The sequence below is a fragment of the Schistocerca serialis genome, chromosome 10 (assembly GCF_023864345.2).
Source record: "Schistocerca serialis cubense isolate TAMUIC-IGC-003099 chromosome 10, iqSchSeri2.2, whole genome shotgun sequence".
NCBI classification, from domain to species: Eukaryota; Metazoa; Arthropoda; class Insecta; order Orthoptera; family Acrididae; genus Schistocerca; species Schistocerca serialis.
The window spans coordinates 188,325,354-188,469,532 of NC_064647.1; the positions used below are offsets into that span (position 1 = coordinate 188,325,354).

At 45.5% G+C, this 144,179-nt stretch overlaps 1 non-coding gene across 1 annotated transcript; it reads right to left on the bottom strand.

Moving 5' to 3' along the window:
* Positions 1–44,649: 44,649 nt before the first annotated feature.
* Trnaa-cgc (transfer RNA alanine (anticodon CGC)) lies at positions 44,650–44,722 on the bottom strand. The gene has a single exon. It is a non-coding gene; the product is annotated as a tRNA-Ala (tRNA).
* Positions 44,723–144,179: the final 99,457 nt, after the last annotated feature.

Below are 144,179 nucleotides of genomic sequence, written 5' to 3' on the forward strand. Positions count from 1 at the left end.
ATTAAACAGTCCCCAACAACACCGACCCAGACATTAACGAAGAACCGCACTTTATGAGCGCTAGTAACTGTGGCATGTGGGTTATCCTTACTCCAAACATGCGAATTGTGCATGTTGAAGACTCCATCACGCCCGAACGTTGCTTCATCGGTAAACAACACAGAGGATGGAAATGTAGGATGCATTTCACACCCTTCCAGGTACCACTGCGAAAACCGTGCTCTGGGTGGATAATCAACTGGTTCCAGGTTGTGGACACGCTGTAAGGGAAATGGACGTAACAATTGCTCTCGAAGGACTGTTCTTACATTCGTCTGATTCGTCCCCATGTTACGTGCAATTTCACAAGTGCTGATTGAAGGATCCCTCTCCACATGCTGCAAGACAGCTTCCTCAAACTGCAGCGTTCTTACCGTGCGACGGCGTCCCTGTCCAGGTAATCTGCTAAATGACCCGGTCTCACGCAGACGTTGGTACACTGCAGCAAAGGTCGTATGATGTGGGATACGGCGATTAGGATATTGTTGTTGATAAACCCGCTGTGCAGCTCGTCCGTTGTGGTGCGCTACGTAGTACGCACCAACCATATCAGTGTACTCACTCCAGGTGTATCGATCCATTAGTAAACAGAGACAATGCACTACTACACTGGTGGACAGCAGTTGCCTACAGCTGAAGAGCATAATACGCCCTCTAACAACTGAAGAGCGTAGTATGGCCTCCAATGGTTTGAATAATCCTCATAGGAAAAAATGACATTGCGTAAAATATTTGTTTTGATGTCCCCTACAACCTCCCAGAGTTTGTCGGTTTAAATACTTTTCACCCTGTATAGTTATCTTTATGTATCTTCTGGTGCTTTTTTTTCCCTCATGTGTCTTCTGACTGGTTTGATGTGGCACACCAAGAATTCTTTAGCTGTGCCAACTTTTCATCTCACAATAGCACTTGCAACCTACGTCCTCAATTATTTGCTGCATACATTCCAACATCTGCCTTTCTCTACAGTTCGTGCCCTCCACTGCTCCTGCCATAGAAGTTATTCCCTGATGTCTTAACAGGTGTCCTATCATCCTGTCCCTTCTCCTTGTACTTTCCTCATTCTATAGCGAAGCTCCTCATTCCTTATCAGTCCCCCTAATTTTCTTCTCTAGCACCACATGTAAAATGCTTCGATTCTCATCTTCTCCGGTCTTCCCATTGTCCATGGTTCACTACTGCTCCCAGTGTACATTGTCTGAAGTTTTTCCTAAAGTAAGGCCAATGTTTGACACTAGTAGACTTATCTTGGCCACGGATACCCTTTTTGCCGGTGGTGGTCTGCCTTTTACATCCTCCTTGCTACGTCCATAACGGTTTATTTTGATTCCAAGGCAGCTCAGAAATGGTTCAAATGGCTCTAAGCACTATGGGACTCAGCATCTGAGGTCATCAGTCCCTAGACTTAGAACAACTTAAACCTAACAACATCACACACATACATGCCTGAGGCAGGATACGAACCTGCTACTGTAGCGCGGTTCCGGACTGAAGCGCCTAGAACCGCTCGGCCACAGCGGCCGGCTCCAAGGCAGCAGAATTCTTTATATTCATCAACTTCGTGATCCCCAAACCTGATGCTAAGTTTGACGCTGTTTTCACTTTACTTCTCATTGCTTTCGTCTTTATGCGATTTACTCTCAATCCATATTGTGTAATCATTAGACCGTTTCATTCAGCAGATGATGTAATTCTCCTTCGCTATCACCAATGATAGAATGTCATCAGCGAATCTTATTATTGATATCCCCTCTCTTTGAAATTTAATCCAACTCTTGAATCTTTCTTTTATTTACAGACGACACTGCTCCTGCGATCTACAGACTGAACAGTAGGTGTGAAAGACTACATCTTTGTCTTACACCCTTTTTAATTCGAGCACTTCGCTCCTCGTCTTCCCTCTTCGCTCTTGTACATATTTATACACACATCTAAAAAAGTTTTGCATCACCTCCGTTCCAAGAGCTCCGGAACCTGTAAAGAAAACTGAAATAGAGGTCAACATAAACATCATTTCCGCCCGTTTTATTGCCCATGAAAACCACACATTGCAAGTTGTACCACCATGCAACTAGACCTTCAGAGGTGGTGGTCCACATTGCTGTACACGCCGGTACCTCTAATACCCAGTAGCACGTTCTCTTGCACTGATGCATGCCTGTATTCGTCGTGGCATACTATCCACAAGTTCAATAAAGCATTGTTGGTCCAGATTGTACCACCCCTCAACGGCGATTCGGCGAAGATCCCTCAGAGTGGTTGGTAGGTCACGTCGTCCATAAACAGTCCTTTTCAATGTAACGCAGCCATGTTCGATAGGGTCCATGTCTGGAGAACATGACGGCCATTCTAGTCGAGCGATGTCGTTATCGTGAAGGAAGTCAGTTAGAAGATGTGCACGATGGGGGCTCGAATTGTCATCCATGAAGACGAATGCCTCGGCAATAAGCTGCCGATATAGTTGCACTATCTGTCGGAGGATAGCATTCACGTATGGTACAGCCGTTAAAACGCCTTCCATGACCACCAGCGGCGGTGAAATATACACCCAAGTAGGAGGAAAAGTTTAAGGATAATGCTATCTGAGTTGAATAGTGATACGGAGATCACACTTACGCAAAAGTGCAACATGGGAAAAAAAATCACTTAGTAGTAGCGCCTTTGTAAATATTAAACGGGAATTTTTATCTGCGAGCTCCTAGTGTCACTGTTTCAACGCGTAGCGTTTAACAGGTAAATGGAGTCTTAAATCTCTGAAATCGTACCACGATATCAGTTGCTGATTATTGTTTGGTAACAAGAAAATTTTCGCTATTTGACCAATATTGATGAATGCAAGTAGCCCGTTTGCGAGGCTTGGCGATCTCGGAGAAAATAGCATCAGCTTCTGACTTAATTTATGATCTGAAAACCGAGTATGAAAGGTAGGTTGAGAGCGAACTCGCTATTGCGGGGGCGGGCAATTGTTTTGGCTCGGGGCCACATTGTGGAACCGGAGGTTAGTGGAGGGCCTCACTTTTTAAAATGATTGCATTCGTTAATTAACGTTGCATTTTTAAAAAGATGTACATTGCACCACAAAAATGGTTCAAATGGCTCTGAGCACTATGGGACTTAACTTCTGAGGTCATCAGTCCCCTAGAACTTAGAACTACTTAAACCTAACTAAACTAAGGACATCACACACATCCATGCCCGAGGCAGGATTCGAACCTGCGACCGTAGCGGTCGCACGGTTCCAGACTGTAGCGCCTAGAACCGCTCGGCCACCCCGGCCGGCTGCACCACAAAAAACAATCATATAAAGAAAATACAATAGTGGCAGTTTTAATCAGTTTATTTATTGTGATAAATTCAAATCATCTATGGTTGCGAGGACATGTACTCTTAGAACCTGTTTAATGAGACAAAAGCATCCTACCATCCTTTTCTACAATTGTTTTGAAATCAACCGTGGGATTTGCTTGTTGAGATTCTCATCACGGCCTCCAGGTTAATGTCTGTCGAAAAGTATGCTGGGGCCTAAGTTTACTCTCGTTATTCTTCAAGCAAGTAAAAGTTTACTCACAAATACTCGTAGACCAAGATATGCAGCACATTTTCTCAGCATATTGGTTCACACGTGGAAATTTTGCTGCAGGCAAAGATTTGTAAAAGCCCACTAATGTCACAGCAAAAATTCACAGTGTGATGTGACTGCATGTCGATAAGTAACTGGAGAACGCCTGTATGTTCGCACCCATTAGCCACAGTGCAGAGTGTCAGATTTGTCTGTGCTGTTATTATCTACATTGCGCAATGCGCATGTGTATTGACGTAGCCATCTTAGTGAAAACCCTTGTTCGCGCACGGGAATGAAATCTCGGTCCAGGGCGGATTTTTCTGACTCTCTTGGCATACAACGACCGCAGCTCGTGGACTAACGGCTAGCGTTGCTTCCTGTGGATCACAGGGTCCGGGTTCGATTCCCAGCCGAGTTGGGGATTTTCTCTGCGTGGCGGCTGGGTGTTTCTGTTGTCCTCATCATTTCATCACCATCATCATCATTCGTAACAGTGGCTAATTGGACTGTGTAAAAATGGGACTGTGCCAAAATTGGGATTTTGAATGGGCGCTGGTGACGGCGCAGTTGAGCGCTCCACAAACCAAACATCATCACCGTCATCATTCGCATACCACTCAAGAACCCTTAGCGGGCCACATGTGGCCAGCAAGGTGATTTCCCCACCCATGTGCTAGTGCGTTTCCCTTATATACGAGATACTGTAAATTATACGAAGTAATTTTACAAAATGTCTGCAGGCACATTAAATTGACTGGCTCTGTAATTTAGTATGGAATCGACTACACAGTTCAGTTCTGGTGACTATACTCACACATTAAAAAAGATCAGCTTTAAATACTAAAAACACATTATAAAAACAATACATTACACTGAATAAACATCTCATGTACGGTGGCGTAAGCTGCGTGTAAGTCAACTGGAGGTTTAAGATGCCTTTCATTAGGCCCACAGAGTAAATCTCTGTGCCGGACCGAGACTCGAACTCAGGACCTTTGCCTTTTCCGGGCGAGTGGACTTCTTCACCTTCCCCCCCCCCCCTCCCCCCCCACCCCAACAAACAAAGATCAGTCAAGAAAAAAGAATGCATTGTGCACTACAATCTGTGTGCCCGGAACAACTGGAGCTACTGCCTAGCATCCCCATTGCCTGAGTCTGTTGTGTACGACTCTGTGCACTACAGTAAGGAGAGTTGAGGCACAGAATCATAAGATAGCTGGATAGGGGCAGAAATGATTAGCGAACAAGTAACACAGCAAACAGAAGACGTGTTTCTTCAGAGGAACAGATATTCAATACAGATACTGCAGCCAAAAACACAGTCCAGCTGTCGCAACGTCTACGAGGCAAAGTCTCCCTGTACTAAAGCACACATAATGAAGACAGACCCATGACCAGCTGGCGTTTGCATAGCATCATTTGTTGTGAAGTGACTCGGAGCACAAATGGTCTATGTCGCGGAGGCAGAGCCACTGCAGATGTGCCTGAATGGTGTGCTCCATTGGGTCTGCTGAATCTCACATGACTGCAATTGGCATTGGACAGAAAACTGCAGTTCCACTGACAACATTGATATAACAGTAGGGGTGCTATGGATACCTGATACCGCAGACTCTGGTCAAATACGTGGCGTCGGAACAGAAATCACTACCAGAGATAATTGCTTTCATGTTTTGCAGTCGACACAGCGATCGATAGCCTGACCAAACAGGTGACAAACACTGTGCGTTTTGCTGATTTGGGAGGAGTGAAAGGTGTTCGTTATTCAGCCGCCACCTTTTGATGTCAGTGCCTCCTGGTATCACAGTTGTTCACCCAAATATCCCTCCAGCTCATCTCCAGTAGCCCTATTCTATATCGTCCATGCCATTGGGTTCCATTAGTTAGCCTCAGTAGTGACATCATTTTCGGTTCGGTAGCTGACGTTGCTACTGTGTCTGCTGCTGAGGCCTGTTAAAGGTTGGTCCACCAGCTGATCGTTCGTCTACTGTACCGAGAGGTGGTAAGCTGTTGGTAACGCCATATGTTCGGTTCGTTGTGCTTTGATTGCGGATATAGAAATCTTAGGTGATTTTTAGAACTGAATGTAGTGATTAGGTTGTATTGAAGAATCACTGGGATGCATCTGAAGTTGGAGATGAGTTCATAAATTTTATTATGCGTGCATGGAGGTCAGGAAACTGTAACCGTTTTTATGCATTTCAGCCAACTCATGGACGTGGGCATGGTGTGCATAGTAATGTTGAGTAGGAAAAAGCGACAAAGGTGGTTCAGAAGAGGCTAATCTCTTTGAAATGTTCAAGAGCAAATCATAACAACTTGTCCCGTATAATTTGTAATATGTTATGCATTCCATCGTAAAATTAACAAAAAATGGTTCAAATGGCTCTAAGCACTATGGGGCTTAACATCTGAGGTCATCAGTCCCCTAGACTTAGAACTACTTAAACCTAACACATCCATGCCCGAGGCAGGATTCGAACCTGCGACCGTAGCAGCAGCGCGGTTCCGGACTGAGGGGCCAAGAACCGCTCGGCCACAGCGGCTGGTCATTAATAAATAACTGGTTGCTATACAACTTGTTATGGAATACTAAAGTGTATTGGCTTAGTACCAGTAATAACATTTTGTACCTTAGGCGTTTACGAAATTTTACGTAATTTTACGTAATGTATCTGATACAATTCTACACAAATCTTATTAACTTACAAAATCATGTGCATGTGTGGCACAAAAAGTTAAAACACTGCTCTAATTGTCTAAAAATCTTTAAAGTAGAAGATAACGGGTTTAGGATGGTCTGCTCAGCTTCTAGCTGCTTGCGCCAACATCTAGTACATTTTGGAAGCAAGTGAGCGAAAGCGCTAGGCGTCACATACTGTTTGCGAAGTAAAGGCTACAATTTTAAACGCCGCTTGTTGTTCTGAGGAAGGCCAAATACACTTGCCGAAGCTGGTCAATAATAAGGCGTCATACTGCAATCTGGATGCTGGTTTTGCTTCATATATAGCACTCGTAACAACTGACACACAATGGCAATACGCAAAGTCATTTCAGTATCACTGTGATGTCAAAGTACTAACCTTCTCATTTCCTCCCACAATTTCCACTGATATGTTATACGACCAGCAGTATTCACTGTAAATACACTCCTGGAAATGGAAAAAAGAACACATTGACACCGGTGTGTCAGACCCACCATACTTGCTCCGGACACTGCGAGAGGGCTGTACAAGCAATGATCACACGCACGGCACAGCGGACACACCAGGAATCGCGGTGTTGGCCGTCGAATGGCGCTAGCTGCGCAGCATTTGTGCACCGCCGCCGTCAGTGTCAGCCAGTTTGCCGTGGCATACGGAGCTCCATCGCAGTCTTTAACACTGGTAGCATGCCGCGACAGCGTGGACGTGAACTGTATGTGCAGTTGACGGACTTTGAGCGAAGGCGTATAGTGGGCAAGCGGGAGGCCGGGTGGACGTACCGCCGAATTGCTCAACACGTGGGGCGTGAGATCTCCACAGTACATCGATGTTGTCGCCAGTGGTCGGCGGAAGGTGCACGTGCCCGTCGACCTGGGACCGGACCGCAGCGACGCACGGATGCACGCCAAGACCGTAGGATCCTACGCAGTGCCGTAGGGGACCGCACCGCCACTTCCCAGCAAATTAGGGACACTGTTGCTCCTGGGGTATCGGCGACGACCATTCGCAACCGTCTCCATGAAGCTGGGCTACGGTCCCGCACACCGTTAGGCCGTCTTCCGCTCACGCCCCAACATCGTGCAGCCCGCCTCCAGTGGTGTCGCGACAGGCGTGAATGGAGGGACGAATGGAGACGTGTCGTCTTCAGCGATGAGAGTCGCTTCTGCCTTGGTGCCAATGATGGTCGTATGCGTGTTTGGCGCCGTGCAGGTGAGCGCCACAATCAGGACTGCATACGACCGAGGCACACAGGGCCAACACCCGGCATCATGGTGTGGGGAGCGATCTCCTACACTGGCCGTACACCACTGGTGATCGTCGAGGGGACACTGAATAGTGCGCGGTACATCCAAACCATCATCGAACCCATCGTTCTACCATGCCTAGACCGGCAAGGGAACTTGCTGTTCCAACAGGACAATGCACGTCCGCATGTATCCTGTGCCACCCAACGTGCTCTAGAAAGTGTAAGTGAACTACCCTGGCCAGCAAGATCTCCGGATCTGTCCCCCATTAAGCATGTTTGGGACTGGATGAAGCGTCGTCTCACTCGGTCTGCACGTCAAGCACGAACGCTGGTCCAACTGAGGCGCCAGGTGGAAATGGCATGGCAAGCCGTTCCACAGGACTACATCCAGCATCTCTACGATCGTCTCCATGGGAGAATAGCAGCCTGCATTGCTGCAAAAGGTGGATATATACTGTACTAGTGCCGACATTGTGCATGCTCTGTTGCCTGTGTCTATGTGCCTGTGGTTCTGTCAGTGTGATCATGTGATGTATCTGACCCCAGGAATGTGTCAATAAAGTTTCCCCTTCCTGGGACAATGAATTCACGGTGTTCTTATTTCAAATTCCAGGAGTGTATACATTTCGGGAACAGCATGTGTGATAGTTGTGTAGGCTGACGGCTTCGGATGTGGGGCAGTGTGCTAGCCACAGTGCGCTGTTACAGGCGTGCAGTCGTCGGGTGACCACGCCCACAGCTGCGGTCACTTGTCTCTGATTGGCTGCAGTGAGGAGAGACGGCAACATGGCCTCAGGTCCTCGGGAGCCATACCGATTCGCTACCAAGTGGCTTACGGAATTCCACAGAGACTTTGTCGCCGTAACCCTACCGCTAAATGCGCTCACTACGCCAACCGATAGGCAGATAATGGCTCTGAGTACTATGGGACTTAACATCTATGGTCATCAGTCCCCTAGACTTAGAACTACTTAAACCTAACTAACCTAAGGACAGCACACAACACTCAGTCATCGATAGGCAGATAATCAAAGTGATTCAGAATAAGGGTGCAGACCACGCCCCACCCCACCCTGCCACAGCAGTCAGACGCTGTAGCTTCCGCAATTGGCCATCACAATTGTTCACTTCCGTACAGCAAACCCTTGGAAAGCATGCCTCCGGCGTTTAGATCTCAGAGGCTGTACAGAAAGTCCAGCGAGCTAACTTCTCCTCCCAGCCCTGGCTGCACGGCCAGAGCATGCTCCGTCTGCTAGAGAGGGTTCGTTAGCGAACTAAGGGTCCAAAGGAACGGTTCAGCAACGGAACGAGCGAGGAACGAATTCTAAGGAACGGTCTTTCATAGTTCACTTGGTCGCGGCTTTCTACTTACAGCTCCAGGGAACGGGAAACGGTCGGTCTCGTTCCCACAACGGCACGTCGGCCAGTCTCGTTCCAGCCTCGGTCCCGTTCCCCTCTGTCTCGGTCTCGTTCCCGCAACGGCACGTCGGCCAGTCTCGTTCCAGCCTCGGTCCCGTTCCCCTCTGTCTCGGTCTCGTTCCCACAACGGCACGTCGGCCAGTCTCGTTCCAGCCTCGGTCCCGTTCCCCTCTGTCTCGGTCTCGTTCCCGCAACGGCACGTCGGCCAGTCTCGTTCCAGCCTCGGTCCCGTTCCTCTCTGTCTCGGTCTCGTTCCCGCAACGGCACGGCGGCCAGTCTCGTTCCAGCCTCGGTCCCGTTCCCTTCTCTGTCTCGGTCTCGTTCCCTTCTCTGTCTCGGTCTCGGTCTCGCTCGGCCGACTGCTCCTAGTTACTTCAATATCGAGTTGTTCTTCGTTTCGTTCGCTGCGCACGCCCACTCTACATGTGTATCAACCTATTTTGAATTCTTCTGGAATGACATTTTCACTCTGCAGCAGAGTGTACGCTGATATGAAACTTCCTGGCAGATTAAAATTGCGTGTCGGACCGAGACTCGAACACGGGACCTTTGCCTTTCACGGGCAAGTGCTCTACCAACTGAGCTACCCAACCACGACTCACGACCCGTTCTCACAGCTTCAATTCTGCCAGTACCTCGTCTCTGGACTTCTGGTTCTTTTCGTATTATACACTGCCGGCCATTAAAATTGATAAAAAATGGCTCTGAGCACTATGGGACTTAACGTCTATGGTCATCAGTCCCCTAGAACTTAGAACTACTTAAACCTAACTAACCTAAGGACAGCACACAACACCCAGCCATCACGAGGCAGAGAAAATCCCTGACCCCGCCGGGAATCGAACCCGGGCGTGGGAAGCGAGAACGCTACCGCACGACCACGAGATGCGGGCTAAAATTGATACACCAAGAACAAATTCAGATGATAAAAGTGTATTCATTGGACAAATATATTATACTAGAAGCTACATGTGATTTAAAAAAATGGTTCAAATGGCTCTCAGCACTAGGGGACTTAACTGCTGAGCTCATCAATCTCGTAGAACTTAGAACTACTTAAACCTAACTAACCTAAGGACATCACACACATCGATGCCGGAGCCAGGATTCGAACCTGCGACCGTATACATGTGATTACATTTTCACGCAATTTTGAGTGCATAGATCCTGAGAAAACAGTACCCAGAACAACCACCTCTGGCCGTAATAACGGCCTCGATACAAATGGGCATTGAGTCACACAGAGCTTGGATGGCGTGTACAGGTACAGCTGCCCATGCAGCTTCAACACGATACCACAGTTCGTCAAGAGTGGTGACTGGCGTATTGTGACGAGCCAGTTGCTCGGCCACCATTGACCAGACGTTTTCAATTGGTGAGAGATCTGGAGAATGTGCTGGCCACGCCAGCAGTCCAACATTTTCTGTGTCCAGAAAGGCCCGTACAGGACCTGCAACATGCGGTCGTGCATTATCCTGCTGAAATGTAGGGTTTCGCAGGAATCGAATCAAGGGTAGAGCCACGGGTCGTAACACATCTGAAATATAACGTCCACTGTTCAAAGTGCCGTCAATGCGAACAAGACGTGACCGAGACGTGTAACCGATGGCACCCCATACCATCACGCCAGGTGATACGTCAGTATGGCGATGACAAATACACGCTTACAATGTGCGTTCACCGCGATGTCGCCAAACACGGATGCGACCATCATGATGCCGTAAACAGAAACTGGATTCATCCGAAAAAAATGACGTTTTGCCATTCGTGGATTCAGGTTCGTCGGCGAGTACATCATCGCAGACTCCCCTGTCTGTGATGCAGCGTCAAGGGTAACCGCAGCCATGGTCTCCGAGCTGATAGTCCATGCTGCTGCAAACGTCGTCGAACTGTTCGTGGAGATGATTGTTGTCTTGCAAACGTCCCCATCTGTTGACTCATGGATCGAGACGTGGCTGCACGATCCGTTACAGCCATGAGGATAAGATGCCTGTCATCTCGACTGCTAGTGATACGAGGCCGTTGGGATCCAGCATGGCGTTCCGTATTACCCTCATGAACCCACCGACTCCATATTCTGCTAACAGTCATTGGATCTCGACCATCGAGAGCAGCAATGTCGCGATACGATAAACCGCAATCGCGATAGGCTACAATCCGACCTTTATCAAATTCGGAAACGTGATAGTACGTATTTCTCCTCCTTACACGAGGCATCACAACAACGTTTCACCAGGTAACGCCGGTCAACTGCTGTTTGCGTCTGTGAAATTGGTTGGAAACTTTCCTCATGTCAGCACGTTGTATGTGTCTCACCCGGCGCGAACCTTGTGTGAATGCTCTGAAAAGGTAATCATTTGCATATCACAGCATCTTCTTCCTGTCGGTTAAATTTAGCGTCTGTAGCACGTCATCTTCGTTGTGTAGCAATTTTAATAGCCAGTTGTGTATTCAGCGTCCACGACAAGTAATTAAAATGTGTTTTATAATTACGTAAATTACATAAAAATTATGTGGTATGTAATACACGCATCTTTTCAGGTAACAAAAGGGCATATCAGCTTGCTTCACTATTTCCATAAACAGCAGAAGACGTATAAAAAGGCAAGTTTTTTTGTTATTAGAAGTGCAAGGGAAGTCAGCACGGCACACACGAGTGGCCATTTTCCGTCTATTTTTTTTTATCCAAGGTAAAACAGCATGTTCACTGTTATGGAAGGCAGACCTGCTTACAACCGAATGAAGCCCTCGCTCAGTAATCGAGTGTCAGAGTCAAATGGTTCAAATGGCTCTGAGCACTATAGGACTTAACATCTGAGGTCATCAGTCCCATAGAACTTAGAACTACTTAAACCTAACTAACCTATGGACATCCCACACATCCATGCCCGAGGCAGGATTCGAACATGCGACCGTAGCGGTCGCGCGGTTCCAGACTGAGTGTCAGAGTCACCATTTTGAAAAGAGAATATGACAACTCCTAAAATATTATTTCAGTGGTACAGGGTGGCGCACGAAAAATCGTCCCAGAGTGCTCATTGTCGCCCACCAATCGTCATCTATTGTTTCGAACTTGTTGTCTGCATTAGCTCACTTGTTATTTCTTTACTGGCTAATTATTACATGTTTATGTATTCTGCTTGTAGCGGTCAACAAATCGTGCGTAACTGGCGAGCAGTCTGTAGTCGGGGCCGGTTTCTCGTGCGCCACCTTATATTATTTCCATGCAATCAGCCACATAACGTTACTGTTGGCTAAACGAGAGGTTTTGCAAGTCTTCTACAAGTGTGAGAGAATTCTGTAATGAACAAAAACGCTGTACTCTAGAGGGGAGCTAAGTACCCCCCTTGGTGCCTCCCATCTTCAGTCACCCTTGCTACTAATTTTCAGTTTTCCATAAGAACCATATACTATGCACATATAAACGGTTAACGAGTAAAAATAAACGGTTAACAAAAAAGAGCGATGACCAGTGAAGTAGTTACCAAGGATGAAGGAGTTTGCCCACCTCTACCAACTACACCTCCACTCCATGGCTTGTGCACTAGACTGCCACCCCCACTGCATGGCTTGTGCAGTAGACTGCCACCCCCACTGCATGGTTTCTGCAGTAGACTGCCGCCCCCACTGCATGGCTTGTGCAATAGACTGCCGCCCCCGCTGACAGCCGCCTGCCCACAGAGCGCTGCGCCGCCCCCCATGCTGGCGGTGGAGGAGCCGCAGTCGCCCCCGCCCATGGCGCCACCCGCCCCCGCCCCCACGCCCGCCCCCGCCTCCGGAAGCAGCCACGCGCCACCTACCTGCGACATGGACTCACTCGACGACCTCCTGCACAAGGTGAGATCTCCTACCTCTATGTCTGTTTCTCTCTCGCTGCCTCTTTCTAGCGTCAGCTTGTCCAACAAGCCTTCTTTCAAAATTGTGGAGTATTTACTTCCATGTCTGCATGAATGATGATTGACAGCCATCCCCAATATACTCGCTGAATGCGAATATATTGGCATCAGCAGTATTAGGTATAGATATACTTGCTACGTATTAGTGACATACAAAAATTTGACCTGCCAGGGTAGCCGAGAGCACTAATGCGCTGCTTCCTGGACTCGGGTAGGCGCGCCGGCCCCAGATCGAGTCCGCCTGGCGGATTAACGACGAGGGCCGGTGTGCCGCCCAGCCTGGATGTGGTTTTTAGGCGGTTTTCCACATCCCGCAAGGTGAATACCGGGCTGGTCCCCAAGTTCCGCCTCAGTTACACGACTCACAGACATTAGTAAAACGTTTGCACTATTTCATGACTTAAAATAGATGCAGACAGCTGGGGTACACTGATTCCGTCCCAGGGGGTTCGGGGTGGCGGCAGGAAGGGCATCCGGCCACCCTCTGCAATTAACACTGCCAAATTCGTCATAATAGAGCCGACCCCACGTTGGAGTGGGACAAAGGCCGGAGAAAGAAAGAAAGAAAGTGACATTCGTAAAATTTCTGCCAGACACAGACTCGAACCCAGATTTCCCGCTTTTGCGAATGGTCGTCATAACCGCTTCGGCTATCTGTGCACGCCTCCTGGAGCAGTCCAAACTTCCATGTCGCACACTGTCTACCTAATGCAGTTGATACCAAGGTATTAGCATTCGGCGCATTTACTTCAAATTAATTGTGCATGATATTAAGTACTTGCCAAAATCTGAAGTTCAAATACACTTCTATCGCAATTTTTGTAATGGAGACGAGTTTAAGCTTTAACTATAAGCAACCCACTAGCCCTTTGGCAAAATTAGTTTTCTTGTTTTATCCTGCATTAGGCTATTTGGAGCAATTTGGCTTTAAACTTCGATACATATTTTTTATTTCAGATTATATGAACAATTGTCTGGCTGCCTTCGCTACGAACTACTCATTTCAAACTACTGAAATGTATTAATCCGATGTTAATGAAACTTAAGTTGTGCCGCGTCTGTAGTTTCCTGCGAGTGGATCAGGATGGGAGCTAGACGCTAATTGAAGTAATGAGGTGCCTCGTTTAACTCGAAGTCCTGGTGCTGGAAAACAAGCTGGAAATTCTTTGAAGATAAGGAAACTCGGTGGGATAGAGGGCGTATACTTCTGGTGAAATAACTGAGACGAAACACGAGGTAGGATAAGACCACTGTCGAACCCCAAGAGGCACCAACACATCGAGTGTTAGTTGGGCAATCCTGCATGTACCCTGTGCAGCTAAGTGCCACGAGAAACTAAGTCCCGTCCCGAGAGCAGAGTACCTCAGGTCCAGCGTCTGAGGCAACTGTCGAAGGAATCCCTCTCTAGCAGCACCAGCGGCCCTGCTTATATAGGCTCGTCTGATGCAATTCGCCTCGACCACGAGCGTCTTCCGTGTCCTGTCGTACTTCCAGAACATTCTGTCGTAGCTGGTCATGTAGCCCCAGCGTCCGTTGCCACAAAAACACAACCTCTCCTGCTTCCCAGCGCCCTGGCTGACGCTAGGGTGCTTTCCTACACGTTCATCTTATGCAATCTTATGCATTTCTACTCACATCCGCGACCCATTCACGACAGTTGGTTACAGGCAAATATAGTGCTATTAGCAGTCTCAAGTTACAGAATTTTTTAGTCACCAACAAAAAAGGATTTATGATTTTTCTTCTTCTTCTCAGCCCAGGATAAACACATAATGGAAAGTGTGGGTTAGTTTTGAAGGTCTCTTTTTTCTTGTGGTTGTAAGAAGCTACAACAACTGTTGACCGTACAGTGTGATAGGAATTTTATAAAGAGTGATATTTAAGAGCAGTTTTGTGTGTGCTGGACCTTCTGATTAACAGTCTGCACTGATGTGAAAATGAACGCGGCGTTGCCGCGAAGCCCCGGGCTGCTGGAAAACAGTTTGCCGGCTGCCATTGGCAACGCAGCACCTGACTCCGCCAATGCAGCCACTGTCGTTCCCACGGTGTTGGGGGCCACGCAACATTGCGCACAAAGCACATCCTATATCTCCGTCTACGTTTCCACGTGAAAAGTAGAAGAAGATTCAGGAATTGCTGCTCCACTGACAAATCGGCTAACTGACCTTCCTCATAAGAGTATGGAAGGCTGTGTCTCTAATGAACTGATCGTTGACAAAACGTTAAACCCCAAACTGCTTCCAGCTTTATCTACAAGCAGTCTCTGGGTAAAACTTCTGCTCTGTTCAGGTTCTTCAAAATAGTAATTCAATCTCTGAACAAAGAAGGAATACAGTGTGGTATTATTTACACTATCCCATGGCATATCAAGATTGGTAATGGAATGGCAAGTATTCTTCAGACACTGACAGCAGTTGCAAGGATCTAGCAGACCCAATGGTGTGTGTCCGCTGAGCCACGCCTCCATCAGCTCCATACCATGAGCGCCCTCTGCCAGACTCCTGTCCCCAAAGATAACATCACATGGGGACACAGAACAACAGGGCTGACAAAGCATGAACACCCTTTCCTGCTTCAGATCACATTCAGAGTTCGTCAAATAGTTCTGAAATGTCTCTAGTGGTTCCACCCTGTGCAGCAGAGCTAAAACTATGGTCCCATCCCATCCAAAGTGCTCAGTTCACGTTCAGTGCAGTTGCAGCCCTATCATGTCCTTAGGGGACTGAGTCGTCCGGGGTTATAAACAGTGCCAAAGGTTGTCAAGATTGTCGTCCTGATCCTCGTCGCACTGAAAACTGTCGTTTTCGACCACGAAGTACTTAGCAACGCTCCTATGGAAGGGTTGGTTTCAGTGACGTGCTTTATGACACCACTACCCTCAATACGTTTTTGTGCGGATTCTGAGCGGCGATACATCTGAAACGTTTTCTTCAGCCACCCGTAAGAAACCACTACCCCCAATACCTTCTTGTGTGGATTCTGAGCGGCGGCACATCTGAAATGTTTTCCTCAGCCAGCCGTAAGAAAACAGGGGGATTTCAGTACTGAACGTCGCTTCTTACATCCCTTGCAGAGGTGTTAAAAGAATGGGTAAGAGAGGTAGTGGGGTGTCACTACCTTCCGATCGTGTGACACGACCACGGAGGTGCTGGGCAGAACTGTGGTAAAATTTCGTGCAACGTGACACCATTAACTGGTCTTACACCTCATATGAGCTTCTGAGTTCTGGACTTTTTCCGTATGTGTTGACACCATTTGCAGGATCGCCGAGCCCGAGGATGACTTTTGCACCATTATAGACGATAGCTGTAAGTATCTTGTACCTTGTACATCACAATGAGAGACAATTACAATTTCGGTGAAAGTAATCCTTTAATTGTGTGACGCAGTGTATTATTGGGGGGGGGGGGGCGGAAGGTCGCAATTTTGGAAGCTTTGAAAGGGGCGCAGTATATCCATGATAATGTTCTGCTGCCAGGAAAGACACCCTTCTTCTTCTTCTTCTTCTTCTTCTTCACTTGATGTATTAGGCAAACCGCATGTTATGGTATCCATCCTTTGCATGGTCTTTCTACGTTTCTTCTTCCAGTGCATTCTTAATATAGAATCTTTACCGAGAACCTGGAGAGCTGCATCAAACCAGTCTCAGGACTGAAGACCACAACAACCGAGAACCTTTCTCGACCCACTGAGAAGCTTTCTCGACCCATATGGTCTAAGTGTTCGTTCCATTTTCCCCTACTTTCCTTTATTTTCTCTTTTAGGTTATACATTCCTAAGACATTCTTTATATCTTCATTTGTTTATCGATCCTCCCTTGTACACCCTGTATTCAGAGTTATTGCTATCCTGTTGCTGCCCATGTTTCTCTTCCATTGTTTTACACTGAAGAGCCAAAGAAACTGGTACAACTGCCTCATATTCTGTAGAGCCCCCGCTAGGATGCAGAATTGAAGCAGCAAGACGTGGCAAGGACTCGATTAATGCCTGAAGCATTGCTGGAGGGAACTGACACCATTATCCTGCACGGCTGTCCATAAATCGGTAAGAGTGCGAGGTGGTGGAGATCTCTTCTGAACATCATGTTGCAAGGTATCCCAGATATGCTCCATAATGTTCGTCTCTGCGGAGTTTGCTGGCCAGTGGAACTGTTTAAACTCAGAGGAGTGTTCCTGGAGCAACTCTGTAGCAATTGTGGATGTGTTGTTCTGCTGCAGTTGCCCTATTCCGTCGGAATTCACAATGGACATGAGTGGAAGCAAATGATCAGACACGATACTTATGTCCGTCTCACCAGGCAAAATCGTATCTAGACGTATGAGGCGTCCCATATCACTCCATCTGCACACGCTGCACACCATTATAAAGCCTCCACCAACTTGAACAGTCCTCTGCTGATAGGCAAGGTCCATGGATTCATGAGATTGTCTCCATACCCCTACACGTCAATCCGCTCGATACAATTTGAACCAGACCCGTCCGAGCAGGCAACATGTTCCCAGTCATCAATAGTCCAATGTCGGTGTTGACGGGCCCAAGCAAGACGTAAAGCCTTGTGTCGTGCAGTCATCAAGGGTACACGGGAGAGCCTTCGGCTCCGAAATCACACATCGATGATGATTCGTTGAACGGTCCGCACGCTGATCGCCCCGCGTTGAAATCTGCGACTATTTGCGGAAGGGTTGCACTTCTGTCATGTTAAACGATTCTCTTCAGTCGTCGTTGGTACCGTTCTTGCAGGATGTTTTTCCGGCCGCACGGATGTCGGAGATCTGATGTTTTACCGCGTTTCTGATATTCACGGTACACTCTTGAAATGGTAATACAGGAAATTCCCCATTTCATCGCTACCTCGGAGATGCTGTGTCCCATCGCTCGTGCGCCGTCTATAACACCACGTTCAATCTCACTAAAATATTGATAACCTGCAGCTGTGACAGCAGTAACCGATCTAACAACTGCGCCAGACACTTCTTGTCATGTATGGGCGTTGCCGACCGCAGCGCCTTATTCTGCCTGTTTACATACCTCTGTTTTTTAATACGAATGCTTATACCAATTTCTTCGGCGCTTCAGTGTATAAAACATCAGCTGGATTTCTTTCCTGGTTTTACCCTGCAAAGTTTTTACGATAGTTCCACAAATGGAAGTAAATTTATTTAATTTGTGGTCTAAGTCATTGTTATATCCGTAAGCGATATCGCATCCTAGATATTCAAAATTCCTTAGTTGCTCCAAGATTTTAGTATCAATATTATTTTAGATCTTACTGGCAGCATGCTCTGAAATACCATTACTTTCCTTTTATCTACCGACAACGTTAGGCTGTAAGCAACTTACAGACGTCCCTCTTAAGTCCATCTGCATTCTCTATAGTCATAGTTAGGTCATCTTCATATAAAATTAAATTTAGTCTAGTGTCACGATCTAAAAAAACTCCATTTACTTTCAATATTTTCCATTTGAAGCTAACATCTGTAGACAAGGTGAACATTAATAAAACCGACAAATTGCAGGGACTGATACCTAACATGAATTGGAAGATAAAAGGTGTTGTGAACACATGTCTGGAAATGGATCGTCCCAAACACAGTACAGAGCTGCATTGCATCCACGTCACAACAGATGTGCAAAGTGGTCTCCATGGGCTGCAATGAACGTGCTTACATTTCATCGCGGACTGCTGCACTTTGGTTTACACAGTATTGGCGGGCCACTTACCTGGAGGTTGTACCAGAGTTCGTCTCAATTTCCTCTAGAACCCAGTCCTGGAACTCTGGTGTACTCACAGTCCGCCGCGTCCCTACATGTTCGCCTATCTGAAAGGAACCATGCTCACACAGACGCCCAAAAAGGGCTTCAAATGTTGAGTGATGTGGTTGGTGTCTGTCAGGGTACTTGTTTTGATATAGCCGGCTTGTTCCCCACATGAGTACTGGACCATTCTGCTGCTTACAGTTCGCTGCGTCAATGACACAGCCCGCAACACACAAGGAAGACACGACAGGTGGTCAGAGGAACTTCCGTTCGTCAGCGCCATCTACCGTGGCAATGATACAATTCCAGACACATGTTCATAGGACCTTTTTTCCCAATTTCCACCGAACAAGGTGACCCGGTGATTAGCACATTGGGCTCGCATTCGGGAAGACGACGGACGGTTCGAACAATCGTCCGGACATCCTGATTTAGGTTCTTCATGATTTCCCTAAATCGCTTCAGGCAAATTCCTTGATGGTTCCTTTGAAAATGCATGACCGACTTCTTTTCCCATCCTTCCCTAATCCAATGCTTACGATGTCCTCGCAATATGGCGTCCTCCCCCCAAATCAAGCAACCAACCAACCTCCATTTCCTCTCAGCAGTCGACCCCTGCAGTTTGTCGGTTTTATCAGTATTCACCCTGTATATATTGAAGAATGTAGGAGAAATACAGCAGCGTTGTCGTTCTTCTTTGCTTGTGTTCAAATGGTTCAAATAGCTCTGAGCACTATGGGACTTAATATCTAAGGTCATCAGTCCCCTAGAACTTAGAACTACCTAAACCTAACTAATCTAAGGACATCACACACGTCCACATACGAGGCAGGATTCGAACCGGCGACTGTAGCGCTCGCGCGGTTCCTGACTGAAGCTTGTGTTCCTTAGCTTTGTGTTACACTACTGGCCATTAAAATTGCTACACACAGAAGAAATGCAGATGATAAACGGTTATTCATTGGACAAATACATTATACTAGAACTGATATGTCATTACATTTTCATGCAATTTGGGTGCATAGATACTGAGAAATCTGTACCCAGAACAACCACCTCTGGCCGTAATAACGTCCTTTATACGCCTGGGCATTGAGTCAAACAGAGCTTGGATGGCGTGTACAGGTACAGCTGCCCATGCAGCTTCAACACGATACCACAGTTCATCAAGAGTAGTGACTGGCGCATTGTGACGAGCCAGTTGCTCGGCCACCATTGACCAGACGTTTTCAATTAGTGAGAGATCTGGAGAATGTGCTGGCCAGGCCAGCAGTCGAACATTTTCTGTATCCAGAAAGGCCCGTACAGAACCTGCAACATGCGGTCGTGCATTATCCTGCTGAAATGTAGGGTTTCGCAGGGATCGCATGAAGGGTAGAGCCACGGGTCGTAACACGTATGAAATGTAGCGTCCACTGTTTAAAGTGCCGTCAATGCGAACAAGAGGTGACCGAGACGTGTAACCAATGGTACCCCATACCATCACACCGGGTGATACGCAAGTATGGCGATGACGAATACACGCTTCCAATGTGCGTTCACCACGATGTCACCAAACACGGATGCGACCATCATGATGCTGTAAACAGAACCTGGATTCATCCGAAAAAATAACTTTTTGCCATTTGGGCACCCAGGTTCGTCGTTGAGTACACCATCGCAGGCGCTCCTGTCTGTGATGCAGCGTCAAGGGTAACCGCAGCCATGGTCTCCGAGCTGATAGTCCATGCTGCTGCAAACGTCGTCGAACTGTTCGTGCAGATTGTTGTTGTCTTGCAAACGTCCCCGTCTGTTGGCTGAGGGATCGAGACGTGGATGCACGATCCGTTACAGCCATGCGGATAAGATGCCTGTCGTCTCGACTGTTAGTGATACAAGGCCATTGGGATCCAGCACGGCGTTCTGTATTACCCTTCTGAACCCACCGATTCCATATTCTGCTAACAGTCATTGGATTTCGATCAACGCGAGCAGCAATGTCGCGATACGATAAACTGCAATCGCGATAGGCTACAATCCGACCTTTATGAAAGTCGGAAACGTGATGGTACGCATATCTCCTCCTTACACGAGGCATCACAACAACGTTTCACCAGGCAACGCCGGTCAACTGCTGTTTGTGTATGAGAAATAGGTTGGAAACTTTACTCATGTCAGCACGTTGTAGGTGTCGCCACCGGCGCGAACTTTGTGTGAATGCTCTGAAAAGCTAATCATTTGCATATCACAGCATCTTCTTCCTGTCGGTTAAATTTCGCGTCTGTAGCACTTCATCTTCGTGGTGTAGCATTTTTAGTGGCCAGTAGTGTATTTGTATTTGTATTTAGAAAGTCACCCTTCGCTTCAGAGTTACAGAGTTAGCGTTTCTTTGAAATCGCCAACACGATTCAACAGTCGGAGAGGAAGCCAGCGTCGGAATCAGTCTGGCTGGGATACGAAACGTCGCGACGTCCGAAACAAAGAGAGAGCCGCGAATCACGTCGCGTTATTCCATTAGGACGCTCGCCTATTATTCCGCATCTTCCCCTCGCGCCGCGCCGGATCTTTATTTGGTCTGGCGGGGTGGCAGTATTACTGCTACCGGTTCCGGATTTTAGGGGGAGGAGTGTGGCGGCCGTGCGCTGAGCTGCGACTGCCTGCGAGCGGGGAAGGCCGAGGGGTGAGCGTGGTCAGTGTCGCCAACTGCGCCGGCCGTAAAACTCTCGGCGGTACGAGCGGCAGCAGTGGTGGCAGTAGTGGGGCTGAGACGGTTTTACGAGCGCCCCGGCCGGTGTTATTATTGCCGGCGCTCGCCGACCGCCAATCCGCGCCGACCGCGCCCCGGCCCGGCACCGTTTCCAGTCGCCGCAGACACCGGTCTCCCGTGGTCCTATTCTGTACCGCACATGCCACTCGGTTCCGTCGGTTATCCTCGGTAGTGACGTCATTTTCGGTTCGTTAGCCGAAGGTGCTATTGTGTATGTTACTGAGGCCTGGTAAGGATCGGTCCTCCTGCCTATTATTCATCTACTGTACCGAGATGTCAATTATCTTACCAGTTCGTTCAGTTCGGTAGCTTTGACTACAGAGACAATTTCTTATTTTAGAAATATTGTGTGGTTTTTAGTTTTGGACAGAGTGATTAAGTTTTCCACAACCTCAACTGAGGATGACACGGCGGCCAGATAGTCCCGATGGGCCACTTGGGGCCTGAAGATGGAGTTTTCTGAAGTATTACCAGGACACATCCCACTGGAAACTGAGTTCATAGATGTCGTGCATACATTTCAGCTGAGAATCGTGGAAGTGGTCATGGTGCACATGGTACAGTTAAGGAGAAGGCAAGAGAAAATAATATGTGCAGGGCGCCTTGAAGAAATATGACGCCATGCCATCTGTCAACATAATCTGAACGATGAGACGAAACCTTCCAAAATGCCTAAGAGCATCTTTGTGGCACAATGCAGATTGAACATGGCCCATAATTTGGTTGAGGAACTGCAGCCTTACATGAGACCCCATTAGAGAGCTACATCCATCCCTTTGCATGTGAAGGTATATTTGTTTAGCAAGTCCTGAAATGACTAAAACAGTTGAACAGTCCTTATCATTCATCAAGTTTTTAACACAGGGCCAGACGTGCTGGTTGGAACCAGTCAGCAATAAAGTGTCTTACTGCATGATTTATTTTGTTTCAGATGTAGCACACATGAACAACAGACACACAAGGGCAGTATGTGAAGCCATTTCAGCGTCATTGGGATGTGAATATACCAACCTACCCATTTTCTTGTGTCAGATGGCCACATCAAATGTGGAGAACTCTGCATGCAGTGGTGTGCTGTGCTGGTGTGCAGTTGTCAGGTGAGCATGCTCGCAGGTGTGGTCACTTGTCTTTGATTGGATGGCGCGAGGAAATATGACAACAAGGCTCGGGTCCATCTTAGTTAATTGGAGGCCATGTCATCTTGGTACTGAACAGTTTATAAAATTGCACAGAGGCTCAGTTGCAATAACTCTACCACTCGGTGCACTCAGCTACCACACCAATCTCTAGAGTGACCGAACGAAACAGCTTGTTGTCCCCACACTCAGCTACTACTACCATTCGGTGGCTCTGAGGCTGGTCCACACCATTATCCCCATCATATGTAGATCTCCCCCGTTTCTGTTGCATTTCTGGTCATTAAAAGATCAGGAAGCAAAGGAAAGGATGTAAATGCCATGTGACTAGGTCCTCCCATCAGGTAGACCATTCGCCAGGTGCAAGTCTTTCGATTTGACGCCACTTCGGCGACTTGCGCGTCGATGGGGATGAAATGATGATGATTAGGACAACACAACACCCTGTCTCTGAGTGGAGAATATCTCTGACCTAGCCAGGAATCGAACCCAGGCCCTTAGGATTGACATTCTGTCGTGCTGACCACTCAGCTACCGGGGGCGGACAGAGGAAGCAATTTTTGCTAATTATGCCTGTAGAATACAGGGCGAATCTCCTAACACTTGCACCACAAATATTGCGGAAATGGAAAGTGCTATTGATGTGCCATTTTCACAGAGTGGATTGGCTCGTGTTGTTAGCCAAGCAACAGATTATAATAACATTTAGAGAGTTTTTTAAATGGAGCAATGTCTATTGACATTAACAGACGAAAAATAGGGTATATTAGAATGACAGTGGTGTTTGTTGCAGGATTCTAGTGAGAGTCGTTTATGAGATATATTTTGGAAAGTTCCCACACCGAGACTTGTACCGTACCTGTGGTAGGACACACTAAAGAAAACCACAAGCGCATACATTAGTTATGTGGATTCTGACGAATAATGAGACAACTAACGACTGCAGGCTGTGTTCTAAATGACCACCAACGGTGGCAATACACTCTTTCAGTCTGGTCTGGAGCAAATGCTGCATGCTTGCTAGCATTTAAGCGCAGATGTCGTTGCGTATGATCAAGTGTAGTTGATATGATCTTGTAGATAGCATCTTTCAACTTTCCCCACAGGATAAAGTCTATAGGCGCCAAATCTGTGGAAAGGGCCAGCAAGTAAAGGTCCTCCACGTTCATTCCAACGATTTTAAAAGAACTCATGCATTATACCCCTATGGGCTGGACTCCCATCATAATGGTATCACATGTTCCTCCTAGTCTGTAGAGGAACATGTTCTAGCATCCATGGAAGATGGTCTGTTAGGAATCTGCAACACTTGTGTGCATTCAGTATTCTGTCTTTGATACACAGGCGTATGAGCTGCTGGTTTACTTTCCCACACCGCATGTTTACACTCCATGGAAGGTATATTCCACATAACGATGCCGATGGGGATTGGCAACAGACCAATAGTGCATGTTTGGCAGTTTACCTGGCCATGATAGGTAAATGTGGCTTCATCACTAATCAAGGTATGTGATGCTTCTGGAGTATCCTGTCTTAATGCCCAAGTGCAGAAAACATGATTCTCATAATAGTTTCCACGCAGCTCTTGATGGTGAGAGATGTGGTAGGGATGGGACCTACACTCCTGGAAATTGAAATAAGAACACCGTGAATTCATTGTCCCAGGAAGGGGAAACTTTATTGACACATTCCTGGGGTCAGATACATCACATGATCACACTGACAGAACCACAGGCACATAGACACAGGCAACAGAGCATGCACAATGTCGGCACTAGTACAGTGTATATCCACCTTTCGCAGCAATGCAGGCTGCTATTCTCCCATGGAGACGATCGTAGAGATGCTGGATGTAGTCTTGTGGAACGGCTTGCCATGCCATTTCCACCTGGTGCCTCAGTTGGACCAGCGTTCGTGCTGGACGTGCAGACCGCGTGAGACGACGCTTCATCCAGTCCCAAACATGCTCAATGGGGGACAGATCCGGAGATCTTGCTGGCCAGGGTAGTTGACTTACACCTTCTAGAGCACGTTGGGTGGCACGGGCCACATGCGGACGTGCATTGTCCTGTTGTAACAGCAAGTTCCCTTGCCGGTCTAGGCATGGTAGAACGATGGGTTTGATGACGGTTTGGATGTACCGTGCACTATTCAGTGTCCCCTCGACGATCACCAGTGGTGTACGGCCAGTGTAGGAGATCGCTCCTCACACCATGATGCCGGGTGTTGGCCCTGTGTGCTTCGGTCGTATGCAGTCCTGATTGTGGCGCTCACCTGCACGGCACCAAACACGCATACGACCATCATTGGCACCAAGGCAGAAGCGACTCTCATCGCTGAAGACGACACGTCTCCATTCGTCCCTCCATTCACGCCTGTCGCGACACCACTGGAGGCGGGCTGCACGATGTTGGGGCGTGAGCGGAAGACGGCCTAACGGTGTGCGGGACCGTAGCCCAGCTTCATGGAGACGGTTGCGAATGGTCCTCGCCGATACCCCAGGAGCAACAGTGTCCTTGATTTGCTGAGAAGTGGCGGTGCGGTACCCTACGGCACTGCGTAGGATCCTACGGTCTTGGCGTGCATCCGTGCGTCGCTGCGGTCCGGTCCCAGGTCGACGGGCACGTGCACCTTCCGCCGACCACTGGCGACAACATCGATGTACTGTGGAGACCTCACGCCCCACGTGCTGAGCAATTCGGCGGTACGTCCACCCGGCCTCCCGCATGCCCACTATACACCCTCGCTCAAAGTCCGTCAACTGCACATACGGTTCACGTCCACGCTGTCGCGGCATGCTACCAGTGTTAAAGACTGCAATGGAGCTCCGTATGCCACGGCAAACTGGCTGACACTGACGGCGGCGGTGCTCAAATGCTGTGCAGCTAGCGCCATTCGACGGCCAACACCGCGGTTCCTGGTGTGTCCGCTGTGCCGTGCGTGTGTTCATTGCTTGTACAGCCCTCTCGCAATGTCCGGAGCAAGTATGGTGGGTCTGACAAACCGGTGTCAATGTGTTCTTTTTTCCATTTCCAGGAGTGTATATCGATGGAGAATGCACTTACATCACTCATGCCACTTCCTCGGGCAGGCGATTACGCGGGAACTAACATGCTGATCAGCTGCAACAGCAGCAAGAACATTAACTTCCCCCTCTTCTATCTTCTGCTACGTTGTCTAGGTGATACAATACCACTTTCACGTAACTGGTTGAAAAGGTTGATAAATAATTGCCGAGATGATTGACATCTATTAGCATATCTTGCTGCCTACGTCATACGAGAACAAACTGCATTGTTTCTACACTCTCCGTACACCATGAGCATGGCGGCTTTTTCTGCGTTCCTAAATCCTATGGTCTACTCACGACCCTTTGCTTGGACTCTCACACAATAACTTACTATGACATAGTAAGCGCTCAGCACTTACTATGTACCTACATGATGAGTTTCACGTTGATACCACATCAGAATATTTTATGATCTGAAGACGGCAGTAGCCGAAACCGGTCATAGTGAAATGTAAAAAAAATGAAGTACTTGATATCTGACACTTGACACGTTGGAGCTGGTTTCCTCCAATCAGAGCACTCAACATCACTGCTGAACCGTTTGGCATTGCCAAACTGCATCAACAGTTATGTCAGTTCACTTCCAATTGCTTGTCCAGCACTCTTTCTTGATGTGTTTGGATCCCAAAAGATAGGTCTGGCAATTTTATTCGGTTTCTCATCACACGTGATAAGCACACCAAAAACAAAACACACACACACACACATACAAAACGATGCTAATGAAATACATGGCTGTCATACACAGCACCAAGCAAACACTGCTGGATCCTTCTGCACAAGAGGTGATTCAGCATCACATTTACAGTTATCTTACACACGGAGTTCGGCTTCACACAATATTGCATAAAGCCGCATTATTGGAGGCTGCAACTGCTGGAACGCCACAATCATAAATATAGCTGGTTAACCCTATATTGTGGTGTAGAACAACGGTTAATGAATGAACTTGATGTGCTTAAATCGTGGGTTTGAATCACGTCAAACATAACAGTTTTTTTTTTCTTTCTAAATCTAATCAAAAGAGTTCGATTATTATTTCTATCCAATTAATTGGTTTAAATGTAATTTTTTTAATTGTAATTCTTTGTTGGGTCGCTTTCGTCATCATATTGACTTTTTTTATTCGCTCTTATTTTTCTTCCTATCGGTCCTTATTCGTTTGGAATCTGCCTGTGTCACCTCTAATCTACAGTTAAGTGCCGACGAGGTTCAAAATGGTTCAAATGGCTCTGAGCACTATGCGACTTAACTTCTGAGGTCATCAGTCGCCTAGAACTTAGAACTAATTAAACCTAACTAACCTAAGGACATCACACACAACCATGCCCGAGGCAGGATTCGAACCTGCGACCGTATCGGTCGCTCGGTTCCAGACTGTAGCGCCTAGAAGCGCACGGCCACTCCAGCCAGCCGCCAACGAGGACTGCTCATCGGTTGGAAACGTGGCAGCTCGTGTAGGCAGTGTAAGGATAGTTCCAGGTAACCTGTGAAAGCGAGAAATTACAATCGTTCTTAGCACTGGAACTGATAACTGATTTTTTTTTTCCCTTGAGTATGCTCATAGAGGTTAGCTGTAATCACCATGACTAAAGCAGTCATGCTTTTAGTTCCGCCCCAGACTGTTGAGGGCTGTTTTCTCGCATACATCACATATCACTTGGCTGTGGTTAGGTTGAGACGTGAGTTTAAATCCAGCGCTACAAAACGCGTCCAGCCATTGGCCACTTAAAATCAGCTGTCGGCATCTCCCATTTCCGTCATACCTCGCGGCGGCCACTTCTAACATTCCACCGCACTACACACTAACAGCATTTGTAAAGTTACCCGCCGTGTTTGGTGTGTCGCCCATAACAGAGCGTCAGCCGGGAGCAGACATTGGCAACACTGTAGCGGCAAGTGGCAGACGTCAACTATCAAGTAATTTTAATCAGACAACGCTCACCTGAGTTTGAGGTTAGGCGTGTCGATAAATTGTAAACAAATTGAAATATGAAGTGGGAAACTTTCGCTTTTTGGGTGTCTATACCATGCATAGACGTTTGTGGGATTTCAGTGAGATTGATTACAAAACAAGCAGCAACATGTTGCTGCTCTTGAGACCGTCATGCGCCTTCTGAACACGGATGAGCTGATAATATCTGAGCTGCAGGACAAAACTGGTTTAATTAGACTACATATGCAAACAAATTAAGAAAAATGCAGGCAAGCAAGGCATCTGTCTGTGGAACATTTGACACTGACAGACTAAAATCTCGTGGTTCCAGTTGACCGATTACATTTTAAGGAAAACTGTTGGCAGTAGGAAAGGCTACACAGCATCTGGAAAGCTGAATTCTCTTTTCAGTATTGAATTACTTGAAACGTTGCAGCAGTTCTTCTCATTCAAGAGTTGTAGTACATATATTTATATTTTGAAATGTTCGCACAGTACGGATTTTTTTAAATGTTAACAGTACAAAAACGATCAGACTAAAATTACTAACAGTGTATTAAAGTAGTCTACTTTGAATGCTAAGCAAACATTGGAAATTGAAAAAAAATACTTCTCTAACTATACTTCAATTTTAATAAATATCATTCACATATCAGACTAAAAATTAAACCAAATCCTGTTACACATATAACACTTAAGTAAATTTGAATTTCAGTAATAGGCTCTTCATTGTCATACCACAAATAATATTTCTGCATTACTTAAAAGCTATGCAAAGTGAACGTTATTCTCGCATAAAATAAAGAAACAAACACGCAGCATAATGGAGAATCTGATTTCCAATCACCCTGCATCTCTTTCATCTGCGTATGTCTTCTCTCGTATGTATATAATATTCAGTGATTCTTGTCTTCCGTTCATTCTTTCACCACACTGATAATTTAACTTCCCATACCCTGGACATTCTAGCTATGTGGGGAGGGGGCAGGGGGCCTTGAAACTCACTCCAAGGAAGCTTGAGAAATACTGTCGGTATATCTTGTAAAAAGGTCCAAAGCTCTATAACATTCATTAGGCCAACTCTGAGCAAATAGACCAGTGTTTGGCCTCGAAGCCCCGTTCCTGCATCCGTTGAAGTACGTGGATAGTACGTCCATTCTAGGAAGAATACAATCCCCGGTCATCCCATTACGCTACGCTGAACTTGTGTGACGTTAGTCTCTTCTACTGGGTAACGTAGTGTCCCTTGGCGGTTTATATCGTTCATGCGTCATTAACTGACGTTTATACATATAATAAAATTGCAACTCGATGATGTCAGTACATAGAAGATACTTTAGGAAATTTAATATGAGAGGTCTTTATAGCAAAAATAGAAGCCAAAACAATTATTTTTAGAATTTTTGTTTGTTTGTCTGTCTGTCTGTCCGTACTTTCGCACGCCCATCTCGCAAGAACTACTGCGTGAAAGTGGATGCGGTTTTCACAGTTGTGTTGTTGGAGGTCTAACTGAAAATGCAGTGCTTGTTTCATTAATACGCCTCCTAGATCCGAGTTATCCATACTTATACAGGGTGTTACAAAAAGGTACTGCCAAACTTTCAGGAAACATTCCTCACACACAAATAAAGAAAAGATGATATGTGGACATGTGTGCGGAAACGCTTAATTTCCATGTTAGAGCTCATTTTAGTTTCGTCAGTATGTACTGTACTTCCTCGATTCACCGCCATGATTTGATACGGGATACTCTACCTGTGCTGCTAGAACATGTGCCTTTACAAGTACGACACAACATGTGGTTCATGTACGATGGAGCTCCTGCACATTTCAGTCGAAGTGTTCGTACGCTTCTCAACAACAGATTCGGTGACCGATGGATTGGTAGAGGCGGACCAATTCCATGACCTCCACGCTCTCCTGACCTCAACCCTCTTGACTTTCATTTATGGGGGCATTTGAAAGCTCTTGCCTACGCAACCCCGGTACCAAATGTAGAGACTCTTCGTGCTCGTATTGTGGATGGCTGTGATGCAATACGCCATTCTCCAGGGCTGCATCAGCGCATCAGCGATTCCATGCGACAAAGGGTGGATGCATGTATCCTCGCTAACGGAGGATATTTTGAACATTTCCTGTAACAAAGTGTTTGAAGTCGCGCTGGTACGTTCTATTGCTGTGTGTTTCCATTCCATGATTAATATGATTTGAAGAGAAGTAATAAAATGAGCTCTAACATGGAAAGTAAGCGTTTCCGGACACATGTCCACATAACATATTTTCTTTCTTTGTGTGTGAGGAATGTCTCCTGAAAGTTTGGCCGTACCTTTTTGTAACACCCTGTATAGAGCGTTTTCTTTAACTGGATCTGCAACGGGAAAATGAAATCCGTAGAAGATGCAGAGAAACTGTCTTAGGAATCTTCAGGTAGTTTTTTGTGAAAACAGCTTTGCCATAGTGGAATTTTTGGTCAAGTGTGAGTTGTCCATGAAAATTGGTAAAATTGGCAATATTGCTTTTTTATGTGGATCGATGCAGTATTGTGTAAGGATCATTTCGTTATACTGGAAGACAAAAAATCGGAACAGCAGAAGTTTTACAAAACTAATCTGAACAAACCAAGATAGAAATGATAGAATCTGTAAAAAGTAGTATTTTGGAACGTTTCATCATCATCATCATAATGTTAACACTTTAATCCCGTTATCCATAGACATTCTTGAATTCATTCTTGAATCGGTGTAGCTATTATCTTTGAAAAGTTTGTCTACTTCATGCTAAAAATCACTTTCTTACATTTCTGCATAGGTTTCCATCATATCTTAACGATATAAGTGACGTGGTTCTATTGTTGTGATTTCGTATTAGTGTCTTCGTTCGTTTAACTTCTTTCGTTCTTGAATTCATTGTTACGAAGCTACAAGACTTCAAGGCGAGTTCCATTCAACAGCTTCGGAGGGGTTAAGTTCCGAAGTAGCATAATCGGAACACCCACTTCCAGAGCGATGTTATGCGCAGGGAGTCCGGATGCAGAAGCATCGGTCCAGTCCAGAACTGTACTTAGGGACCGATATACCATCTCGTTCCAATTAATTTTTTTCCACAACGATCAGAAGACAATCGAATCTCACGTTCTTTCTGAGGAAAAAAAAAACACAGAGGATAATCGAATCTCACGTTCTTCCTGGTTTCCGCAGCTTGCTATTGGCATCGAGTAGTATAATGCCTTCCTGCAAACGGTCTAAACTTTTTCGTCTGCTTCGATCATTATCGTAGGTCTAAGCTTTGTTTTGCTCCCGCTCAAGCCAAAGGAACGCGACTGAGAGGATTAACACAAAGAGAACTGGAGCATGAAGAGTGTTTAGCATCGCAGCGTTCAAGAATTGCATTGTCGCGATCTCAAAATAGACGCCGTAACGCTGCGTCGCGATCTGTAGACAGTGCCGCAGAACGTGAACGTCGCTTGAGCGGAGTCCGATCTCGCCACACTGTAGCCCGAAGTGTGGAAACTCAGGAAGAACGTGAGATTCGATTGTCTTCCGATCATTTTGGAAAAAAAATTATGGGAACGATTTTTTATATCGGTCCCTAAGTGCAATTCTGAGTCGGACCGATGCTTCTACTTTCTGCATCCGGACTCCCGGTGCATTTCACTATTTTCGAAGTGGGTGTTCCGATTATGCTGCTTCGGAACTTTACCCCTGCCAAGCTGTGTAATGGGACTCGCCTTAAGGTGTTGTCGCTTTGTAATAATACACTCCTGGAAATGGAAAAAAGAACACATTGACACCGGTGTGTCAGACCCACCATACTTGCTCCGGACACTGCGAGAGGGCTGTACAAGCAATGATCACACGCACGGCACAGCGGACACACGAGGAACCGCGGTGTTGGCCGTCGAATGACGCTAGCTGCGCGGCATTTGTGCACCGCCGCCGTCAGTGTCAGCCAGTTTGCCGTGGCATACGGAGCTCCATCGCAGTCTTTAACACTGGTAGCATGCCGCGACAGCGTGGACGTGAACCGTATGTGCAGTTGACGGACTTTGAGCGAGGGCGTATAGTGGGCATGCGGGAGGCCGGGTGGACGTACCGCCGAATTGCTCAACACGTGGGGCGTGAGGTCTCCACAGTACATCGATGTTGTCGCCAGTGGTCGGCGGAAGGTGCACGTGCCCGTCGACCTGGGACCGGACCGCAGCGACGCACGGATGCACGCCAAGACCGTAGGATCCTACGCAGTGCCGTAGGGGACCGCACTGCCACTTCCCAGCAAATTAGGGACACTGTTGCTCCTGGGGTATCGGCGAGGACCATTCGCAACCGTCTCCATGAAGCTGGGCTACGGTCCCGCACACCGTTAGGCCGTCTTCCGCTCACGCCCCAACATCGTGCAGCCCGCCTCCAGTGGTGTCGCGACAGGCGTGAATGGAGGGACGAATGGAGACGTGTCGTCTTCAGCGATGAGAGTCGCTTCTGCCTTGGTGCCAATGATGGTCGTATGCGTGTTTGGCGCCGTGCAGGTGAGCGCCACAATCAGGACTGCATACGACCGAGGCACACAGGGCCAACACCCGGCATCATGGTGTGGGGAGCGATCTCCTACACTGGCCGTACACCACTGGTGATCGTCGAGGGGACACTGAATAGTGCACGGTACATCCAAACCGTCATCGAACCCATCGTTCTACCATTCCTAGACCGGCAAGGAAACTTGCTGTTCCAACAGGACAATGCACGTCCGCATGTATTCCATGCCACCCAACGTGCTCTAGAAGGTGTAAGTCAACTACCCTGGCCAGCAAGATCTCCGGATCTGTCCCCCATTGAGCATGTTTGGGACTAAATGAAGCGTCGTCTCACGCGGTCTGCACGTCCAGCACGAACGCTGGTCCAACTGAGGCGCCAGGTGGAAATGGCATGGCAAGCCGTTCCACAGGACTACATCCAGCATCTCTACGATCGTCTCCATGGGAGAATAGCAGCCTGCATTGCTGCGAAAGGTGGATATACACTGTACTAGTGCCGACATTGTGCATGCTCTGTTGCCTGTGTCTATGTGCCTGTGGTTCTGTCAGTGTGATCATGTGATGTATCTGACCCCAGGAATGTGTCAATAAAGTTTCCCCTTCCTGGGACAATGAATTCACGGTCTTCTTATTTCAATTTCCAGGAGTGTATTTTACTAGATCTGTTCAAAACATTCCGGAACGTTCGTAATTTCGCACTCCTGCACGCACCTGTGTTTAACGCGTAAGTTCCGGAAGTTTCACTGTTGTGTGTTTATTAATTATCGTTTATCGTTGTATTCAGTAGAACGTCGTGTCGCACTGTTTTCAAGTTTCCACGTGGCAGAGTTAGAGGGGCAACGCGTCTGCATTACATTTTGCGTGTAAGTCAAGGATACCTCTATAGAGACAGACCAAATGATGCAGGAGGCCTACGGTGATGAATGCTTAAGCCGTACTTGGTGTTATGAATGGTTCACACGCTTTAACATGGCCGGACGGATGTTAAAAATGACTCTTATTCAGGATTCCTCTCGACGTGTACGGACGACGGTCATGACAGAAACGTCAACGAAACTGACGTACCAATGGAATATTGACTAATCGAAAGATTGCAGAAGAATGTAACATTTCCGTTGTATCATGTCATGAAATTCAGTCACAGCATCTTGGAATACATCGTGCTGCCGCCAAATTGATCCCACGGCTTACGAGGCAATCTGAGACGAGCCGTTGGATCGCGCAAATGCGAACGAGGTGCTCCTTACGAGGATCATAATTGGTGATTGAGACGTCCGTCTACGGTTATGATGTTGAGACCAAGGTTCAATCTTCACAATGGGTCAGGAAAGGTTCTCCAATAAAAATAAATAGATAAAGCTCTTCAGGTCAGGTCGAATGGCAAAGCCATGCTGATAGTTTTCTTTGACTTTTAACCATTAGTTCATCATGAATTCGTGCCATAGGGACAAATTGTTGATCGATGGTGCTATAGGGAAGTGTTGTGACGCCTGCGAGAAGATATGAGAAGGGAACGGCCTGAAGTGTGGCGAGACAATACATAGCTCTTGCATCACGATATAACACACACCCGCACATCCATCTCTGTTGGTGCGTGACTATTGTACAACAAACGAAATCACTGTGCTGCCTCATCCTCCGTACTCTCTAAATCTGGACCCTGCAGGCTTCTTTTTATTTCCAAAGTTCAAAACCCCGTTGAACGGACGAAGATTTGCAACAATAGAGGAGATGAAAGAAAATTCGCAGACGGCGCTTCACGCGATCCAGCAAGAGCCGTACCAAGACTGGGGGCAGTGTATCAGTTGTGGAGGAGAGTATTTCGAAGACCATTCACAGTAAGTAAAAGGTAAGCGTAAAAAAATTTTTTTTGGACAAAGTTCCGGAATTTTTTGAACAGACCTCGTGGAAGCAGAAATTTTCACGAGCTGTGGAACTGGTGAAATAGTTATCATACCACGCAAACCCCTCATTCCCAACAATGTCCCATTCCAATTCAAAAGCGTGCAGCTTCCCGTGACCATAATTATGCTTCGCCTTGACCATCAACAAGTAACAAGCACAGAAGCTTGGAGGCAGCGGCGTCAACCTCAGGACATCTCTACGTAGCTTGCTCGTGGCTCTACAGCTCAGACAATTTGTTTTTAATGGCTCCTATGCGCAAAACGTCTAATTTTGTGTACAAAGAAATTGTTTAATTTCAGTAATTTCTTTAAATACAAGACTAGGCTGTTCGCCTGCCCAGGTCTATTGCTATTTCGTACTTGAAATCTCTGTATCTGTGCAACAAATGAAGACAGAATTGTGGATACTGAATCCTTAGCTAATGATTCTGTTAGAAATATAGTTAGCTGAAACAGGTATTGCCGGTCGTCGAAGCATGCTGGAACGAAGTCAACTGGCATTATTTTTCCGCTTGTGAGACGTTGAAACGTCCCCTTGGAAAAATTATGAATGACTGTGCTGGTAAAACTCTTACATTGATACAGAAACAACTGAGTAAAACTTAACGTACTCAGACAGTTTTCTCTTTACTTATTCTGATCATCGTTGAACTGACACACAATATTTTTAGCGCAACGCAATCTGACTTTCAATAACCTCCACGGAAGAATGACCCCGACTAACAAAAACCTATACTTTACATGAATCACTTACCTCACAAAAAGCTTCGTTATTCGAACTACTACAATACTGCGAGCTCCAATACTATCAGATAAAAAAAAGATTCTAACTACTGAAGGCACTAATTACTGATAGGCATACTTAGCAAATTAAAGATTTTGACAGAGAACAAACAATGTATTTACCTCAACAGTGTTCAATCCTCAATTCATGACATCCTTCTTTACAAATTTCCTTTTTCTGGCGGACACACATCCAGATCGTACGCTTGTAGTAACCTCTCAAATCTCTGGCATCTCTCTCTCCACATCCAACTGCCCAGCGCTACGCGCTGTTCACATCCAACTGCCCAACACTACACAAGCGAATATTCCAACAATGAGTCCAACCAGACACAGACTACACACAGCACAGTCAGCGATTTTCATACAGAGAGCGCAGTGGCGTTACCAACATAAAAACCTAAACAGCCTACTTACATAGAACATAAAAACCGAAACAACCCACTTACAACGTTAAGTGGGTGAATGCGTTCGTCCTTCACCATTCCTACAAAATAGGTACTCAAGTGAGTCACTTTCATTTTTTGAAGAATCTTGCAAACTCGTTGGTGACTCCACAGGTAAAAAGCGAGTCAACAACTATCACATAGCCCGTGAACTTCGTGCATCCATTCACGGTATTTTGGGTGTAACAGAACCGAGAGTTGTTACCCGAAGCTGGAAAAAACACAAAACGTGCTCCACCTGTAACCAAAAAAGAAGAGAAAGACGTCTTATTTTTCTCATTGTTCCAAGTAGCCAGTATAGTTCTCTACAGAAATTTCCACTGAGTCCAAAGATAACCTCTTAGAAGAAAACTAAAAACCTGAAAGTTACTAGTGTAATTTTCATTTTTAATGTTTTGTGGGAGTTTTTTATGTTTTTATTATTACATATATAATAAACGATAAAAATATAACAAAATTAAAATTTAGAGTGCAGGGTATTTGAGTTTCATAACATTATCATTATCATGTAGTAGTATGTTCATTTTGTGCAGTTGCAGTTTTTTCATTAAATGCGTGTTTTTCGTAAAAATAAAGTATAAAATTTATTTGAATATAATTTTGAGTGGCATTAATGTAACTTTTTACATAAAAGACTGAACTGTTTCACTGAAACTGCTGAATACAATTTTATGGTATGTATTTGTTTATAAATAACTTTCAACTACCAGTCATGAATTTCTTTTATTTATATTTTTCACGACACGTTTCGGGAAATGACTCCCATTTTCAAGCGTTTTTCTCTTTGTACTATGCCGTTTTCTTCGTAATGCTTTCGATGTGTGAGGTTCTGCTTTGTTTTGCTGACTTTATTGCAATATATAAAATAACGCGCAGTTTTTAATTAGTGTCGATTTTTATATGTAGTTAGAGGCGAAACTTGCAAGAACTTGTACTTACACATTTCTTATGGTTCATTTGTGCTGAGTCTCAACACTCACAACTTTCAGACCACAGCAGATATCGAGAATAACTTACATAAACAAACAGTTCAAAAATGTTTTCAGATGTAGTTGACAGTGCATCTGAAGATGCTTCGACAGTATGTATAAATAAAAGTAGTAACACAGAAATAAACACAATTGTAAAATAGACCTAAGCAAATCCATATTGTTAAGATAAAAACCTTATGTATAAAAGCAAATCTGTGGAGGACCTGTAACCTTATCTCTGTCAACTACAAGTAAAAACATCTTTAACTGTTTCTTTACGAGTATGTAAGTCAACTACACCTAAAAACATCTTATCTGTTTGCTTATGTAAGTTGTTCTGAATAGCTACTGCGTAGTGAAACTTGTGAGTGATGAGGCCCTGCACAGATAGACCATAATAAAACTGTAAGCACAAGTTCTTCCAAATTTCGCCACTAATTACATACAAAAATCTATAACTAACTTAAAATTGCGCGTTCTTTTCTATATCGCAGTAAAATCAACAAAACAAAGCAGAACCTCACACACCAAAAACATTTCGTAAAAATGGCATAATACAAAGAAATACAAACTTGAAAATGAGAGTCATTTCTCGAAAAGCGTCGTGTAAAACATAAACAAAAGAAATTCGTGACTGGTAGGGTAAAGTTATTTACAAGCGAACCCATTGTTTCCACACCACCAAGCTTTCAAGAAAACGATTTATCATGGACAAAATCAGATTCTTTGGCTGTAGAATGAGGGAAGATTGTATATGTGGGAGAGACCTGCAGCGATTTCGGACCAGATTTTAAATTGCAAGACATTTCGTGGGGCAGGTATGGATTCTGACTACTACACTCCTGGAAATTGAAATAAGAACACCGTGAATTCATTGTCCCAGGAAGGGGAAACTTTATTGACACATTCCTGGGGTCAGATACATCACATGATCACACTGACAGAACCACAGGCACATAGACACAGGCAACAGAGCATGCACAATGTCGGCACTAGTACAGTGTATATCCACCTTTCGCAGCAATGCAGGCTGCTATTCTCCCATGGAGACGATCGTAGAGATGCTGGATGTAGTCCTGTGGAACGGCTTGCCATGCCATTTCCACCTGGCGCCTCAGTTGGACCAGCGTTCGTGCTGGACGTGCAGACCGCGTGAGACGACGCTTCATCCAGTCCCAAACATGCTCAATGGGGGACAGATCCGGAGATCTTGCTGGCCAGGGTAGTTGACTTACACCTTCTAGAGCACGTTGGGTGGCACGGGATACATGCGGACGTGCATTGTCCTGTTGTAACAGCAAGTTCCCTTGCCGGTCTAGGAATGGTAGAACGATGGGTTCGATGACGGTTTGGATGTACCGTGCACTATTCAGTGTCCCCTCGACGATCACCAGTGGTGTATGGCCAGTGTAGGAGATCGCTCCCCACACCATGATGCCGGGTGTTGGCCCTGTGTGCCTCGGTCGTATGCAGTCCTGATTGTGGCGCTCACCTGCACAGCGCCAAACACGCATACGACCATCATTGGCACCAAGGCAGAAGCGACTCTCATCGCTGAAGACGACACGTCTCCATTCGTCCCTCCATTCACGCCTGTCGCGACACCACTGGAGGCGGGCTGCACGATGTTGGGGCGTGAGCGGAAGACGGCCTAACGGTGTGCGGGACCGTAGCCCAGCTTCATGGAGACGGTTGCGAATGGTCCTCGCCGATACCCCAGGAGCAACAGTGTCCCTAATTTGCTGGGAAGTGGCGGTGCGGTCCCCTACGGCACTGCGTAGGATCCTACGGTCTTGGCGTGCATCCGTGCGTCGCTGCGGTCCGGTCCCAGGTCGACGGGGACGTGCACCTTCCGCCGACCACTGGCGACAACATCGATGTACTGTGGAGACCTCACGCCCCACGTGTTGAGCAATTCGGCGGTACGTAGACCCGGCCTCCCGCATGCCCACTATATGCCCTTGCTCAAAGTCCGTCAACTGCACATACGGTTCACGTCCACGCTGTCGCGGCATGCTACCAGTGTTAAAGACTGCGATGGAGCTCCGTATGCCACGGCAAACTGGCTGACACTGACGGCGGCGGTGCACAAATGCTGCGCAGCTAGCGCCATTCGACGGCCAACACCGCGGTTCCTGGTGTGTCCGCTGTGCCGTGCGTGTGATCATTGCTTGTACAGCCCTCTCGCAGTGTCCGGAGCAAGTATGGTGGGTCTGACACACCGGTGTCAATGTGTTCTTTTTTCCATTTCCAGGAGTGTATTTATTGGCTATGAACTGCAGATTAAAACCGAAGAAACTCCAAAATATACAGGAATTTAGAGAGATGCGACAGGGATAAACTGAAAGTACCAAGGGTTTCCGAGGGAGCATTAGGGAACGGCTGACAAAACCTGAGGAAAGGAATACAGTGTTGCAGGTTTCACCATTAACGTCCGAAGTGCCGTAGAAGAAGAATGAATAGCTTTGAGAGATGAAATAGTGAAGGCAGCAAAGGAACAAGTAGTTAAAAAAAACGAGGGATCGTAGAAATCCTCGGGTAACACAAGAGATACTGAATTTAATGGGTGAAAGAAGAAAATATAAAAATGCAATAAATGAAGCAGGTAAAAATGAATACAAACGTCTAAAAAATGAAGTCGACAGGAAGTGCAAAATGGCTAAACAGGAATGGCTAGAGGATAAATTCAAGGATGAAGAACCATACATCACAGGAAAATGAAAGAGACCTTTGGTGAAAAGAGAACCACCTGTATTAATATCAAGAGCTCAGATGGAAACCCAGTCCTAAGCAAAGAAGGGAATGCAGAAACGTGTAAGGATTATATAGAGAGTCTATACAAGGGAAAAGTACCTGAGGGCAATGTTATGGAAATGGAAGTGGACGTAGATCAAGGAGAGAAGGGAGATATAATACTGCGTGAAGAATTTGACAAAGCACTCAAAGATTTAAGTGAAAACAAGGCCCCGGGAGCAGACAACAGAACTACTAATAGCCTTGGGAGAGCCAGCCATGACAAAATCCTTCCATCTAGTGAGCAAGTTGTATGAGACAGGCGAAATACCCTCAGACTTCAAGAAGAATATAATAATTCCAATTCCAAAGCAACCAGATCCTTACAGATGTGAATATTACCAAATTATCAGTCTAATAAGTCACGGGTGGAAGATACTAACACGAATCCTTTATAGAAGAATGAAAAATCTGGTAGAAGCCGACCTCAGGGAAGATCAGTCTGGATTCCGGACAAATGTAGGAACATGCGAGGCAATACCGACGCTATAGCTTCTGATAGAAGAGAGTTTAAGTAAACGCAAACCTACGTTTATAGCCTTTTATAGACTTAGACGAAGCTTTTGACAGTGGTGACTGGAATATTCTCTTTCAAGTTCTGAAGATGGCAGGATAAAATACAGGGAGTGAAACGTTATTAACAACTTGTACAGAAACCAGATGGCAGTTATAAGAGTTGAGGGGCACGAAAGGGAAGCAGTGGTTGAGAAGGAAATGAGACAGTGTTGTAGCCTATCCCCGACAGTACTCAGTCTGTATGTTTATCAAGCAATAAAGACACAAAGATTCGGAGTAGGAATTAAAATCCAGGGAGAAGAAATAAAAACATTGAGGTATGCCGATGACATTGTAATTCTGTCAGAGACAGCAAAGGACTCGGAAGAGCAGTTGTACGGAATGGACAGTGTCTTGAAAAGAGGATATAAGATGAACATCAACAAAAGCAAAACAAGGATAATGGAATGTAGTCGAATTAAGTCGGGTGATGTTGAGGAAATGAGATTAGGAAATGAGACACTTAAAGTAGTAGGTGAGTTTTGCTATTTGGGGAGCAAAATAACAGATGATGATCGAAGTAGAGAGGATATAAAATGTAGACTGGCTATGGAAAGGAAAGCGTTTCTGAAGAAGAGAAGTTTATTAACATCGAGTGTTGTTTGAAGTGTCAGGTAGTCCTTTCTGAAAGTATTTATATGGAGTTTAGCCGTGTATGCAAATGAAAAATGGACGATAAACGGTTCAGACAAAAAGAGAATAGAAGCTTTTGAAATGTGATACTACACAAGAGTACTGAAGATTACATGGGTAGATCACGAAACTAATGAGGAAGTACTGAGTTGAATTGGGGAGAAGAGAAATTTGTGATACAAGCTGTCTAGAAGAACTTCTCATGGTTGGGATTCACAGTCATATAATATTTCCTAAAAGACATCATAGTCGCCGTTGACTGTATAAAATATTTATTGTTACTATTGCAATTTCGGCGTTATGGCCATTTTCAAGTAACACTGCAAACTTATCTAAACACAAAAATGCAAAAGTGAAGCTCAGGGCGTACATACATAAGTAACAAATTTTATCAGTAATCTGGTGTATTTTTCTGTAAAGAAAAGATTATGGACTATAACGAGGGAAGAAAAGCATACTCCAATGTATTTTATTTTTGTATGTTTTATAAATGAAATGTAGCCTCGACATTTCATTGTATCCGAAGCTTGTGATTTATTGTATCAATCTACTTCAACAGTAATTCACAGCATTGTACAGTTATTTTAGACACTTACCGAAAACATTTTAAACAATTTCGATGAAATAGTATACATATTTACTTAGCCCTGTTTGCTATAATAGAGCCTGGTTGAAAGATGCATCAAGTATTTGTGCGGAGGCATTGTGATGTTTTGTCAGAATTTGTGGTGCTGCACAGTGAATTGTATTGCTGGCGAGCGTTTTACTCCATTTATATTCGTAAAAGTTATTCGCATACAAAGTATTATATATCAGAGCTCTGTCTTCATCTCATTTACGAGTACTTAAGTCAATGTGACTGTTTATTAACAGATAACACATGTATTATCCCCTATTACGTTATACATAAATATTCCCATCCTATCCTACTGTCCATTACAATCATAGCACTATTTAGTAAGCTGTATGATGTCGACAGATGATAAGACTTTACGATATAAAGCTTATAAGTTGTATCCTTGGTGTGCACTATCTTTGCCACGTGCACAGGCAGTATCTTTAGTAACTGTATTTTCGCGCCAACTGACTTAGCTCCACATGTCGTCAGCGCACCTGAACTTGTATGTGTGTGAGATTATTAGAACGATGGTAACATCGACAGTTCAGTATATATTTAACAACATATTACGATGTAATAAGTGTTGTACTCATCGGATCTTGTGGGACTCTCACAGTCAGAAGGCTGCATTTTGACGACGGCATGTATTCATGTCAGGTAGTTTTATATCCCGACAGAATGTAAGTAAAGTATATTTATCTCCAATTTTTATAATTGAGCTGCTTTCTTAATGAAATGTTTGCTTACGTATGTATATACGCCCTGTGCTTCACTTCTGTATTTTTGTGTTTAGGTAACTTTGCAGTGTTAGTTGAAAATGGCCATAAGGCCGAAAATGCAATAGTAACAATAAATATTTTATACAGTCAACGGCGAGTATGATGTCTTTTAAGAAATGTCTAGAAGAAGGTTGGTAGGACACATTCTGAGGCATCAAGGGACCACCGATTTACTATTGGAGGGAAGCGTGGGGGGGGGGGGGGGTGAAAATCTTAAAAGGAGACCAAGGGAAGAATACAGTGAGCAGATTCAGAAGGATGTAGGCTGCAGTTCGTACTGGAGCTTGCACAGGATGGAGTAGCATGGAGAGCTGAATCAAACCAGTCTTTGGACTGAAGACCACAACAACAACACGGCTATTTAAACATAGCTGGCTGTCTGAGTGCGATGAAAAAAATGACCTGGGAAGCTGAGGGTTCAGCGCGAGGGGACACGCGGGGTTCGTCGACTCGCTCGTCACTCTCCCCCGCGTCCAACTCGCTGGTCCTACACGAACACTTGCCGACCTCGCAGCCGGCGAACGCGAATTCCTGCGCCCTTTTAAAAATTTCTCCAGCGGAGCGCAGTCGTACGGAACGGCGTTTATTCTGTAAAGTGAGAGACGCGAAAGAGATCACAGCAGGCGGAAAAAGCCGGAGCAGCGGCAGACTGAGCACAGTGGGGCGAAACGCGGAAAACCGAAAGCCGGGCGGGTCTCGGGAAGCGCAGCCCGTGTGCGGCCAGTCGCCAGTCGTAATTGGCGCCAGCCCGTTTTCACAGGCGTCCGCTTCCTTTGTTTTTTCGGCTCTTTTGTCAGCGTCCTCGGCAAGGCAAGCAGCGGCGCTGTGACCGAACGCGGCGGAAGTCGCGTATCGGAAAGCCATCCAAAAATTACAAGCTTCTGCCACTCCCTCAATGGTCACGCCTTTCATCGCCGCGGCGACTTTTGTGCTCGACGAAACAGGCGGGCGGAATGTCAAATATAATCACTGCGGCAAAAAAAAGAGAAAGAGCATTGGGCAGCCTGTGAGAACGGGGGACTTGGCAGTCGGCTACCCTGAGCCACTACTGCTTGCACAAAGCGCCTCTGGACGACTGTTTCTGCTCATTCCAGTGCCGGCAGTTACGAATTTGTGGAACCTCCAGTTGCTGGCACTGTAACGTTTGAGTTTCAGGGGAAATCTACCGTCCCCACGCTCTGATACACCGCCAGGTTCTGCATACACATCTACTAGACTTATATCTACATCTTCTAGCATGGCGTTTCAAAAATAGGGATGGCGGTTATTATATAGGTTTATTTCAACGCCACGTTAACCGGACACAGCTCAAAATAACGGGTTTGTGAAATAACCAGTTTTCGTTCTTTTTTTATTCTTGTTATACTGAAGCCGGCCGCGGTGGCCGAGCGGTTCTAGGCGCTTCAGTTTGGAACCGCGCGACCGCTGTGGTCGCAGGTTCGAACCCTGTCTCTGGCAGAGATGTGTGTGATGTCCTTACGTTAGTTAGGTTTAAGTAGTTCTAAGTCTAGGGGGACTGGTGACCTCAGATGTTAAGTCCCATAGTGCTCAGAGCCATTTGTTAAACTGAAGAGTAGGTCCCCACGACGACGCAGAAGTGCCGCAGCACGACGTGGCATGGACTCCTGTCTGAAGTAGCGCTGGACGGAATTGACACCATGGATCCTGCAGGGCTGACCATAAATCTGAGTACGAGAGAGTGGAGATCTCTTCTGAACAGCACGTTGCAAAGCATTCCGGATGTGCTCAAAAATGTTCATGTATGGGGACTATGGTGGCAAGCGGAAGTATTTAAACTCAGAAAGGGGTTCCTGGAGCCACTATATAGCAATTCTGGACGTTGGGATGTCACATTGCCCTGGTGGAATTGCCCAAGTCCGTCGGAACGCACAGTGGACATGAATGGATGCAGATAATCAGACAGGATGCTTATGGACGTATGGCCTAGCAAAGTAGTATCTAGACGTATCAGGGGTACCATATCACTCCCCTCACTCCAAGTGCGCACGCCTCACACCATTACAGAGCCTCCACAAGCTTGAATAGTCTCCTGCTGACATGCAGGGCCCATGGATTCATGAGGTTGTCTCCATACCCGTATACGTTCAGTCGCTATGTACAATTTGAAACGAGACTCGTCCGACCAGGCAACATGTTTCCACTCACCAACAGTCCAATGTCGGTGTTGACGGGCCCAGGCGAGGCGAAAAGCTTTGTGTCGTGCAGTCATCAAGGGTACACGAATGGGCCTTGGCTCCGAAAGCCCATATTGATGATGTTTCGTTCAATGGTTCGCATGTTGACGCTTGTTGGTGGCCCAGCATTCAAATGTGGAGCAATTTGCCGGAGGATTGCATTTGTGTCACGTTGAAAGATTCTCTTCAGTCGCCGTTGGTCCCAATCTTGCAGGATCTTTTTCCGGCCGCAGCGATGTCTTAGATTTGATGTTTTACGGGATTCCAGATATTCACGGTACACTACTGCAATGGTCGTACGGGAAAATCTTCACTTCACCGTTACCTCAGAGGTGCTGTATCCCATCGCTGGTGCGCCGACTGAAATACCTCTCTCAAACTGTCTTAAATCTTAATGACCTGGCATTGTAGCAGCAGTAACCGATCTAACAACTGCTCCATACACATGTCTTATATAAACGTAGCCGATCGCAGCGCCGTATTCTGCCTGCTTACAATCTCTGTATTTGAATACGCATGCCTATACCAGTTTCTTTGGCGCTTCAATGTATTTAATAAACGTAGAAACCGAAAACAGATTGAAAAATTTAGACTCTCTCTAATTCAATATAGGTCCGCAGCTCGTGGTCTCTGTATCACGGGGTCCCGGGTTCATTCCCGGCCGCGTTGGGGATTTTCTCAGCCCAGGGTCGGGTTTTTGTGTTGTCCTCATCATTTCATCATCATCCTCATCATTCGTGACAGTGTGGTGGTGGTGGTGGTTGGTGGTGGTTAGTGTTTAACGTCCCGTCGACAACGAGGTCATTAGAGACGGAGCGCAAGCTCGGGTTAGGGAAGGATTGGGAAGGAAATCGGCCGTGCCCTTTCAAAGGAACCATCCCGGCATTTGCCTGAAACGATTTAGGGAAATCACGGAAAACCTAAATCAGGATGGCCGGAGACGGGATTGAACCGTCGTCCTCCCGAATGCGAGTCCAGTGTGCTAACCACTGCACCACCTCGCTCGGTGTGACAGTGTCTAATTGGACTGTGTAAAAATTGGACTGTGCCAAAATTGGGACTTTGGAAGGCAGCTGATGACTGCGCTATTGAGCGCCCCACAAACCAAACATCACCATAACTTTCAATATACACGGACTCAAAATGTTTAACTAAATAGAGATATTTCTTTTGAAAGCCAGCCGGAACATGTATCGGATGTTGACCAGTAGCAAGTCTGTCCAGAGCCGTTTGCGCTGATATGTCAAAATTATTTCGTCATTGACTGCGAAACTAAGACGTGCTGGTCCCTTCCCCAGCTGTGACTCTGTGCGTGCCCATGTTTGACAACATTCGGCAAGCAGCTGTGGCCGCCAAGCCTCTGAGGAGGTACGCTGCTTCGAAAGTCACGACATTCTCTCCTTTGTTTCACTACTGAAGCTCTTCGTGCGTTTTGCAACTAAGGCGCTTCATTTAGACGAACCATATACACGAAATCTGTACAGTGCGATCACTTTGCGTGTAATTTTGACTGTTTTTTCTTCTTCCGGCATTGTGAGATACAGAAAAATAGCGGCCGTAGCTCCGTAACTATTGGTTGGTGCGTGAAATGCAGCAAAAGTTTTGAGTATTATCTTCACTTCATTTGACTTACACATGTACTCGTAAAAATTACCCTGTGTAACAGGCATTCAGTTTTGCCTTACCCTAACTGTCTGTTGCTCCTCTTCTCGCGCATAATTGATTTCTTGCCTCCAGTTCTGCTGCTACCATGACCGTGACAACGTCGCACTTCTTGTGCTGAAACTTGTTGTATGACCGTGCTGGTTCTGGAGGTACAGCCAACAAGAAGCAGTTGGTAGAAGTTTAGTTGGATCTTTATATATAAGGACTCATCATTGGCCATCCCAGACCACTACGCTTAGAAAGTTGCAGTTTGTAGATGGTGTTGATCTGATAATGTAGACGTCGTTTAAGAAGCGATTTTTCGAAATTCCACATCTAAATGGGGTGAAATAGGGCATGAAACGCTTTTTGAAAATATATCACTATTAAGGCAATTTTTAAACTACACCTACGAAAACTGGTATTTGGTTTGTGGATCAGAAATACGTATTTCTGAATTTTTGGAAGTTTAACCCTTACAGCACCTAAATATTGGGTGAATTTTTTTAAATAAATCGTTATGAAAGAAATTCTGAAGTATTTTTAAAGCTACTTTTACTAAAACTGCCATTTGACTTTTCTGTTAGAACTAAAACACTACGTGCTTCGCCGGCCGGTGTGGCCGTGCGGTTAAAGGCGCTTCAGTCTGGAACTGCGTGACCGCTACGGTCGCAGGTTCGAATCCTGCCTCGGGCATGGATGTGTGTGATGTCCTTAGGTTAGTTAGGTTTAATTAGTTCTAAGTTCTAGGCGACTGATGACCTCAGAAGTTAAGTCGCATAGTGCTCAGAGCCATTTGAGCCACTACGTGCTTCACTGCTTGTGGAAATTCAACCCTTCAGGGGGTGAAACAAGGAATCAAAAATTTCAAGAAAATATGTCATTACGGTAAGAAAAATTTTAATGATTAATGTACGAAAATTAATGTTTGACTTCTCTGTTGGATTTAAAGAAATATGTGTTAGAGCATGAAAATTCGTACGGAAATATCAACACAATATACTGATTAACAGAAACCTCACACCCCAGGTACCAGAACTGATTTTTGGTCAGAAGTACATTCAGAAAGCCCGCCCGGTTGGACGTGCGGTCTAACGCACGGCTTTCCGGGCGGGAAGGAGCGCCTGGTCCCCGGCACGAATCCGCCCGGTGGACTTGTGTCGAGGTCCGGTGAGCCGGCCAGTCTGTGGATGGTTTTTAGGCGGTTTTCCATCTGCCTCGGCGAACGCGGGCTGGTTCCCGTTATTCCGCCTCAGTTACACTGCGCAAACACTTTCTCCACGTACGCGTACACCATAATTACTCTACCACGCAAACATAGGGGTTACTCTTGTTTGGTGTGAGACGTTCCCTGGGGTGTCCACCGGGGGCTGAACCGCACAATAACCTTGGGTTCGGTGTGGGCGGCGGAGTGCCCGAGCGGTTCTAGGCGCTACAGTCTGGAACCGCGTGACGGCTATGGTCGCAAGTTCGAATCCTGCCTCGGACATGGATGTGTGTGATGTCCTTAGGTTAGTTAGGTTTAAGTAGTTCTAAGTTCAAGGGGACTGATGACCTCAGAAGTTAAGTCCCATAGTACTCAGAACCATTTGAACCATTTTGAATCCAATATATTGATATTTAAATAATATCATTATCTGCTCTCGATGTATCGAAAAAACTTTCGATATACTGGAAAAAGCACCGACGTTCCTGCGAATAAAAATATCGGCTGCATATTGTAAATATGCTGCCAGTTTTAGAGCTATATACTTAAGTAATGATTTGTTATTCTTTACATCACCAAACTAGTAGCAGCCTGCCTGCCCCCCTTCCACCAAGAATTGAAAAGAAAACAGTGCACGGTCACGCTTGGCGATAACCACTTTGCTAACAATGGTAACTGCATGTAAGAGGCACAATAAAAGGTGCCTGATGGGTCCGTCGTTCGGTTTCGTGACGTATCGCATTTGTCTGCAACACTTCAATTCGATTTCGCGGGTTTTTTTTTCATTTCTTCCAGCCACCTAGCAGCTGTAATGTCAAAGTTACGTGGTGAAAGTAATTTGTTGCATTTTCTGTTGGTAGGTCCGAGCGCCAACTACGTCAGCATTTCCCCTCACACGCCTCCACCCACCACGAAGACCTATCCTATCATTTAGATTTTTGTTCCTCATTTTCAGCAGCTGTTTTTGAATATGCCTATGTGTTATTTAACAGAACTGGTGTACTATTTCTTCACATTGGAAGTCTTGTTATTCCACTCACAACGTCCCCCTTGCCGTCCCCGCCCGAATGCAATCGGACTACTTTTTTTGCGCCACATATACTTGCTTCACACAATAAAAGAGAGACATTCGACGTGATGAAAGCTAAAAAACACTAAGTCACCTTCGCACAGTAAAAGTGAAATCATGCTCTAGCACAGCTTCAAAAGAAAATATTTAAAAAAAACTGTAAAAAATATAAGATAAAATAAAAATGTCGGCACTCATTATTGCGATTTTGGTATCGATATATCGTGGGAGAAATATCACCGATACGTATCGAAAATTATGTGGAATAATTTGTATTCTTGCAGTCACTTTTAACTCATATTTTATTAGCACAATGCATTTCGGCAGCATGCTGCCATCATCAGGTGCATTATACAGTTACATACAACGGCTGATAGGTTATGTACATTAACTGTGTGTTCCAGTGGGGTTAAGAATCAGAAAAATAAACGTGCGTGGAAGGATAAATCTGTTACAGTGTGTACATTATATGAATAGCATGGTTAGGTAGTATATTAATACGTTTATTTACATTTCTGTTGGCGATTTCATTTTCTGCCACACAGAGCTCAGTAACATGCACATCACAACTTAGCATTTTCACAAACATATGTTAGTATTGTACCCGTGGTCTAGGGGTAGCGTCTTTGATTCATAATCAAAACCCCTTTGGTCCCGGGTTCGATCCCCGCCAGTGCCTAAATTTTGATAAATAATCAGCATTGGCGGCCGAAGACATCCGGCGTAAGAAGTCAGCCTCATTCTGCTAACGGCCTTGTCAAAGAGGGCGGAGGAGCAGATAGAGGTTCAGGGCACGCTCTTGTCCTAGGGGTGGGAAATTGCCCCTAAAGGCGGAAGAATCAGCAATGATCAACGACATGAGGATGCAGAAGGCAATGGAAACCACTGCATTAAAGACACGTAACGTGTATCCACAGGACATGTGGCCTGTAATTGAAGAAGTGTCATGATGATCTCTCCATTGGCAAAAGATTCCGGAATAGTCCCCCATTCGGATCTCCGGGACTGCCAAGGGGGAGGTTACCATGAGAAAAAGATTGAATAATCATCGAAAGGATAACGTTCTACGAGTCGGGGCGTGGAATGTCAGAAGCTTGAACGTGGTAGGGAAACTAGAAAATCTGAAAACGGAAATGCAAAGGCTCAATCTAGATATAGTGAAGTGGAAGGAAGACAAGGATTTCTGGTCAGATGAGTATCGGGTAATATCAACAGCAGCAGAAAATGGTATAACAGGTGTAGGATTCGTTATGAATAGGAAGGTAGGGCAGAGGGTGTGTTACTGTGAACAGTTCAGTGACCGGGTTGTTCTAATCGGAATCGACAGCAGACCAACACCGACAACGATAATTCAGGTATATTTGCCGACGTCGCCAGCTGAAGATGAACAGATAGAGAAAGTGTATGAGGGTATTGAAAGGGTAATGCAGTATGTAAAGGGGGACGAAAATCTAATAGTCATGTGCGACTGGAATGCAGTTGTAGGGGAAGGAGTAGAAGAAAAGGTTACAGCAGAATATGGGCTTGGGACAAGGAATGAAAGAGGAGAAAGACTAATTGAGTTCTGTAACAAGTTTCAGCTAGTAACAGCGAATACCCTGTTCAAGAATCACAAGAGGAGGAGGTATACTTGGAATAGGCCGGGAGATACGGGAAGATTTCAATTAGATTACATCATGGTCAGACAGAGATTCCGAAATCAGATACTGGATTGTAAGGCGTACCCAGGAGCAGATATAGACTCAGATCACAATATAGTAGTGATGAAGAGTAGGCTGAAGTTCAAGACATTAGTCAGGAAGAATCAATACGCAAAGAAGTGGGATACGGAAGTACTAAGGAATGACGAGATACGTTTGAAGTTCTCTAACGCTATAGATACAGCAATAAGGAATAGCGCAGTAGGCAGTACAGTCGAAGAGAAATGGATATCTCTAAAAAGGGCCATCACAGAAGTTGGGAAAGAAAACATAGGTACAAAGAAGGTAGCTGCGAAGAAACCATGGGTAACAGAAGAAATACTTCAGTTGATTGATGAAAGGAGGAAGTACAAACATGTTCCGGGAAAACCAGGAATACAGAAATACAGGTCGCTGAGGAATAGGAAGTGCAGGGAAGCTAAGACGAAATGGCTGCAGGAAAAATGTGAAGACATCGAAAAAGATATGATTGTCGGAAGGACAGACTCAGCATACAGGAAAGTCAAAGCAACCTTTGGTGACATTAAAAGCAACGGTGGTAACATTAAGATTGCCACGGGAATTCCACTGATAAATGCAGAGGAGACAGCAGATAGGTGGAAAGAATACATTGAAAGCCTCTATGAGGGTGAAGATTTGTCTGATGTGATAGAAGAAGAAACAGGAGTCGATTTAGAAGAGATAGGGGATCTAGTATTAGAATCGGAATTTAAAAGAGCTTTGGAGGACTTACGGTCAAATAACGCGGAAGGGATGGATAACATTCCATCAGAATTTCTAAAATCATTGGGGGAAGTGGCAACAAAACGACTATTCACGTTGGTGTGTAGAATATATGGCAACATACCATCTGACTTTCGGAAAAGCATCATCCACACAATTCCGAAGACGGCAAGAGCTGACAAGTGCGAGAATTATCGCACAATCAGCTTAACAGCTCATGCATCGAAGCTGCTTACAAGAATAATATACAGAAGAATGGAAAAGAAAATTGAGAATGCGCTAGGTGACGATCAGTTTGGCTTTAGGAAAAGTAAAGGGACGAGAGAGGCAATTCTGACGTTACGGCTAATAATGGAAGCAAGGCTAAAGAAAAATCAAGACACTTTCATAGGATTTGTCGACCTGGAAAAAGCGTTCGACAATATAAAATGGTGCAAGTTGTTCGAGATTCTGATGACATTGCTATCCTGAGTGAAAGTGAAGAAGAACTAAATCATCTGCTGAACGGAATGAACAGTCTAATGAGTACACAGTATGGTTTGAGAGTAAATCGGAGAAAGACGAAGGTAATGAGAAGTAGTAGAAATGAGAACAGCGAGAAACTTAACATCAGGATTGATGGTCACGAAGTCAATGAAGTTAAGGAAACTTGCTACCTAGGCAGTAAAATAACCAATGACGGACGGAGCAAGGAGGACATCAAAAGCAGACTCGCTATGCCAAAAAAGGCATTTCTGGCCAAGAGAAGTCTACTAATATAAATTACCAGTCTCAATTTGAGGAAGAAATTTCTGAGGATGTACGTCTGGAGTACAGCATTGTATGGTAGAGAAACATGGACTGTGGGAAAACCGGAACAGAAGAGAATCGAAGCATTTGAGATGTGGTGCTATAGCCGAATGTTGAAAATTAGGTGGACTGATAAGGTAAGGAATGAGGAGGTTCTACGCAGAATCGGAGAGGAAAGGAATATGTGAAAAAAACACTGATAAGGAGAAGGGACAGGATGATAGGACATCTGCTAAGACATGAAGGAATGACTTCCATGGTACTAGAGGGAGCTGTAGAGGGCAAAAACTGTAGAGGAAGACAGAGATTGGAATACGTCAAGCAAATAATTGAGGACGTAGGTTGCAAGTGCTACTCTGAGATGAAGAGGTTAGCACAGGAAAGGAATTCGTGGCGGGCCGCATCAAACCAGTCAGTAGACTGATGACAAAAAAAAAAGTTTACATCTTTCCAAAGAGTGTTAAAATCTAAGAAAAACTACTTACAATTTAAAAGACTGTTAACATCTCTCCAGAGAGTTGTAAAACCTAAGCTAAACTACTTACAATTTGAAATTTCAAACACAGTGATATATACCTGTAATGAAAATGAGGACTTTTATCTAGATACAGCACACACTAAGACACAATATATACACACAGACGGATATACACTCAAAATGAGGCATCTAAAAAACAGTATGTAATACTTGCAGATTCCTCTAATGGGCCAAACGAGGAGAAACATCAAATGGTTCAAATGGCTCTGAGCACTATGGGACTTAACATCTGAGGTCATCAGTCCCCTAGAACTTAGAACCTAGCTAACCTAAGGACACTACACACATCCATGCCCGAGGCAGGATTCGAACCTGCGACTGTAGCGGTCACGAGGTTTCTGACTGAAGCGCCTAGAACCGCTCGGGCACACCGGAGAGACTTCCAAACAAGATGTAATGAACACGTAAATGCTTGCCACAAAACAATTACGATAGATCAGCATTAGCCATCCACATAAAAGACACAGGCCACCGATTCCATGATACTGCGAATGATCTTCATATATTACATAAAAAGAATAAGGGACTCCAAATGGACTTATATGAAGAACTGGAAATCTTCATTCATGGCACACCACATGGAGATGTATTATTAAATGATAAGCTTGAAAGTAAACAACTTCTTCAAAAACTTCTCCAACATTAAATATTTATTTCATTGACAGAATAGTTTTCATTAAGTATCCATGTAACATTCTCCATATTGCCAATACATCTAGATAAAAATGCTCATCTTCACTACAGGTATACATCACTGTGTTTGCAATTGTAAGTAGTTTATCTTAGATTTTATAACTCACTCGAAAGATGTTGACAGTCCTTGAAATTATAAGTAGTTTATCTTAGATTTTAAAACTCTCTCGAAAGATGTTGGCTACGGTCGCAGGTTCGGATCCTGCATCGGGCATGGATGTTTGTGATGTCCTTAGGTTAGTTAGGTTTAACTAGTTCTAAGTTCTAGGGGACTAATGACCTCAGAAGTTGAGTCCCATAGTGCTCAGAGCCATTTTTGAAAGATGTTGACAGTCCTTGAAATTATAAGTAGTTTATCTTAGATTTTAAAACTCTTAAGACGAAAACAGATGTTTCTCAAAATGCCAAGTTGTGATTTATATGTTACTGAGCTCTGTGTGCCAGAAAATGAAATCACCAACGGAAATGTAAATAAACGTATTAATATACTACCGAACCATGCTATTCATATAATGTACACACTGTAACAGATTTATCCTTCCACGCACGTTCATTTTTTAATTCTGAAGCCACTGGAACACACAGTTAATGTACATAACCTATCAGCTGTTGTATAAGTAACTGTATAATGCACCTGATGTTGGCAGCATGCTGCCAAAATGCATTGTGCTAATAAAATATAAAAAGTATCCACATAGTCTTATAATACAGCCGCAGACCTCAAACAACATCCATGTAACATGGATAAATTTAAATTTAAATATCGAAAATTGATGCAGAAATATCGATATTTTATCAGCGGTCCTAGTTGTGACATCCAAGATAAAACGGGAGTAATTAAAGGAAACGTGAACTACCAGGTCATGACGAGGTAGGTTGCGAGCGACAGGTTTGTGTGCCGCACACACCTAGGTCCTGCCGACACATCCGCCAGTGGTGAGACAGAGCGGGCTGCACTCAGCGTGGAGCGGCCAGCCGCGTAGCGCCACAGCACAGCAACTACAGTGGTCGGCGTTCAGCGTCAGTATTGAAAACAACACGCCAGCCAGCCAGCACGGAGTCCTACACCTTCTACCCCTCCGCCGGTGTGCCCCAAGGTTCCGTCCTCTCCCCTCTTCTATACCTTCGGTATCGGCGGACATGCCGCCGCCTTCACTCCCCGTCCACCTTCTCCAATATGCCGATGACACTGCCTTCCGTGCCCTCGCCCCCACCCCGCAACGATCCCAACGCCTTCTCCAATCCGATCTTGACCAGTTCACCGCTTGGTGTAACCAGTGGTTGTTCAGGGTCAATCCTTCCAAAACCCAGGCGATCATTGTAGGCAAAACCACCCCTTCCTTCCATCACCATTTATGGCCGTCCTATCGCCCTCACCCCCACCCTTAAGTACCTTGGCGTCACGCTTGACCGTCTCCTCTCATGGAGCCCCCCATCTCTGGACTATCCAAGCCAAGGCACGCTCCCGTCTTCATCTCCTCGAGCTCCTTTCTGGTCGCACATCCTCCACCATCCACCACGCCACTAAATCCCTTATCCGCCCTATCCTCTGCTACGCTCATCCCGCGTGGATCTCCGCCCCTACTACCTTTTACAAATCCTTTCAAATCCTAGAACGCCATGCACTCCACCTCGCCTATTGCATCTGTCTCCTCTCCCCCATGTCGATCCTATATGACCTTATTTCGTTCCCGCATCTCCTCCTTTTCCTCGAATGGATATGGATCATCTACACTTCCCACAAACTTGATCCCCCTCACCTGCTTGTCTCTCCCTTCCTCTCCCACCACCGTCCACTGCCGTGCCTGCATTCCCACATCCCACCTGCTCTCCATTCTCCATACCCATGCCCAAGGTGGCTTCCACCAACTCCTCCTCCCTGGTGATGCCCTCATCCCCTCCATCTATCCCTCCTACGAACTTAGATCCTCCTCTACCGCCCCCGTGTTTTTTCCCGAGGGCACCCTCCCTCCCTCCTCCCCCCCCCCCCCCCGGGCATCCCCTACCACTCCCTACCTTCTGTCCTCCCCCTCCCATCTCCCCTGCCACTGGCATCTACACCCTCCCCTCTCCCTCCTGCCCCACCTTTTCCGCCTTTTGGCAGGTCCCCGGACTCGTACACGTATAGTGAACTTTCGCGCGCCGGAGATCATCGCCTTGTGTTTGTGTGTGCCGTCGTGTTCCAGTGTTTCATCGTTTGTGCTCCAACGTTCGCGTGTGTCATCTGTCATCTCTGTGCGTGTCCACGTTTCTGAACATTTTTATTTCGCACTCTGCGCCCGTGAACGGCTCCGTGTGATTTAATTTTGTATGTCTCCGTTTGTATATCCACCACGTCTGTTCTGCGATTGTCTTCTTTTGTATCATTAGTTTTATCTGTGGCCGAAGAGCGGCGTAGTATGCCGATGCTGGCCTACCTGTATCAGGTGTGGAAATGACAATAAAGAAAAAAAAACCAGCCAGTAGCGGCACTCTCTCGACATTCAGCCGCGTCGCAGAGGGCGGACGCCGAACGCAGATCTCGCGACGGCGCTGTTCCGCCGCTTTGATGTGACGCCGCCACTCGACGCCTGACAAATAATTAATTAGACCGCCTGCCCTGCTGTTTCGCCCCACTCCAGACTGCACCACAGAGACGCACACGTCTCTGAGGCCGTGTCGCAAAGAGCCAGCCAGCCGCGGCACAAAAGATGTAACCTCCACACAGCACTTGTTTCTGTACGTACTCCAACTTTACCTCCCACTCTATAAATGTATATGTATTACCAAAGCTATGTATCCACAAACTGGTATCCAATTTAAACTCGTTTGCTAACCTAATCTGAACTTAATTGTAACTGGTCTGAATACAGTAAGTCTTTATACTCTCACGCTCATAAATTAAGGATAATGCTGATACATGGTGAAACAACGCTCTGGTGGGCGGTTTGCGGGTTTAAATCACCTCGGGGTATGACAATGCGGTGCATTTGACCTGCGGTGGCGCTGGCAGCAGTCCACATACGCAGAGGTGTGTTGGTGCATGTCAGAGTACGGTGCAGCGAATAAGTGTGCAGACGTTTTCAGACGTGCTAATGGTGACTGTGTGCTGAAAATGGCTCAAAGAACACATATTGATGACGTTATGAGGGGTAGAATACTAGGGCGACTGGAGGCTGGTCAAACACAGCAGGTCGTAGCACGGGCCCTCCGTGTGCCATAAAGTGTGATCTCAAGATTATGGCAACGATTCCAGCAGACAGGAAACATGTCCAGGCGCTACAGTACGGGACGTCCACAGTGTACAACACCACAAGAAGACCGATATCTCACCATCAGTGCCCGCAGACGGCCACGGAGTGCTGCAGGTAGCCTTGCTCGGCACGTTAGCGCAGCCACTGGAACAGTTGCCTCCAGACACACAGTCTACAGACGACTGAACAGACATGGTTTATTCGCCTGGAGACCTGCAAGGTGCATTCCACTGATCCCTGGTCACAGGAGAGCCCGTAAAGCCTGGTGTCAAGAACACAGTACATTGTCATTGGAACAGTGGTCCCAGGTTATGTTCGCAGACGAGTCCAGGTATAGTCTGAACAGTGATTTTCGCCATGTTTTCATCTGGTGTGAACCAGGAACCAGATACCAACCCCTTAATGTCCTTGAATGGGACCTGTATGGAGGTCGTGGTTTGATGGTGTGGGATGGGATTATGATTGGTGCACGTACACCCCTGCATGTCTTTTACAGAGGAACTGTAACAGGTCAGGTGTATCGGAACGTTATTTTGCACCAGTATGTCCGCTCTGCTCGACCACCTGATCCAAAGTATGCCAACCCGTTGTGCGGCCTGTATACCTGTGCTTGATGATCATATCCCATGTTGATGTCGGGGTACATGCGCAGGAAACAGTGGCTTTTCTAGCACATATGTTTCGGGACGGTTTTCTCAACTTATCACCAATACCGTGGACTTGCAGATCTGTGTTGTGTGTGTTCCCTGTGTGCCTATGCTGTCAGCGCCAGTTTTGCGTAGTGCCACGTTGTGTGGCATCACATTCTGCAATTATCCTTCATTTATGGCCATGAGTGTAGAATGATGTGTGTACTCAAAAAGACAGAGTAAAGCTTCGCGTGATCTTCAAACATAACATGGGTCTGAACAATACTATGCTTAACAAAGTGAACAATGATTTTAAAAGGGTTCAATGTTAACAGAGAATTTCTGTAAAAACCAAACAGCTTACTCAGTTAATATGCTAATGTATGACTCAGGAAAGTGGAGTGGTCTTTCTCTCATCTCTGAACAAGTGGACGAAGTAACTAGTTTCCAATAATCATTTCTACAAATTAGGTGCGTGGTGCTGCAGACTTACCTCAGACTTCCTCTCTTCAAAAAACACTAACATTGTGCAAAATTTATATTCTCTTTGCTTTCCAGTATATACATCTTATTGATTCTTGTTGTCCTTTGCAATCTATCTTTCTTCATCTAACAGATATAATCACAACTCAACACAGCACTACAGAACACGCTCATCCCCTACCATACTTTAACTAAGAATGTATGGCTGCGCAGAGGGAAAGGCAGTGCTATGACAAGACCAGAGATTGTTTAGCAGTAACATAACATGTTCTCTCTTTGACGTGCACATTGATGACATACAAAGATAAAAAATGACACGACCAACTTACTGAGATTACGGAGCTGGTAGCGTTCCCCAGGCAGCGGCTCTACTGTACACTACAGATGGGAGAAATGGACCGGTTAAGACTGATACCGGTATTTTGGTTCTAAAAGAACGGTACTTTTCGGTATTTCTGTTATCTCCGTTATAGCAGGTGTTTCTTTAATTTTTACTAACCCCCGACATCAAAAACATAAAAACGAAATATCAGTGAGCCATAGCAGCAATACCAAAAAATTTCGTTGTTCCATAAACCCTTTTCCGACAAGCAGTAGTTTTTACTTGTAAAATTTACGTTGATTTGAAATATTGCGTTATTGTAGAAAATGGGACAAGTGATCAGAGCTGTTTTAATAACAATGCCGACAGAAACCAGCAACAAAACATGGCATAACATCTCGTACAGCACTGCTGAGACGGTAATGTATCTGTTACCACGTGGCGTGGCCTGCTAGGTGGTACGCGTTACACGCAGCGTGCAACACTTGCCCCATATGCTCTACATGCTGGTTTCTCCTTGTCGACGCCGGACATCAGTTGTACTGCAGAATTGCATCATCCCTAGTCTGGACGTATTTTACGAGGTGCAGTACCAATGGAGAACAATGGTTCACTTGCTTTTAAAGATTAATTATATATATATATATATATATATATATATATATATATATATATATATATATATTGGCCGTCGAATGGCGCTAGCTGCGCAGCATTTGTGCACCGCCGCCGTCAGTGTCAGCCAGTTTGCCGTGGCATACGGAGCTCCATCGCAGTCTTTAACACTGGTAGCATGCCGCGACAGCGTGGACGTGAACCGTATGTGCAATTGACGGACTTTGAGCGAGGGCGTATAGTGGGCATGCGGGAGGCCGGGTGGACGTATCGCCGAATTGCTCAACACGTGGGGCGTGAGGTCTCCACAGTACATCGATGTTGTCGCCAGTGGTCGGCGGAAGGTGCACGTGCCCGTCGACCTGGGACCGGACCGCAGCGACGCACGGATGCACGCCAAGACCGTAGGATCCTACGCAGTGCCGTAGGGGACCGCACCGCCACTTCCCAGCAAATTAGGGACACTGTTGCTCCTGGGGTATCGGCGAGGACCATTCGCAACCGTCTCCATGAAGCTGGGCTACGGTCCCGCACACCGTTAGGCCGTCTTCCGCTCACGCCCCAACATCGTGCAGCCCGCCTCCAGTGGTGTCGCGACAGGCGTGAGTGGAGGGACGAATGGAGACGTGTCGTCTTCAGCGATGAGAGTCGCTTCTGCCTTGGTGCCAATGATGGTCGTATGCGTGTTTGGCGCCGTGCAGGTGAGCGCCACAATCAGGACTGCATACGACCGAGGCACACAGGGCCAACACCCGGCATCATGGTGTGGGGAGCGATCTCCTACACTGGCCGTACACCACTGGTGATCGTCGAGGGGACACTGAATAGTGCACGGTACATCCAAACCGTCATCGAACCCATCGTTCTACCATTCCTAGACCGGCAAGGGAACTTGCTGTTCCAACAGGACAATGCACGTCCGCATGTATCCCGTGCCACCCAACGTGCTCTAGAAGGTGTACGTCAACTACCCTGGCCAGCAAGATCTCCGGATCTGTCCCCCATTGAGCATGTTTGGGACTGGATGAAGCGTTGTCTCACGCGGTCTGCACGTCCAGCACGAACGCTGGTCCAACTGAGGCGCCAGGTGGAAATGGCATGGCAAGCCGTTCCACAGGACTACATCCAGCATCTCTACGATCGTCTCCATGGGAGAATAGCAGCCTGCATTGCTGCGAAAGGTGGATATACACTGTACTAGTGCCGACATTGTGCATGCTCTGTTGCCTGTGTCTATGTGCCTGTGGTTCTGTCAGTGTGATCATGTGATGTATCTGACCCCAGGAATGTGTCAATAAAGTTTCCCCATCCTGGGACAATGAATTCACGGTGTTCTTATTTCAATTTCCAGGAGTATATATATATATATATATATATATATATATATATATATATATATATATATATATATATATATATATAACGAGGAAACTTAAAACTTAACAGTTCATTCACACTTTACAGTAAAAATACAAATCAGCCGATCTGCTTCCTGTATCTACACATGCCTCTATCTCATTTCGGCCCTTGAAAACAGACAAAATAATGCGAAAAATATAGTTATTGGACGTCATTTTTCATTGTTTAGCACTGACTATTCGTAATGCCTAAATAGTGGTTTGATCGCTGATTTCAGTTTTAAAAGAAATTGAATCACTAAGAGAATACTGGTGAGTTTTTTGTAGTAGTCAACCACTTACCAGTTTTCGTGAAAATCAGCGTTCGGTTGACATACTAGGTCTTTTTTGTTTCACTATTTAATTTAATATTTTGATTCTATGTATCTTGACACTGAAGGGCCAAAATTTCTACGTTTATTACAAGAAATGACAGAAATAAAAAGACCGAAAATCTATTCTTTCAGAAACCGGTTATTCTGAGTCGTTTGAGCACTCCGCTTAAACTGACGCTGAAAAAAAGCGATACAACAGAAAACTTGTTGTTTCAAGGGTAACCGCCATCCCCAGTAGCCGCACGCGCTGCCGGCGTTCACTCAATGCTCAAAACTTGCAGCTCTCAGACTTACACCGGGGCGAACCGCTCTCGCGTTTGAGTCCAACGCAACCGTTATACGTGGCCCACATAATGAAAGAGCATCTTACAAGTCCAGACAATTAAATACAGATCGCATATTCTAACAGCTGATGAAATTACAAATCGAATGACAGCAATCACAGGGTTCATAACATGTACAAATGTACAAAATTGATATCCAAATCTCTCACAATAAATCAATTATGGACAAAGCTCTGAAACTACCAATGTGTATCGAAGCGTCTTACTATAAGATGAAAATGGTTCAAATGGCTCTAAGCACTATGGGACTTAACATCTGAGGTCATCAGTCCCATAGACTTAGAACTACTTAAACCTAACGAACCTAAGGACATCACACACATCCATGCCCGAGGCAGGATTCTAACCTGCTGCCATAGCAGCCACGTGGTCCTGGACTGAAGCGCCTAGAACCGTTCGACCACAGCGGCCGGTGGGACTATAAGGCAATGATGTCAGAACAATTACGTCATTGCCATAAATCACGTGTATTAAAAATGCCAGTATGACACTTAGGAAAAGACGTTTCCGTTTACATTTTGTTCGTGGCGCAACGTGCAGAACACAGTGTAGTGCTAAAAAGAAGTCCACGCAACCGACAGAAAGACGTACAAAATACACTCCTGGAAATGGAAAAAAGAACACATTGACACCGGTGTGTCAGACCCACCATACTTGCTCCGGACACTGCGAGAGGGCTGTACAAGCAATGATCACACGCACGGCACAGCGGACACACCAGGAACCGCGGTGTTGGCCGTCGAATGGCGCTAGCTGCGCAGTATTTGTGCACCGCCGCCGTCAGTGTCAGCCAGTTTGCGGTGGCATACGGAGCTCCATCGCAGTCTTTAACACTGGTAGCATGCCGCGACAGCGTGGACGTGAACCGTATGTGCAGTTGACGGACTTTGAGCGAGGGCGTATAGTGGGCATGCGGGAGGCCGGGTGGACGTACCGCCGAATTGCTCAACACGTGGGGCGTGAGGTCTCCACAGTACATCGATGTTGTCGCCAGTGGTCGGCGGAAGGTGCACGTGCCCGTCGACCTGGGACCGGACCGCAGCGACGCACGGATGCACGCCAAGACCGTAGGATCCTACGCAGTGCCGTAGGGGACCGCACCGCCACTTCCCAGCAAATTAGGGACACTGTTGCTCCTGGGGTATCGGCGAGGACCATTCGCAACCGTCTCCATGAAGCTGGGCTACGGTCCCGCACACCGTTAGGCCGTCTTCCGCTCACGCCCCAACATCGTGCAGCCCGCCTCCAGTGGTGTCGCGACAGGCGTGAATGGAGGGACGAATGGAGACGTGTCGTCTTCAGCGATGAGAGTCGCTTCTGCCTTGGTGCCAATGATGGTCGTATGCGCGTTTGACGCCGTGCAGGTGAGCGCCACAATCAGGACTGCATACGACCGAGGCACACAGGGCCAACACCCGGCATCATGGTGTGGGGAGCGATCTCCTACACTGGCCGTACACCACTGGTGATCGTCGAGGGGACACTGAATAGTGCACGGTACATCCAAACCGTCATCGAACCCATCGTTCTACCATTCCTAGAGCGGCAAGGGAACTTGCTGTTCCAACAGGACAATGCACGTCCGCATGTATCCCGTGCCACCCAACGTGCTCTAGAAGGTGTAAGTCAACTACCCTGGCCAGCAAGATCTCCGGATCTGTCCCCCATTGAACATGTTTGGGACTGGATGAAGCGTCGTCTCACGCGGTCTGCACGTCCAGCACGAACGCTGGTCCAACTGAGGCGCCAGGTGGAAATGGCATGGCAAGCCGTTCCACAGGACTCCATCCAGCATCTCTACGATCGTCTCCATGGGAGAATAGCAGCCTGCATTGCTGCGAAAGGTGGATATACACTGTACTAGTGCCGACATTGTGCATGCACTGTTGCCTGTGTCTATGTGCCTGTGGTTCTGTCAGTGTGATCATGTGATGTATCTGACCCCAGGAATGTGTCAATAAAGTTTCCCCTTCCTGGGACAATGAATTCACGGTGTTCTTATTTCAATTTCCAGGAGTGTATTTGATCAGGCAAACATCCGCAAATGAGGTACATATTTATAGAATAAAAATTTTCTTAATTTATTCCACAACCGGTTTCGAACTTTACAGCTTCACCTTCTAGTGCTACCAAATAATGCTTCCGTGTCGCGCTGCCCAGACGGGCTATGTGGTTGCTGGGCTATGTGGTCCCACACACCCATGCGTTTGTTTGACGTGCGTGCTTGCTTATTTTACTACGTTATTGTGCTTAGAGATCCGGGCTTTGCTGATCACCATTCTCCAACGCTACTGAGGGCATCACGGCTACGGTGGCGAACGTCGCTTTCTGTTTAGGGAATTAAAGTTCCTCGGAAAATTTCAAAGTCGATTTTCTCGAGAATTTTTAAGAGTTGCATCGACCTGAGTTCTGCACTTCACATACCATAAATATAAAAAAATTGCAAAAATCCCACTGCCGGGTGGTCTCCTCATAAGACCGAAACATCACTATCACACGTTACTGCCCTGCTTTTAAACATTGATGTGTTTGTTATAGCATTCATGAATACGTGTTGGCGCTACGGACGGAAATCGAAATACGTCAATGGATGTATAAATTTTTATTGAAAAATGTCGAGAGAAACTGTAATACAGTTTAATACTGTAGGGATAATTTATGTAAGCGCATTCTCGTATATATGTCAGGCAGTTGCTAGATTAATTTATATATGACAGTCTGAATAATTTCCTCTCGGTTATGGAGATATCCAAACTACGGCGCTTATTTTAAAGCAGTCACAATGCGAAACTGTCGGACTAGTACCTCTCATGTGCAGAACATTTTAGTTTCCCTCACGGTGATCGAAGATTACGTACAGTGTGTTTCACAATTCATGTTACACATTCCAAAAGTTTGTGTTGTGCGCCCTAAAACACTAATCATCATCATCCAAAAGTTTGTAGAGGGTATAAAACCCCCTGCTTCCCGGGATTTTCGAAATTACAAGTTAACAATGACCGTAAATAATGAATTTTGACCCGTGTCGGGATAAGGCATCCGAACCCGAAGTAAATAATGATTATTCCGCGGGAAACAGGAGACGTTCTAAATTGATCGTTATTGAATGAGTAATTTCATTCAATAACGATCGGTAAATGAAATAATGGAAATAATTTGGAAATAAATTTTGCCAGTGGAAATTTTGCCGAAAGAAATGAATAAGTTGTAAAAGCAATTAAAAAATCGGTTGCCAGCTCAACTGATGAGTGACAGTACTATTAAGTACGTGAATAATTGTGTCAAAAATAAAGTTTACCTGGTTGTAGCGCAGCAGGTGGAACGGGAACTTTTACGTAAGTGCTGTGTCAGGCTCAGTAGTCATATAAAACAATGTCATAACAATCTAACTACACTTATTTTGTTCATAATTTGTCAGCTAAGTGCAATGCTGACAACACAGGTAATTATCTATCGAGATTTTGAATAATGGACTGTCATTCTGTCTTTAAAATTACGTACTTTGTAGAGTTTAATCTGCTGATAATGAAATATATTGGCAATAATTGATTAACTATGTTTTGAATGATAATAATTCATTAATTGGACGATTGTCAGGTGGCATAAGCTTTATGGTTTCATGAAATATCCTTGAACTAACTTCAGCTGAATATGCATTGAAATAAATCTTAATAATCAAATTTATTACTTCAGTCTATTATTTAGTAGCTGCGATTGGCGTAAGCTTATTAAGTGCAACAATTAACTACGATAACCAATCGTTCAAAACAGTCTGAAATTTACTCTTCACCGTCTATGCAAATAATTTGATAATTAACATATTTTCTCTTGATAATGGCGTGACACACTCGGTTCAATAAGGTAAGGATCGGAAGGAACCTACTTGGTGTTACTGTCGGGGGTGGAATGTAACTGCAACACTTCGATTATAAAGTGCTTGTCATTAATTGTTCAACTTCAGAGAAAAGCACAGTCACTGGCAAGCCTTCTACAATTGTATCCTACGAAAATTACGTAGATCTTACTTCCCTCGTTGTCGGTGGATCGACGGAAGTCCACGGCAGCGACACAATGTGGCAGCGGGCGTTTACTGTTGCGACTTGGGCCCACAGTGCCTCGTTTCTTCAGCACTATGTCGATTAATCCATAATAACTTGCCCGGCCATGCTTCCAGATATGCCGACCATTACTTTCCCGTCGTACTTAGATCCACACACTAGCCGTTAGATGTAACACAGCTAGGAATAGCAGCACTCGACTGTACGTCTTACTCCGAGCACAGCGTCACTGCTACTACTGCCCGCTGGCGCGCTCCCGCGCCCAGCGGACGACAAAACAATCTCTCTGACTTCAACGTTAACTAAATATGCCCTGACTTGCCAGTGTTAAATATTACATAATTTAATTTACAATACATATTTACACTAGACAATACATCGTATACAAACAGTTTCATGTGTTAAGCAACCCAAAGGGACTTAGGGGACTTAGTAGATCAAGTTTTACATAGGATTCCTGTGCGGAAACTTCACCCAATGACGTAACAGAACGTCAAAGTTATAAGCGCCGTCGGCTGAAAATGTACAGGGTGAGTCATAAATGAGGAAAAATATGTCTTGCAAATTGTCACACACTGAGCTACAAACAAATTCGTTTTCTGCATGTTCCTATGTCAATAAATGACAATGCAATTGAATGGTAAAAATCTGGAAATATGAAGTGGACTTTTGGGTGTTACTGTGCGCCGACATTGGCCAAGGGGACAGATCGGCAACAGTGCACAACAGGCGAGTGTTGCAGGTAGTCTAGCCGCTCACGAGAAGGCGAAGCATGCGGCGTCAAGCAACGGTCTGCGTGACACTGCGAGTAATGACGACAGCGCCCACACATATCTCGTACCGGTGACCCTGGCCGGTATTATGTATCGTGGCTAGTTGGCATAGGGAATGGAACGTGAGGAGGGGCTGTACTACTGTACATCCATGTTTTATAATTTGGTTTTTGTGTCCCAGACCTAGATTTAAGAAACGAGTACATAGACGGAGAATACAAAATACAACTACAAATGTATGTGGCAGTTAATACAAACGAATAAAATACAGCTGTACAAATCGAAACTAACATAGAAACACAAGACCAGAAGCTACAGTGGCGGTTTACAAGTACTGTTCGAAATGACAGCCACGATGTGCGTGGCAAAGTTGAACTCTTCGCAGAAAGGATTGCTGAACACGATCCAACATGTTTGTGTCTCTATGCGTAATATCACAGGCATGTTGTATTCTGCGTTGAAGGGTGTTGACATCAACAACCTCTCCTTCATGAATCACAAATTTCAGATGGCCCCACAAAAAGAAAAGTGGATTCAGGTCTGGCGATCTTGCTGGCCACGCTACAGGGCGTCCACGACCGATCCATTTCGAAGGGAAGGCATTGTCCAGGGGGCGTCGCACAGTGCCGCTGAAGTGAGCGGGGGCACCATCATGCATGTACCACAGGTTCATACGAGAGGCCAAACTAACGTCTTCCAACAATTCCGGTAATGTAGCAACCAGGAAACGTGATTAACCGCTCTCCTGTAAGCCTTTGTGGTAGCACATGTGGCCTTATGAGGTGGTGATCAAAAATATCGCACCAGATATTGACACCGCATCGTTGTTGGTACCCTCGTATCACTATGCTGGGTGGTTTACTTCCGCCCACTCTTGCCACTTATGCGAATTCACTATACCCTCCTTCGCGAAATAGGCTTCGACGGTGAACACTATTGTTCGTGAAACATGCTAGTCGTGGGTCTGGCGCCGTAGGATAAAGTTGCAGAAGTCCAGCCTCCTCTGGTAGTCTTCCGGCAATATTCCTGTACCTTCTGCATGCGAAAGGGATGGTAATAGTTTCTATGGAGTACTCGCATAACAGTAGATTGTGACATTCCGACCGCAGTGGCGACAGACCTGGTGCTTATTGTTCGGTCATCCGCACTGCACGTCGACGGTCGGCCACGACCACTAAATCCTAGAGGTGCTACACATGCACCATACTCCCTCGAGCGCCTGTCCACAGATGAAAACGTTTTTGCGGATGGAAGGCGCCAGCTGGGAAACCTCTCGTGATACAGTTGCCATGCAACGTGAGCTCTTCCATCTGCAAGCCCGTAAGTGAGGTGGATGTCGGAGTATTCCTCGTTTGTGAAACTTGCCACGGTACCGTAGTAACACTGCGACGCGGCCGTTAGCAGCTGTCGACACGGCGGGCATCGGGCAGAGTGAGCAGCGCGGGGGTGTTGTATACACGTCATGGACGCCGCGGTTCTACTTCCGCCGTTGACCACCCTTTCCGCTTACAGGACACACATTCCCTAACACGGGACTGTACATTCCGTTACCGTCGGCAACGTGTGATTCACAAGTTCTGATACAATTTCACATACATTACGACGGGATTTGTTCTTTCTCGTATCTTTCAAACGCTGGCACATACACATCAGCTCATTGGTGTGTCATGTGTTGTATCTATGGATGAATGACATGTCGCGATCGTGAGGCTCGTCAGGTTCTCGTTCAATGTTTAACAGGTGTTTTTGTTTCACGTACACAGTACACTGATGAGAACGAAATTATCAACGGTGCGACACGTGTTACGCAAAGCAGCATGCGGCCCTCGACATATTTTTCCTCATTTATGACTCACGCTGTATGTATATACAGGGTGATTCCGTGATGATGTTACACATTTTCTAGGATGAGGGAGAAGGATAAACGTATCAATTTAAGGTAAGGAGTCCTGTACCAGAAACAAACGAGTCGAAAGCTACGAGAGAAAACAGTTTTGATACCTCTGACAGAGGAATACATGTGTCTATACCGTTGTTGCTAAGATTGGAGGGTAGGCAACCTTCAGAAATGGTAGTATGGACGAAAACAAGGAAAGAATATCCAGTGAACATGGGGTCTGAGATACATATCTGAGGGGCTATGAGCACTTTTTCATCTTCGCCACTGTGAAACACATCCCTAGGTATGCATTTTAGAGCTCATGTTTACTGGATATTTTATCATGTTTTGGTCCATACTACCACCTCTGAAAGTTGCCTACTCTGCAGTCTTTGCAACAACAGTACCAGTCGTGATGACTGGGTGTTGTGTGATGTCCTTAGGTTAGTTAGGTTTAAGTAGTTGTAAGTTCTAGGGGACTGATGGCCATAGATGTTAAGTTCCATAGTGCTCAGAGCCATTTGAACAGTACCAGAACATGTGTACCACTGTCGGCCGCGGTGGTCTCGCGGTTCTAGGCGCTTCAGTCCGGAGCCGCGCAACTGCTACGGTCGCAGGTTCGAATCCTGCCTCGCGCATGGATGTGTGTGATGTCCTTAGGTTAGTTAGGTTTAAGTAGTTCTAAGTTCTAGGGGACTGATGATCTCAGATGTTAAGTCCCATAGTGCTCAGAGCCATTTGAACCATTTGTGTACCACTGTCGACTCGTTCGTTTCCGGTACAGCAACCTTCACCTCAAATTGATGCATTTATCCTTCTCCATCATCTTTGAAAGTTTGTAGCATCACCACAGAATCACCCTGTATTAACAAACATCTACAGGCGCAGGCGTCTATAACTTTGACTCTCTGTATCGTCGCTGGATGACGTTTTCGGACATTGTATATTACGTAAAAGTTGATGAACTATGTACAACTTCTACAAGTGTGTAACATGAATTGTGAAACACCGTGAATACGGTATCGGAAAGTAAAAATGGATCAATTTTGCTCCTAAAAATATTACAAAGTGTCATAAATAATTAATTTACGGCGTGTCGTAGCTCAGAATTCTATGTTTTTATTTTGAGATGCTAGGAAGCCGTTTCACATCACAGCGGAATTTATTAATACAGTTAAACGCAGTACAAAAACCGAATAACACATGAAACTGTCCACCCCTCTTTTCCTATGACAAACTTTGAACTGAAGCACTTTATCTCTTTAGAGATTTAAGCTCAGTTCATTGATATTGAATGCATGCTCATATGATGCCTATGAATCACGAGTACAAAAACCACGACATGTACTGCCAGAAACAAAAGACGTCGTCGATTTTGATCCGATGGTGCTTCATGCCACCAGGAGGACAGTAGATCTACTGACAATGGTTTCAACGTCATCCGCCGCAGACAGCATAGTGGCATAGATAGCAGAGCGGCTTCTGTGTCTACGCTTTCATAGGGAATCCTGACAGCCAGGAGGTTCAGTGTGGTGCAAACGTGTGAAGCAAGGAGTCAACCATGCCACAGAGACGCGAGTCTGAAAAGGTCAAATTGTGACCTTCCGAGTGGCGGGACGGTCCTTTGGGAAAATTCCAAGTTGGACACGCTGCCCAGTTGTGAAATGCTGCTTCTATCGGTGGTCACGTGAAATTCTCACATCCGTAGACAAGGTTCTGGGCGTCCACACAGTACAGACACCCCCAAGGATCGTTCTATTGCAAGGGCAGCAGTAGCGGATCCTACAGCTACCACACCACAGGTAAGTAGGCTTCTGGGTCCAGACTTGTCAACTCGAACTGTTGTGAACTGATTACTAGCAGTGGGACTACGGGTACGCACGCCTCTAGCCCACCTTCCATTTGCGCAACAGCATCGTCGTGCATGGCTCTATTGGTGGCGCCAGAGGATCACTTGGAAGATAGAACGGCACGCCGTGGCCTTCGGCGACAAAATCAAGTTCCGCCTGCAAGCAAGTGATGGTCGTTTTGCGTACAATGTAACCTGGTGGCTGCTGCGTAGTAGAATGCATTCGTCCAAGACACACTGGCGCCATCCCAGGCCATATGGTCTGGTGAGTTACAACTCTCGTTCACCTTTGGTGATTCTGGAGAGGACGCTAACCAGCGCTCCATACCTGTAGAATGTTGTCAGACCGTTCTTTTGATCTATTTGAGTCGTGCACGGCTCGTGTTCAGGCCATTTATTGTTTGTCATCTTCTATTACAGTACTGCCGGCTCGTTTTCTTATTATTTTTACTGGCGCCACTAACTTCCTGCCTTACTTGCTGTGGGCGGCATCACCAGCACGTATCAATAAGTGCACTGTCGTACCATCTCTGGAGCGACCAATAGTATTTCTGGGTCGTCGAGTTTCTGGTGTTTGGTTCGAGTTGGACCAGCAGCGCAGTCGGGACCCAGCAGCAGTGCAGTTGCGTACGGAGCCCGAGTGAGGTCTGCACGGCCAGTATCAGTGGGGACGACCGTTGGTTGGTCGTTCGGTCAGTCGTCTCATCGACAACGTGTATTTGGGTCAGTTCCTACCTCTGCATGGTTGGGTCTGAGCCAGTGTCTCTGGGACGTCGTCCGTTCGAAGGAAGTCAGTGAGTTGGAGACGAACCAGTGCACCAGCAGGCAGTCGCGGCGGAGCAGCAGTCGCGAACGGAGCAGCGGTCCAGTCGGTCGGTTGGCGTGGAGTAGCAAGCAAGCCCCCATCGCCCAGAGTCGGGCTGGAGCCGCTGGCGTCATGCACACGCGGTTGGAGTGTGAGGTGCTGCTTCTGAGTGCTACGAAGTTCGTCGCCCACCGATCTTGGACGCGAAAGTTGAGTTCTCGCTTAACTTACTACCGCGCCTCGACTGTTTACATCTCTTCGTTTGATTCAGTGTGTCGATGTATTAAAACCTTGTGGTCGTTTTTCTGGTTGCGCCGAGAGGAACTGATTTGGTTGACTGGTCGATCGGCTGTCTGTTGGTTGGGTTGCCTTCTGATTAAGAGATTGTTGGTCACCCTGCCTGTCTTGCCTAAACGGGCGTTAGTGTTACAATTTCATGCCGACCCTTGGAACTTCTGAGTGCCGTTCCACATCTGTTACATAGTAACTTCCCTGTTTGAGTTTTAGTTATTTGGTTGATGTGGGGCCTTCAGCCGAGTTTTACATATCCTGAACTAATGTTTTTGTCTTGCCCTTAAGGCATGAGATTGTTCTTATAGCAGCCTTAAGCTGAATTTTATATCTAATCTTTTAAGGCCTTAAGCCGTTAAATTATTGTGTTGATGTGTGGACTTCAGCCGAGTTTTAATATCTCTTAAATTAATGTTCTTCTCTTCCCCTTAAGGCATATGGTTGTGATGTTTTGGTATGGGGCCTTCAGCCGAATTTGTTTCAATTGTTTTAAGATTAGGCCTTGTGCCATCCGAAACACTTCTTATTGTTTAATATGCGGCCTCCAGCCGAGTTCCATTAAAGTTAAAGTGCTAAGCCCTTCAGCCTGCTTACATTTAAGATTTAGAAAATATTTTGGGTGACACCTCGAGAAGAACCTTCTGCGTCAATCCTTACTCAGGCCTTACGTCTTGGATTTTGTGTGTGGTCTTCAGCCGATCTAAAGTTAATAAAAGGAGATCCATTACAACTTTGAGTGTTTTGTATTCTTGTGTAATATTGTGTGTGGACAAATAAAGTTTGTATATTGAGTGCAACTGACAGTAACCTTTTTTGGTCCCTTTCCACAACTCAACTCACTCTGGCCTGCTACTGCAGGCGTTTCAGTATTATTCCAACAGTATAATGCTCGCCACACACTGCCCCTGAAAAATAACTCCGTTCAAGACGCGCAGCAACTTCCCTGGCCAACATGTTCTTTAGACTTGTCTCCAATCGAGCATGTAAGGAATATGATGGAATGGACTCGTCAGCCAACAAGTCTTACAGAAGTAAGTGAACAGGTCAAGCAGGCACGGCTAACACATACCAAGAGAGTATTCACCATCTGGACTATCGACTAGATGCTAGAGTCAGCACCTGCATTGCCGCCTGTGGAGGCCAACCACGTACTAATGTGGATGTTTTAACGTGGATCGATACCTGTTATCTCAAAACCGCTTGTTCTACACTACTGGCCATTAAAATTGCTACACCAAGAAGAAATGCAGATGATAAATGAGTATTCACTGGACAAATATATTATACTAGAACTGACATGTGATTACATTTTCAAGCAATTTGGGTGCATAGCTTCTTAGAAATCTACCCAGAACAACCACCTCTGGCCGTAATAACAGCCTTGATACGCCTGGGCATTGAGTCAAACACAGCTTGGATGGCGTGTACAGGTACAGCTGCCCATGTAGCTTCAACACGATACCACAGTTCATCAAGAGTAGTGACTGGCGTATTGTGACGAGCCAGTTGCTCGGCCACCATGCACCAGGCGTTTTCAGTTGGTGAGAGATCTGGAGAACGTGCTGGCCAGGGCAGGAGTCGACCATTTTCTGTATCCAGAAAGGCCCGTACAGGACCTGCAACATGCGGTCGTGCATTATCGTGCTGAAATGTAGGGTTTCGAAGGGATCGAATGAAGGGTACAGCCACGGGTCGTAACACATCTGAAATGTAACGTCCACTGTTGAAATTGCCGTCAATGCGAACAGGAGGTGACCGACATGTGTAACCAATGGCACCCCATACCATCACACTGGGTGATACGCCAGTATGGCGATGACGAATACACGCTTCCAATGTGCGTTCACCGCGATGTCCCCAAACGCGGATGCGACCATGATGATGCTGTAAACAGAACCTTGATTCATCCGAAAAAATGACGTTTTGCCATTCGTGTACCCAGGTTCGTCGTTGAGTACCCTATCACAGGCGCTTCTGTGTGTGATGCAGCATCAAGGGTAACCACAGCCACGGTCTCCGAGCTGCAAACGTCGTCGAACTGTTCGTGCAGATTGTTGTTGTCTTGCAAACGTTCCCATCTGTTGACTCAGGGATCGAGACGTGGCTGCGCGATCCGTTACAGCCATGCGGATAACACGCCTGTCATCTCGACTGCTAGCGATACGAGGCCATTGGAATCCAGCGCGGCGTTCCGTATTACCCTCCTGAACCCACCGATTGCATATTCTGCTATCAGTCATTGGACCTCCACTAACGCGAGCAGCAATGTCGCGATACGATAAACCGCAATCGCGATAGGTTACAATACGACCTTTATCAACGTCGGAAACGTGATGGTACGCATTTCTCCTCCTTATACGAGGCATCCCCACAACGTTTCACCAGGCAACGCCGGTCAACTGCTGTTTGTGTATGAGAAATCGGTTGGAAACTTTCTTCGTGTCTGCACGTTGTGGGTATCGCCACCGGCACCAACCTTGTGTGAATGCTCTGTAAAGCTAATCATTTGCATATCACAGCATCTTCTTCCTGTCGGTTAAATTTCGCGTCTGTAGCACGTCATCATCATGGTGTAGCAATTTTAATGGCCAGTAGTGTATTTATCTGTTATTGTAATCATTTGATGTAGTGCATATGCGGTGTTGCAACAATAAAACGTCAGTGAATTGGAAACTTCTGAAAGGATGTACTATTTTCTTTTTATTTGGCAGTGTATTTGGACGAGATACCCGCCTGTACTGGTGATGTGACATACACAACCTTTCCGACAAACCTTATGCCGTACATTGGCGCCAGAGATCCTGGCCGTTAACTCCGCCCACACTCTCACCCCCAACCCCTCCCCACACGACACGTGCCATGTTACGTAAGCTGCCTGCGCGCTCGGCGCGCCGCGACTGTTTTCATTACCGGAAGAACGGCTTTCCGGCACAGAATTCCTCTGTCTCTCACCGGCCTGACCCTTTTTTTCGGATTCGTGCGCCTATTTAAGTGCGCGTTTTCCGCTCCCTGCGCAGCAGCTGACGCGACAGTCGTGGAGATTAAAAACAATTTTCCGGCCGCGTGGCGCCGCCCTCGGCGTGGCGGGCGAGCGACCGTCTGCTGTCACCGTCCCGGCAGTGCTGCCAACTGCCCCTCGACGCGAGCGCGCTTCCGCGCCGCTACTCTCGCGTTCCCGCCCGCGCCATCACGTTCCGCGACAGCAGGTAGGAGTTTTGCGACATAAACGAAAGTTGGTAGGTGCGTCTCTGTCATACAAATTTCGCACCAGTTGGGTAAGGATAGTAGTGCCACTATCAGGAAGCAAATCAGGTTTGCTTCAAATACACGTTGTAACGGTCGTGAGCCTTAATTACCTTTCACTTTGGACTTCGTAAACTGATGTTATAGTTCAATTCTTTTATACTGGCGGCTCGCGCATGCCCGCCCAGACGCGGGAGATTGTTGCGTTGCCAGTTGCACGCGCCAAGAGAAGAAGCGCCATAGTATAGTATAGTTCGCAAGCTTACGTTTGGGGGAGGGCGGGGGGGGGGGGGCGCAGTTTATGAAGTAAAGCCACCACAGCCGCATTAACCCTTTCGCTGCTTCAGAGACGTGCTCCACGCATTCCGCGCTGTGCGCGATTTTGTCATCACTGCACTGCTCGCCTGTGTAGACACATGATGCTCCGACTTATTTGACACACTTATCATTCGATTTCACAAAAACTATTTGGCCCAAAAATTTGATTTTTACACATATTCTTGACTGATACCTTCCCCCCATGAATGACTTAATTTTGTTTCAATGTTCAACGCAGTTATTGTGCAGCATTAAATGTAGTAAACCATTGCACGAAATTTTGAAGAGTTTGCAGAGGTAAAAGTCCACAGAGTATACTTTCCGTATGGTCGATTTTAGTTGCCACTAGAAATTTCAAAACATTACCTTCAAACGAATAAAATTCATGAAGTAAGACACTCCGATATTGATTTTAAATAAAGAAAATATTAAGCACGGAACAAGATTTGAACCCAGAGCCTTTTGCATAGCAGCGAAACACCTTACCCATTACGCTAACGCAGCTTGTCGTTTACTAGAATTCCTGGAGTACTTTAAAGAATCACGCTAAATACCGACAAACACTGTTGGTATGACTACGAATTACTCACGTTTCGTCGAAGTACAATAGGAAATAAACAATTACTGCTGTTATTTATTGCAAAAAAGTGGTTAGTGAGAATGAATTTCCTTGCTATCGCCTGAATTAGGAGGGTTATTGCTTGTTTGGTTTAATTAATTAATAGAATATCAAGCAGTTGGTATAAAGAATGCTTTTTCCAAACTTTCTTTTATAGAAAGTCTGCTATCAAGACATTGCTTTTGTTCAATTACTTTATTTATGACTGAACGTTTCTAAAACTGGAGACACTCATCCGTGATCTGCACTGCAGTCGAGCTTTGGCAACGTCGTTCTCTGTTCATTGGCTGACTATGTTTTGTGACGTCAGATGTGCAGAACGAACCTAAACTCGGCCGCCGTCGTAAATGACGCGCACTCTAGTCAATAATGCCTTGAAGGCGACAAAGACGCCGTTATCGACACCTCATTGATTTTGAAGGACGTTTGCTGATAAGGCTGCTAGAAACTGGATGTTGCTTATGCGATCCAGCCGAAAGACTTGGGAGGAATTTGCACACTGTGCGTGAGTCGCGGCAGCGGTGGACACGAGAATGCGCGGTTGCAAGAAGACCGGGTTCCGGACAGCCACGTGGCACTGCCGAGAGGGAAGAGACCATCGTGTTCGACGTCTGGCTCTGGTGCATCGTACTGCATCTGCAACAGCAACTTGAGCAGCAGTTGGTACTACAGTGACACAACGAACTAGTGCAAACCGGTTACATCAAGGTTAGTCTTGCTTGAAGTTATTATTATTATTTAAATCTCTTTCGCACCAGTAATGTTGTCCCACCAAACTGATCTCTTCGTCCACTGCTCGTAAATATCTGGCAATGACAAAGACACATAAAGTCTTGAGAAAAGTCGAGACAGACGGAATAAGTGAGACAAGTGTAAGGAGAGAGAGAGTCAGACCTATTGCGCCATGTCGAGGAGTGGGGTTTGCACCGTTACGGATCTAGAAGCTGTTTCTGCTCTCTGTACTGTGTGATGCGTTGGTGCGAACACCCTGAGAGGCCCTGTGGGTGTTAGCCGTAGGGCTACTGCCAGCAGCAGCGTGGTTGGGAGACGTAAGAGGTACAAGGCGAGGCGTCTGTCGGCCTGCAGAACGTCTCCCCTAGCTTCTCCGTGGCCTCCTTTGAACGTTGCTCCCGCGTCAGACACCCGAGCAGCGCGCACTCCACTGCAAAGGCGAAGAGACTGCAGTAGCTGGGTGAGGGGCGCGGGGAGTGGGACAGAGGGAGGGGTGTAATTATGGTGGGGGGAGGCGTCAGCAGACTGGGGGAGGGGCAAGCAGGCACTCAGTGAGAGATGGGGTGCGGCCGCGCGGACTCCTCAGCCACACCGACCCTCCCAGCTTACACCATACGTCACACAGAGCGTCCAGTGACGTCTTTGTTCTGCAACCAACGTCTGCATCAGCTGACTCCTGCCGCGTCCATTCCGAGACGTCTTCTGCAAGACTGTTTCACTTATCTTTTCTCAACTGTACTACACTGCTGGCCACCTCAAAATGCAACATCCAAAAAGAAACACCGAAATCTGGTGAAATTTGCAGCATGTGTTTGCGACAGCGAGAGATGCAGATGTTTAGCATTTCAGCGCAGGCGCGGTCGCCAATAGCGCCACTTGCAAGCGCTAGATGGTACAGCGAGAACAGACGGCCATGTGGACGAAGTGGAACTGGTCTTTTGTGCGGCTGTTTTGCGTAAGTAACTTCAGTAAGACTCCTAGAAGATAGCTAGCGTCTTTCGTGCACGTTTCAGAGTTCGACCGAGGGAGAATAGTTGGCTATAGACATTGTTCATTATTGGATTGATTTGGGGGAGGAGTCCAAACAGCGAGGTCACCGGTCTCATTGAATTAGGGAAGGATGGAGAAGTCGGCCGTGCCCTGTCAAAGGAACCATCCCGGAATTTGCCCGCAGCAATTTAGGGAAATAGCGGAAAACCTAAATCAGGACGCGGGATTGTGCGTTATCCGGCAGAGAAATTGGTGATCGTGTCGAATGGAAACGATCAACTGTGATGCGAATCTTTAATCGTTGGACGCAGGAGGGAACGATGGACTGAGGGGGCCAACTGCACCCACGTCGCACCACTACACAGGCGTACTGTGTACATGGCAGTGGCGGATCACTTTGCCACATCACGCGCCATATCGCAACACAATCAGTCTGTTGAGCAACAAGAAGTGTCCACAGACACCATTTGACGTTGTCTGCAGCAGAGCGGACTATCTCCAAGGCGTAAATTGTTGCGTTTACCATTGACTCATCACGTTCACACCAACCGTGGATGAGGATACGGACGACCGAATGGGAAGATATTGTTTTTACTGACGAATCCCAATTCTGCCTGCACCACCACGATGGTCGGATTAGATTATGGAGACACCGAGGTGAGATACCATAGAAATGTTGTGTTATGATTCACTGTACTGTTCCTGCACCCTAAATTATCATTTGGGGTGGTCATATTGGATTCCACTCACACATACCCCCTAGTACACGTTTCTGGCATCATAACCAGCCTTCGTTACATCTCTGAAGTGCTAGATCCTGTTGTCCTCCCACATCTCTGGAGCTTGACACAGCCACATTGCAACAGAATAATACGCAACCACACGTGGTACACAATCTTCGAGACTTCTTCGTCACCCATTGGATTGCATTGCTGTCCTGGCGTTCTTGTTTCCCTCACCTCTCACCTATCGAATATGTCTGGTCGATGATTATAGAATGACTGGCCCAGAATATACCACCAGCTGCTATGTCAGTCTCTCTGGTAAATGGAAAAGAGCATATGGCGTCAGTGGCAGGGAGTTCCCAGCCAGGAAGTTCGGCTGCCAACTGCAGGTCTTATTAAGTGCGACGCTACAATGGGGGACTTGCGCGTCGACAATGGGGATGAAATGATGATGAGGACAGCAAAACGCTAGTCCCTGCGGGCAGAAAATCTCCCATCCCAGTCGGGAATCAAACCCGGGCCCCCGTGCGTGGCAATCCAATGCACTGACTGTTCAGCTATTGGGGCGGACTTCAACTCTGGTCCTTCTTGCTGTTGCATTTTGGATGACTGGCAGTGTTCGTTGAGTTAATTTATTGTAAAAGAGAAATCTTCTGCAGCCTTCCATTGCACCAAGAGATATGTGAAAGGAAGTAAGCCACTGCGTAACAAGAAAGATCGAACTGTCCAGAAGAGTAGGAGGAAACGAAACGAGACTTCAGGGGTCGAGAGGGTCTGTCATGTTATTTCAGTGGCCACAAAATCGAGTCCAATTTATAACGACTTCGTCAGTACGAGCTCTCTTATCACTTTGACGTTGCAACTACTCTGATCTGGATTCATACATTCAGTCATTTGGGATAGGTATTACAAAGCCGTTGTATCCTCATCTGACACAAACTGGCCCACAGCTGTTGTAACCGGTCCTTGACATCCTTGGTACTTCTGGCACTGTGGAAGAGTTGATGTCCAAACTGGTCCCACCCAAGTTCTGTTGGGAACAGATCTAGGGATCTTACTGGCTGTGGGAGTACATCACAACATAGGACATTCATAGAGATATGAGCCATTTGTGGACGAGCGTTGTCCTGTTGAAAAATGTGCAATAATACCGTCACACGAGAGAAGCACATGAGGACAGGATACATGTGACACACCATTGTGCTGTCTGAGTTCCAACAGTCACTACGAGCTGTGATCTGAAGTCATATCCACTTCATCCTGTCCACTGTGTCACTAGCCATCTTTTTTCAGCACACCCCTCCCATCTCAGGTCAACAGTGCACATTCTTATGTGTAACCCCTGCAAGGCATACCGATACTACTGGCACAACACTCCACCACCACCACCCTCTCTCTTTGTCCATCCCCTCCTCATCCCTCTCTCTCTGTCCATCATTACATTCCCCCATCCTTGTCCTCCTCCCCACTGTCACACTATCCGTCACCCCCTCTTTTCCTCTCTCTGGTCTGGTGTTCCCATTCACATGCGCTGTCCCTGCTTTTGATTGGTTGGTAGTTACGTAATGCGCCACACGTGGAGTTCGCGTCTGTGCTGGTTGCGCCATCACTCCAGCCGTAGCGTAAATGTTGTGACGAATATCTATGGCTCTTCTCCACATCGAGAGCTCGCTTCCATGCATTGCTAAGGTTATATACGCCATCAGTATCAGATTCTGTAATTGAAAAGGTCTTCGCAATGTTCACGCTTTGGCTGCAGCGGTGGCGCAACCAGCGCAGATGTTGACACCATCTGCCATGGCGTTACGTAATTATCGACCTGTCAGAAGCCGTTTGCCAGCTATGTAATGCCATGACAGCAGCAGTTTTGACAATCAGTTGCTCCTGACGAATACGATGGTGGTAACAGTTTTTTTTTTTTACTTTATTGTTATTTTGACACCTGAACAATCAGGTAGGCTGGCAGCAGCACAATACGCCGCTCTTCAGCCGAAGAGAGTACAAGGAGATAAACAGAGAAGAGACATCATGTAGAAAAACGACGGGAAAAATCAGGAGACACATGAACATAAAAACACAAGAAGCCGTTCACACTCGATGACAATCCACACGACGAACGGTTGACACGATGCACAAACACTGAAGAAGACGACGGCACTGGTGAACGATGGAGTGTGACGGTGAAACACTGAACACTAAACATGACAGCACACACGATACACTGACGGCGGTGATCTCCGGCGCGCGAATGTCCACTGAGCGTGTGCGAGTCCGGGGACCTGCCAATAGAGGAGGAGGAGGAGGAAGGGGAGTGGGAGAGCGAGATGGGAGAGCAGAGATGCCACGGGCAGGGGAAAAAGGGGGGAGGGAGGAAGGGGGAAAGGAAGCCCGGGGGAAGAGGGGTGGAGGGAGGGGACAGGGGAAAAGGGAAGAGAAGGGAAGGGAAGAGAAGGGAGGGAGGGCGCCGAAAGGAAAGGACACCGGGAGAGGGGGGCGGGGCAGGGTCAAAGTTGATAGGAGGTGGTAATAGTGGACAGCTTGAGGTTTTACCCTGAAATGAGGCGGCAAGAAGTCCGAGAGTATTTTATACAACAGTGCTGTCGCGTAAACTTCGTTCTCAACACGAAATACACTACTGGCCATTGAAATTGCTACACCACGAAGATGACGTCCTACAGGCGTGGAAATTTAACCGACAGGAAGAAGATGCTGATATGCAAATGGTTAGCTTTTCAGTCCATTCACACAAGGTTGGCGCCGGTGGCAACACCTACAACGTGCTTACATGGGGAAAGTTTCCGACCGATTTCTCATACACAAAAGGCAGTTCACCGGCGTTGCCTGGTGAAACGTTGTTGTGATGCCTCTTGTAAGGAGGAGAAATGCTTGCCATCACGTTTCCGACTTTCATAAAATTCGGATTGTAGCCTATCGCGATTGCGGTTTATCGTATCGCGACATTGCTGCTCGCGTTGGTCGAGATCCAATGACTGTTAGCAGAATATGGAATCGGTGTGTTCAGGAGGGTAATACGGAACGCCGTGCTGGATCCCAACGGCCTCGTATCACTAGCAGTCGAGCCGGCCGGGGTGGCCGTGCGGTTCTAGGCGCTTCAGTCTGGAACCCCGTGACCGCTATGGTCGCAGGTTCGAATCCTGCCTCGGGCATGGATGTATGTGATGTCCTTAGGTTAGTTAGGTTTAATTAGTTCTAAGTTCTAGGCGACTGATGACCTCAGAAATTAAGTCGCATAGTGCTCAGAGCCAATTGAACCATCACTAGCAGTCGACATGACAGGCATCTTATCCGCATGGCTGTAACGGATTGTGCAGCCACGTCTCGATCCCTGAGTCAACAGATGTGGACGTTTGCAAGACAACAACCATCTGCACGAACAGTTTGACGACGTCTGCAGCAGCATGGACTATCAACTCGGAGACCATGGCTGCGGTTACCCTTGACGCTGCATCACACACAGGAGCGCCTGCGATGGTGTACTCAACGAACCTGGGTGCACGAATGGCAAAACGTCATTGTTTCGGGTGAATCCAGGTTTTGTTTACAGCATCATGATGGTCGCATCCGTGTTGATCAGTGGTGGCCGAGCAACTGACTGTACCTGTACACGCCATCCAAGCTCTGACTCAATGCCCAGGCGTATCAAGGCCGTTATTACGACCAGAGGTGGTTGTTCTGGGTACTGATTTCTCAGGATCAATGCACCCAACGTGAAAACGTAATCAGATGTCAGTTCTACTATAATATATTTGTCCAATGAATACCCGTTTATCATCTGCATTTGTTCTTGGTGTAGCAAATTTAGTGCTCAGTAGTGTATGTTCGCAAAATCACCTCTGAGTGGCTAACGATTAACCAGAAAAACTAGCCAGTGTGGCTTTTGATTCCGTGATGGCCCATGGGCCACATGGGGATACAGGCTATGAGTCAACTGTAACGGAACGTATAGAATGCCTGCTGTGGGGGAGGGGGAGGGAAGGAGTTGAGGGGGGGGGGAGGGAAAGGGGGTGCAAGGTCGGCGTGTTGAGCACCAAATCAGGGCTGCCTGATCAGAGCGGTGGGGGCGCATGTGGGCGAGCGTATGTGTAATCGATGAGCGACCGCAGCGCCCTCCGCCCCCGGCGGCCACGCTGGTAATTAACGTGCCAGCTGCTGTCGCCGCCGCACGTGTGCGACACGTGCAGCGATTAGCGGTCGCGCCTCATCCACTTAGTGCTTACCCAGTTCTGGTTATGTCGTGAGACACGTGCGCGTTATTGTGAGTTCTATCGTATGAACATGAAAGGAAAGCAGTAATTGACAAGGAAGAGACACGGGGTTGTAGACTATACTCGATATTATTAAACATGTATAATGCGCAAGCAGTAAAGGAAAACAAAGAAAAATTTGGAGAAGGAATTGAAGTTCAGAGAGAAGAAATAAAAACTTTGAGGACACGTTAAATGATTTTTTATACCAGGACGCTGCTATTATTTGAAGCTCTATTGAAGAGTTCTTCATTTACGCGATATTCTTATTTGGGCTGCATTGCCATTTTCAAGCGATCTGCAATTATGTATCGCTATGACACTGAAAAGCCAATGAAACTGGTACACCTACCTAACGTGGAGGGCCTCCGCGAGCACACAGAAGTCCCGAAACCGACGTGGCACGGACTCGACTAATGTCTGAAGCATGCTGGAGGAGATTGACGCCATTAATCATGTAGGGCTGTCCATAAATCGTAAGAGTACGTGGCGGTGGAGATCTCGTCTGAACAGCATGTTGCAAGCCATTCAAGACATGCTCAATACTAAGATTTTCACTCTGCAGCGGAGTGTGCGCTGATATGAAACTTCCTGGCAGATTAAAACTGTGTGCCGGACCGAGACTCGAACTCGGGACCTTTGCCTTTCGTGGGCAAGTGCTCTACCAACTGAGCTACCCAAGCAAGACTCACGCGCCGTCCTCACAGCTTTACTTCTGCCAGTACCTCGCCTCCTACCTTCCAAACTTAACAGAAGCCCTCCTGCGAACCTGCAGAACTAGCGCTCCTGAAAGAAAGGATACTGTGGAGACATGGCTTAGCCACAGCCTGGGGGATGTTTCCAGAATGAGATTTTCACTCTGCAGCGGAGTGTGCGCTGATATGAAACTTCCTGGCAGATTAAAGCTGTGTGCCGGACCGAGCTGTGAGGACGGGGCGCGATTCGTGCTTGGGTAGCTCAGTTGGTAGAGCACTTGCCCGCGAAAGGCAAAGGTACCGAGTTCGAGTCTCGGTCTGGCACACAGTTTTAATCTGCCAGGAAGTTTCATGCTCAATAATGTTCATGTCTGGAGAGTTTGGTGGCCAGAGTAATTGTTTAAGCCCAGAAGAGTGTTCCTGGAGCCACACTGTAGTAATTAGGGACGTAGGGGATGTCGCATTGTCCTGCTAGAATTGCCCAAGTCCTTCGGAATGCACAACGGACCTCAATGGATGCAGGTCATCACAGAGGATGCTTACGTACGTGTCGCCTGTGAGAGTCGTATCTAGACGTATCACAGGTTCCGTGTCACTCCAACTGCACACGGCCCACACCATTTCAGATCCTCCACCAGCTTTTAACACTCCCCTGCTGTCATGCACGGTCCATGGATACAAGAGGTTTTCTCCATACACGTACATCCGCTCGATACAATTTCAAACGAGACTCGTCCGACGAGGCAACACGTTTCCAGTCATCAGCAGTCAAATGTCGGTGTTGACGGGCCCAGGTGAGGCGTAAAGCTTTGTGTCGTGCAGTCATCAGCGGTACACGAGCGGTCCTTCGGCTCTCAGACCCCGTATCGATGATGTTTCGTTGATTGGTTTGCATGGTGACACTTGTTGATGACGCAGCACTGAAATCTGCAGCAATTTGCGGAAGGGTTGCACATACACTCCTGGAAATTGAAATAAGAACACCGTGAATTCATTGTCCCAGGAAGGGGAAACTTTATTGACACATTCCTGGGGTCAGATACATCACATGATCACACTGACAGAACCACAGGCACATAGACACAGGCAAAAGAGCATGCACAATGTCGGCACTAGTACAGTGTATATCCACCTTTCGCAGCAATGCAGGCTGCTATTCTCCCATGGAGACGATCGTAGAGATGCTGGATGTAGTCCTGTGGAACGGCTTGCCATGCCATTTCCATCTGGTGCCTCAGTTGGACCAGCGTTCATGCTGGACGTGCAGACCGCGTGAGACGACGCTTCATCCAGTCCCAAACATGCTCAATGGGGGACAGATCCGGAGATCTTGCTGGCCAGGGTAGTTGACGTACACCTTCTAGAGCACGTTGGGTGGCACGGGATACATGCGGACGTGCATTGTCCTGTTGGAACAGCAAGTTCCCTTGCCGGTCTAGGAATGGTAGAACGATGGGTTCGATGACGGTTTGGATGTACCGTGCACTATTCAGTGTCCCCTCGACGATCACCAGTGGTGTACGGCCAGTGTAGGAGATCGCTCCCCACACCATGATGCCGGGTGTTGGCCCTGTGTGCCTCGGTCGTATGCAGTCCTGATTGTGGCGCTCACCTGCACGGCGCCAAACACGCACACGACCATCATTGGCACGTCTCCATTCGTCCCTCCATTCACGCCTGTCGCGACACCACTGGAGGCGGACTGCACGATGTTGCGGCGTGAGCGGAAGACGGCCTAACGGTGTGCGGGACCGTAGCCCAGCTGCATGGAGACGGTTGCGAATGGTCCTCGCCGATACCCCAGGAGCAACAGTGTCCCTAATTTGCTGGGAAGTGGCGGTGCGGTCCCCTACGGCACTGCGTAGGATCCTACGGTCTTGGCGTGCATCCGTGCGTCGCTGCGGTCCGGTCCCAGGTCGACGGGCACGTGCACCTCCCGCCGACCACTGGCGACAACATCGATGTACTGTGGAGACCTCACGCCCCACGTGTTGAGCAATTCGGCGGTACGTCCACCCGGCCTCCCGCATGCCCACTATACGCCCTCGCTCAAAGTCCGTCAACTGCACATACGGTTCACGTCCACGCTGTCGCGGCATGCTACCAGTGTTAAAGACTGCGATGGAGCTCCGTATGCCACGGCAAACTGGCTGACACTGACGGCGGCGGTGCACAAATGCTGCGCAGCTAGCGCCATTCGACGGCCAACACCGCGGTTCCTGGTGCGTCCGCTGTGCCGTGCGTGTGATCATTGCTTGTACAGCCCTCTCGCAGTGTCCGGAGCAAGTATGGTGGGTCTGACACACCGGTGTCAATGTGTTCTTTTTTCCATTTCCAGAAGTGTACGTTACGTTGAACGATTCTCTTCAGTCGTCATTGGTCCAGTTCTTGCAGTATCCTTTTCCGGCCGCAGCGAAGTCGAAGACATGATGTTTTACCGGTTTCCTTATATTCACGGTGCACCCGTGAAATGGTCGTACGGAAAAATCCCCACTTCATGGCTACCTCGGAAATACTGTGTCCCACCGTTCCTGCGCCGATTATAACACCAAGTTGAAACTCACTTAAATCTTGATAACCTGGCATTGTAGCAGCAGTAACCGGTCTAACAAATGTGCAAGACACTTGTCTCATATAGGCGTTGCCAACCACAGCGCTATATTCTGCGTGTTTACGTATCTCTGTATTTGAATACGCATGACTATACCAGTTTCTTCGGCGCTTCAGTGCAGTATGTACAGTTCTTCGGCTATGAGTTTCATTGATTTGTAACAGTGTGTCGAGTACTTCCTTCCATACGTCATCGCTGACGTTGTAGCCGACAAATATTTCTGCGTACTGCATTTGTCGTGCAGACTGAGCTGTTTTTATATATTTCTAAACAGTAGATGTTGTTGTTGATTATTTTTTCCTGAAGTTTTCATTTTCTATAAATTTGACAGCTTAACTTGACAAAAGCAACTATGTTATATGGTTACCTATTTATCTTATTCATCTATGGAATTGTGTAGTAGCTATAGATACTGTGTTAGATTTGTGTGAGTAATGTTTGCTTATCATGTCATCTAGCACCGTGTTCTAAAATTTCGACGAATTTTTCAATATAATGTATGTGCTTAAGATCTGTCTGTTCGTTTATAATTTTGTGTTGGTATTTCGTGCGTGCGTTTGTGTGTGTGTGTGTGTGTGTGTGTATTTCTTCTAAAAGTATCATTATTGGGCCTTTAGGGATTATTTGTAGGATTTTCAGTGCGTGGTCGAACTGGTTTACGTTATGGTTTTCTGTTTCCAACGACAGAAAAATGTGAAGGAGTTGTGTCGTTCTTTCTGGTGTGTTCTCGATATCTGATTAGAAATTTTCTTCTGATTTGGCCTATATAAATCTTTTCATAGTCATTAGAATTAATTTTGTATATACCTGGGTATGTCTAAGTTGGCGGTTTTGTTTTACTTGAATAGATTTGTGTTTTTATGTTGTGAACAGTATGATTTGCAAAGCTCACTGTAGAACTTTTTAATTATGAATTAAGTTTTTCTTATGCATTTCCTATATAATTTCGTGGTATCTGTGTGATTTTTTCCGTTTCGTTGGAGTTTCTCGCATTAGTTTTATGTCAGCATGAACTTGTGAATGTGTGGATTTTTTTGTTTCTCATACATTGGGCTGATTATACTGGGTTAAATTTATTTTGTTGTGCTATGTATTTCAGGGTTTCATGTTCTTTCCGTATAGTTGGTTAGAATACGGTAATAAATGAAATGATAAGCAACGAAGACTCACCCAAACCACCGCGCAATTCCGTAAATGAATAAATAAGTATGTAAATTACAAAATCGTTGACTTCCCTAAAATAGAGCTTTCAGATTTATAGAAATCGAAAATGTTGACAAAAATCAATCAACAACAACATCTACTATTGAGAAATATAACAACTCAGTTTGCGTTACAAATACCACACGCAGAAATATTTCACAGCTACACCTTCAACGAAGAGATGTGGAAGTAAGTGCTTGACACGCTGTTACAAACCATTCAGATTTATACCGTAAGAGTTGTATGTACTAATAGCGCTATATAATTGCTGAACGCTTGAAAATGGAAATACAGCCGAAACAAACTTATCGCCTAACTGTAGAACTCTGGAATAAAGCTTCAAAATGTAACATTGTTCTGGTGTAGTAATATATGTAAAATATCTTCGCAATATGTCTACTACGCTGCAGGCCCTGAGGAATACAAAAAACTCCTAGGTTACGCGATAATATTGTAATTCTTTCAGAGACGGCAAAGGAATTGCAAGAGCAGCTGGACGAAATGTTGTGTCTTGGAAACAGCATATAAGGTGAGCATCAACAAAAAGTTCAACAGGGGTAATGGAATGTAGCCGAAGCAAACTAGGCAATGGTGAGGTAATTCGATTAAGAAACGACACGTTAAAAGTAGTACATGAGTTGTTCTATTACGCCACAAACTAACTGATGATGGCTGAAAAGAGAGGATAAAAATGTAGACTAGCAATGTGAATAAAAGCGTTTCTGAAGAAGAGAAATTTGTTAACAACGAATATAGATTTAAGTGTTTGGAAGGCCTTTCTGTATGTGTTTGTCTGTAGTGTAGTCTTTTACGGAATGAAACGCGGACAGTAAGTAGTTCAGACATGAAGAGGTCTTTTGAAATCTGGTCCTACAGAAAAATGCTGAAGGTTATGAGGAGGTACTCAATAGAACTGGACAGAAAAGAAATATCTGGCACTTCACTAAAAGAAGGGATCGGTTCATACGACATATACTGTGACATCAGGGGATTCATTCCGGAGGACGACGGTTCAATCCCGCGTCCGGCCATCCTGATTTAGGTTTTCCGTGATTTTCCTAAATCGTTCCAGGCAAATGCCGGGATGGTTCCTTTGAAATGGCACGGCAGATTTCCTTCCCCGTCCTTCCCTAATCCGATGAGACCGATGACCTCGTAGTTTGGTCTCTTCCCCCCCAACAACCCCCCCAACATCAGGGGATCACCAATTTATGAAACGCGCATCAAAAAAAGTTTTGCATCACCTCAATTCCGAGCGTTCCGGAACCTGCACAGAAAATTGGAATAGAGATCAACACAAACAACATTTCCTCCCTGTCTATTGCTCATGAAAACCACGTATCGCATGTTGTACCACCATACAGCGAGACCTTCAGGCGTGGTGGTCCAGATTGCTGTACACACCAGTACCTCTAATACCCAGTAGCACGTCCTCTTATGCATGCCTGTATTCATCGTGACATACTATCCACAAGTTCATCAAGGCACTGTTGGTCCAGATTGTCCCACCCCTCAACGGCGATTCGGCGTAGAATGGCTGGTGGTTCACGTCGTCCATAAACATCCCTTTTAAATCCATCCAAGGCATATTCGATAGGGTTTATGCCTGGAGAACATGCTGGCCACTCTAGTCGAGCGATGTCGTTATCATGAAGTGAGTCAATCACAAGACGAGCACGATGGGGGCGCGAATTGTCGTCCATGCAGACGAATGCCTCGCCAATACGCTGCCGATATGGTTGAAGTATCGGTAGGAGGATGGCCATTCACGTATCGCGCAGCCGTTATGGCGCCTTCCATGACCACCAGCGGCGTACGCCGGCTCCATATAATGCGACCCAAAAACAGCAGGGAACCTCCAGCTCGCTCCTCTCGCTGGACAGTGTGTCTAAGGCGTTCAGCCTGACCGGGTTGCCTCCGAACACGTCTGCGACAATTGTCTGGTTGAAGGCATATGCGACACTCATCGGTGAAGAGAATATGATGCCAGTCCTGAGCGGTCCATTCGGCTTGTTGATGGGCTCATCTGTACTGCGCTGCATGGTGTGGTGGTTGCAAAGATGGATCTCGCCACTGACGTCGGGAGCTAAGCTGCGCATCATGCAGCCTGTTGCGCACAGTTTGAGTCGTGATACGACGTCCTATGGCTGCACGAAAAGCATTATTCAACGTGGTAGCGTTGCTGTCAGGGTTCTTCCGAGTCATAATCCATAGGTAGCGGTCATCCACTTGGGCGGCCTGAGCGAGGCATGTCATCGACAGTTCCTGTCTCTCTGTATCTCGTCAATGTCCGAATCACACCGCTTTGGTTCACTCCGAGACACCTGGACACTTCCTTCGTTGAGAGCCCTTCCTGGCAAAATGTAACAATGCGGACGCGATCGAACCGTGGTATTGACCGTCTAGGCATGGTTGAACTACAGACAACACGAGCCGTGTACCTCCTTCCTGGTGGAATGACTGGAACTGATCGGCTGTCGGAACCCCTCCGTCTAATAGGCGATGCTCATGCACGGTTGTTTACATCTTTGGGGGGTTTAGTGACATCTCTGAACAGACAAAGGGACTGTGTCTGTGATAATATATCCACAGTCAACATCTGTCTTCAGGAGTTCTGGGAACCGGTCTGATGCAAAACTTTTTTCGATGTGCTTAGCGTCCGCTGCTTCGCTCGCTTACACTGAATAACCTGCACAATTTTCTTTTCCTTTAATCGAATTTTCCGTTGCTCACGCATTGCAACACCTTCCAGACTTTTCATGCATATTAAGAAACTAAAAGTATATAGTCTTTTCCGCAGGTACTTCTGACCCAAAAGCTATTCTGGTAGTTGGAGTCCAGGGTTTCTGTTACTCATGCCTTTTGCTTTTTCTGTGGTGATAGTTTCATAGAAACTTTCATTCCTAACATATATTTCTGTACATCTAACTGAGAAGTGAAATACTAGTTTTATAGATCTATCTTTATTTTTTTCTTTTTTTACATATCGAATATTTGTTAACAATTTTGATCCCTTGTGTCGCCCCCATAGATGATGAATTTCCAAAACCAGTGACACACGCCCCATTTGTAACCGACAACTAAAATACCAGTTTTCATAATTGTAGTTTTGAAAATACTTTGCTAGTTCTTTAATGATGATATATTTTTAAAATCTTTCACCCATTATTTCACCCCCAAATGGGGTTAAATTTCCAGAAATTCTGAAACATGTATTTCTTTCTTTCTGGCCGAGAAACCAAATACCAATTTTCATAAGTCTGACTTCAAATATACCTTAATAGGGACATATTCTCAAAACACTATTCATTCCCTCTTAGGTGTAGAATTGCGAATAATCGCTTCTTAAACGATGCCTACAACGTAAGATTAACACCGTCTCCAGATTTAAAGTTTCCATCTTTAACGGTTTGGTCTAGGAGATAATGAGTTATTGAATGAGTTAGTCGGGATATTAATTTCTACAGGGTGTTCCACAATTCGTGTTACACGTTTCTAGAGCTTGTAGAGGGGACTTAGTAGATCAAGTTTTTCATAGGAACGCATGTCATTCAATGACGCTACAGAGCTCCAAAGTTATAGGCGCCGGCACCAGTAAATATATGTCTATAAGGTTGATTCCGTGATGATGTTACAAAGTTTCTAGGATGATAGAGAAGGACAAATGTATCAATTTGAGATAAGGGTCCCGATACCGGAAACGAACGAACCGAAAGTTATAAGCGAAACCCGTTTTGACAGACTATGTGATCAAAAGTATTTGGACACCCCCAAAAACATACGTTTTTCATATTAGGTGCATTCTGCTGCGACCTACTGCCAGGTAGTTCGCATCAGCGACCTCAGTAGTCATTAGACATCATGAGAGACCAGATTGGGCGCTCCGTGGAACTCAGGGGCTTCGAACGTGGTCGAGTGATTGGGTGTCACTTGTGCCATACGTCTGTATACGAGATTTCCACATTCCTAAACATCGCCCTCGTCTGTTGACTGACAGAGACCGCCGACAGTTGAAGAGGGTCGTAATGTGTAATAGGCAGACATCTGTCCAGACCATCACACAGGAATTCCAAACTGCATCAGGATCCACTGCAAGTACTATGGCAGTTAGGCGGGACGTGAGGAAACTTGGATTTCGTGGTCGAGCGGCTGCTCATCACGCCGAGGGTTGCTCATCACGCCGCTAAATGCCAAACGACGTGTAAGGAGCATAAACATTGGACGATTGAACAGTCAAAAAACGTTGTGTAGAGTCACGAGTCACTGTACACAATGTGGCGATCCGATGGCAGGGTGTGGGTATTGCGAATGCCCGGTGAACGTCATCTGCCAGCATGTGTAGTGCCAACAGTAAAATTGGGAGGCGGTGGTTTTATGGTGTGGTCGTGTTTTTCATGGAGGGGGCTTGCACCCCTTGTTGTTTAACGTGGCAGTATCACAGCACAGTATTGATGTTTTAAGCACCTTCTTGCTTCCCACTGTTGAAGAGCAATTCGGGGATGGCGATTGCATCTTTCAACATGATCGAGCCCCTGTTCATAATGCACGGCTTGTGGCGAAGTAGTTACACGACAATAACATCCCTGTAATGGACTGGCCTGCACGGAGTCCTGACCTGAATCCTATAGAACACCTTTGGGATTTTTTGGAACACCGACTTCGGCCGACATCGATATCTCTCCTCACTGCTGCACTCCGTGAAGAATGGGCTACCATTCCCCAAGAAACCTACCAGCAACTGACTGAACGTCTTCCTACGAGAATGGAAGCTGTCATCGAGGTTAAGGGTGGGCGAACACCTTGTTGAATTCCAGCATTACCGATGGAGAGCGCCACCAACTTGTAACTCATTTTCAGCCAGGTGTCCGGATACTTTTGATCACATAGTGTACCTCTGAGACATGGACTGGTACTGTTGTTGCTAAGATTGTAAGGTAGGCAACTTTCAGAAGTGGTAGTATGGACGAAAACAAGGAGAAAAGGACCACTAAACATCGGCCCCAAAGTAGATACCTGAGGAGCTATGAGTTAGCTAGTGTGATACACACCTCCCCCATTTTTACATTCTTTTGGTCATACTAGCACGTCTGAAAGTTGCCTGCCTTACAATGTTAGCAACAACAGTACCAGTATACGTATTCCAGTGTCAGAACTATCAGAACGGTTTTCGCTTAAAACTTTCGATTCATTCGTTTCCGGTACAGCGATCCTTGCTTCAGACTGATACATATATTCTTCTCCAACATTCTATAAAGTCACGGAATCACCCTGTATACACGTACATTTATAGGCGCCGGTGGCTGTAGCTTTGGCGCACTGTAGTGTTGTTGAATGACGTTTCCGGACATCTATTCCTATGAAAAACCTGATCTACTAAGTCCCCTCTTTAACTTTTAGAAGTGAGTAAAATGAATTGTGAAGCATCCTGTATATATAAATTTGGGGGGGGGGTGTAAAAATTGTAGATGGAGACCAAGAAATGAACACAATAAGTAGATTCAGAAGGATGTAGGCTGCTGTAGTTATTCAGAGATGAAGAGGCTTGGACAGGATAGAGTTATGTAGCAAGCTGGACCAAACCAGTCTTCCCACTGAAGACCACAATAACAAGAAACAATCACAGACATCAATCACTTGTACAGTGGTGGAACATGATTCACGTTCGCGCAACACCGTGGCTTTTTTGGTGAAGGAAGCCCTCATCTGTAAAAATCAACAAGGATTTCGTAGGGGACATCTCGATGAAAACAGCTCGCTCTGTTCTTCCGTGAAATCGGGAGAGCTCTACACAAAGGCACCCAGCTTGATGCAGCGCTCCTTGACTTCAGGAAGGCATTCTACACAGCTTCGCACTCTCGTTTAGTGAACATAACACCAGCGTGTCTTCCATAGGCTCCACCTTTGTACTTCGCTTCGGGTATGCCATGTATCGGAATTGTTCGAAACTTCGCAAGCGAGCAGAAAAAACATAAAAGCCCATAAAAGGGCGTTTCCCTTTTTTATGTTAACGGCTGCAACAATATATTGTGCATTATTAAGTGAACAAAGCCTGTAATTTTCTTTGCGTATAGTGATTTGCGCTTAACTATGCTCGGGATCTTGTCTTCGTCTTCCAGATACACACACACACGCTCACACTACACACTGATGTGACAAAAGTCATCGGGTAGCGTTATTTACATATGCAGATGGCGGTAATATCGCGTGCAAAAGGTAAAAAAGGACAGCGCATTGGTGGACTATCATTTTTACTCAGGTGATTCATGTCACAAAGATTCCTACGTGATTATGGCCGCCCTACAGGGATTAATAGACTGAATGCAGAATGATAGATGGAGCTGGAGGCATGGGACATTCCATTTAGAGATCCACAGTGTCATGAGTGTGCCAAGGACACCGAATTTTAGGCATCACCTCACGCAGTGGCCGGCGGCCTTCACTTAACGACCGAGAGCAGCGGCGTTTGGGTAGAGTAGTCAGTGCTAACAGACAATCAACACTGCGCGAAATAACCGCAGAAACCAATGTGAGACATACGACGAACGTATGCTTTAGGACAGTGCGGCGCAATCTGGCGTTTATGGGCTATGGCAGCAGAAGACCGAAGCGATAGCCTTTGCTAACAGCCCAACAACACCTGGACTCGTGACCATATCGGTTGACCCTAGCCTGGTCAGATGTCCCGATTTCAGTTAGGAAGAGCTGATGGTAGGGTTAGAGTGCGTCGCAGACCCAACGAAACCATGGACCCAAATTGTTAACAAGGCACTGTGCGAGATGGTGTTGGCTCCATAATGGGGCTGTTTTTACATGGAATGAACTGGATCCTCTGGTCTAATTGAACCGATCGTTGGCTAGTAACGGTTATGCTGAATTACGTGAAGACCACTTGCAGCCATTCATGGACTTCGTGTTACCAAACAACGATGTCATCTCACTGGACCACAGTTGTTCGTGATTGGTTTGAAGAACATTCTGGACAATTTGAGCGAATGAATTGGCCAGCCAGATCAATGAGTGGATCAATGTATGGATGAACCCTATCAAATATTTATGGGACATAATCTAGAGGTCAGTCTGTGCAGGACACCCTCCAGTGCGAACACTTTCGCAATTATGGACGGCTATAGAAGCAGTGGGGCTCAATATTTTTGCAGGGGGCTGCCAACGACTTGTTGAATCCAGGCCACGTCGCGTTACTGCGCTACTCTGACACAGTATTAGAAGGTATCCCATGATTTTTGTCACCTCAATGTACTTTCCACTCTCGGATGCGTTATGTTGTTAGAGAGGGCCTTCCCAGGTGAAATAAGTGCGTGAGTGAATAAGTGTATGTGACAGGAAGCCGCTGAAGATGATTAAGTGGATGGTGCATTAATTGAGATCTCTCTTTCTCTGTTCACAGGTGAGTGCCGCCACTATGATGACATGGCTGGAACCACACGGTAGGTCACAGCGCATGGCGTTCAGCACATGGTGCTCAGCACATGACAGCACATAACATTCAGCAAATGGCACATTATGCAGCACTTCATGCTCAGCAAATGGCACACTGCACAATGTATGATGCTCAGCACTTGAAACATCATGCAGCACATGATGCTCAGCACATGATGTACTGTACAGCACATGATGCTCAGCTCAAGACATGGTGGACAGCACGTGACGCTCAGGAGATGACAAGTCACACAGCACATGTCACTCAGCACATGACACGCTGTACAGCACACAATGCTCAGCACATGATGCACCATAAAGTACATGATGCTCTGAAAAAACACCCTTGCAGAACATGTCTGTCAGCACATAACACGCTCTGCAACTTGTGACACTCAGCACACCAGTGTGTGCTACACAGCACATGATGCTTAATACATGACACACTCTGCAGCATGCAATGTTCAGCACATGACATGCCTTGCAGCACAGCAGCACATGTCACTCAACAGATGACACACTGTGCAGCACATGCTGGTCAGCAGATGACACATTGTGCAGCACGTGAAGTTCAGCACAGGACACACTGTGCAGCACATGACATGTCATGCACCACATGATGCTCGGGACACGGCATCTGTGACATCTCTCTCTGCAATACTCGATGTGACCTTGCTGCTGTCCCCATTTACACAAAATTCAAATAAAATGGCTTCATAAAGTGTGTGGCTTCAAGATTGTGCTGTGGGTGCATTTCACTAATGAAAAGTGTTTATTTCACTCCTGCCTACTGCCACCAGTACGACTGACTGATCCGTAAACTCAGTCAAGAATTCACAAAGTCCTGAATACCATGCTGTTGTTGAGAGTTAAGGTAAAAAAAAAATCTGCTGTGAACAACATTTCTGAGTTGGAACCAAACCGACTCTGAAGAAATTTCACATTGTAACAGGCGAGTCATGGTGTACTGAAAGTATTCTAAGTTCGAAGGAAGCAGTGGCCGCATGGACCGCTCGGACAGCCAGGCCCAGCATTTTACTGCCGCCAACTTATATTTCGCGGAAAGACCACAAAGATAAGATAAGAGAGATTAGGGCTCGTACAGAGGCATATAGGCAGTCATTTTTCCGTCGTTCTGTTTGAGAGTGGAACAGGGAGAGAAGATGCTAGTTGTTTTACGAGGTACCCTCCGCCACGCACCGTATGGTGGATTGCGGAATATGTACGTAGATGTAAAAGACAGAAACACGCGGTGCCGAACGATAGCCGGACGAGAGGGGTAGCCCCAGCACGTGGTCCATCGAGCACGTAGCTGGGAATTCCTTGGTGACGCTGTGCGCCGGGAGGGCCAAAGACGGCGGACTTTGTGAAACTTTAATGGCAGACATTTCACATTTCGTATAGAAATTAATAGTAGCCAGACGAATCATACCTCAAAAAGAAACGTATACATTACTATTATTTGCACGACGATTCCGATGGTGTAATCAGATTTTCCGTATCTTTATTAGTTTAAAGTTCAGTATCTGATGGTAAATTGTACAAGTAACACCCAGCAACGAATTTCCAAAATCTAAACGCTTCATCCGATTTCGTCGATCGTCATGTCTTTAGAAAGCTATTAGTGCAAACCTAAATAAGTATAAATTACAGGCATGTAACTTGAATAGTACATGAGTTATTGGAGGTCAAAGTGTCCGATTACTATCGACCGCGTCAGGCCATAAGCACTCCACAGTTACACGAAAAAACGGTAGCAGCATGCTTATAAATATATTTATTCATCTATGTCTTTTTATATCCGATATATACTATTCATGAAGAAATTGGTTAAACATTGACTGAGTTTTAGAAAGCACAGAGACATTAGGCTACTGGCCTACCTGTTGTTCTATTCCTTTGATATATGTTTATTTAATTTGTTTATGTATCTAATAATGTGTGCTAGAGCGTGTTTATGGTCCATCCGTAGGAATATATATTTAATTTGAAGTTACACTCCTGGAAATTAAAATAAGAACACCGTGAATTCATTGTCCCAGGAAGGGGAAACTTTATTGACACATTCCTGGGGTCAGATACATCACACGATCACACTGACAGAACCACAGGCACATAGACACAGGCAACAGAGCATGCACAATGTCGGCACTAATACAGTGTATATCCACCTTTGGCAGCAATGCAGGCTGCTATTCTCCCATGGAGACGATCGTACAGATGCTGGATGTAGTCCTGTGGAACGGCTTGCCATGCCATTTCCACCTGGCGCCTCAGTTGGACCAGCATTCGTGCTGGACGTGCAGACCGCGTGAGACGACGCTTCAACCAGTCCCAAACATGCTCAATGGGGGACAGATCCGGAGATCTTGCTGGCCAGGGTAGTTGACTTACACCTTCTAGAGCACGTTGGGTGGCACGGGATACATGCGGACGTGCATTGTCCTGTTGGAACAGCAAGTTCCCTTGCCGGTCTAGGAATGGTAGAACGATGGGTTCGATGACGGTTTGGATGTACCGTGCACTATTCAGTGTCCCCTCGACGATCACCAGTGGTGTACGGCCAGTGTAGGAGATCGCTCCCCACACCATGATGCCGGGTGTTGGCCCTGTGTGCCTTGGTCGTATGCAGTCCTGATTGTGGCGCTCACCTGCACGGCGCCAAACACGCATACGACCATCATTGGCACCAAGGCAGAAGCGACTCTCATCGCTGAAGACGACACGTCTCCATTCGTCCCTCCATTCACGCCTGTCGCGACACCACTGGAGGCGGGCTGCACGATGTTGGGGCGTGAGCGGAAGACGGCCTAACGGTGTGCGGGACCGTAGCCCAGCTTCATGGAGACGGTTGCGAATGGTCCTCGCCGATACCCCAGGAGCAACAGTGTCCCTAATTTGCTGGGAAGTGGCGGTGCGGTCCCCTACGGCACTGCGTAGGATCCTACGGTCTTGGCGTGCATCCGTGCGTCGCTGCGGTCCGGTCCCAGGTCGACGGGCACGTGCACCTTCCGCCGACCACTGGCGACAACATCGATGTACTGTGGAGACCTCACGCCCCACGTGTTGAGCAATTCGGCGGTACGTCCACCCGGCCTCCCGCATGCCCACTATACGCCCTCGCTCAAAGTCCGTCAACTGCACATACGGTTCACGTCCACGCTGTCGCGGCATGCTACTTGTGTTAAAGACTGCGATGGAGCTCCGTATGCCACGGCAAACTGGCTGACACTGACGGCGGCGGTGCACAAATGCTGCGCAGCTAGCGCCATTCGACGGCCAACACCGCGGTTCCTGGTGTGTCCGCTGTGCCGTGCGTGTGATCATTGCTTGTACAGCCCTCTCGCAGTGTCCGGAGCAAGTATGGTGGGTCTGACACACCGGTGTCAATGTGTTCTTTTTTCCATTTCCAGGAGTGTATTTAAATGTAAATCCAGTATTTCGAATGTCATTATATTTGTGTGGATGCGCGAGCGCTCTAGCCAATCACAGCTCTCGTTACTAAGAGACACGTAAGGAGGTTGGGGAGGAGCATCTTTTCCGGAGAGGACGCGGGGGAGTTGTGGAGAGTACGGCACGGGGCACGGGAAGTGCTGGGCGCGACGGCGCGGCGGGCGCACGGTCGCGGGAGAGACTTGGAGTGTGGAGCGGTTTGCGCTTGGACACGAGAGATAGAAATATTTCAGAGTGTAAACTTGTGCACTTGTGAGATTTCCGAGGCTTCTACAATGAAGACGTAGTGTGCGTCTAAAAGTGAATATCTCGCGAGCTTTGTTGTTGTTCATTACTAATTACGTGCAGTAGGATTGTATTGTTTCCCTGTTATTCAACTTACATTTTATTTAATTGCTGGACCATCGACACCAATAATTCTTTTGCAGAAATATACCGCATTCTCAAAAGTATTTCTAATATCGTACTCATCATTTAAAGTCGTTAAGATAGTACCTGCAGATTTTATTTAATTGCAATCTTTCATTTATAAATTTGTAGGTTACATTCATAATTCGCAACTGCCGAGTGATAGGAACTTTCGGCCATTCGATTCATGTGTGTATTCATATTGTATACTGTAGACTCAGCAGTATTTGGCCTGTAATGCGGCAACTACGTATCCCAGCCCCTAGACAACGAAACCAGCCAAAACTTTTAATGTTGCAACTCTGAGTCGGAGGGTACGTAGTTGAGGGCCACCTCGTTACATTTATCATTATTGTGAATTTTGGCCATGAATATACCCAAATACACTCCTGGAAATGGAAAAAAGAACACATTGACACCGGTGTGTCAGACCCACCATACTTGCTCCGGACACTGCGAGAGGGCTGTACAAGCAATGATCACACGCACGGCACAGCGGACACACCAGGAACCGCGGTGTTGGCCGTCGAATGGCGCTAGCTGCGCAGCATTTGTGCACCGCCGCCGTCAGTGTCAGCCAGTTTGCCGTGGCATACGGAGCTCCATCGCAGTCTTTAACACTGGTAGCATGCAGCGACAGCGTGGACGTGAATCGTATGTGCAGTTGACGGACTTTGAGCGAGGGCGTATAGTGGGCATGCGGGAGGCCGGGTGGACGTACCGCCGAATTGCTCAACACGTGGGGCGTGAGGTCTCCACAGTACATCGATGTTGTCGCCAGTGGTCGGCGGAAGGTGCACGTGCCCGTCGACCTGGGACCGGACCGCAGCAACGCACGGATGCACGCCAAGACCGTAGGATCCTACGCAGTGCCGTAGGGGACCGCACCGCCACTTCCCAGCAAATTAGGGACACTGTTGCTCCTGGGGTATCGGCGAGGACCATTCGCAACCGTCTCCATGAAGCTGGGCTACGGTCCCGCACACCGTTAGGCCGTCTTCCGCTCACGTCCCAACATCGTGGCGCCCGCCTCCAGTGGTGTCGCGACAGGCGTGAATGGAGGGACGAATGGAGACGTGTCGTCTTCAGCGATGAGAGTCGCTTCTGCCTTGGTGCCAATGATGGTCGTATGCGTGTTTGGCACCGTGCAGGTGAGCGCCACAATCAGGACTGCATACGACCGAGGCACACAGGGCCAACACCCGGCATCATGGTGTGGGGAGCGATCTCCTACACTGGCCGTACACCACTGGTGATCGTCGAGGGGACACTGAATAGTGTACGGTAAATCCAAACCGTCATCGAACCCATCGTTCTACCATTCCTAGACCGGCAAGGGAACTTGCTGTTCCAAGAGGACAATGCACGTCCGCATGTATCCCGTGCCACCCAACGTGCTCTAGAAGGTCTACGTCAACTACCCTGGCCAGGAAGATCTCCGGATCTGTCCCCCATTGAGCATGTTTGGGACTGGATGAAGCGTCGTCTCACGCGGTCTGCACGTCCAGCACGAACGCTGGTCCAACTGAGGCGCCAGGTGGAAATGGCATGGCAAGCCGTTCCACAGGACTACATCCAGCATCTCTACGATCCTCTCCATGGGAGAATAGCAGCCTGCATTGCTGCGAAAGGTGGATATACACTGTACTAGTGCCGACATTGTGCATGCTCTGTTGCCTGTGTCTATGTGCCTGTGGTTCTGTCAGTGTGATCATGTGATGTATCTGACCCCAGGAATGTGTCAATAAAGTTTCTCCTTCCTGGGACAATGAATTCACGGTGTTCTTATTTCAATTTCCAGGAGTGTATTTCACTCTGAAATGTAACGAAATAACAGTAAGTCATTTCGGAAATGGAGGGACCAGTTTCAATACCAAAAAAGGTGGCTTGTGAACTTAGTAAACGAAATCCCGAAAGAATGTAAATCATAAAAATCTCACGAACGCTTTTGTACAAATAAGCCAACCAAATTGTAATTTTGTCAAAAAATAATTATAAAAATAACTCATGACATCAGGAATGGTGCAATACGAGTTCGAGAACATAAACATAGGTTTGTGTGATCGTACAGCTGCCGCACCTAATATTGCCGCTGCGTTTGGACGTTGCTCCAATGAGAAAATAGGCGACTTTATTCTGTCTTATTGGAGACAGAAACCTAGTGACAGACGCCAAACCTTGTCTACTTTTTGCCAAATACAACATTGAAATACAGTACGAAAAATTACCTAACAGTATCTCTACAGAGAGATACGCCGAAGCACGTCAGCACGTCCCCCAAAAGACACGCAATGATACCGATTACGACAAACAAAATAAAACAAGAGCTAAAATAGGAAAACCGTAGTGGAAGAGAATTAATATGGCAAATATTCATAACTCGGATTTTCTTAATCTGGTTACGACAATGCTACATTTATTCTAAGAAACACGTATTTAAAAAGTCAATGAAATTTTGTTTCTTTAGTCTGTGATCTGCAGAATACATCATGTCACAAGAGGGCAATATGCAGAGGATTGGTAGAAAAAAATGCTGCTTGATATTTGATTTTAGTATATAAGCTTATTTCGGTTCACTGCACATTAGTGACTAATTATGACTTCTTTGTTACTGAAGGTCCCGAGTTCGAGTCTCGGTCCGGCACATAGTTTTTACCTGCCAAGAAGATTCATATTAGCGCACACTCTGCTGCAGAGTGAATATCTCATTCTTTGTTACTCCCCATTACCTATGCTTTCGTGGAAATACCTCCACAATAGTGAAATACCCTGTAATATGCATCTAGCAATAAGTACAACACAAAACAAGACTGAGAGAGAACATGCACACATTTCTCTCGAGGACTTCAATCTGATGTAGCGGTGTACGGCTGCGCTGCAAGAAGCCGGTGTTTTGCAACTTATTATCGGCTCTGCGAGTGCTTCCTGGGCTGACGAGTTAACCTGCTCTTTTCCCTGGGACACCAAGTCAAGTGCTGCTGGGAGTCCCCACGAAACTAGCAATCATCTTGGTGAACCAAATGTGTGCATAAAGGGAACGTCCAGTTTCCTATTTCAGATGCAAGATTCATAAACATGTGTGTACCCGTTTTCAGAACGTATTTTCTACACTTGGTTTCTTGTTATGGGCTGAAATAATTAATTTAGAAATATTCATTGTTGTAATAAACAAACTGATCATCCTTTAGTTACCACGCAAAAAAACTACAATAATGTTCAGTTACACAGTGGAATATAATTAATCAACCACGGCCATAAATATTAGCTGCCACAAACTGCTGCGTACTGCTTGTTGAAATTTTTTTAGTTATACCCAACAGGTGGCAGCAATTCCACATGGTGAAAAGCTGGAACATTCAAAAATGTGTAAATGAAGTTTCCATTCCGAAAAAAATATGTCCGTTACAGCTAATACATAGCAAACATTAACATAGGCAGCTGTAGCCAGAGTGTCTAAAGGGATTAATATAGAGCAGCACAGGGTCGCCAACAAAGTCTATAAATTGACAATTAAGTATAAAACAAAAACATAGGACAAAACCCACAAATGCGACGTTACGGAAAAGGACACCTACTTTTAACATCAATAACTTTGTCACTCTCTCCACCATTAATTAATACCCTGAAGAGACAAAGAAACTGGTACACATGCCTAATATCGTGTAGAGCCCCCGTGACCACGCAGACGGGCTGCAACATGACGTGTCATGGACTCGGCTAATGTCTGAAGTAGTGCTGTAGGGAATTGACTCCGCGAATCCTACAGGGCTGTCCATATATCGGTAAGAGTACGAGGGAGTGGAGATCTCTTCCGAACACCACGTTGCAGGCATCCCACATATGCTTAATAATCATCTGGGGAGTCTGAAGGTGAGTGGAAGTGTTTAAACGCAAAATAATGTTCCTGGAGCCATTCTGAGGCAATTCTGGGCATGTGAGGTGTCCCATTGTCCTGCTAGAATTGCCCAAGTCCGTCGCAATACATCCGTCGGAATGCACAATGGACATGAGTGGATGCAGGTGATAAGATAGGAAGCTCACGTACGTGTCGCCTGTCAGACTCGTATCTAGATGTATTAGGAAACCCATATCACTCCAACTGCAGACGCCCCACACAAATACAGGGCCTCCACCAGCTTGAACAGCCCCCTACTGTCACACAGGCTCTATGGATCCATAAGGTTGTCCCCGTATCCGTACAAATGCATCTGCTCGATAGAATTTGAAACGAGACCGTCCGACCAGGCAACATATTTCCAGTCATCAACAGTCGAATGATGGTGTTGAGGCCGGTCGCGGAGGTCGAGCGGTTCTAAGCGCTTCAGTCCGGAACCGCGCGACTGCTACTATCGCAGGTTCGAATCCTGCCTCGGGCATGGATGTGTGTGATGTCCTTAGGTTAGTTAGGTTTACGTAGTTCTAAGTTCTAGGGGACTGATGACCACAGCTGTTAAGGCCCATAGTGCTCAGAGCCATTTGAACCATTTTTTTATGGTGTTGACGGGCCCAGGCGAGCGCAACGCTTTGTGTCGTGCAGTCATCAAGGGTACACCAGTGGATCTTAGGCTCAGAAAGCCGATATCGATCATGTTTCTTTGAGTGGTTCGCACGCTGACACTTGTTGATGGCCCAGTATTGGAACCTGCAGCAATTTGCCGATGGGTTGCACTTGCGTCACGTTGAACGATTCTCTTCAGTCGTAGTTGGTTCCGTACTTGCAGTATCTTTTCCCGGCTGCAGTGATGTCGGGGATTTGATGTTTTACCGGATTCCTGATATTGACGGTGAAATGATCGTACTGGAAAATACCCACTTTCTCCCTACGGCCAGCTGGTGTGGCCGAGCGGTTCTAGGCGCTTTAGTCTGGAACCGCGCGACCGCTACGGTCGCAGGTTTGAATCCTGCCTGGGGCATGGATGTATGTGGTGTCCTTAGGTTAGTTAGGTTTAAGTAGTTCTAAGTTCCAGACGAGTGATGACTTCAGATGTTAAGTCCCATTGTGCTCAGAGCCATTTGAACCATTTTGTTACTCTGCAGAACATGGTACGCTCAGCTTTTGAATTTACATCACCATGTTCCTCCTATATGTATGGGACTGAATACTAATGTAACAATAAATGTAGCTGTAACACATAACTTCCGTTCTTGTAAACTGTTCTCCTGCTCTGTCTAGATGGTACTTATAGACCAGCACAAATATTCAATTCTCTATACGCAACTTTTGTAACAATTCTCACAGAACGTACGAAGAACATTTTATTGTTAATTTAGAGGTGTAGTCATTATGTGGACTGAACTGGGAATATCTCAAACGTGTACCAACGACGATTTAATATTTTGCTGTGTCAGTAGTAGACTTTTTATAGTATACTACCAGTGCGTATCCGGCGTTCCATATTCGTCTAGTCTACTCGTTTTCATATACTCTGTAAATCTTCTTTTACGTCGACTCAGCACTTTCTTAGTTCTATGTTGCATGGTACCAGAGTACAAGTTAAATAATATCTAGCCCATGAATTGTCAAAATGAGTTGTAATCTGGAATTTCCTGTGATTAGGTGGCTGAATGGGCAAATTCTACCATCGTTGCCTGGACGAGGATGATATTCAGTTCGGAGAGCTGTCTCTTTACCGCAGCATCCAATGCAGTCGCTTCAACGGACTCCGTCCTTAGAAATTTCTCGTAGATCATACCAACTGTCAGGTGCGTTGGTGCATCCCATTCGGTCCGGGCCTTGACTGTTTCTTGTACGATGCTTTGGAACTGAAACACCTCCACCGTGGCAGCTATCTTCCTTCGTTCCTCAATGGAATGTCGGGACGCCACGGTTTAACTTACGAAAAGGAAAAAAACGATAACTTACATATAATGTTAACGATCTTTTGCCTCTCCCTGTACAGCTTATCGTTGACGTTATTCGAAACTGCGAATACATTTCACGTAATACTAGTTTTGGTGGACCTGCGATGTAGTGGGTACGCCAGAAGGAGCAGCCTATTAGGCGGCTGTATCACGGAACGCCAGCAGGCGGACAGAAGTCTGTCGCTCCCCACGCCTTACGCCCCACTCCCCACAGCCTGCGAGTACACGGCGCGCAGTGTGTTTTAATTAGACGCCGGGGCCCCTGGGAGGCAGGCAGCCCACCGCACTCAGCGACAGCGCGGGCGGCCGGCGCCCCGCCCCTGCTCGCTGTATCCACAGCGCGGGCGGTCGTGACTCTGAGCTAAAGAAAGACCGCAGCTTTCAGCGAGCAGTGGGTAAATTACCCCACATTCCCTCGAGACGCAGACTACTTCTGCCTGAAAAAAAAAATCAACACACAACCCGTAAACACAGTTCGTGTGACATCTGTGTCGGTCTGTTCGCTACGAGGTGCACCAGGTTGTGGATCTATCCATTTTTGTATGTTGTACCTGCCACCGACAGAAAGCCACGGCGCGCTCGGTGTGACGTAATACAGAGTGGACCAGGCTTGGCGAGTCGCTGCACTGACGGAATCGAGGCGCACACCCTGGGTCTTTCTGAGACAATTTCACAAAAACCTATAAAAAAGAAACTTCATTTGTACGTTACTTACCGAGCGAGATGGCGCATTCGTTATCACATTGGTCTCGCTTTAGGGAGGACTAATGTTCAAACCGGCGTCCGGCCATCCTGATTTAGCTTTTCCGTGATTTCCATAAATCGGTTCAGGGAAATGACGGGATGGTTCCTTTGAAAGAACATGGCCGACTTCATTCCCGATCCTTCCCTAATCCAATGGGACCGATGACCTCGCTGTACGTTCCCCTCCCCTCCTACCACCCCACCAAACCTCTACGCTACTTGCAGTTTATACCAGGTTCATGGTGAAATGCCCATAGTTTCGTTAATGGTCATAGTTGTTGCCATATTTCCCACATAAATAACTAATTCGGAACCGTTGCAATGAAAAATGGGGATCGCTATGATTTTGCGTTTAATGCGTATGACACGTGTACATTACTGCGAATGAAATTTAGCTAAGACACTGAATTTTTCCTTAGACTTGCGAAGAGGTCCCTATCTGTCTCTAATCTCGAGAGAGTGGATTTTAAATAGCATGTTCACTTCCGATCGCATGAGCGAGGGAATGTATTCATGAAATCCCTCATACCTCGTAAACCGTTCGAGATATCGGAATGAGATTTTGGCCAATGAGTGCACGTAAAGAGGAGAGTGTTCTGCGATATGATGAACATACAGAACTTTATTTACGGCAGTAGCAGAAGCCACGGTCTTTATTTTATTTTTCAAACCAGTACTGTAATTTTTTTATGAGTCACCAAAAACGAAAATAAAAACTAGCTTCTGCTACATCGCCATAAATATAGTTCCGTGTATTAACCATATGGCAAAATACTCTCATCTTTGCGTACTATTATTTGATCAAAATCTCGTTTCCACATCTGGAACGGTTTACTAGGCCTAAGGCATATTACGCATATTTCATACCTGCGCTCGTGTGCTCGGAAGTGAACGTGCTACTTAACATCCATTTTCTCGAGACTAAGATCGAGATCTCCTCCCAAGTTGAAAGCAAAATCCATTCGCAACAGCTTATGGTACAAAACTTACTGACAGATTAAAACTGTGTACCGGACCGAGACTCGAACTCGGGACCTTTGCCGTTCGCGGGCAAGTGCTCTACCGTCTGAGCTACCCAAGCACGACTCACGCCCCGTCCTCACAGCTGTACTTCTGCCAGTACCTCGTCTCTTACCTTCCATACATTACAGAAGCTCTCCTGTGAACCTTGCAGAACTAGCACTCCTGAAAGAAAGGATATTGCGGAGACATGGCTTAGCTACAGCCTGGGGGATGTTTCCAGAATGAGATTTTCACTCTGCAGCGGTGTGTGCGCTGATATGAAACTTCCTGGCAGATTAAAACTGTGTGCTGGACCGAGACTCGAACTCGGGACCTTTGCCTTTCGCGGGCAAGTGCTCTACCCTCTGAGCTACCCAAGCACGACTAACGCTCCGTCAGCGCACACTCCGCTCCCGTAATGGAAACATACCCTAAGCTGTGGCTAAGCCATGTCTCCGCAATATCCTTTCTTTCAGGAGTGCTAGTTCTGCAGGGTTCGCAGGAGAGCTTCTGTAAGGTTTGGAAGGTAGGAGACGAGATACTGGCACAAGTAAAGCTGTGAGGACGGGGCGTGAGTCGTGCTTGCGTAGCTCAGACGGTAGAGCACTTGCCCGCGAAAGGCAAAGGTCCCGAGTTCGAGTCTCGGTCCGGCACACAGTTTTAATCTGCCAGGAAGTTTCATATCAGCGCACAATTCGGTGCAGAGTGAAAATCTCATTCCAGCTTATGGTATAATTTGCACCAAACGCAAAATCATAGCAACCCCCCACTTTTCATTACAACGTTTTAGAATTTATTATTTGTATAGGAAATGTCACAATAAATATGACCACTAGCGAAATGATGGGCATTTCACCTTGAAGCTGACATATAACGTAGAAACCAACGGATTCTGTAAAATCATTTGAGAAAGATTGTGGTGCGTGCAGCTCGATTCTGTCAGCGTAGCGACTCGCTGTACTTGGCCCACTGTGGGTGACGTCACACTGAGCGCGCCACATTCTTCTCTCGCTGTGGTGGTGGTTGTTGTACAGCGCGTGTACGCAGCCAGCACCAATACAGACACACGGGTCGCGCGCGTTGACACGGCAGCCGCAGCCTCTCGCCGGCGTTAAGTGAATGACGCACTGCCGGTTCGCAGCTGTCGCAGTAACGCGCAGGCGCCAACTTACCAACTGCTGGGGGGGGGGGGGGGGCGTTCGCAGGGCTGCCAACCGCCGTCTGTCTCCATTAGGGGACTCCCCTCGACAGCTGCCGACAGTACATTTGGTTGCGGCTGCCTTATTATGACACTACACTGCGGCGGTGCATTTTGTGGGGGCGGTGGTGAGGGGGGGGGGGATACTTGGTACTGTAGCGATGCCTAGTCAGCCATTCGCGAGCTGCGACCCGTAATTAATATGCGTCGTGTCAGAGCCGACCCACGAGGAATACCCTCAGACCTCAAGGCGAACTAGACATGGGAAAAACCAAGCGGTTAAAACTGAAACCGAGATTTTAGTTCTGAATAACAGGTATTTTTCGATATCTGTTTGGTGTCGATTACAACAGGTGTTTTTAATTGTTAGTAATAACTGGGTAAAAAACAGAATTATCAATTAACCATAGCAGCTGTGCAAATTTTTTTAAGTATGCTTTTTGTAAAGATGGAGTAATTTTTCTTCGCAAAATTTGCATTTCTTTGAATATTGTCATAGAAAATGGGAAACGCGATCGGTGGTATTTTAATAACTATACCGACAGAAACGAGCAACAAACACATGGGATAATAATGGGAGCAGCATTGCTGAGACAATGTACCTGATACTATGTGGCTTCACCTATTAAATGGTACACGTGTCCATACATTTTTCAAGACTTCCCCATCTATTGCTTATAGTAGTTGCTCAGTGTCATCGTCGAACATCAGTTGTATTACGGAATGGCACCAACCCCAGTTTGGAAGTATTTCACAAAGCGTACTATCAATGAAGTACAATGCTCCATTTGCTTCAAGAGATTAAAAACGGCAGGAACCACAACAACCTTGTGACCTAAAATAAAGAAAAAACTTAGTAGTTCATTCATAGTTTACATTGAAAATAGAAAGCACCTGGTCTGCAGCCTGTGTCTACATAGTAGGCCTTTGTCTGCTTTCAGCCCTTGAAAACGGAAAAATTAACACGGAAAATAGAGTTCTTCAACTCAGCTTTCATGCTTCAGCACTGACTATGTCCAATTGTGGTATGAACTCTGATTACATGACTTTCGAACAAAATATTGGTAACAATAGGAGAATACTGGTGCCTTTTGTAGTAGTTAGACACTTACTACTTTTCGACGAAAACGGTGAATATTGACGGACTAAGTTTTATTTTACTTTACTTAATACTCTGATTCTACATATATAAAACCTAGGGAGTCAAAATTCTTCAATCCTTTTTCTACTTCTACGTTCATTACAGGAAATACACTGAAGCGACAAAGAAGCTAGCATAGACAAGCGTCTTTAAATACAAAGATATGTAAACTAGCGGAATACTGCGACGCGGTCGGCAACGCCTATATAATACAACAAGTGTCTGGCGCAGTTGTTAGATCGGTTACTGCTGCTACAATGTCAGGTTATCAAGATTTAAGTGAGTTTGAACGTCATGTTATAGTCGACACCCGAGCGATGGGGCCCAGCATCTCCGACGTAGCGATGAAACGTGGATTTTTCCCGTACGAACTTTTCACGAGTGTACCGTGAATATCATAAATCTCTTAAAACATCAAAGCTCCGACATCGCTGCTGCTGAAAAAGGTTCGTGCACAACGGGACAAACGACGACTGAAGAGAATCGTTCAACGCGACAGAAGCGCAAATTGCTGCAGATTTCAGCGGTGGGTCATCAACAAGTGTCAGCGCGCGAACCATTCAACGAAACATCATTGATATGGGCTTTCGGAGCCGAAGGCACACTTGTGTATCCTTGATGACTGGACGACACAAAGCTTTACGCCTCGCGTGGACCGTCAATACCAGCACTGCGCTGTTGATGACTGGAAACACGTCGGATGAGTCTCGTTTCAAATTGTATCGAGTGGACGAGCGTCTACGAGTATGGAGGCAACCACATGAATCCACGGACCGTCCATTTCAGCAGGGGACTTTTCAAGCTAGTGGAGGCTCTGTAATAGTGTGGGGCATGTGCAGTTGCACTGATATGGGACCCTTGATACGTCTAGATACGACTCTGACTGGCGACACGTACGTAATCTGCTCACTTTCTGATCACCTGCATCCATTCGTGTTCATTGTGCATTCCGAATGACTTGGGCAATTCCAGCAGGACAATGGCACACGCCACGCCTCCAGAATTTTATAGTGGCTCCAGGAACACTCTTCTGAGTTTAAACACTTCCGCTGGCCACCAGACTACCCAGACATGAACGTTATTAAGCATATCTGGGATGCCTTGTAACGTGCTGTTCAGAAGAGATCTCCACCCCCTCGTACTCTTACGGATTTATGGACAGCCCTGCAGGATTCATGGTGTCAGTTTTCTCTAGCGCTACTTCAGACATGCCACGTCGTCTTGCGGCACCTCTGCCCGCTCGCGGGGGCTCTACATGATATTAGGCAGGTGCACCAGTTTCTGTTTTTGTTCAGTGTAATACGAATGAAATACCAAAAATCGTTTATTTGAGAAACCAGTTGTTTTCAAAGTTTCTAATAGTCCGGTTAAGCCGGCGATGAAAAAAGTGATGTTATTGAAAACCGGTTGTTTCAGCGATAACCGTCATCCTTAAGGCGAATGGAGTAATTCCTGTCCTTCTTACTTTTCCTGCCGCACTTGCATGCAATTGATATGAGACGATTGAGCGCTACGTACGTCTCTTGATCAGCTGCCTCTCGTCACCAGTTCGTCGCGTGACACGTGTAACTGAGTTTTGTCAGAACGAAACCACCACGCTGTCTTCAGGTCAGTAGTTTGTGTTTACTTTACACTGACCTTGTTTTGGCTGTCTGCTGGGTTGTTCGAAGAGGAGTGTATCTCGTATTTTATGAGAAAGCTTCGATGCATATTAGCTTTGTCATATGCGGATCTAACTGAAGATCAGATTCCCTCTCTGTCAGACGAATTCTGAAAAGAGTGGCGTTTCATTGTTTATTGCACTCCATAGATCTTTCCGTTAGTAACAACTGGATTGTGTACAGACAGCACTATAGACGAAACCACGCTGCGAAAGAGACCATTATGGAACTAATTTAATATTAGGATGTCTCTGGCAGCTACTTTTTTTCTCTTGCCTGGGCAGAAAACGCACTGCGGAAGAGTGTGAGCCACTGACTTAGGCTCCTCTAAAACGGCAAAAATATAAGAATCAGCTCTGGAGAAGCGACGCGATATCCACGATGGCGGGCCAACCGTGGCTGACATTTCGTCAGCACTGACACGACGATATGAGAACTGCAGTAGCAGAACTGAAGCAATGGGATAAAATTCAATCACTACATCTGTCTTGCGAAGGGTATGCACTGTTTCGAAGTCTTCCACAAAACGTCAGGCACTCTGCACCACATCTTTGTATTACAAAAGTTGTAAATGTATTGTGACTATTACGTTTTTATGCCACAAAATATCAGTTACAAGCCGTCTAACAGTTTGATAGTATTTTTTATTCTTGCCAATAACTTCAGATAGCGAGAACGAAATTTTCGCTCTGCAGCGCTGATATGAAACTTCCTGGCAGATTAAAACTGTGTGCCGGACCGAGACTCGAACTCGGGATCTTTAACATCAGATATGTTGCAGTAAGTCAAAGAACAATTAAGTTGAAATAAAACCTAACCCCCACTGTTGTGGTAGTGCTTTTCCGATTTCATTTTTAATAAAAGAATTTTTACTAGGTTTTTCATCATCTAATATGCCAAAATAGTCACAGGATTCAATTCCCCCCCCCCCCCCCTTGTGTTCTTAAAAAAGAGATGTGCATAACAGACAGCACCATTGCGAACAAGCCACATGCCGACAGGAGTGGATGTAACAGAAGCATTCATTTAATAAGCTACGGTTGGAAAAATACTGAATTATAATGTCTACCTCAATCCAGAGGAAAAATGCTGACACGAATTATTTACGGAATTGTGGAATTGTGAACAGACTGGTAGAAACCGACCTCGGGAAAGATTACTTCCAGTTTACCAAAAATGAGTAAGGGTTCGACGATGTGCAAGAAGCGGGTGTTTTGAGAAGTAACCATCGACTCTACGGGTGCTTTCTGGGCTGACAAGCAAAATCAAGTTCTGCAGGAATCCCCCCGTCACCTTGGTGAACCAGCTGTGCGCACAAAGGAAACGCCTGTTATCCTACGAGATTAAATCGTGGCCGTAATCGCTAGCTTATGCAGTATAATTAATGTCAAAAGTTTTCCCTTCCAACTACCAAATGAGTCTCATAGATCTGTAGAGAGGTAATTAATTCAATACTAGCTGCACCGTGCGCTGTTATCCGAGTTTAAATTGTTCTCTGCAAAGTAACGTTAACGCCGCGTATGCGCTGTCACAAAAGCGCTCCCTTGGGGTTATCGGTAATCCGATATATTGATATTTAAAAAAAATATCATTGTCGGCCCACAGTCTATCTATATATCGACGGAGAAAATATCGACGTACCGGCCTATAAAAATATCGGCCGCACATTGTAAATAAACTGTCAGTATTAGAGCTGTATATTTGAGTGCTGATTTATTAGAGCTGTATATTTAAGTGCTGATTTATTATTATACGAGGCCTGTTCAGAAAGTAAGCTCCGATTGATTGCCAAATTGAAACCACAGTGAACATCAGAAATGTTTTACTTCTAACAATTAGCTACACCTTTCAGCTACTTCTCTACGTAGTCGCCGTTCTGACTTAGACTTTTGTCATAGCGTTGTACCAACTTTTCAATAGCCTCATCATAGAAGGCAGCCGCCAGTGCTTTCCGCCAATTCTCCACGCTGGCCTACACCTCGTTGTCTGTGTCAAAATGTTGTCTTCAAAGACAGCGGTTCATGTGACCAGAGATGAAACTCAGGGGGAGACAATTGCGGACTGTATTGTGGGTAATCTAACATTTCCATTTGAAAACGATGCAGGAGCATCTTCATTGCCCCTGCAGAATGCGGCTGAGAATTGTCGTGAAGACGAAACAGCACGACAGTTATGTAATGTTAGCTGCATAGCTTCAGGCGCAATTTCTCACCAGGCCCTCGTACTTGGCGGCAGACACTATTTTCTAGACATCTTTACGCACTCACTGCGAGCTCAGAAATGAGAAGAGCGACGTGATGCTAACTGGGGTTATACTAGAGACACTACCCAACACATCTGTGCAAAGCTTTATCGGATTTTCATAGTCGTTTCCATTTCGCGACCGATCGGAGCTTACTTTCTGAACGCCCCTCGTATATTGTGCACTTCACCAAGCTCTCAGCCTGCCTATCCCGCTTAGACCAAGAACTGAAGGGAAAACGCTTGGCAATAACCATCTTGCTAACAATGGTGACTGCAGGTAAGTAGCACAGTAAAAGGTATCCGATGGGTCCATCGCAGTTTGGTTTCGTCTCATCTCGGAGTTGTCCGGAACACTCCACGACGACTTCTCTGTTTTTTTTTTTTTTTTTTTCATTTCTGCCAGTGCCAGTGACCTAGCAGCTGTATTGTCAAAACTGCATGATGAAGTACGAAGCTGCAGTTTCTGTTGGTAACGCCGAGCAACGAATACGTCAGCAATTCACCTCATATCTCTGCCCACCGCAGAGACCGATCTTGTCATTTAGATCTTTGTTCATCAGTTTCAGCAAGTGTTTTTCAATAAAGCTGACGTGAAGAAATAGCACACTAGTTACGTTCAAAATTGTTTTTAACGCAACTGGTGTGCTGTTTCTTCACCTTGGGAAATCTTATTCCATTGAAAGAGCCACCCCAGACTGCAATCGGACTACTTCTTTGTGCCATCTATACCTGCTTCACACAGTCGAAGAGAAATACTGGACGTGATGAAATCTCAAAAAGTTGCAAGATTCCTTCACACGGCGAAAGTAAAATTATGTTCTACTACAATTTCAAAAGAACAACTTCAAATATTTATCGAAAGTTGCGAAATAAATATAGTATAACATAAAAATATCGGCGTTCGATATTGCAATTTCGATATCCACATACCGATATACTGATGAGAAACGTAATGGCTATTTATATCGATATTTTGTTCGAAAAAATATCCGTATATCGTTATATCGATATTTTATCAACAGCGCTAGACCCGCGAGCGACTTGCGGCCCAGAAAATCGCGAGATGCCGAACACACCGAATTTTGAGACGTTGAGAGAAGCTGACAGAATAAGTGTCAATCACAGTTCACTCGCTCACCTAACGAAAAAAGTTTTACACGACTGTGTAGCGAATTACCAAATGTGCCAGATAAGGGAGTAATTGATTTCACGACTGATGGCGACATGCCTATCACGGAAATGATCATTATTGTCTTGATGCGTATGGAAAGCCGGAAATCTACTGCAATACGCCTCTTAAACTACATTTCGAGGACATATAATGTAGGCTTTTACGGCGGGTGTCTTCTTCAGTAAGACTTCCGGCGTGAGAGGCCGCGCTCGATGTATAAAACTGCTACTTAACGTCTCGTCTCCGGCTGCCGAAGACATCGTCCGAGGTAAAATGAGCACTGAGGGCTGTCGCATTTATAGACTGTTTCTCAGACTAACCGGCAATCTATTATCGACCCTTCTCGTGCCTGTAGCACTCAGTTAAAATGTTATCATTAACGAAATGCAGGCCTACGTTCACAGAATTTCTAAGTTTAGAGAACGCTTTTAATAATGTTGCCTGGACAGCTCTCTATGAAATTCTGAAGATCATCATCATCATCATTATCATCTCCTTCCAAGGAGTAGGTGTTTTAATCACCTGTCTTGGTCTCTATGATCCATCGATCTATCTCTTACGAGGTCTACCTACATCTACCTTTCCAATCGGTCGATAAGTCGTTACCTTTTTCGGCAGTTTATTTTTCTGTCATTCTGTCAACATGATCCTCGCATTTCATTCTACATTGAAGCGCCAAAGAAACTGGTGTAGGCATGCGTATTCAAATACAACGATATGTAAACAGGCAGAATACGGCGCCGCGGTCGGCAGCGCCTATGTAAACAAGTGCCTGGAGCAGTTTTTAGCTCGGTTACTGTTGCTACAATGGGAGGTTATCAAGATTTAAGTGAATTTGAACATGGTGTTATAAACGGCACACAAGCGTTGGAACACAGCATCTCCACAGTAGCAATGAAGTGGGGATCTTCCCATACCACCATTTCACGAGTGTACCGTGAATATCAGGAATTCGCTAAAACATCAAATTTCGACATCGCTGCGGCCGGAAAAAGATCCCACAAGAACAGAACCAACGTCGACTCAAGAGAATCGTTCAACGTGACAGAACGGCTAACCCTTCCGCGAATTGCTACAGATTTCAGTGCTGGGCCATCAGCAAGTGTCAGCGTGCGAGTCATTCAACGTACCTTGATGACTGCACGACACAAGGCTTTACGCCTCGCCTGGGTCCGTCAACGCCGACATTGGACTGTTGATGACTGGAAACATGTTGGCTGATCTCGTTTCAAATTGTATCGAGCGGATGGATAACCCCATGAATCTATGGACCCTGCATGTCAGCAAGGGACTGTTCAAACTGGTGCAGGATCTGTAATGGTGTGGGTCGTGTGCAGTTGGAGCGATATGGACCCCTGATAAGACTAGATACGACTCTGATAGGTGACACGTACGTAACCATCGCATCTGATTACCTGCATACATTCATGTCCATTCTGCATACCGGGGGAATTGGGCAATTCCAGAACGACAATGCGATACCCGAAACGTCCAGAATTGCTACAGAGTGGCTCCAGAAACACTCTTGTGAGTTTAAACACTTCCGCTGGTGACCAGACCCTCCCAGACATGAACATTATTGAGCATATCTGGGATGCCTTGTAACGTGATGTTCAGGAGAGATCTCCAGCCCTTCGTACTCTTACGGATTTATGGACAGCCCTGCAGGATTCATGGTGTCAGTTCCCTCCAGCACTACTTCAGACATTAGTTGAGTCAATGCCACGTCGTGTTTGCACTTCTGCATTGTCACTGGGGTGCTACACGATATTATGGAAGTGTGCCAGTCTCTTTGGCTCTTCAGTGTATTCTCTGCTATCTTGTCTTTAACTGAAAAGATTTTTAAATCTGATCTTTATGTTTCATTTCTTATTTTATCCATTTTTATAACAACCTTTTACAGACCTCGTGTACTTCATCTCTGCTGCTTGGACACGTGATTTTCCTGTTTTCGTTACTGTCCATGATTTGGAACCATATACAAGAGTGGCTACAGCCGTAGCTTTATAGAATTTCATTTGTGTTTCTTTTCCTGTTTTTCTTCCCAAATTTCCGCAGGTAGCTTGATATTTATCAACCTTCTTCTCAATTTCTTTGTCATAGTTAAAACTAATATCAGATTCTAGATAACTGAAGTGTCATACTTCTCATTTATTGTTATTTTCAGTCTGACTGGATTGGTTCCTTTGCAAGCCGTTATCTATGTCTTATTTGCAGATATAGTTAAGTTGTAATAGACTGCGTTTTGTCTCAATCTGTATACTGCTCTTTGTAAAGTATCTTCTGTTTCCTGTATAATTATCTTATCGTCACCTTATATCAGAGTATTTACTGGTACACTATATTCTATTTTAAATCCTAGATGTATTTCATCTTTTCACTTCATAGCTTGGTCTTCAGTTTATAAATTAAACAGAGTGAGTGATAGACTGCACCCTTGTTAAACACCTTGATTTATTAAAATTTCATCTAACATTTTCTAACCTGAACTTTTTTATATTTATATATAAAAGCTTTTGGTATAAACAAAGTTTTTAAAAATCTTTTATTTCCAATGTTTTCCACAAAAGGGGTCTTTTGACCTTATCACTCCACAAATGTCCCTTTCTGAAGGCTTGTTGCTCTTCTGAGATTATTGTATCAGTGATAGTTTTTAGCCTTTCATTAAGAACTTTCCTATCTTATATCTTGCATTTAGTATACTTATTCCTCTATAATTTCCTATGTCTTTTCAATTCTTTTTTTTTTAAATATAGTAGCAATGTTAGCTGTGTTCCATTCTTCAGGTACAGAACAGTTCTTTAAATGAAACAACAAGTTTACTGTTGCCAGTCGCTGTTTATTTTATTTCCACGACGCGTTTCAAAGGTTTAAACCTCCATCATCAGGTGGATGTTGAAAGTTTAAATCCCTAAACGCGTCGTGGAGATAAATAAACAGTGAGTGGTAACAGTAACCTTGTAGTTTCATTTAATGGGAATAACCGTCACGGTAAAGCCTACCCTAAAATGTTCGCATTTAAAGCAGAACAGTTCTTCCAACACATATTTAAAAAATGAAGGAAGCCCCAAATTCTAAAATGGTTCCTCCATATTTATTCAACATTAACACGAGCTAGGCCACTAGCTTTTCTATTTTTTTTTTTTTTTACATTTAAGGTTGCTTTCAATATTTATGTCTATTTGAACTACAGTATTCTTATTAGTTTTTAGAGGCTAACATACATCATTGCCTTTATTATATCACAAATTTCTATAAGGGCATATTTTCTGTTATTACATTACTTTTTGCACTACCTTTCTGCACTTTATTCATATGCTTCATAAGTTTAAATATTATGTTCTGCCTTCCGTGAATGTCATATTCATCATTAACAATGAATTTTTCCGTGGATTCACTACTGTCACTTTTTATGAACTTTCTTTTTGTTCTTTTCTGTTTATTTATTTCCCAGGCTTCATTTGTCATGTATGTAAAGAGGTGTTAGAAGCATTTTGTTTTTCTTTAATATTATTAGCTATTCCAGACTTCCATTTTTTCAGACTTTTTACCTGTTTTCTACTGCACTTTTTCCTAGTACCTTATTAGCTATTTTCAACATTTTGCTTTTAGTGTTTCCCATTATTCTTCAATATTGTCTTTAGTTTCAAACATTTGCGATTTGTCTGTGAGTCTTCGTTGAAATAAGTTCCTTATGCTTTCTTTCTGTAGAAGATGAACTTCACATTTCAAACTTCGGCTTTGAATTTTCTTGACATTTGTTTGTTTCGGAGGCCATATTTCAACCTTCAAAGTAACCAGACCGTGACCAGGCCCTATGTCACTACCTCTAAACCCATGAGTATCTCGAATTTGACAGCTTATTTTTTTATTAGGTGTTACCTGGTCATTATTGAGCGTGAACCTCTTACATTCCAGGTGGATTAATTTATAATTATTTTTTTTTGTGAAGAAGGTATTTGTAGTTTTTAGCAGATTAAATGTAGCAAAATTTCTTAATGTCTTGCCATTTTCATTTAAAGTTATTTCATTAACTATGCCAATTGTATCTACTATTGGCTCCTTTCCAATTCTTGCATTTAAATCTCTTAATATTAACAAATGATCAGTTTTACTATATTTACTTATATTTGCAGCTCTTCGCAAAATATTTCAAAATCTTTGTTTTTTCCACCTTCAGGGAAGGTGGTAGTAGTCCCTTTTTTTTTTTTTTTTGGGTCATCAGTCTACTGACTGGTTTGATGCGGCCCGACAAGAATTCCTTTCCTGTGCTAAATTCTTCATCTCAGAGTAGCACTTGCAACTACGTCCTCAATTATTTGCTTGAAGTATTCCAATCTCTGTCTTCCTCTACAGTTTTTGCCCTCTACAGCTCCCTCTAGTACCATGGAAGTCATTCCCTCATGTCTTAGCAGATGTCCTATCATCCTGTCCCTTCTCCTTATCAGTGTTTTCCACATATTCCTTTCCTCTCCGATTCTGCGTAGAACCTCCTCATTCCTTACCTTATCAGTCCACCTAATTTTCAACATTCGTCTATAGCACCACATCTCAAATGCTTCGATTCTCTTCTGTTCCGGTTTTCCCACAGTCCATGTTTCACTACCATACAATGCTGTACTCCAGACGTACATCCTCAGAAATTTCTTCCTCAAATTAAGGCCGGTATTTGATATTAGTAGACTTCTCTTGGCCAGAAATGCCTTTTTTGCCATAGGGAGTCTGCTTTTGATGTCCTTCTTGCTCCGTCGGTCATTAGTTATTTTACTGCCTAGGTAGCAGAATTCCTTAACTTCATTGACTTCGTGACCATCAATCCTGATGTTAAGTTTCTCGCTGTTCTCATTTCTACTACTCCTCATTACCTTCGTCTTTCTCCGATTTACTCTCAAACCATACTGTGTACTCATTAGACTGTTCATTCCGTTCAGCAGATCATTTAATTCTTCTTCACTTTCACTCAGGATAGCAATGTCATCAGCGAATCGTATCATTGATATCCTTTCACCTTGTATTTTAATTCCACTCCTGAACCTTTCTTTTATTTCCATCATTGCTTCCTCGATGTACAGATTGAAGAGTAGGGGCGAAAGGCTACAGCCTTGTCTTACACCCTTCTTAATACGAGCACTTCGTTCTTGATCGTCCACTCTTATTATTCCCTCTTGGTTGTTGTACATATTGTATATGACCCGTCTCTCCCTATAGCTTACCCCTACTTTTTTTCAGAATCTCGAACAGCTTGCACCATTTTATATTGTCGAACTATTTTTCCAGGTCGACAAATCCTATGAAAGCGTCTTGATTTTTCCTTAGCCTTGCTTCCATTATTAGCCGTAACGTCAGAATTGCCTCTCTCGTCCCTTTACTTTTCCTAAAGCCAAACTGATCGTCACCTAGAGGATTCTCAATTTTCTTTTCCATTCTTCTGTATATTATTCTTGTAAGCAGCTTCGATGCATGAGCTGTTAAGCTGATTGTGCGATAATTCTCGCACTTGCCAGCTCTTGCCGTCTTCGGAATTGTGTGGATGATGCTTTTCCGAAAGTCAGATGGTATGTCGCCAGACTCATATATTCTACACACCAACGTGAATAGTCGTTTTGTTGCCACTTCCCCCATTGATTTTAGAAATTCTGATCGAATGTTATCTATCCCTTCTGCCTTATTTGACCATAAGTCCTCCAAAACTCTTTCAAATTCCGATTCTAATACTGGATCCCCTGTCTCTTCTAAATCAAATCCTGTTTCTTCATCTATCACATCAGACAAATCTTCGCCCTCATAGAGGCTTTCAATGTATTCTTTCCACCTATCTGCTCTCTCCTCTGCATTTATCAGTGGAATTCCCGTTGCACTCTTAATGTTACCACCGTTGCTTTTAATGTCACCAAAGGTTGTTTTGACTTTCCTGTATGCTGAGTCTGTCCTTCCGACAATCATATCTTTTTCGATGTCTTCACATTTTTCCTGCAGCCATTTCGTTTTAGCTTCCCTGCACTTCCTATTTATTTCATTCCTCAGCGACTTGTATTTCTGTATTCCTGATTTTCTCGGAACATGTTTGTACTTCCTCCTTTCATCAATCAACTGAAGTATTTCTTCTGTTACCCATGGTTTCTTCGCAACTACCTTCTTTGTACCTATGTTTTCCTTCCCAACTTCTGTGATGGCCCTTTTTGGAGATGTCCATTCCTCTTCAACTGTACTGCCTACTGCGCTATTCCTTATTGCTGTATCTATAGCGTTAGAGAACTTCAAACGTATCTCGTCATTCCTTAGTACTTCCGCATGCCACTTCTTTGTGCATTGATTCTTCCTGACTAATGTCTTGAACTTCAGCCTACTCTTCATCACTACTATATCGTGATCTGAGTCTATATCTGCTCCTGGGTACGCCTTACAATCCAGTATCTGATTTCGGAATCTCTGTCTGACCATGATGTAATCTAATTGAAATCTTCCCATATCTCCCGGCCTTTTCTAAGTATACCTCCTCCTCTTGTGATTCTTGAACAGGGTATTCGCTATTACTAGCTGAAACTTGTTACAGAACTCAATTAGTCTTTCTTCTCTTTCATTCCGTGTCCCATGCCCGTATTCTCCTGTAACCTTTTCTTCTACTCCTTCCCCTACGACTGCATTCCAGTCGCCCGAGACTATTAGATTTTCGTCTCCCTTTACATACTGCATTACCCTTTCAATATCCTCATACACTTTCTCTATCTGTTCATCTTCAGCTTGCGACGTCGGCATGTATACCTGAACTATCGTTGCCGGTGTTGGTCTGCTGTCGATTCTGATTAGAACAACCCGGTCACTGAACTGTTTACAGTAACACACCCTCCCTAACTTCGTATTCATAACGAATCCTACACCTGTTAAACCATTTTCTGGTGCTGTTGATATTACGCGATACTCATCTGACCAGAAATCCTTGTCTTCCTTCCACTTCACTTCACTGACCCCTATTATATCTAGATTGAGCCTTTGCATTTCCCTTTTCAGATTTTCTAGTTTCCCTACCACGTTCAGGCTTCTGACATTCCACACCCCGAGTCGTAGAACGTTATCCTTTCATTGATTATTCAATCTTTTTCTCATGGTAACCTCCCCCTTGGCAGTCCCCTCCCGGAAATCCGAATGGGGGACTATTCCGGAATCTTTTGCCAATGGAGATATCATCATGATACTTCTTCAGTTACAGGCCACATGTCCTGTGGGTACATAAATATCCTGTATCAATTCTGAATCTAGCAGTTATTATGCTTACATGTTATTTAATCCACTTTCCATTTATAAGAATACCTACACCACTCACTGCTCGTTTCATTTGTTGGACTCCACTTTATAATAAAATCTTTTGTTCCTGTCTTCTTTATTTCTGCTATTACAGCAATGTTTATATTTCTTTGTTCCAAGTTTTCTGTGAGCTTTAATTCCTTTGTATTAAAACTCCCTGTTATATTCCAGGTACCTACACACAATTTATCTTTAACAGCAACTCGTTTCCTTTACCACACCCTTGTTATCGACTTCGAGAACTATCCAGCTTATTCCTTGCAGACTTACGATTTATTGGTTTCGTTATATGGACGGGTAACCCGCCCATCGCACAACCCCCACCCTGGAAGTACCTTGTCAGAGGTAGAATGTCGACCAGGACTTAAGAGATCTACCTCCCGTTTTCTTCTCTGTTAATTAAACCCCAACAGAGAGGGTGGCTGACTCTTCCACAGTTGCAGCCTTCGCTGTAATCTTGGTAAGTGACCCGACACGACACTATTACTCAGGCCACGTGCACCAAGGTTTTATAAAGAGATGTTGCTTCTCCCCTTCCTCCTTTCTCAGCCGCGGTTGGACCTGCTGCGGCGGATTTATTAGCGCTAGTACAACACAAAAATCTAACACGTAATTAGGGTCTACTTACAGATGCGTAACAACACCTGTTAACGTGTCCTATTACCGCTGACCAATCGCCGCGCAAGTGTTTGTTTACATCAGTATCGTTCTTACGATTAATAGAGTATAGAAGATGGGAGCAGTGGCTGTCGCTCGCGGTGAATGTCCGGTAGGCCTGTGTCGCAAGGTGGGAGGGTCGCAGCTGACAACGGCTGCAGCTAGCAGCTGGGAGCGAGCCTCGCTGTCACGTCACAGATGGTCCCTGGCTGTACCCCCTCCTGGCTGGTATATGTAGCATAGACGCAGGGCTGCCAACCCCTCCCTAACATGGGTGGCTGCCTCACTGTTCCCCCTCCCCATCCCTCTCTCTGTGTGTGCGTGTGCGTGTGCGTGTGCGTGTGTGTGTGTGTGTGTGTGTGTGTTCTAATTGAAAGGCCGTCGTTGCGTTAGTGGCAATCCGGCGTTGGTCGATAGCGTCTCACAAAGGAGCGCACTGTCTACGTGTGTGTGTGTGTGTGTGTGTGTGTGTGTGTGTGTGTGTGTGTGCGTGTGTCGTGTGAAAGTGAACTTGAGTGCACAGAGAGGGCAGTCAGTGAGACAGTGTGAGCAGAGGCCGCCGCTACTCCACTAGACAGGTCCAGAAGTTGGCAGTGGCAGGTAATGACATCTACATCTGTAAACCACTGCAAAGAGGAAAGAGATATTCTTATGACTAAATAATATGAAAGGATAATAACTGCTAGATTAGAACTGATAAAGAAGATTTATATATGATAGGACTACTAGCACCTCAAGGTGGACAACATAAAGATTTTGAAATATTTTATGAAGAGCTGCAAAGATAAGTAACTAAATATAATAAAACTGATCATTTGTTAATATTAAGAGACGTAAATGCAAGAATTGTAAAGGTAGCAATACTAGATACAATAGGCACATTTAATGAAATAACTTTAAATAAAAATGATAGACATTATGAAATTTTGCTACATTTAATCTGCTAAAAAATTACAAATACCTTCTTCAGAAAGAAAAATATGAATAAATACACCTGGAATGCAAGAGATTCAAGCTCAACAATTGACCAGGTAACACCTAATAAAAAAATAAGCTGTCAAATTCGAGGTACTCATACGTTTAGAGGTAATGATATAGGGCCTGACCACTGTCTGGTTACTCTGAAGGTTGAAATATGGGCAAGATGGAGGAAACAAACAAATGTGAAGAAAATCCAAAGCCGAAATGTGGAATGTGAAGTTCATCTCCTACAGAAAGAAAGCATAAGGAACTTATTTCAACGCACGAATTGCACATGGATGAAACAAACGACAATATTGAAGAATAATGGAAAACTTTAAAAACAAAATGTTGAAAATAGCTAATAAGGTAATAGAAAAAAGTACAGTAGCAAACAGGCAAAAAAGTCTGAAATATGCATGTCAAAAATAGCTAATAATATTAAAGAAAAACAAAATGCTCCTAACACATATTGACAAGCATGGCGAAATAAAGCCTGGGAAATAAATAAACAGAAAAGAAATAAAAGAAAGAAGTTAATAAAAAGTGACAATAGTGAACCGCGAAAAAATATCATTGTTAATGATGAATATGACATTCGTGGGAGACAGAACATTATGTTTAAACTTATAAAATATGTGCATGAAGTGCAGAAAGGTACTGCAAAGAGTAATATAATAACAGAAAATAAATGATTCGCTCTTACAGAAATTTGTGATATAATAAATTCAGTGAAGAAAGTTAGCCTATAAAAACTAATAAGCATATTGTAGTTCAAATAGGCACGGGCGTTTCCCATTGTACAACTTACTAGCGCTTCTTCCCGTTTTTCAAAGAAAGTGCAACTCTCGCTTGAACGGCGACAGCAGAAAGACCCTCGTTATACTGATTCGTGAGTACTGTTCATTATTCAGCGTCCCTTACCAGATGAACGTAGGGGACAAGGAATATTGAAAGAAAACTGCGGCAATGCTGAAGTGGTCATTTAGTAATCGTGAAACTGCGACGGAAATGCTTAACAAACTCCAGTGGGACACATTAGAGGAGAATTCGTATACTTGCATAAAAACAGTTTTCTTATCGACTTTTCAGGTTATGTTCAAGGACGAGTCCAGGTATAGTCTGAACAGTGATTCTCGCCGGGTTTTCATCTGGCGTAAACCAGGAACCAGATACCAACCCCTTAATGTCGTTGAAAGGGACCTGTATGGGGTCGTGGTTTGATGGTGTGGGGTGGGATTATGATTGGTGCACGTACACCCTGCATGTCTTTGACAGAGGAACTGTAACAGGTTAGGTGTATCGGGACGTCACTTTGCACCAGTATGTCCGCCTTTTCAGGGGTGCAGTGGGTCCCGCCTTCCTCCTGATGGATGATAACACACGCCTTCACCGAGCTGCCATCGTGGAGGAGTACCTTCAAACAGAAGATATCAGGCGAATTCAGTGTCCTGCCTGTTTTCCAGACCTAAACCCCATCGAGCACGTCTGGGATGCTCGCGGTCGACGTATCGCTGCACGTCTTCAAACCCCTAGGACACTTCAGGAGCTCCTACAGGCACTGGTGCAAGAATGGGAGGCTATACACCAGCGGCTGCTCAACCACCTGATGGACTCGCATTCGGGAGGACGACGGTTCAATCCCGCGTCCGGCCATCCAGATTTAGGTTTTCTGTGATTTCCCTAAATCACTCCAGGCAAATGCCGGGATGGTTCCTCTGAAAGGGCACGGCCGACTTCCTTCCCCATCCTTCCCGAATCCGATGAGACCGATGACCACGCTGTCTGCTCTCCTTCCCCAAACCAACCAACCAACCAACCAACCACCTGATCCAGAGTATGCCAACTCGTTGTGCGGCCTGTGTACGTGTGCATGGTGATCATATCCCATATTTATGTCGGGGTACATGCGCAGGAAACAGTGGCGTTTCGTAGCACATGTGTTTGAAGATGCTTTTCGCATCTTATCACCAATACAGATCTGTGACGTGTGTATTCCAGATCTGTGACGTGTGTGTTCCCTATGTGCCTATGATATTAGCGCCAGTTTTGTGTAGTGCCCCGTTGTGTGGCACCACATTCTGCAATTATCCGTAATTTATGAACATGAGTGTAGATCTCGCGCCTTCCCCGTTCTACACATGGACGGCACGCTCACTGGTACTACATGCACAGTTCTTGTGTGTGACTAGCAGTCATTCCTCTCCAGGTGGCACTTCTAACGCCTGGACGGGTTTATATCCATAGCAGGTCGATGGTCGTAATGTTCTGGTTGATCAGTGTAACTTTACATGTTAGTAAATCATTTTGTGAAGGTGTTTGTCTGGAGTTTATACCCTTGTACGGAGTCGAAACGTGGACGACAAGCATTTCAGACAAGATGAGAATTGTTGATATGTGGTGTTAAAGGAGAAGCGTTAGTATTGGATGGGTAGGCCGGATAAGTAGTGAAGAGATACCGAGAAGGATTGGGGAGGAAAGAAGCTTATAGATTTACGTGAGTAAATGGAGGGAAGAGTCAAGAATTGCCTATTTGGTAATGAAGAGACTGTAGGAGCAAAACATTGTAGAGGAAAACTTAGCCTCTAGTACGGAGAGCAGGTTCAGTCCGTTAAATTTCGAGACTGGGTTAATAAAAAACAGATAAAGCTAAGATGGTGATTTTTAATGCTTCAGGAGTTCTACACAGCCTGATCCTTCTTGCGTACAACGCACTGAACGTTCATACAACCACGTCTGGGAAGTTCTTTGGGATATTCTTCGACTCGCGAATCACATTCGCATCTTTTCGATCTTAGCGAACCATGAGAGATGTCTCTGGACTTTGTCGTTTCCTGGTAGACTCGTGTTGATAACACCAAGTCTCGGCAACCGTGACGATTTTCCCACAAAGGAACGCTCCGCCTTTTTCTTTCCGATCAAGTCGCGGCAGTCATCCACACGCCGTTGCTTTTGTTCGGGAGTCAAGGTATCCGGGACAAGCTCTGCACACAATTTTATTGTCTTCAGAAGAAGTTAAGAGTGTCTTGAGTCCTTGATTTAGAGATGTTTCTCCATTGCGATTTGTGCCACAACAATATAGACAGACACTTTCCAGCCGCACGTCCGCTCCTCGACATCGGCTGCACGCAACTGACTTGCCGAATACACACCTGCTGTTTACACCTGATAGTTCAAGCTGCCACCGTACACGTCGGTTATACGCCAGGAATCAACTCAGTCTCGACTGGCTAAATAGCTGGGCAGCCAGAGGACAAATAAAGAAAGTATCTGAATCCTTTGGACGGACGGTGTAAATCGCGGCAGTTATGGCTTTAACGTTCCGTCGACATCGAGATGATTGCAGTGGTAGTTATGTAGAGACAAAGAGATCTGCACAGGGTAGACTTGCTTGGAGAGCTGCATCTAACTAGGGATATAAAAAACAGCTTAAAATCGATACCGGTATTTTAGTTCTGAGTAATTGGTTATTTTTCGCTATTTGGTCTAGGTTATAACAGAGGTTTTTATATATTTACTAATAACCGAGTAAAAAACTGAATTATAAATTAGCCATAGCAGCAGTACTAAAACTTTTTCTTTTGGTTGGCAGCAGAGCCAACACCGTGTTACTAGAGGAGGCCGAAAGGCACGCGTTTTAGCTCACGCAGGCTGGCGTGAGGTCTGGAACAGGACAAGGAAATTAGAATTTAGAAAAACGGACGTAGCTGGTGGAATACTTAACTTTAATCCGTTAACGACGAACGTCGGTCTTGACGGTACATGATTCAATATGAATAGTAACTGATAATTGCGCCTTGCTAGGTCGTAGCAATTGACGTAGCTGAAGGCTGTGCTAAACTATCGTCTCGGCAAATGAGGGCGTATTTTGTCAGTGAACCATCGCTGGCAAAGTCGGTTGTACAACTGGGGCGAGTGCTAGGAAGTCTCTCTAGACCTGCCGTGTGGCGGCGCTCGGTCTGCAATCACTGATAGTGGCGACACGCGAATCCGACGCATACTAACGGACCGCGACCGATTTAAAGGCTACCACCTAGCAAGTGTGGTGTCTGGCGGTGACACCACACTTTTCGTTTTTAAATAAACCCTTTAATAAAAAAGGAACAATTTTATTCGTCAAATTTGCACCGCTTTGAAATATTGCATTCTCCTAGAATATAGGAACAGCGATCAGTGGTGTTTTAATAAGAATGCCGACAAGAAACGAGTAACAGACATACGAATTAAAAATTGGTACAGCATTGCTGGGGCAGTAATGTCCCCGTCACCGTGTGTCGCGGCTTAAGGTACGCTTGTATTCTGCAGTGTGCAGGACTTCCACCAACCTGGTCCATCTATACGGTAGTGCCTCACTCTCGTCGCCAGATATCCGTTGTATTGCAGAATGGCAGCAACCCTAGTCTGGAGATGTTTTTATGAGGCAACATAACAATGAAGTACAGTGCTTCACTTTCTTTAAAAGGGTAAAGACTTGTCTGGCCATATCTATTAAATAATAAAAAATGGTTCAAATGGCTCTGAGCACTATGCGACTTAACTTCCGAGGTCATCAGTGACCTAGAACTTAGAACTAATTAAACCTAACTAACCTAAGGACATCACACACATCCATGCCCGAGGCAGGATTCGAACCTGCGACCGTAGCGGTCCCTCGGTTACAGAAAATAATAAAAGAGGAAGGAAATTATGGTAACAGTAATCACTTAAAAACTAGACACCTCATTCATAGTTTAGAGTATCAGTAGCAAGTACCCAATCTCCTGCCTGTGTGTTCATAATAAGCCTTCATCTCTTTGTAGCCCTTCAAAATAGACAAATTAACACGAAAAACAAAGTTCTTCAATCTCAATTTTGTGCACTGTGAATTCGTAATGCCCAAGTAGTGGTGTGGTCCCCGATTGCAACACGATTTCTGAGCAGAGTTTCAAAAAATTAGAATATACGAAAATACTGGTGATTTCTTTCGTAGCTTTCAACTACTTACCACTTTTCTAGAAAAGCAGCAAACGGTAGATAGACTGAGTTTTCTTTTATTTGCCAATTTAATTTTATATTTTTAGTCTGTGTACCTTGAAACTACGACCGTGCGCGGGTGGCAACACGGGTTGACTTCAGATCGGGTTAAGCGGTGTCGGGCTGGGCTAGCACTACGATGGTTGACTATCCGTTCTGCCGACCACTGTTGGCAAGCGAGGTGCACTCAGCCGTTGTGAGGCAAAATGAGGAGCGGTTCCGGTCGCATAAAGTGACATACGGCCGGGAGATCCGTGTTCTGACAATACACCCCTACATTCACGCGTCCAGTAGCGCCTGTGGGCTGAGGATGACACGGCGGCCGGTCGGTACCGTTGCGCCATAATGGCCTATTCAGGCGAAGCTAAGTTTTTATGTATCTTCAAACTCAGAGAATCAAAATTTCCAGTCTTTGTTCGATTTCTACAGTTATCAAAGGAAATAATAGGTATATAAAACCGAAAATCGGTTATTTGAGAAACCGGTTATTTTGAGCGATTTTAACAGTCATGTTAAACTGGTGTGGAAAAGACTGATATAACCGAAAACCGATTGTTTCTTCGATAACCGACACCCCTGCATCAAATCCACTCTTTACGTTTGAAGATCACAACAGGCAGACCTAAAAGCTTTGATCTTCGTTGATCCATTATGGATCGTGGGACGAGGGCTGGCACGAACTTCTTGATGCAATAATTTACCAACAGCCGTATGTATTGTAGAAATTAATTTTATTTTATGAACTTCGCCTGGTCAGCAAGAGCTATTATAGGACGATTTGATTCACGGATCCAGTTATGTAGCTCCTTCCGTGTATAGCGTCTTTACGACTATGTCGAGTGGGGCCTGAAGATGGCATCAATGTAATGCCGAAACTGGTTGCACATCGAAGTTCATAAAATAAAATAAATTTCTTTTGAATTCTTCTTCCTCAACTGCAATTCCCTTTGAGATTTTCTGCGGACGTTGTGCAGCCTTTGGCCCCGATGGCAGGCAGACAGACAGAAGTGACTGCTTACTGTTGCGGCGACTCGCGCCGTCCTTGCCTGGCCTGAATGTGCCGTTTGGGTGTGGATGGGGGGGGGGGGGGGGAGGGGTAGGTTGGGGATGAAAGGTGGGTGCGTGGGGGTTGAGGACGAATTATTTTGTGTGGCGCACCTCGCCCGTCCCGTCAGAAGCCCAGCCAGGATCAATGGCAAAAACGCGGCCTGCCGGAGCGCTTTGTGTCCGACTGCAATTAGAAGCCGCGTGGTCTGCCTGTCTGTGTGTGTGTGTGTGTGTGTGTGTGTGTGTGTGTGTGGCGAGATGAGAGGACACGAGACACCGCAGACTGTGCGTGCGGCCACCAGAGAACACTTCAATCTCAGCCGCCGGTCGCCACTCGGCGAAAAACGCGCCGAAAAACCACCACATCCAAACTGAGGGCAGCGAAATGATTTCTCGTATTAGGAGAGTTCAGTGGTGGCCGATACGCCCGGAAAAATAAAACCGGGATTTCGATCTCCTCGAATTTATCACAGCAGAGTGATTCCATTCCTTTCTAAAATTTACTATTGTAAGTCCAGGAAGCTGGAGCACATTTTTTTTCACCATAAAATTTGTGTGTTTTTTTACTTTTTTCGACGTGTTCGTAGTCCGCACCCGGTAGCTGAGTGGTCAGCGCGACAGAATATCAATCCTAAGGGCCCGGGTTCGATTCCCGGTTGGGTCGGAGATTTCTTCGCTCAAGGACTGGGTATTTTTTTTCCTAATCATCATCACTTCATCCCCATCGAAGCGCAAGTCGTCTAAGTGGCGTCCAATCGAAAGACTTGCACCCGGCGGACGGTCTACCAGACGGGAGGCCCTAGTCACACGACATTTATTTGGCATGTTCGTACAGAAGGTCATATAAAACTTTTTTTTTGGTCATCAGTCTACTGACTGGTTTGATGCGGCCCACCACGAATTCCTTTCCTGTGCTAAACTCTTCATCTCAGAGTAGCACTTGCAACCTACGTCCTCAATTATTTGCTTGACGTATTCCAATCTCTGTCTTCCTTTACAGTTTCTGTCCTCTACAGCTCCCTCTCATACCATGGTAGTCATTCCCTCATATCTAAGCAGATGTCCTATCATCCTGTCCCTTCTCCTTATCAGTGTTTTCCACATATTCCTTTCCTCTCCGATTCTGCGTAGAACCTCCTCATTCCTTACCTTATCAGTCCACCTAATTTTCAACATTCGGCTATAGCACCACATCTCAAATGCTTCGATTCTGTTCTGTTCCGGTTTTCCCACAGTCCATGTTTCACTACTGTACTCCAGACGTACATCCTCAGCAATTTCTTCCTCAAACTAAGGCCGGTATTTGATATTAGTAGACTTCTCTTGGCCAGAAATGCCTTTTATGCCATAGCGAGTCCGCTTTTGATGCCCACCTTGCTCCGTCCGTCATTGGTTATTTTACTGCCTAGGTAGCAGAATTCCTTAACTTCGATGACTTCGTGACCATCAATCCTGATATTAAGTTTCTCGCTGTTCACATTTCTACTACTTCTCATTACCTTCGTCTTTCTCCGATTTACTCTCAAACCATACTGTGTACTCATTAGACTGTTCATTCCGTTCAGCAGATCATTTAATTCTTCTCCACTTTCACTCAGGATAGCAATGTCACCAGCGAATCGTATCATTGATATCCTTTCACCTTGTATTTTAATTCCACTCCTGAACCTTTCTTTTATTTCCATCATTGCTTCCTCGATGTACAGATTGAAGAGTAGGGGCGAAAGGCTACAGCCTTGTCTTAAACCCTTCTTAATACGAGCACTTCGTTCTTGATCGTCCACTCTTATTATTCCCTCTTGGTTGTTGTACATATTGTATATGACCCGTCTCTCCCTATAGCTTACCCCTACTTTTTTCAGAATCTCGAACAGCTTGCACCATTTTATATTGTCGAACGCTTTTTCCAGGTCGACAAATCGTATGAAAGTGTCTTGATTTTTCTTTAGCCTTGCTTCCATTATTAGCCGTAACGTCAGAATTGCCTCTCTCGTCCCTCTACTTTTCCTAAAGCTAAACTAATCGTCACCTAGCGCATTCTCAATTTTCTTTTCCATTCTTCTGTATATTATTCTTGTAAGCAGCTTCGATGCATGAGCTGTTAAGCTGATTGTGCGATAATTCTCGCACTTGTTAGCTCTTGCCGTCTTCGGAATTGTGTGGATGATGCTTTTCCGAAAGTCAGATGGTATGTCGCCAGACTCATATATTCTACACACCAACGTGAATAGTCGTTTTGTTGCCACTTCCCCCAATGATTTTAGAAATTCTGATGGAATGTTATCTATCCCTTCTGCCTTATTTGACCATAAGTCCTCCAAAACTCTTTTAAATTCCGATTCTAATACTGGGTCTCCTATCTCTTCTAAATCGACTCCTATTTCTTCTTCTATCACATCAGACAAATCTTCACCCTCATAGAGGCTTTCAATGTATTCTTTCCACCTATCTGCTCTCTCCTCTGCATTTAACAGTGGAATTCCCGTTGCAATCTTAATGTTACCACCGTTGCTTTTAATGTCACCAAAGGTTGCTTTGACTTTCCTGTATGCTGAGTCCGTCCTTCCGACAATCATATCTTTTTCGATGTCTTCACATTTTTCCTGCAGCCATTTCTTCTTAGCTTCCCTGCACTTCCTATTTATTTCATTCCTCAGCGACTTGTACTTCTGTATTCCTGATTTTCCCGGAACATGTTTGTACTTCCTCCTTTCATCAATCAACTGAAGTATTTCTTCTGTTACCCATGGTTTCTTCGCAGCTACCTTCTTTGTACCTATGTTTTCCTTCCCAACTTCTGTGATGGCCCTTTTTGGAGATGTCCATTCCTCTTCAACTGTACTGCCTACTGCGCTATTCCTTATTGCTGTATCTATAGCGTTAGAGAACTTCAAACGTATCTCGTCATTCCTTAGTACTTCCGTATACCACTTGTTTGGGTATTGATTCTTCCTGAGTAATGTCTTGAACTTCAGCCTACTCTTCATCACTACTATATTGTGATCTGACCATATATTACTGAGGCACTGCCACTTACAGTAGGAAAGAGATACCATAAAATGAAAATGTACATGAGTGGTCCATCTCAACCACAGGTCTGTGGGTGAGGTGCACCAGTGTCCTCGAAGAGATGTAAAGCTGGCTGTACACAAAGAAAAGAGTCAATTAAAATTTCATATACACTGAAGCGCTAAAGAAACTGCTGTAGGCATGCGTATTCAGATACGGAGATATTCTAAACAGGCACAATACAGCGCAACAGTCGGCAACGCTTACATAAGACAAGAAGTGTCGAATGGCTCAGAGCACTATGGGACTTAACATCTCAGGTCATCAGTGCCCTAGAACTTAGAACTACTTAAACCTAACTAACCTAAGGACATCACACACGTCTATGCCCGAGGCAGGATTCGAACCTGCTACAGTAGCAGTCGCATGGTTCCAGACTGAAGAGCCTAGAACCGCTCGGCCACAACGGCCGGCAACAAGTGTCTGGCACAGTTCTTAGAATCGCTTGCTGCTGCTACAATGACAGGTTATCAAGATTTAAGTGAGTTTGAACGTGGTGTTACAGTCGGCGCACCACCGATGGGACACAGTATATCCGAGGTAGCGATGAAGTAGGGATTTTCTCGTACGAGCAGTTCAAGAGTGAATATCAGGAAACTGATAAAGCATCAGATCTCCGACATCGCTGCGGCCGGAAAAAGATCCTGCAAGAACGGGAACAACGACTACTGAAGAGAATCGTTCAACGTGGCTGGAGTGCAACGCTTCCGCAAATTGCTGCAGATTTCAGTGCTGGGCCATCAATAAGTGTCTGCGTGCGAAACATTCAACGAAACATCATCTATATGGGCTTTAGGAGCCGAAGGCCCACTCGCGTACCCTTAATGACTGCACTATACAAAGCTTTAAGCCTCGCCCGTGTCCGTCAACACCGACATTGGACTGTTGATGTTTGGAAACGTAGTCGGACGAGTCTCGTTTCAAATTGTATCGAGCGGATGGACATGTACGGGTATGGAGACAACCTGATGTCAGCAGGAGACTGTTCAAGCTGGTGGAGGCTCTGTAATGGTGTGGGGCGTGTGTAGTTGGAGTGATATGGGATCCTGATACTTCTAGATACGACTCTGACAGGTGACACGTACGTAAGCATCCTGTCAGATCATCTGCATCCATTCATGTCCATTGTGCACTGGGCAATTCCATACTCTTACGGATTTGTGGGTAGCCCTGCAGGATTCGTGATGATACGTTTCCTGCTTTTTGTACTGTATCAAAGCGTAGACAGCCGGAATAGTGTTTGTTTCGTGACGAGAACTTGTAACATCGTCGGGAAAAAAAAAAAAATGCTCGAACTATTTCTTCTCACAGCTTGATAAACATTATTTTCCCTTTTCACTGGAAGGCACCAGTAGTATCTCATTCCGTCCCTTGTTGTCACCTGCAAATAAAGAATTGTTGTCGTCTTTTATCAGTAAATTATTTTCTTGAAAGAATATACATCCAGAATCGGTCGGATCTTGTGTAGGTTCCATGTATTTTCTCTTGATGGTTTCGCAGTTCTGTGTGATGGGACCGATGTTACAAAGTCGCTGCGTTGATTAAAGCCCTACTTCTTCTACATAAATTGATAAAATTGTAGCATCTGTTTCTTTTGCACCATTTTTTGCGGTATGCTGCTTCATCAGGAATAGAAACTTGGGCACCCACGCCTGGAACTTCTGTTTTTAGAGGATAGTCTTTCATTGCATTTATTCTTCACAACTTTCACACGACACCACTTAGTTACACCTTCTTCGATGATATACAGGGTGGTCAATTGATCGTGACCGGGCCAAATATCTCACGAAATAAGCGTCAAACAAAAAAACTACAAAGAACCAAACTCGTGTAGCTTGAAGGGGGAAACCAGATGGCGCTATGGGTGGCCCGCTAGAAGGCGCTGCCATAGGTCAAACGGATATCAACTGCGTTTTTTTTAAATAGGAAGCCCCATTTTTTATTACATATTCGTGTAGTACGTAAAGAAATATGAATATTTTAATTGGACACCCGTAATGTTCGCACATGCACTGACAATGCGCTGACGCATGTTGTCAGGCGTTGTCGATGGATCACGGTAGCAAATATCCTTCAACTTTCCCCACACGAAGAAATCCGGGGACCTCAGTTCCGGTGAACGTGCTTCGACGACCAATCCACCTGTCATGAAATATCCTATACAATACCGATTCAACCGCACGCGAGCTATGTGCCGGACATCCATCATGTTGGAAGTACATCGCCATTCTGTCATGCAGTGAAACATCTTGTAGTAACATCGGTACAAAAAATGTCCAGATGTGTGTGAAATCTTATGGGACTTAACTGCTAAGGTCATCAGTCCCAAAGCTTACACACTATTTAACCTAAATTATCCTAAGCACAAACACTCACACCCATCAAAACTAAATATAATTGTCTGAATGGGAATTCCGCGATCGTTCATTAATAAAATATGGCGTTTCAGTCTTCGATCGCTATACTTTATTTTCAGTTACCGGTTTCGGGCTAGCTGCCCATCTTCAGATCATATATTGTAGTTACAGAGTAACTTGTCCGTATGACAGCGTCATGACAGCGAACCGAGTGTTCTGTACAGACAAGTTACTCTGTAACTACAATATATGATCTGAAGATGGGCAGCTAGCCCGAAACCGGTAACTGAAAATAAAGTATAGCGATCGAAGACTGAAACTCCATATTTTACTCACACCCATGCCTGAGGGAGGACTCGAACCTCCGCCAAGACCAGCCGCACAGTGCATGACTGCAGCGCACAAGACCGCTCGGCTAATCCCGCGCGGAAACATCGGTAGAACATTACGTAGGAAATCAGCATACATTGCACCATTTAGATTGCCATCGACAAAATGGGGGCCGATTATCCTTCCTCCCATAATGCCGCACCACACATTAACACGCCAAGGTCGCTGATATTCCACTTGTGGCAGCCGCCGTGGATTTTCCGTTGCGCAATAGTGCATATTGTGCCGGTTTACGTTACCGCTGTTGGTGAATGACGCTTCGTCGCTAAATAGAACGCGTGCAAAAAGTCTGTGATCATCCCGTAATTTCTGTTGAGCCCAGTGGCAGAACTGTACACGACGTTCAAAGTCGTCGCCATGCAATTCCAGGTGCATAGAAATATGGTACGGGTTCAATTGATGTTGATATAGCATTCTCAACACCGACGTTTTTGACATTCCCGTTTCTCGCGCAATTCGTCTGCTACTGAAGTGCGAATCAGCCGCTACAGCAGGTAAAACATCTACTGGGGCATCACCATGTGTTACAGGTCGTGGTTGACATTTCACATGTGGCTGAACACTTCCTGTTTCCTTAAATAACGTAACTATCCGGCGAACGTTCCGGATAGTTGGATTATGTCTTCCAGGATACCGAGCAACATACATAACACACGCCCGTTGGGCATTTTGATCACAATAGCCATACATCAACACGATATCGGACTTTTCCACAACTGATAATCAGTCCATTTTAACACGGGTAATGTATCACGTAGCAAATACCGCCCTTACTGGCGGAATGTTACGTGATACCACGTATTTATACGTTTGTGACCATTACAGGGCCATCTAGCACAAAGCGAAAAAAGTGGTCCAACTAAAACATTCATATTTCTTTACGTACTACACGAATATGAATAAAAAATTGGGGTTCCTATTCAAATAAAAACGCACTTAATATCTGTTTGACCTATGGCAGCGCCATCTAGTGGGCCAACCAGAGCGTCATCTGATTTCCCCCTTCAATCTAGACGCGTTTCGTTCTTTGTAGCTTTTTCGTTTGACGCTTTTTTCGTGAGATATTTGGTCAGGTCGCGATCAATGGACCACCCTGTATATACTGGGGTGACAGACACAGAAATAGTGTGCTCTACAGCCGTCCATAATTGGGAAAGTGTTGCCCGTGCAAGATTTTGCGCACGAACCGACCTCACGATTATGCCCAATAAATGTTGGAAGGAATTCATGTCGAACTATCTGGGTGGGCGAAACATTCGCTCGAACTGTCCAGAACAATTGTGGCCCGTTGACATGGCACATCGTCATCCATAAAAATTCCACCGTTATTTGGGTACATGAAGTCCTTGAGTGGCTGAAAGTGATCTTCAAGTAGCCGAACATAAACGAGTACGCAGTCAATTCCACGTAAACACAACCCACACCATTATGGAGCCACCACAAGCTTGCACGGCGCGTTGTGGACATCTTGGGTCCATAGCTTCGTGGGATCTCCGCCCCACTCGAACCCTACCATCAGCTCTTACCAGCTGAAATTGGGACTCATCTGACCAGACCGCGATTTTCCAGTCGTCTGGGGTCGAACCAATATGGTCAAGAGCCCAGGAGAGGCTCTGCAGGCTCTAGCGCCGGTCGTCTGCTGCACTACCCTTTTAAACATTGTGCACGCAATACTACCGCCATCTGTATAAGGGCCGATATCGCTACCCCACGACATTTGTCACGTCATTGTGTTCTGAAGTCTGTTGTAAGTCAATACCGGCTTCCCATTGGTGGTCACGGTGTACTCCATGTTGGTAACATGTAGACTGAAGAGCCAAAGAAACTGGTAACCTGCGTAGTATCGTGTAGGGCCCCCGCGAGCACACAGAGGTGCCCCAACACGTAGTGGCGTGGGCTCGATTAATGTCTGAAGTAGTGCTCGACGAAATCGACACCATGAATCCTGCAGGGCTCTCCAAAAATCGGTAAGAATACAAAGGGGGTGGAGATCTCTTCTGAACAGCACGTTCCAAGGCATCCCAGATATACAAAATAATTTTCAAGTCTGGGGAGTTTGGTGGCCAGCAGAAGTGTTTAAACTCAGAAGAGTGTCCCTGGAGCCACTCTCTAGCACTTATAGACGTTTGGGGTCTCACATTGTCCTACTGGAATTGCCCAAGTTCGTCGGATGCAAAACGGACATGAATGGATGCAGGTGATCAGACAGGATGCTTACGTACGTGTCACTACTCTCGTATCTAGACGTATCAGGGGTCCCATATCGTTCTAGCTGTAGACATCCCGCATCAGCCTGAAAAGTCCGCTGCTGACATGCAGAGCCCATGGATTCGTGAGGTTGTCTCCATACCCGTACACGTCCATCCGGTCGATACAATTTGAAACGAGACTCGTCCGACCAGGCAACATGTTACCAATCATCTACAGTCCAATGTCGGTGTTGACGGGCCCAGGCGAGGCATAAAGTTTTGTGTCGTGCAGTCATCAAGGGTATACAAGTGGACCTTCGGCTCACAGAGCCCATATGTTTCACTGAATGATAGTATGAAGGCTTTCACGACCGGATGACATATCTTCTGGTAAACCTTCCGGGATGTAAGGTCGTGGTCCATGAAACTCTTCAGCTCCTAACGTTTCGTCCAGAGCTGCGCTGGACATCTTCAGAGGGGTGTTTCTCCTCCGGTGAGTCTTGCCGACTGACGGGTCGGACGTCTGAGAGCGACTTATGTATCGTAGAAAGTGGGCGTGACCAGAGTTACACGTGATATGCAGAGATAACCTTTGTCAGAGATAAAACTTAACTATCGATCGTAATCTCGTCGCGGATAAAACTGTCTAGCAATTCTGTAGTGCTACTGTCCAAATATCACTAAGTTTCATGGTCTCTTCTTTCCGATTAAAATTATCCCTATGTTTATATATTTCAATTGCTTCTCTACAAAGCCGTGGGTAATAGTTCGTCGTCGTAGATAAAATTTTTGTTTCGGAAAACTTCACTTGATGATTTCCTGGCTGAAAAGCGTGTTCTGCTACAGCCGATTTATCTGTTTTTCCTAATCGGCAAAGACTTCTATGTTCTTTTAACCGTGTATTTACGCTTCTTTTTGTTGTTCCAACATAAACTTTACCACATGTACACGGAATTTTATATACGCCACTGGCTGATAGAGGAGCACGTTTATCTTTTACAGACCGATCCGTTACTTTCTTTATAAAAGAATGGTTGTTGATGGCCTGGCATTGAAATCTATAGCAATTTGCAGAAACATTGCACTAACGCACGTGGAACGATTCTCTTCAGTCGTCGTTGGTCCCGATATTGCAGGGTCTTTTTCCGGCCACATCGGTGTCGGAGATTTGATGTTTTATCGGTTTCTTGACATTCACGGTACACTCGTGAAACGGTCGTACGGGAAAATCCCCACTTCATCGCTATTCGGAGATGCTGTGTCCCATCACTCGTGCGCCGACTACAACACCACGTCGAAACTCACTTAAATCTTGATAAGCTGACATTGTAGCAGCAGTAACTGATCTAACAACTGCTCCAGACACTTGTTGTCTTAAACAGGAATCGCCGACCGCAGTGCCGTATTCTGCCTGTTTACATATGACTGTATATAAAAACGCATGGTTATGCCAGTTTCTCTGGCGCTTCAGTGTTGGTCACTACCTGCCAGTCGAAGGTCATTGGCAGAAAACCACCCACCGTTGCCGCTGTCTCTCAGTGAACTGTCGCTTGGACAAGGTTCTTGGTGCAGGAAGTAACCTTTGCCAGTGGTAAATAGGAGGCAGCAACGGCAGGATGGTGTACTTGTGGAACACCCTACTCCGAAATGCACTACCTTAAGTCTTCGGGGCTCCATAGTAATGTCAACACATTCCATCTCCGTATGAGTATCACAAACTCCGCTCCACCAGGCACCGGAGACGTTTCCTGCTGTGTGCGCTTGCAAGTGAATGCTTCGCTGTTCCCTGCCACTTGAGCCTATGGTGTACGGATGGGAAAGAAACCTATCGGTTACAACCGGTGCCATCTACATCTACATCCATACTCCGCAAGCCACCTGACGGTGTGTGGCAGAGGGTACCTTGAGTACCTCTATCGGTTCTCCCTTCTATTCCAGTCTCGTATTGTTCGTGGAAAGAAGGATTGTCGGTATGCCTCTGTGTGGGCTCTAATCTCTCTGATTTTATCCTCATGGTCTCTTCGCGAGATATACGTAGGAGGGAGCAATATACTGCTTGACTCTTCGGTGAAGGTATGTTCTCGAAACTGACAAAAGCCCGTACCGAGCTACTGAGCGTCTCTCCTGCAGAGTCTTCCACTGGAGTTTATCTATCATCTCCGTAACGCTTTCGCGATTACTAAATGATCCTGTAACGAAGCGCGCTGCTCTCCGTTGGATCTTCGCTATATCTTCTATCAACCCTATCTGGTACGGATCCCACACTGCTGAGCAGTATTCAAGCAGTGGTCGAACATGCGTACTGTAACCTACTTCCTTTGTTTTCGGATTGCATTTCCTTAGGATTCTTCCAATGAATCTCAGTCCGGCATCTGCTTTACCGACGATCAACATTATATGATCATTCCATTTTAAATCACTCCTAATGCGTACTCCCAGATAATTTATGGTATTAACTGCTTCCAGTTGCTGACCTGCTATTTTGTAGCTAAATGATAAAGGATCTATCTTTCTGTGTATTCACAGCACATTACACTTGTCTACATTGAGATTCAATTGCCATTCCCTGCACCATGCGTCAATTCGCTGCAGATCCTCCTGCATTTCAGTACAATTTTCCATTGTTACAACCTCTCGATACACCACAGCATCATCCGCAAAAAGCCCCAGTGAACTTCCGATGTCATCCACAAGGTCATTTATGTATATTGTGAATAGCAACGGTCCTATGACACTCCCCTGCGGCACACCTGAAATCACTCTTACTTCGGAAGACTTCTCTCCATTGAGAATGACATGCTGCGTCCTGTTATCTAGGAACTCCTCAATCCAATCACACAATTGGTCTGATAGTCCATATGCTCTTACTTTGTTCATTAAACGACTGTGGGGAACTGTATCTAACGCCTTGCGGAAGTCAAGAAACACGGCATCTACCTGTGAACCCGTGTCTATGGCCCTCTGAGTCTCGTGGACGAATAGGGCGAGCTGGGTTTCACATGACCGTCTTTTTCGAAACCCATGCTGATTCCTACAGAGTAGATTTCTTGTCTCCAGAAAAGTCATTATACTCGAACACAATACGTGTTCCAAAATTCTACAACTGATCGACGTTAGAGATATAGGTCTATAGTTCTGCACATCTGCTCGACGTCCCTTCTTGAAAACGGGGATGACCTGTGCCCTTTTCCAATCCTTTGGAACGCTACGCTCATCTAGAGACCTACGGTACACCGCTGCAAGAAGGGGCGCAAGTTCCTTCGCGTACTCTGTGTAAAATTGAACTGGTATCGAATCAGGCCTTTCCTCTTCTGAGCGATTTTAATTGTTTCTCTATCCCTCTGTCGTCTATTTCGATATCTACCATTTTGTCATCTGTGCGACAATCTAGAGAAGGAACTACTGAGCAATCTTCCTCTGTGAAACAACTTTGGAAAAAGACATTTAGTATTTCGGGCTTTAGTCTGTCATCCTCTGTTTCAGTACCATTTTGGTCACAGAGTGTCTGAACATTTTGTTTTGACCCTCCTACCGCTTTGACATAAGATCAAAATTTCTTAGGATTTTCTGCCACGTCAGTACATAGAACTTTACTTTCGAATTCATTGAACGCCTCTTGCATAGCCCTCCTCACACTACATTTCGCTTCGAGTAATTTTTGTTTGTCTGCAAGGCTTTGGCTATGTTTATGTTTGCTGTGAAGTTTCCTTTGCTTCCGCAGCAGTTTTCTAACTCGGTTGTTGTACCACGGTGGCTCTTTTCCATCTCCTACGATCTTGCTTGGCACATACTCATCTAACGCATTATGTACGACGGTTTTGAACTTTGTCCACTGATCCTCAACACTATCTGTACTTGAGACAAAACTTTTGTGTTGAGCCAACAGGTACTCTGAAATCTGCTTTTTGTCACTTTTTCTAAACAGAAAAATCTTCCTACGCTTTTTAATATTCCTATTTACGGCTGAAATCATCGATGCCGTAACCGCTTTATGATCGCTGATTCCCTGTTCTGCGTTAGCTTTTTCAAATAGTTCGGGTCTGTTTGTCACCAGAAGGTCTAATATGTTATCGCCACGAGTCGGTTCTCTGTTTAACTGCTCAAGGTAGTTTTCAGATAAAGCACTTAAAAAATTTCACTGGATTCTTTGTCCCTGCCACCCGTTATGAACGTCTGAGTCTCCCAGTCTATATCCGGCAAATTAATATCTCCACCCAGAACTATAACATGGTGGGGAAATCTACTCCAAATATTTTCCAAATTATCCTTCAGGTGCTCAGCCACAACAGCTGCTGAGCCAGTGGGCCTATAGAGACGTCCAGTTTCCATGTCTGAGCCTGCTTTAACCGTAACCTTCACCCAAATCATTTCACATTTCGGATCTCCGTCAATTTCCTTCGATACTATTGCACTTCTTATCGCTATAAACACGCCTCCCCCTTCACTGTCCAGCCTGTCTCTGCGGTATACATTCCAATCTGAGTTTAGGATTTCATTACTGTTTACGTCTGGTTTCAGCCAACTTTCTGTCCCTAGTACTATATGGGCGTCGTGACCGTTTATTAATGAGAGCAGTTCTGGGACCTTTCTGTAGACGCTCCTGCAGTTTTCTATTAGCACATTAATATTGTTATTCCCTATTGCATTTTGCCATCGTGTTAGCTGTTCTGAATAACCGTTATTTTTCGATATTTGTTTGGTCTCGGTTACATCACGTGTTGTTGTTTTATACTAATAACTGGGTAAAAACGCGAAATATCAGTTATCCACACCCTGTGCCGGATACATATGGGGGGCGGGGCGCTTCCCCTCTGCACTCCCTTTGCGGGGTCGCCCGCATTGCTACCCGCGCCGCCCCCACCACTCAGCCCGCACGCTATTCGTTCGTTTCTTTCTTCAGTCGCTTGCACTGAATCGAGTTATCGAGTAGTTGTACTGACCTATGTAGCACGCGCGTCCGTGTCATGATACAGGGTTATTACAAATGATTGAAGCGATTTCACAGATCTACAATAACTTTATTATTTGAGATATTTTCACAATGCTTTGCACACACATACAAAAACTCAAAAAGTTTTTTTAGGCATTCACAAATGTTCGATATGTGCCCCTTTAGTGATTCGGCAGACATCAAGCCGATAATCAAGTTCCTCCCACACTCGGTGCAGCATGTCCCCATCAATGAGTTCGAAAGCATCGTTGATGCGATCTCGCAGTTCTGGCACGTTTCTTGGTAGAGGAGGTTTAAACACTGAATCTTTCACATAACCCCAAAGAAAGAAATCGCATGGGGTTAAGTCGGGAGAGCGTGGAGGCCATGACATGAATTGCTGATCATGATCTCCACCACGACCGATCCATCGGTTTTCCAATCGCCTGTTTAAGAAATGCCGAATATCGTGATGGAAGTGCGGTGGAGCACCATCCTGTTGAAAGATGAAGTCGGCGCTGTCGGTCTCCAGTTGTGGCATGAGCCAATTTCCCAGCATGTCCAGATACGCGTGTCCTGTAACGTTTTTTTCGCAGAGGAAAAAGGGGCCGTAAACTTTAAACCGTGAGATTGCACAAAACACGTTAACTTTTGGTGAATTGCGAATTTGCTGCACGAATGCGTGAGGATTCTCTACCGCCCAGATTCGCACATTGTGTCTGTTCACTTCACCATTAAGAAAAAATGTTGCTTCATCACTGAAAACAAGTTTCGCACTGAGCGCATCCTCTTCCATGAGCTGTTGCAACCGCGCCGAAAATTCAAAGCGTTTGACTTTGTCGTCGGGTGTCAGGGCTTGTAGCAATTGTAAACGGTAAGGCTTCTGCTTTAGCCTTTTCCGTAATATTTTCCAGACCGTCGGCTGTGGTACGTTTAGCTCCCTGCTTGTTTTGTTCGTCGACTTCCGCGGGCTACGCGTGAAACTTGCCCGCACGCGTTCAACCGTTTCTTCGCTCACTGCAGGCCGACCCGTTGATTTCCCCTTACAGAGGCATCCAGAAGCTTTAAACTGCGCATACCATCGCCGAATGGAGTTAGCAGTTGGTGGATCTTTGTTGAACTTCGTCCTGAAGTGTCGTTGCACTGTTATGACTGACTGATGTGAGTGCATTCCAAGCACGACATATGCTCTCTCGGCTCCTGTCGCCATTTTGTCTCACTGCGCTCTCGAACGCTCTGGTGGCAGAAACCTGAAGTGCGGCTTCAGCCGAACGAAACTTTATGAGTTTTTCTACGTATCTGTAGTGTGTCGTGACCATATGTCAATGAATGGAGCTACAGTGAATTTATGAAATCGCTTCAATCATTTGTAATAGCCCTGTATTTTATACGTTTCTGTTTTAAAAAGAGACAAATAGGAGAGGTTCTTCACTACAAGCAAACGAGCATAAACGCCCTTAATGGTTCAAATGGCGCTGAGCACTATGAGACTTAATTTCTGCGCTCATCAGTCCACTAGAACTTAGAACTACTTAAACCTAACTAACCTAAGGACATCACACACAACCATGCCCGAGGCGGGATTCGAACCTGCGACCGTAGCGGTCGCGCGGTTCCAAACCGCAGCGCCTAGCACCGCTCGGCCACTCCGGCCGGCGTTTTATCGCGGTAAAAGTAAAGGTAGCTCGAGATACCTACAGCGCCCCCTCCGTGAGCTTTTTCTGTATCCGTCACTGGCCACAGCAGCGGTGATAAGCTTTTGCGTTTCTAAATAAACCTTTTATAAAAAGAATAGTCGGCCTGGAAAACGCGTTCGACAATATAAAATGGTGCAAGCTGTTCGAGATTCTGAAAAAAGTAGGGGTAAGCTATAGGGAGAGACGGGTCATATACAATATGTAAAACAACCAAGAGGGAATAATAAGAGTGGACGATCAAGAACGAAGTGCTCGTATTAAGAATGGTGTAAGACAAGGCTGTAGCCTTTCGCCCCTACTCTTCAGTCTGTACATCGAGGAAGCAATAATGGAAATAAAAGAAAGGTTCTGGAGTGGAATTAAAATACAAGGTGAAAGGATATCAATGATACGATTCGCTGATGACATTGCTATCCTGAGTGAAAGTGAAGAAGAATTAAATGATCTGCTGAACGGAATGAACAGTATAATGAGTACACAGTATGGTTTGAGAGTAAATCGGAGAAAGACGAAGGTAATGAGAAATAGTAGGAATGAGAACAGCGAGAAACTTAACATTAGGATTGATGGTCACGAAGTCAATGAAGTTAAGGAATTCTGCTACCTAGGCAGTAAAATAACCAATGACGGACGGAGCATGGAGGACATCAAAAGCAGACTCGCTATGGCAAAAAAGGCATTTCTGGCCAAGAGAAGTCTACTAATATCAAATACCGGCCTTAATTTGAGGAAGAAATTTCTGAGGATGTACGTCTGGAGTACAGCATTGTATGGTAGTGAAACATGGACTGTGGGAAAACCGGAACAGAAGAGAATTGAAGCATTTGAGATGTGGTGCTATAGATGAATGTTGAAAATTAGGTGGACTGATAAGGTAAGGAATGAGGAGGTTCTACGCAGAATCGGAGAGGGAAGGAATATGTGGAAAACACTGATAAGGAGAAGGGACAGGATGATAGGACATCTGCTAAGACATGAGGGGAACAAAAAAAGTATATTGAGTGTTGCGTTATTACAGACAATGGGAAAAGTGATCAGCGCTATTTTAATAACAATGCCGACAGAAACGAGCAACAAATGCGTGGGAAAAGAGTTGGAAAGTTGGCACAGCATCGCTGAGTCAATAAAATACCCGACAACATGTGGCGTGGCCTTTTAGGTGGCGCACTGTGCTCCGAAGAGTTCAAATGGCTCTGAGCACTATGGGACTTAACATCTCAGGTCATCAGTCCCCTAGACTTAGAACTACTTAAACCTAACCTAAGCACATCACACACATCCATGCCCGGGGGAGGATTCGGACCTGCGGCCGTAGCAACAGCACGGTTCCAGACTGAACCGCCTAGAACCGCTCGGCCACAGCGGCCGGCGCACTGTGCGGGACTTGCCACATCTGGTAGTTTGTGAGTGTCGTCGTTGGACATTGTTTCTACTACAGAATGGCCCCATCCCTAGTCTGGAAGTATTTTACGAAGTGCCTTTATCTGCTCATAGCTCTTGTAAACGGACAATTAACACACAACATATTCTTGAACCTCTTTTCACCTTGTAACGCCGTTTATTCGTAATGTTCTACTTGTGGTACGTCCTAATAGTGCTATGTTCGCATACAGTATTACGTAGCGTCTTGCTTGACACAGTGAAGTCGTTTAAATATCTGGGCATAACGTTGCAAAGCGATATTAAATGGAAGGGGCACGATAGAATTGTGGTAGGGAAGACGAATGGTCGACTTCGGTTTATTGGGGGAATTCTAGGAAAGTCTGGTTCATCTGTAAAGGATGACCCATTATTGAGTACCGCTCGGAGTTTGGGATCCGTACCAGGCGGATTGAAGGAAGACATCGAAGCAATTCAGAGGCGGGCTGCTAGATTTGTAGTTTCGAACAATACGCAGGTGTTACAGAGATACTTAGGGAACTCAAATGGGAATCGCTAGAGTGAAGATGACATTCTTTATGAGGAAGAATACAGTGAAAATTCAGAGAACCGACATTTGAAGCTGATTGCTGAACGATTCTGCTTCCGCCAACATACATTGCGCGTAAAGACCACGAGGACAAGATACGAGAAATTAAGGCTCATATGGAGGCCTAGAGACAGTCGTTTTTCCCTCGCTCTATTTGCGAGTGGAACAGGGAGGAAATGACTAGTAGTCCTACATCCTACCCTCCGCCACGCACCATACTGTGGCTTGCGGAGTATGTATGTAGTTGTAGATCCCCGATTACGACGAGATTTTTGAGCAGACTTTCAAAAAATTAGAATCAACGGTGATTTTTTTATGGTGTTCAATCACTTATCACTTGTCGAGAAAAGCAGCGAACGGTGCACGGATTCAGTTTTCCTTTATTTGCTTATTTAATGTAATATTTTGGCTCTCTGCGTCTTGAAACTGGCAGAATCAAAATTTTTTCAATATTTGTTCGGATTTCTACGTTTATTGCAGGAAAAATAGGACTATAAAAACGAAAAAGCGGTTATTTCAGAAACTTGTAACCTCGCCACAAAAATAAAAGAAAATATTTAAATGTGAATAGACATCGTGCTCAGTGTAACCTCCCTGCAAAATTTTGAAAATGATATGATTTGAATATAATTGCAAATAGTGCCAAATGTTAGCTTCCCACAGTAATAAAAATCAATGATAATAAAAATGTGCAAAAATGTTAAGTCCCCACAAAATTAACGTTAAGATCAACCTGATAAATTTTATAAGGCCAACTGCGCTGACCTTAGGCCCTGTGCAATAATTAATCTGATGAATTGATTCTGGGAGGAAAAGCATAGGAAATATTGTTTCAATTGTAATGATTCTTTTCTTAAAAATGATTGCTTTGGAAACAAAATTATTATTGGGGCATTTCTTGAACAAATTAATTACAATTAACATACATTACATTATCTGATGTGCGCAATGCTGCTTCATTACCTTATTTAACAATATACCTCGTCCCGAACCTTGACGAGAGACCCATGTCGACGCCCGCCGACTCCTCACACACTACTCCGACCGAGTACAACTCGCAACAGCCAACTCGCAACTGAACTACATGCTCTCGCGACTCGCTACGTACAACAACTTTCTGGCAACTGCGTCCAACTCCGAACTGCCGACTCCACACACACTGAACTCTCGCGCAGTCAAGCGCAGACTAGCAACGATAAACAACTCTCTGGTCAGAGATTCTGTCATGCCTCGCCATCGCTGCTACTCAATACATACGCGTTTCATAACCCTCCACTGGGGGGGCAAACATTTGGCAGCGATGGTGAGTCATTTAGACTTGCCATGAGCAACAATTTTTTTCTTAACTAATTAACTTTACAATCACAGAATATACAGATGTAGAACATGAAGTAAATGTGGTGCACATGCACCAAGTACAAAACATATTAGACAATGACAAAATGTGAGTACAAAACATACTAACAAATACATGAGTGCACATGCACTGAAAAATTCTTCAACGTTTTCACAACAAATAAACATAATGAGTACAAATCTCATTGACAAATGACATAAGTGCACATGTACTGGTGTTCAGAACATATCAGCAAATCAAAATGAACATACAATGAATAGAAATCATGTTAGAAAAATGACAAAAGTGCACTCGCACTGAAAAACTCTTTAGCATTTTCACAACAAATAAACATAATGGCAAAAAAAATCATGTTGACAAGTGACATAAGTGCACATGCACTGCAGTTCAGAACATATCAGCAAATCAAAATGTACATACAATGAG